Source organism: Salvelinus alpinus, chromosome 25, assembly GCF_045679555.1.
Source record: "Salvelinus alpinus chromosome 25, SLU_Salpinus.1, whole genome shotgun sequence".
NCBI classification, from domain to species: domain Eukaryota; kingdom Metazoa; phylum Chordata; class Actinopteri; order Salmoniformes; family Salmonidae; genus Salvelinus; species Salvelinus alpinus.
Genome location: NC_092110.1, coordinates 34279225 through 34423403, shown reverse-complemented (window position 1 = coordinate 34423403; position 144179 = coordinate 34279225). Strand labels below are relative to the sequence as shown.

The window sequence follows — 144179 nt, the reverse complement described above, 5'->3', positions numbered from 1 at the left end:
GCAGATCGCGCTGCAAGTCCTGCCTCTCCCATCTCCTCATTGGTTTATAGAAGCAGGTACCCACGTGCCATCTCCTCATTGGATATACCCACGTGGGTGATTGAAAGACAAACTGTGTTGCCGGTCAGTGTAGTAATACTATGAAAGTTTGTGCATTTCAGGTAAAATAACAACTCAATGTTTATATCCCAGGACAAATTAGCTAGCAACAGCAAGCAAGCTAAATAGGACAAATTAGCTAGCAAGTGCAAACTAACTAGCTAAATTGCCATAAATGTTTATTGCTTTTTGACCTGTCCCCAAATTAATGTCATTGGTTCAAAGTTTGTTTTTATATTTTAACCTGTGTGTCGTGATTGCGTTTGGTGTAGGGGGACAAAATTAATATATGCACGATGGCGCACGATGGTGCACGATGGCTCACGCGTGCAGCCGGTTTGGGTTCCGTGTTAGGCTTCTATGGTGAGCGAGCATTGCACCTTTTAAATTTTCAATAACTATGGATTACACATTTATTTGTCTCTGCCTGCAAATGTTCCTCCTAAAATGTAGGCTATATCCTATAGGACTATGCGAAACGTTAGCAAGTGTAGCTGTCATCATTCTTGTTGCTTCCAGTTCAGTAGCCACTTAAACATTAATTCCCAATTAGAGACAACGGTAATCAGCTGCCTCTAATTGTGGACCATACTCAAACCAACATAGAAATTAAAGACTAGAACACCCCCTAGTCACACCCTGACCTAAAACACCCCGAGGGCTCTCTATGGTCAGGGCTTAACGGTACCCCCCCCCCACCCCCAAAGGTGCGGACTCCGACCACAAAAACCTGAACCTAGATGGGGAGGGTTAGGGTGAGCAACTAGCGTCGATGATGGCTCCGGTGCGGGACGAAGCCCCCGCTCAGACCGCGGATCTGGCACTGAAGCCGGGCTGAACGCCGTGCCCGGACTGAGCTCCGGAGCAGAGGAAGGCTCCAGCCATGGATCAGGACTGGACGTCGTCCCTGGACTGGGCACCGGCACAGAGGAAGGGTCCGGCCATGGAGCAGGACTGGACGCCGTGCCCGGACTGGACACCGGCACAGAGGAAGGCTCCGGCCATGGAGCGGGAGGAAACTCCGGGCCATAGACCGTCGCCAGAGGCTCCGGGCCGTAGACCGTCGCCGGAGGTTCCGGGCTGAACACACACACTGGTGGACGAGTGCGGGGAGCAGGCACAGGACGTACCGGGCTGGGGAGGCGCACTGGAGGCCTGGTGCATGGAGCCGGCACTAGACTGGTGACACGCACTTCAGGGCGAGTGCGGGGAACCGGCACAGGAAATACTGGGGGACAAAATTAATATATGCACGGTGGCGCACGATGGTGCACGATGGCTCACGCGTGCAGCCGGTTTGGGTTCCGTGTTAGGCTTCTATGGTGAGCGAGCATTGCACCTTTTAAATTTTCAATAACTATGGATTACACATTTATTTGTCTCTGCCTGCAAATGTTCCTCCTAAAATGTAGGCTATATCCTATAGGACTATGCGAAACGTTAGCAAGTGTAGCTGTCATCATTCTTGTTGCTTCCAGTTCAGTAGCCACTTAAACATTAATTCCCAATTAGAGACAACGGTAATCAGCTGCCTCTAATTGTGGACCATACTCAAACCAACATAGAAATTAAAGACTAGAACACCCCCTAGTCACACCCTGACCTAAAACACCCCGAGGGCTCTCTATGGTCAGGGCTTAACAGTACCCCCCCCCCCCCCCACCCCCAAAGGTGCGGACTCCGACCACAAAAACCTGAACCTAGATGGGGAGGGTTAGGGTGAGCAACTAGCGTCGATGATGGCTCCGGTGCGGGACGAAGCCCCCGCTCAGACCGCGGATCTGGCACTGAAGCCGGGCTGAACGCCGTGCCCGGACTGAGCTCCGGAGCAGAGGAAGGCTCCAGCCATGGATCAGGACTGGACACCGTGCCTGGACTGAGCACTGGAGAAGAGGAAGGCTCCGGCCATGGAGCGGGACTGGACGTCGTCCCTGGACTGGGCACCGGCACAGAGGAAGGGTCCGGCCATGGAGCGGGACTGGACGCCGTGCCCGGACTGGACACCGGCGCAGAGGAAGGCTCCGGCCATGGAGCGGGAGGAAACTCCGGGCCATAGACCGTCGCCAGAGGCTCCGGGCCGTAGACCGTCGCCGGAGGTTCCGGGCTGAACACACACACTGGTGGACGAGTGCGGGGAGCAGGCACAGGACGTACCGGGCTGGGGAGGCGCACTGGAGGCCTGGTGCATGGAGCCGGCACTAGACTGGTGACACGCACTTCAGGGCGAGTGCGGGGAACCGGCACAGGAAATACTGGGCTGGAGAGGCGCACTGGAGGCCTGGTGCGTGGAGCCGTCACAGGTTGCACCGGACTGGTGACACGCTCTTCAGGGCGAGTGCCGTTCAGAATACACCTAACTAACATCTCTCTCCGTTCACTCTCCTCCAACAGCTCCATCACCTCCCCGACGGTCTCTGGCTCTCTCCACGGCTCGACAGACAGCTCCTTGTGCCCCCCCCCCCAACGGACTGAAGACACGCTCTTCAGCACACCTACGCTGCAACATTTTCCTCGCCAACATCTCTCTCCGGTATTCCTCATTAAACACCTCCATCGTCTGCCAGACGGTCTCTGGCTCACACCTCTGCTCAGCCGACTGCCCCTTGTGCCCCCCCACCCCCCTCCCCCAAAAAAGGTTTCTGTGGCCGCGGATCCCGGCGTCGTCGCTGTTTCCCTATACTCCTTTGCGACTCCTGCCAAGGAAGGGTCTCGTGTCCGCCCATAATCTCCTCCCATGTCCAACTCACTTTCTCATCCCTGGCACGCTGCTTGGTCCTTGTTTTGTGGGATATTCTGTCACGTTCGTCGAAAGGAGCGGACCAAGGCGGAGCGTGCGTATAGTTCCACATACTTTATTTCAAAATGAAACTTAACAAAAACAACAAAGAATAAAGGAACGTCCAGTACAGAGCGCACTTAGACACTACCTGAAAATAATATCCCACAACACAGGTGGGAACACAATGGGCAACTTAAGTATGATCCCCAATTAGAAACAACGATAATCAGCTGCCTCTAATTGGGAACCATACTCACACCAACATAGAAATAGAAACGCTAGAAACACCCCTAGTCACGCTCTGACCTATACACCATAGAGAACACAGAGGGCTCTCTATGGTTAGGGCGTGACAAAGTGATAATATATAATTGGCTAATATTGTCACCCATCAGACTATTCTTGATTTAATCTTGTCTTTACATATACTAATAATATATGTGTGACATTTGTTTTGAATGAGAATGGACCATTATCATGCACCTATCTCAAAACAGGGGCAACAGGTAAAAACACATGTCATACAGTATATACACTTAAATAGTGAATGGAGGACCCTTTTCCCGTGGTTCATTTTCATGCCAGCCAGATAGGCTATACTCCTGTTGTAAAGATAAACAATGTGCTTAATATTAGTAAAGTTGAGAAATAAATATAGTAGGCGGTCACGTGTGCTCCCTCTCCGGCCTCTAGGTCACCAGGCGCACACCAGTCACCATTGTAATGTGCATCTGCACATAATGACACTCACCTGGACTCCATCACCTCCTTGATTACATGCCCTTTATATGTCACTCCCTTTGGTTTCTTCCCCAGGCGTCATTGTTTCTGTTTCTCTGTCATGTTGGTGCACTGTTCCTGTTTCTTAAATGTATTCATTCCCTGAACATGCTTCCCAACTATCAGCGTACAACGTTACATAGGCCTAGCCTATAGAAAGCTGATGGGATCCTCTTGTTTGAAGAGGCCATCACTCTGTTTTCTTGTGCAATTGCATAGCCTATACAAATGTTGCGCAACATGAGATCTTGGGCTAGATTCTTGATTAATCTTGATTAGATTTTCGATTACATTTGCATTGATGTCAGAGTGATTAGAGGGACAATAGAGTGCTGAGTAGCAGGCAGTTAGCAAGTTTGGTAGGCTACTCATGACCATCAGCAGCATCAGAGCTTGGAGAAGCCGAATTACTGTGACTAAAGGGTCACATGGAATTTGACTGCCTTCATGACGGTAATATGGTCACCTCAACAGCCCTAAGCGGGATGAAGAAATCGTCCCAGAAAAGACTTCTAATGTGCACTGTGACAGTGAAGCCGAGGAACATTAGAGCTGTTTATTACTGTGTCAGTGTGAAAAGTAGATAATTAGCTAGGGAAACTGACAGATCAATAACGTTACATTGACATACTGACTAATACAACTCACATTGCACTGAAAAAACATCAGAATATCAATCATTTGGCCGATGATTTCATCGTTTAAGTCAGGTCTAGTTTGATTGAGGCAAAAATAATAGATAATGTAAGCCAACCTTTGGCCAGCTCTCTCTAACAGTACGTCAACTGGCAAAAACTTCTGAAACAGGACAAAACAAAGTCTACAACACATTTCCATACAAGCAACTGCTGTTAGATAGCACTATGAGGTTGCTATTATTACTATCTGACAGATTGCTAGAACTGACCTGGCTGTGGTACCTACTCACTAGCAAAGCTTATTCATTCACCTCAGTCAAGAGGGGATGAAACATTACATGTCAGTTACAATACTAGCTCAGCACTGCGAATAAACACTAGTTTTTTTTCTGTTAATTTAAACAGCAGTTACTTTTTCTTCCCACTGTAGCTGGCAAAGTATGTGAGCCCTTTAGAATTACCTGGATTTCTGCATAAATTGTATCTGATCTTCATCTAAGTCACAACAATAGACAAACAGTCTGCTTAAACTAATAACACACAAATAATTATAATTGTTCATGTCTTTATTGAACACACTGTGTAAGCATTCACAGTGCAGGTTGGAAAAAGTATGTGAACCCTTGGATTTAATAACAGATTGACCCTCCTTTTGCAGCAATAACCTCAACCAAACGTTTAACGTAGTTGCGGATCAGACCTGCACAATGGTCAGGAGGCATTTTGGACCATTCCTCTTTACAAAACTGTTTCAGTTCAGCAATATTCTTGGGATGTCTGGTGTGAACTGCTCTCTTGAGGTCATGTCACAGCATCTCAATCAGGTTGAGGTCAGGACTGACTGGGCCACTCCAGAAGGTGTATTTTCTTCTGTTCAAGCCATTGTTGTTGATTTACAGTGCCTTGCAAAAGTATTCATCCCCCATGGCATTTTTCCTAGTTTTTCCTAAAATCTATTCCTATAAATAGATTTTGATTTCATGTAATGGACATACACAAAATAGTCCAAATTGGTGAAGTGAAAAAATAACTTGATTCAAAAAATTCTAAAAAATAAAAAACAGAGAAGTGGCGCATGCATATGTATTCACCCCCTTTGCTATGAATCCCCTAAATAAGATCTGGTGCAACCAATTACCTTCAGAAGTCACATAATTCATTAAATAAATTCTACCTGTGCGCAATCTAAGTGTCACATGATCTCAATATATATACACCTGTTCTGAAAGGCACCAGAGTCTGCAACAAGCAAGCAGAAATATGAAGAATAAGGAGCGCTCCAAACAGATCATGGACAACGTTGTGGAGAAGTACAGATCAGGGTTGGGTTAAAAAAAAATATCCGAAACTTTGAACATCCCACGGAGCACCATTAAATCCGTTATTAAAAAATGGAAAGAATATGACACCACAACAAACCTGCCAAGAGAGGGCCACCTACCAAAACTCATGGAACAGGCAAGGAGAACATTATTCAGAAAGGCAACAAAGAGCTGCAAAGCTCCACAGCAGAGATTGGAGTATCTGTCCATAGGACCACTTTAAGCAGTAGACTCCACAGAGCTGGGATTTACAGAAAACTGTCCAGAAAAAAGCCTTTGCTTAAAGAAAAGAACAAGCAAACACGTTTGGTGTTCACCAAAAGGCATGTGGGAGACTCCCCAAACATATGGAAGAAGGTACTCTGGTCAGATTAGACAAAAACGTATCTTAAACGCTATGTCTGGTGCAAACCCAACACCTCTCATCACCCCGAGAACCCCATCCCCACAGTGAAGCATGGTGGTGGCAGCATCATGCTGTGGGGATGTTTTCATTGGCAGGGACTGGGAAACTGGTCAGAATTGAAGGAATGATGGATGGTGCTAAATACAGGGAAATTCTTGAGGGAAACTTGTTTCAGTCTTCCAGACATTTGAGACTGGGACGGAGTTTCACCTTCCAGCAGGACAATGGCCCTAAGCATACTGCTAAAGCAACACTCGAGTGGTTTAAGGGGAAACATTTAAATGTCTTGGAATGGCCTAGTCAATGCCCAGACCTCAATCCAATTGAGAATCTGTGGTATGACTTAAATATTGCTGTACACCAGCGGAACCTATCCAACTTGAAGGACCTGGACAGTTTTGCCTTGAAGAATGGGCAAAATTCCCAGTAGCTAGATGTGCCAAGCTTTTAAAGACATACCCCAGGAGACTTGCAGCTGTAGTTGCTGCAAAAGGTGGCTCTACAAAGTATTGACTTTGGGAGGGGTGAATAGTTATGCATGCTCAAGAACAGTTTTTTTGTGTTATTTCTTGTTTGTTTCACAATGAAAAATATTTAGCATTTTCAAAGTGGTAGGCATGTTGTGAAAATCAAATGATACAAACCCCCCAAAAATCCATTTTAATTCCAGCTTGTAAGGCAACAAAATAGGAAAAATGCCAACGGGGTGAATACTTTCGCAAGCCACTGTACTTCTGTCTTTTGGATGGTTGTCCTTTTGCATCACCTAACTTCTGTTGAGCTTCAATTGGCGAACAGATAGCCTTACATTCTCCTGCAAAATGTCTTGATAAACTTAAGAATAAATGTTTCTGTGGACGATAGCAAGCTGTCCAGGACTTGAGGCAGCAAAGCAGCCCCAAACCATGATGCTCCCTCCACCATAACTTACAGTTGGGAGGTTTTGATGTTGGTGCACTGTGCCTTTTTTCTCCACACATAGTGTTGTGTGTTCCTTCCAAACAACACAACTTTAGTTGAATCTATCCACATAATATTTTGCCAGTAGCGCTGTGGAACATCCAGGTGCTCTTTTGCGAACTTCAGATGTGCAGTAATGGTTTTTTTTGGACAGCAGTGGCTTCTTCCATGATGTCTTTTCATGAACACCATTCTTGTTGAGTGTTTTACGTATTGTAGACTCGTCAACAGAGATTTTAGCATCTTCCAGAGATTTCTGTAAGTCTTTAGCTGACACTATGATTCTTCTTAACCTCATTGGGCATTCTGCGCTGTGCTCTTGCAGTCATCTTTACAGGATGGCCACTCCTAGGGAAAGTACCAACAATGCTGAAATTTCTAAATTTATAGACAATTTGTGTTATCGTGGACTGACTTTTAGAGATACTTTTGTAACCCTTTCCAGCTTTATGCAAGGCAACAATTCTTAATCTTAGGTCTTCTGACATCTATTTAGTTCGAGGCATGGTTCACATCAGGCAATGCTTCTTGTGAATAGCAAACTCAAATTTTGTGTGTGTTTTTTATGGGGCAGGGCAGCTCTAACCAACATCTCCAATCTCGTCTCATTGATTCGACTCCAGGTTAGATTACTCCTGACTCCAATTAGCTTTTGGGGAAGTCATTAGCCTAGGCGTTCACATACTTTTTCCAACCTACACTGTGAATGTTTAAATTATGTATTCAATATAGACAAGACAAATTAACTAATAACACACAAATTATTGTAAGCACACTGTTTGTCTATTGTTGTGACTTAGATGAAGATCAGATCCAATTTTATGTCAAATTTGTGCAGAAATCCAGGTAATTACAAAGGGTTCACATACTGTTTCTTGCCCTCACAATAGTAAACTAAAGAGTAGCCAGTTTCTGTTCATTTTACAACTTGGTGAAAGAGCGCAACACAAACACGGAACTATGCTCAAGTCTCTCGTCCTGGATACTTAGCTGACTCATTCAAACTATCTGCACACTTCCAGTCAGATGCAAATGTACTTTAATAGAGGCTCAGATTACCTTCAGTAAAGACCTACTCCAGCTTCCATAGAACCTCTTTAAATCACCTGATTTCCTCTGACATAGCACAAGTGGGGGGAGGGGGCCTTTCAGCGCTTTTGTCCTGAATTGGTCCTCTATTGTTCCCACAAGGAAGGAGGGATGCCAATTACGTCAGAGTGCACCATCAGACCAACGCCTTGAATTGGCAAACACCTGCATTTCACGATTTTGTCTAAAAAACACTATTTTGCTCAAAACATATTTTTTTTACCCTTCAGTGTGTGTACTTTACTATAGTTATACTTGGAATCTAGTTTTTCAATAGGAAAAGTAAAACAATATGTTCCTGTTTTCCAGTTTAGCATTCAGCACCTTCACTAATCATTTTTTGGGGGTGTATGGAAGATTCTGCCAATTACGCCTACCTGGGGTGGCAGGTAGCCTAGTAGTTACAGCGTTGGGCCAGTAACCAAACGATTTCTGGATTGAATCCCTGAGCTGACAAGATAAAAACCCGTTGTTCTGCCCCTGAATAAGGCAGTTAATCCACTGTTCCCGGGTAGGCCGTCATTGTAAATAAGAATTTGTTCTTAATTATTATTATTAGCAACAAAGCAGTTACCCCACCACTTTTTTGCTGTTTTTTTTTTGCTTTTTTCCAGGGATGTTGCTGGAAAAATGAAACCACTCAAATTCCTTGACGGAGCTATGGATGCAAGGAATGACCATCCATGAGATCAAAATTATATTTGAACCATTTGTAAATGTTAGAAATACACTAGTGTTTTATTCCATTGTATACAAACAACGGAATAAAACATGTTTAGGCGATATTTTTTGGTTCTGATGGGGTAGGAAAGTTGAACTAAGCTCATGAGTTATCTATAAATTCTTCAAGAATGAATGGCTATATGTAATTCATATAAAAGTCCATACATGGACGTACCAATCCCAGATTTCCCTTTTAAGAACGGCTTGTTCAATGTTTTCTAATACTGTATGATATCATTTAGGTTTCTTGGCGTCAACTCTGGCTCTAGTAGAGACTCATTATTAGTGCAGTGAAAGATGTTAGACGTGTACATTTGTTTAAAATGTTTAAACACAAAATACTTGTAAAATAACGAAAATGTTCACAGGTAGGCTGTCACGATCGTCTTGCGGTGAGAGATTGGACCAAGGCGCAGCGTGTGAAAAATACATCTTCTTTTATTAGAAGAGAGAAAAACACGAAAACGAACACTATACACAAACTAACAAAATAACAAACAGACGACCGTGAAGCTATATAGAAAATAGTGCTGACACAAACACTACACATAGACAATTACCCACAAACACCTAAAGCCTATGGCTGCCTTAAATATGGCTCCCAATCAGAGACAACAATAACCAGCTGTCTCTGATTGAGAACCAAATCAGGCAACCATAGACTTTTCTAAACACCTACACTGAACACAACCCCATACATACTACAAAACCCCCTAAACAATACACACACCCTAAACTAGACAAAACACACAAACATCCCCCATGTCACACCCTGACCTAACTAAACTAATCAAGAAAATATATATAACAAAGGCCAGGGTGTGACATAGGCTAATAAAGAAAAGCTAAATATATTTGAAATCTCAATCAGAATGTTAACGCGCATCCTAGTCTGTGTAGAGCATATACTCTAGATCATTTTTTTACAGGAAAAGTAATACATACATTTTCTAAGAAAACAGCAAGAAATGTGCTCGTGGCTCCTTCCTCAATGTTTTTCTGTGTGTGTGTGTTCTAGAGATAAAGCTATTAGGTTACCTTGAAACCAGCATATGTTAGGCTACATCGTAAACATCTCTTTAGCCTAATACATGGGCGCGAATGTACATACTACAATGACGTAATCCACCATGATGCACAGAGGCGGGCGTCTGACAACTCCGGCTGCGTGTACTAGACAGACGCAATGGCTTACAGGATATTCTGCCCTACCCATTCAAAGAGGTGTGAACTTGTGTCAACTTGTGCATCACTGGTGGTACTTGGGAAGCCCATGAGCATACTGTCAGTGAAGTAAAGTAACTAAGTATAAATATTTGAAGCAGTACTTACATAGTTTGGGGGGTATCTGTACTTTACTATTTATATTTTTGACATCTTTTACTTCACTACATTCCTAAAGAAAGTAATGTATTCACTTTTTTCTCCAATACATTTTCTCTGACACCCAAAAGTACTCATTACATTCTGAAAAATCAGAATGTAAAAAATGACCAGAAAAGTAGTGCACTGGGCCTTTACTAATCCTGTATTACCGGACTGATATAGCAGTCTGTAGCGCAGACAACAAAATATATTCATCAGTTAAATGCAACAACAAAACATTTCTACAAATACATTTATTCATATATTTATTTATTTAACACTATAATTTGTTTACAAGCATGATGGCTGTACTTTTAGATTGAATGCATCCAACTGGTATTTACAACTTCACAACTGGTAATTACCATCTTACCACTTGGTTATGAACGCAGCATCAGGTGATTTAAAGGGGCAATCCAGGAATGGTACATACATTTTTTTACTTTTAAATTTATGAGAATTAGCCATGGATTCTGAGAGAACATAACTTATAAATGCATAATGAGCTTAGTTCAACTGTCTTCTCAGCAGATTGCCCTTTTAATATTTGTTTATGACCTTAGTAATATTACTAACATTCCAGGAGTCCCTCAGGGCTCTACAGATGCACTTTCCAGCTGCCTTTCTCTGAACAAACGTTTTAATGAATTAGTCCATTGTGGTAATGACTGTCATTCCACATTATAACCACAGGGTGGCTCAAAAGATTTCGATACAAGCTCTGTGACTTCATCTTTTTTTTTAACTTTCTCTCCTCAAATAAACTATATTTGAGTGAGCGTATGGTAGAGTGAGTTTGTGAGTACTAATGTAACCAGTGTGTGTGAGCGTTACACTACTTCTACCCAGAGGCTTGGGCTTTTGTGATATAGTCCGTATGATGCTTGGTTCTGCGTTATAGGAGTTCGGTTCGAGTCCCCGTTACAGCTCTAACTTTCTCCTGCTACACTATTGCCCGATTGGCACTGTAGAACCGACCTGAACTATACTGTGCTGGCTCAGATACGGTCTTTTCACCTTGTCCTCTTTTAACATGGTTCCAGCAACTATGATGTATGCTTAACCAGGCCAGCCCAGTACAGCTCTGCTTTGAATGGCTAGTTTGGCCCTAAAGTCTGAATCAGGCTTATGACTGGGGTTATTGTTTCCCCATCCAGATCACAATAAAAGCAGGCCAGATAACCTAAGCCTAAGTGATAGCCATTTACACTTACTGCCTTCCCTGGTGCCTGCTGCTGCCTACAATGTAGTGCCGAGTCACAACAGAAATGATGAAATGCTGTGTGTCCCGCTGTGTGAAGTCCTGTTTTATGACCCTGAAAACTGCCTGGATTTCTCTCTGTGGTTAATGTCAGTCTCTTTGCACTGCTTTCCCCTGGTTTCATATCAAAGTCTATGTTTAACTACATGGGTCCACACAGGCACCATATGTACCAATATACCCAGCATCGCGGTGCCCAACTGCCAACAACATCATTCCTGTGTTAAGGTTAAAGGTGCAATGCAGCCATTTTTATCTCAATATCATTTATGGGTAACAATTAAGAACCTTACTGTGACTGTTTTCAATTAAAATGGTCAAAAATAGCTTCTTAGCAAAGAGCAATTTCTCAAGCAATAATTTAGCTAGGACAGTCTGGGAGTGGTCTGAGTGAGGGGCATAATTGAATGAGCCTAATGGCAGGGATATGTAACCAGACAACTATCTGTTATTGGCTTAATTTATACTGCCAGGTGATGTTACTAGGCAGGCCAAAACTCCATCCCACCTAAACAGGCAGACATTTTAGGTGGTCTTTTCAAACAACTTTTACACTAAAAGGGAATTATCATCAGTTTTAACAATTTCACAGTATTATTCAAACCTCATAGTGTGGAAATATATATAAAACACAGGGAATCAAGTTTTTGACTGCACTGGGCCTTTAACGATTGGCTCTAACCACATTGCTGTTATTAAGGTTTGCAGAGAACACGATAAAGAGACTTTGTGGTTATCCAGGCAGACATACTCAGAAGCTAGACTGTATACAAGTGAAAGAGCAGTGCTTACTACGTCTTGTGAGAGTGAACATTGGGTGTGGAGCGACATTTTTGAAGGGAGTTAAGATGGGGCTTGGAGGGCTTAATGTTTTTGGTGGTTAGGTGGGAATAGAATTATCTACCAACACTAATGCTTTGAGGTCAACTCTGTCTGATGATGGTATGCATTGTTACATAGGTCAACCTATGGAATTCCCTATCATCTCCCAACCTCCCAAACCCTTTGGACGAGTCGAGGGTGCCTCAACTGGGCCCAGGTGTGCGGCGCACCGGGAGAATGTTGGCAGGAGCCCAGAGGTTTTATGGGCTAGCGTGGAGACGGTCGGGAGACATTTGGGGTTACATTCCAGAGGGAGGCTATTGGAGGCACCTGGTGAACACCTTTTACGGTCGCTGCCGTCTCATCCACAGCCTCTCCTTACTGAAAGACATGAATGTCTAGCAATACATTGTATCTCCACGGCCCTCGACATAAGCACAGGCCCACTTAAAACGAAGGAAGAAAAAAAAGAAGATAAATGGATAGTACTTTGCTTTGCCTGGCAGTAGCACTGCTGGGCTTGGGATGAAACGTTTTTGGCAGGCTATATACTGTAGTTGCCAAGACAGATTTACCACAATGGAATGTGCTTCAATAGTGATAGGGCATGCGAGGGCAAACTGTTAAAGACTGATGTGCCTTCATCTCCAGATAGGAGCTGACACTGAGGTTTACTGTACATACCTCAAGAGTAGCCAGGCTACATACCTACACATGTACAACCCCAGAGTCAGAGTTCGATCCCCGCCTGCCAACCTTCCCACTGTTTCTCCCGTAGAAATAGAATGAATAGAACGGCCGTCCCCATTCAAGTCAATGACGGCATAATGGGTGGACTGGCGGCCATTGCGAATGTATCCGTAGGAGCAAAGCAGAAAGTGTGTATGTCACGCCCTGGCCTTAGTATTATTTGTTTTCTTTATTATTTTAGTTAGGTCAGGGTGTGACATGGGGTATGTGTGTGTTTTGGGTGATTATATGGTTGGTTGTAGTGTATGGGTTTGTGTTGAGTGTATGTGTCTAGGTATGTCTATGGTTGAGTGTAGGTGTTTAGGAAAGTCTATGGTTGCCTGATTTGGTTCTCAATCAGAGACAGCTGGTTATTGTTGTCTCTGATTGGGAGCCATATTTAAGGTAGACATAGGCTTTAGGTGTTTGTGGGTAATTGTCTATGTTGAACGTTTGTAGCATGTGTGTGTGCACTACGTTTATAGCTTCAGGGTCGTTTGTTGTTTTGTATAGTTTGTATAAGTGTTTCGTTTCGTGTTTCATCTTCGTCGTTCTAATAAAAGAAGATGTATTCATATCCTGCTGCGCCTTGGTCCGTCTCTCCTCCACACGATCGTGACAGAATTACCCACCAAACAAGGATCAAGCAGCGTGATCAGTGGCAACAGGAGCAAGGAATAAAGGATTCATGGACATGGGAGGAAATATTGGATGGTAAGGGACCTTGGGCACAACCGGGAGAATATCGCCTCCCTCGTGAAGAGCTGGAGGCAGCGAAAGCCGAGAGGAGGCGATATGAGGAGGCAGCACGGAGGCAAGGCTGGAAGCCCGCAAGTACAACCCAAACATTTCTTGGGGGGGGGCTTAGAGGTAGTGGGCCGAGGGCAGGTAGGAGACCTGCGCCCACTTCCCAGGCTAACCGTGGAGAGCGGGAGTACGGGCAGACACCGTGTTACGCAGTAGAGCGCACGGTGTCTCCTGTACGTGTTCATAGCCCGGTGCGGGTTATTCCACCTCCCCGCACTGGTAGGGCTAGATTGGGCATTGAGCCAGGTGCCATGAAGCCGGCTCAACGCGTCTGGTCTCCAGTGCGTCTCCTCGGGCCGGCTTACATGGCACCAGCCTTACGCATGGTGTCCCCGGTTCGCCTACATAGCCCGGTGCGGGTTATTCCACCTCCCCGCACTGGGCGGGCGACGGGGACCATTCAACCAGGTAAGGTTGGGCAGGCTCGGTGCCCAAGGGAGTCAGTACGCCTGCACGGTCCGGTATTTCCGGCGCCACCTCCCCGCCCCAGTCCAGTTCCACCAGTGCCTACACCACGCACCAGGCTTCCAGTGTGTCTTCAGAGCCCTGTTCCTCCTCCATGCACTCGTCCAATGGTGCGTGTCTCCCGCCCATTACCACCGGTGCCTACGCCACGCACCAAGTCTCCTGTGCATCTCCAGAGTCCTGTGCATCCTGTTGCTGCTCCCCGCACTAGCCTTGAAGTGCGTGTCCCCAGCCCGGTACCACCAGTGCCGGCACCACGCACTAGGCCTAATGTGCGTATCCAGGGTCCAGTATGCCCTGTTCCTTCTCCCCGCACTAGCCTTGAGATGCGTGTCTCCAGCCCGGTACCACCAGTTCCGGCACCACGCACCAGGCCTACAGTGCGCCTCATCCGGCCAGAGCCATCCGTCTCCCCAGCGCCATCTGAGCCATCCGTCTCCCCAGCGCCATCTGAGCCATCCGTCTCCCCAGCGCCATCTGAGCCATCCGTCTCCCCAGCGCCATCTGAGCCATCCGTCTCCCCAGCGCCATCTGAGCCATCCGTCTCCCCAGCGCCGTCTGAGCCATCTGTCTGCCCAGCGCCGTCTGAGCCATCCGTCTGCCCAGTGCCGTCTGAGCCATCCGTCTGTCCCGAGCCATTAGAGCCGCCCGTCTGTCCCGAGCCGTCAGAGCCGTTCGTCAGTCAGGAGCTGCTAGAGCCATTCGTCAGACAGGATCTGCCAGAGCCGCCAACCAGACAGGATCTGCCAGAGCCGCCAACCAGACAGGATCTGCCAGAGCCGCCAACCAGACAGGATCTGCCAGAGCCGCCAACCAGACAGGATCTGCCAGAGCCGCCAACCAGACAGGATCTGCCAGAGCCGCCAACCAGACAGGATCTGCCAGAGCCGCTAACCAGACAGGATCTGCCAGAACCGCCAACCAGACAGGATCTGCCAGAACCGCCAACCAGACAGGATCTGCCAGAACCGCCAACCAGACAGGATCTGCCAGAACCGCCAACCAGACAGGATCTGCCAGAGCCGCCAGCGAGCCATGAGCGTCCAGAGCCGCCAGCCAGCCATGAGCGTCCAGAGCCGTCAGCCTGCCATGAGCGTCCAGAGCCGTCAGCCTGCCATGAGCGTCCAGAGCCGTCAGCCTGCCATGAGCGTCCAGAGCCGTCAGCCTGCCATGAGCGTCCAGAGCCGTCAGCCAGCCATGAGCGTCCAGAGCCGTCAGCCAGCCATGAGCGTCCAGAGCCGTCAGCCAGCCATGAGCGTCCAGAGTCGCCCGCCAGCCATGAGCGTCCAGAGTCGCCCGCCAGCCATGGGCAGCCAGAGTCGCCCGCCAGCCATGGGCAGCCAGAGTCGCCCGCCAGCCATGGGCAGCCAGAGTCGCCCGCCAGCCATGGGCAGCCAGAGTCGCCCGCCAGCCATGGGCAGCCAGAGTCGCCAGTCAGCCGGGATCGGCTGAATCCGCCAGTCAGCCGGGATCTACCAGAGACACCGAAGCGGATATTGACAATGCTGGAGTGGGGGCCACGTCCCGCACCCGAGCCGCCGCCATATTAGGGCCCACCCCGGACCCTCCCTTTATATGTCAGGTTTTGCGGCCGGAGTCCGCACCTTTTGGGGTGGGTACTGTCACGCCCTGGCCTTAGTATTATTTGTTTTCTTTATTATTTTAGTTAGGTCAGGGTGTGACATGGGGTATGTGTGTGTTTTGGGTGATTATATGGTTGGTTGTAGTGTATGGGTTTGTGTTGAGTGTATGTGTGTAGGTATGTCTATGGTTGAGTGTAGGTGTTTAGGAAAGTCTATGGTTGCCTGATTTGGTTCTCAATCAGAGACAGCTGGTTATTGTTGTCTCTGATTGGGAGCCATATTTAAGGTAGCCATAGGCTTTAGGTGTTTGTGGGTAATTGTCTATGTTGAACGTTTGTAGCCTGTGTGTGCACTACGTTTATAGCTTCAGGGTCGTTTGTTGTTTTGTATAGTTTGTATAAGTGTTTTGTTTCATGTTTCATCTTCGTCGTTCTAATAAAAGAAGATGTATTCATATCCCGCTGCGCCTTGGTCCGTCTCTCCTCCACACGATCGTGACAAGGTACAAATCAATGTGTGCTGTGAATGGAGAATTCAACTCAACTGACATGACAAACAATACATTCCATTTCATGAGCCACACAGTTAATTAACATAATTTGAATCAACATTCTACATTACCATGGGAATTATTGCATCACATTACCAGGCAGCCATTGCGAGTGTAACCATGAGTTTATCAGTCAAATTGACAGGGTTAGAGGTTCCAAGCCCGTTCTTGTCCAGCCCTGACCATAGAGAGCTTTTTATTCTCTATGTTGGTTGGGTCGGGGTGTGACTAGGGTGGGTCATCTAGGTGTTTGTATGTCGATGTTGGCCTGTTATGGTTCCCAATCAGAGGCAGCTGTTTATCGTTGTCTCTGATTGGGGATCATCATATTTAGGCAGCCATTATTCCTTTGTGCTTTGTGGGATCTTGTCTATAAATATTTGCATGTCAGCACTATTATTAGCTTCACGTTTCGTTTGGAATTTTGTTGTTTTTTGTTCGGTGTTCATTTAATAAAGGAAAATGTATGCCTACCACGCTGCACCTTGGTCCATTCATAATGACGATCGTGACAGTTCTATTCATTCAATTTCTATGGTTACTCCCACTTGCTTATCTCCACCTTTGAGTTCATAAAGCATCCAAATACGAGAAGGAGAGCAGAATTCCAATCTCCTTTATACTAAAGATATATCAACGTGCCTTCAATATTCAATTCAACTCGTGGCCTATGTGAAATTATCAAAGCTTTAAAGTAAGGATATGATTTTACTCTATTGCTGTATTACAGTGCCTGTTGGAAAAATGTTGAGATTTCCTAACACAAATGCATGTTTTGCCTATGTAATGTAAATACATGAGCGCATTTAAATCCTGAATATTAAACAGTGTTTGACTGCAAAGTACATTTTAATCCTTTTAATCCTCTATGATGACAGGCATACAGAGAGCAGAGTAACAGAATCATGTCCTCTTTCTACGATATCGCTTAACCTAGCCTGCAGGAATAACACATCATCATGCAGTTACAATATATTACATGGTAAGACTTGTGCAACCCACGTACAGTACCCGTCAAAAGTTTGCACACCTACTCATTCAAGGGTTTTTCTTTATTTTTTACTGTTTTCTACATTTTAGAATAATAGTGAAGACATAAAAACTATGAAATAATACATATGGAATCATGTAGTAACCAAAAAAGTGTTAAGAAAATTATTCAAATAGCCAGCTTTTGTCTTAATGACAGCTTTGCAAACTCTTGGCATTCTCTCAACCAGCTTCATGAGGTAGTCAGATGGAATGCATTTCATTTAATAGGTGTGCCTTGTTAAAAGTTAATTTGTGGAATTTCTTTCCTTCTTAATGCGTTTGAGCCAAATCAGCTGTATTGTGACTAGGTAGGGGTGGTATACAGAAGATTTGGTAAAAGACCAAGTCCATATTATGGCAAGAACAGCTCAAATAAGCAAAGAGAAATGACAGTCGATCATTATTTCAAGACATGAAGGTCAGTCAATACGGAACATTTCAAGAACTTTGAAAGTTTCTTCAAGTGCAGTCACAAAAACCATCCAGCGCTATGATGAAACTGGCTCTCATGAGGACCGTCACAAGAAAGGAAGACCCAGAGTTACTTCTGCTGCAGAGGATAAATTCATAAGAGTTACCAGTCTAAGATTGCAGCCCAAATAAATGCTTCACAGAGTTCAAGTAACAGGCACATCTCAACATCAACTGTTAACAGGAGACTGCTTGAATCAGGCTTTCATGGTCGAATTGCTGCAAAGAAAGCACTACTAAACGACACGAATAATAAGAAGAGACTTGCTTGGGCCAAGAAACACAAGCAATGGACATTAGACCGGTGGAAATCTGTTCTTTGGTCTGATGAGTCCAACTTTGAGATTTTCCAACCGTCGTGTCTTTATGAGACACGGAGTAGGTAAATGGATGATCTCCGCATGTGTGGTTCCCACCATGAAGCATGGAGGAGGAGGTGTGATGGTGTATGGGTGCTTTCTTTGCTGGTGACACTGTCTGTGATATATTAAAGAATTCAAAGCACACTTAACCAGCATGGCTACCACAGCATTCTGCAGCGATATGCCATCCCATCTGGTTTGCGCTTAGCAGGACTATCATTTTTTTTTCAACAGGACAATGACTCAAAACACACCTCCAGGCTGTGTAAGGGCTATTTGACCAAGACGGAGAGTGATGGTGCTGCATCAGATGACCTGGCCTCCACAATCACCTGTGCTCAACCCAATTGAAATGGTTTTGGATGAGTTGGACCACAGAGTGAAGGAAAAGCAGCCACCAAGTGCTCAGCATATGTAGGAACTCCTTCAAGACTGTTGGAAAAATATTCCTAATGAAGCTGGTTGAGATAATGCCAAGAGTGTGCAAAGCTGTCATCAAGGCTATTTTGAAGAATCTCAAATATAAAATATTTTGATTTGTTTAACACTTTTTTGGTTACTACGTGATTCCATTTGTGCTATTTCATAGTTCTGACTATTATTAGTCAGTTCTCACTATTATTCTACATTGTAGAAAATAGTTTAAAAAAAGAAAAACCCTTGAATGAGTAGGTGTCCAAACTTTTGAATTGCACTGTATATACAGTGAATTCGGGAAAGTATTCAGACCCCTTCCCTTTTTCCACATTGTGTTACATTACAGCCTTATTCTAAAATGTATTAAATTACATTTTCCCTCATGAATCTACACACAATACCCCCTAATGATGAAATATTACAAATAAAAAACAGAAATACCTTATTTAAATAAGTATTCAGACCCTATGCTATGGGTCTCTAAATTGAGCTCAGGTGCAACCTGTTACCGTTGATCATCCTTGAAAAGTTTCTATAACTTGATTGGAGTCCACCTGTGGTAAATTCATTTGATTGGACATGATTTGGGAAGGCACACACCTGTCTATCTATATAAGGTCCCACACACAGTTGACAGTGCATGTCAGAGCAAAAATCAAGCCATGAGGTCGAAGGAATTGTCCGTAGAGCTCCGAGGCAGGATTGTGTCGAGGCACAGATCTGGGGAAGTGTACCAAAAAATGTCTGCAGCGTTGAAGGGCCACAAGAACAAAGTGGCCTCCATCATTCTTAAATGGAAGAAGTTTGGAACCACCAAGACTCTTCCTAGAGCTGGCCGCCCGACCAAACTGAGCAATTGGGGGAGTACGGCCTTGGTCAGGGAGGTGACCAAGAACCCGATGGTCACTCTGACAGAGCTCCAGAGTTACTCTGTGGAGATGGGAGAAACTTCCAGAAGGACAACCATCTCTGAACCTCTCCACCAATCAGGCCTTTATGGTAGAGTGACCAGATGGAAGCCACTCCTCATTAAATGGTGGCCAAAAGGCACATAAAGGACTCAGACCATGTGGAACATTCTCTGGTCTGAAGAATTCTCTGGTCTGATGAAACCAAGATTGAACTCTTTGGCCTGAATGCCAAGTGTCACGTCTGGAAGAAACCTGGCACCATCCCTACGGTGATGCATGGGGGTGGCAGCATCGTGCTGTGGGGATATTATTCAGTGGCAGGGACTGGGAGACTAGTCAGTATCAAGGGAAAGATGAACGGAACAAAGTACAGAGAGATCCTTGATGAAAACCTGCTCCAGAGCGCTCAGGACCTCAGACTGGGGCGAAGGTTCATCTTCCAACAGGACAACGACCCTAAGCACACAGCCAACACAACGCTGGAGGGGCTTCGGGACATGTCTCTGAATGTCCTTGAGCGGCCCAGCCAGAGCCTGGACTTGAACCCGATCGAACATCTCTGGAGAGACCAGACAATAGCTGTGCAGCGAAGCTCCCCATCCAACCTGACAGAACTTGAGAGGATCTGCAGAGAGGAATGGGAGAAACTCCCTAAATACAGGTGTGCCAAGCTTGTAGCGTCATACCTAAGAAGACTCGAGGCTGTAATCGCTGCCAAAGGTGCTTCAACAAAGTACTGAGTAAAGGGTCTGAGTACTCATTCAAATGTGATTTCATTTTTTTTAAATTCATTTGCACAAGTGTATTTAAACCTGTTTTTGCTCTGTCATTATGTTGTATTGTGTGTAGATTTTAAATCAATTTTAGAATAAGGCTGTAAAGTAACAAAATGTGGAAAAGGTCAAGGGGTCTGAATACTTTCCGAATGCACTGTATAACTTGTATTTTAATGAGTAATTTTTAATCTTGTTGACTTTTTGATACATAGAGATATATTATATCTTACAGCCTCATTATAAGACATTATAAAGGCTAATTCAGGCTTATAACAAGTTATAAAGCATTATACCGGCAGACTTTCAGTATTGTTACCAAGGTTTTTTTGTCTTCTACCTCTCCCCAGTCTTACTTTCACTCCACCTCAGTCTCCCTCTCTCTCTCTCTCCCCGTCAGTCTCCCTCTCTCTCTCTCTCTCTCTCTCTCCCCCTCAGTCACCCTCTCTCTCTCTCCCCCTCAGTCTCTCCACCTCAGTCTCCCTCTCTCTCTCTCTCTCTCTCCACCTCAGTCTCCCTCTCTCTCTCTCTCCCCCCCTCAGTCTCCCTCTCTCTCTCTCTCTCCACCTCAGTCTCTCTCTCTCTCTCTCTCTCTCTCTCCCCTCAGTCTCCCTATCTCTCTCTCTCTCCCCCTCAGTCACCCTCTCTCTCTCCCCCTCAGTCTCCCTCTCTCTCTCTCCCCCTCAGTCACCCTCTCTCTCTCTCTCTCCCCCTCAGTCTCCCTCTCTCTCTCTCTCTCTCTCCCCGTCAGTCACCCTCTCTCTCTCCCCGTCAGTCTCCCTCTCTCTCTCTCTCTCCCCGTCAGTCACCCTCTCTCTCTCTCTCTCTCTCTCTCTCTCTCTCTCCCCGTCAGTCACCCTCTCTCTCTCTCTCTCCCCCTCAGTCACCCTCTCTCTCTCTCTCTCCCCGTCAGTCTACCTCTCTCTCTCTCTCTCCCCCTCAGTCACCCTCTCTCTCTCTCTCTCCCTGTCAGTCTCCCTCTCTCTCTCTCTCTCTCCCCCTCAGTCACCCTCTCTCTCTCTCTCCCCGTCAGTCTCCCTCTCTCTCTCTCTCTCCCCGTCAGTCACCCTCTCTCTCTCTCCCCCTCAGTCACCCTCTCTCTCTCTCTCTCCCCGTCAGTCACCCTTTCTCTCTCTCTCTCCCCGTCAGTCACCCTCTCTCTCTCTCTCTCCCCGTCAGTCACCCTTTCTCTCTCTCTCTCCCCGTCAGTCACCCTCTCTCTCTCTCTCCCCCTCAGTCACCCTCTCTCTCTCTCTCTCCCCCTCAGTCACCCTCTCTCTCTCTCTCTCCCCGTCAGTCACCCTCTCTCTCTCTCCCCCTCAGTCACCCTCTCTCTCTCTCTCTCCCCGTCAGTCACCCTTTCTCTCTCTCTTTCCCCATCAGTCACCCTTTCTCTCTCTCTCTCCCCCTCAGTCACCCTCTCTCTCTCTCTCTCCCCCTCAGTCACCCTCTCTCTCTCTCTCTCCCCGTCAGTTACCCTCTCTCTCTCTCTCTCCCCCTCAGTCACCCTTTCTCTCTCTCTCTCCCCCTCAGTCACCCTTTCTCTCTCTCTCTCCCCGTCAGTCACCCTCTCTCTCTCTCCCCGTCAGTCACCCTTTCTGTCTCTCTCTCCCCCTCAGTCACCCTTTCTCTCTCTCTCTCCCCCTCAGTCACCCTTTCTCTCTCTCTCTCCCCATCAGTCACCCTCTCTCTCTCTCCCCGTCAGTCACCCTTTCTCTCTCTCTCTCCCCCTCAGTCACCCTTTCTCTCTCTCTCTCCCCCTCAGTCACCCTTTCTCTCTCTCTCTCCCCGTCAGTCACCCTCTCTCTCTCTCCCCGTCAGTCACCCTTTCTCTCTCTCTCTCCCCCTCAGTCACCCTTTCTCTCTCTCTCTCCCCCTCAGTCACCCTCTCTCTCTCTCTCTCCCCGTCAGTCACCCTCTCTCTCTCTCCCCCTCAGTCACCCTCTCTCTCTCTCTCTCCCCGTCAGTCACCCTTTCTCTCTCTCTCTCCCCGTCAGTCACCCTCTCTCTCTCTCTCTCCCCGTCAGTCACCCTTTCTCTCTCTCCCCCTCAGTCACCCTCTCTCTCTCTCTCCCCCTCAGTCACCCTCTCTCTCTCTCTCTCCCCCTCAGTCACCCTCTCTCTCTCTCTCTCCCCCTCAGTCACCCTCTCTCTCTCTCTCTCCCCGTCAGTCACCCTCTCTCTCTCTCCCCGTCAGTCACCCTTTCTCTCTCTCTCTCCCCCTCAGTCACCCTCTCTCTCTCTCTCCCCCTCAGTCACCCTCTCTCTCTCTCTCTCCCCTCAGTCACCCTCTCTCTCTCTCTCTCCCCGTCAGTCACCCTCTCTCTCTCTCCCCCTCAGTCACCCTCTCTCTCTCCCCGTCAGTCACCCTTTCTCTCTCTCTCTCCCCGTCAGTCACCCTCTCTCTCTCTCTCTCCCCCTCAGTCACCCTCTCTCTCTCTCTCCCCCTCAGTCACCCTCTCTCTCTCTCTCTCCCCCTCAGTCACCCTCTCTCTCTCTCTCTCCCCGTCAGTCACCCTCTCTCTCTCTCCCCCTCAGTCACCCTCTCTCTCTCTCTCCCCCTCAGTCACCCTCTCTCTCTCTCTCTCCCCCTCAGTCACCCTCTCTCTCTCTCTCTCCCCGTCAGTCACCCTCTCTCTCTCTCCCCCTCAGTCACCCTCTCTCTCTCTCTCTCCCCGTCAGTCACCCTTTCTCTCTCTCTCTCCCCGTCAGTCACCCTCTCTCTCTCTCTCTCCCCGTCAGTCACCCTTTCTCTCTCTCTCTCCCCGTCAGTCACCCTCTCTCTCTCTCTCTCCCCCTCAGTCACCCTCTCTCTCTCTCTCTCCCCGTCAGTCACCCTCTCTCTCTCTCCCCCTCAGTCACCCTCTCTCTCTCTCTCTCCCCGTCAGTCACCCTTTCTCTCTCTCTCTCCCCGTCAGTCACCCTTTCTCTCTCTCTCTCCCCCTCAGTCACCCTCTCTCTCTCTCTCTCCCCCTCAGTCACCCTCTCTCTCTCTCTCTCTCTCCCCGTCAGTCACCCTCTCTCTCTCTCCCCCTCAGTCACCCTTTCTCTCTCTCTCTCCCCCTCAGTCACCCTTTCTCTCTCTCTCTCCCTGTCAGTCACCCTCTCTCTCTCTCCCCGTCAGTCACCCTTTCTCTCTCTCTCTCCCCGTCAGTCACCCTCTCTCTCTCTCCCCGTCAGTCACCCTTTCTCTCTCTCTCTCCCCGTCAGTCACCCTCTCTCTCTCTCCCCGTCAGTCACCCTTTCTCTCTCTCTCTCCCCGTCAGTCACCCTTTCTCTCTCTCTCCCCGTCAGTCACCCTTTCTCTCTCTCTCTCCCCGTCAGTCACCCTCTCTCTCTCTCCCCGTCAGTCAATCTTTCTCTCTCTCTCTCCCCGTCAGTCACCCTCTCTCTCTCTCTCTCCCCCTCAGTCACCCTCTCTCTCTCTCTCTCCCCGTCAGTCACCCTCTCTCTCTCTCTCCCCCTCAGTCACCCTCTCTCTCTCTCTCCCCCTCAGTCACCCTCTCTCTCTCTCCCCGTCAGTCACCCTCTCTCTCTCTCCCCATCAGTCACCCTCTCTCTCTCTCTCTCTTTTCTCTCAGTAATTTTCTTTCTCTCTATTACTGTTGTTCTGCTTTTCTTTCTCTCTGTCTCTCCGTCGTCCTCCTTCCTTTAGCCCTCCTTCCTTTAGCCCTCCTTCCTTTAGCCCTCCTTCCTTTAGCCCTCCTTCCTTTAGCCCTCCTTCCTTTAGCCCTCCTTCCTTTAGCCCTCCTTCCTTTAGCCCTCCTTCCTTTAGCCCTCCTTCCTTTAGCCCTCCTTCCTTTAGCCCTCCTTCCTTTAGCCCTCCTTCCTTTAGCCCTCTCTGAATGTGGAGGACACCAGTCCCTATGGATTTTGATGGATATACGTCCTATCTGATGATTTTCTAAGTGCATCCTCTCTTTCCCTCTACACACACACATTCACATAAACACACATATGCACACACATAGTCTTATACTCATATACCATAGACACACACTCATGAGCGAGCATACACACACACACACACACACACACACAAATGTATGAGGATTCTTTCCTGCAATGGGTGTCTGGGTATGCCTGGTGTTTCTCATCCAACAGTTTATAAGACTTAAAATTGGATTTAATTTCTCTTTGATCATTTTTCATTCAAGGCCTTTTAACCTATTTGGTGCCTATTCTGTTGCATTCACCTTCCCTTGTGTTAAACAATATGATCACTCACAGAAATATATACAATCTACCGAGAGCATCTCATTTATACGGGGTTGAATGCAGCTTGGATTCTCTGTGAGATTCTATCAAGATGTGTTTTTATTACACAACAGTATAGTCACCGCAACCTCGTACATGGTCATGGATACGTGGGGACTGTGGATATTCATTTCTTTCCACCCACGCTGTTTCACAGATCATAATGATGTCCAACCACTGGTTTTTAATTACACTAAGCTAGAATGAAGGACTTTGTTTTTTTCCTGTTCAGGTGAACAACGATTAGAAGGAGAAAATAAATAGTGCCCTTCCCTACTCTGCTTTGACCTCTGTTTGAAGCCCTGTTTGAAACCCATGTTTGAAGCCCTTACATGAAAATGACTCATGAAATAAAAACTCCTGATACACAATTTTTGATATACATCATGTCTAGTCTACATATCCAACTGATAATTCCTGTTGGCTGAAAAGTAGGACGTACTGCTGAAATAAGTCAATATTAAATGTAGACGGAAGGCGAGACACTTTCCACAGATAAAATACTCGATCCACTTTATTTCCTGGTTAAGTTACAGTCACAACAACTGGACCTTAATTAAATAAAGGTACAAATAAAAAAAAATGGTGTTTGTGAGAATCTCCCTTTTTCCATAGAGTGGACGATACAGATGTTTTCATGAGAAGACCGATTTTCGGGATGTCTCATGGTCTGACAAACGATGCTGTAGTTCGGCCACCTTCCACCACAGATGCAGAAAGGCCACCATAGAGGCGCATTGAGACGCAGCCCATGCAACAACAAAAAACAGATATCTTTAGCTTAAACCGACAGATTTCGATAGGATTTTTAAAACTATGTTACTTAGATTGACGCACATTACATTAACATCTGACACCAGAGGGATCTGTTCTTGCAATTTGTAGTCTATGACATTTCATATGTAGATATGATAATTTATCACACAGTAGCTTGGATGTAGCGAACTACATTTTCAAAGTAACTTTAGTTAAGTAAACTATACGCTCCTTAATGGTAGATTTAGTGTCATTCTTTTGTTTTTTATCTTATGTTTGTTGGAAAGTAAATATTTGTTTTATAATTATTTTTTCCTGTAAAGCACATTGCGTTGCATTCCATGTCTGAAATTTGCTGTATAAATAAAGCTTGATTTAATTTGATTAGTGTAGCATTAACTTCTCCCAGTGTGAGGTAGTTGGTAGCTTGGTAAACTATACTTTCAGAGTATCTTCCCCAACACTGTCATCTCCATTAGACTTATATAATCAACTGTCATCACACAGCAGAGGCCAAAGTACATCTGTGTCTCACAGTAATCATGTGACAATAGGGCCAATCACAATGTACCTGACCACAAAGTGTTATTTGACTCCTCCCGCTGCCCATAGTCTTGGCTCAAGTATTGACCACCACAAGCATTTGATTGGGTATTTATTAACCAAAAGCACCAGATGGCTACACCTTGTTCTAACTAGGCAAGTCAGTTACGAAGAAATTCTTATTTACAATGATGGCCTAGGAACAGTGGGTTAACTGCCTTGTTCAGGGGCAGAACGACAGATTTTTACCTAGTCAGCTCAGGGATTCAATCTAGCAACTTTCGGTTACTGGCCCAACACTCTAACCACTACCTGCCACCCCACAATGGTATTCTACGTTTTTGCTCTACAACCCCCACAAGTGTTACGCCATCCTCTGAAGGTAACCAATACCGGTTTTAAAAATAGAATGAAAGTCTGCAGGTGGTTTTGGCCTAAATATGTCTAAATAAATAAATAAAGATATATTTCTTGAGCTTTCTTATATCTCCTAGATATAGGACAGACACTTCAAAACCTTATTCCTTATGGTTTATTGTTTGACTGTCTTTTTTGCCATTAATGAAGCTGATAAGCAATGCGTTTCTATGGGCTATAGTAGTAAAGGCCAGATTCAATATTTTATCTAATATATTTCTTTCTATTTTCTTTTATGATAACTAAATAGCTAAATTATCCATAGTATAACTATCTTAAAACAATTCCATATATCAAATTTGAACAAGAAGCAACTGTGACAATATTGATCCTTATATATATAAAAAAACGTTCTTGTTGAGCAAAATCCACAATCCACACACTCATGAACCATACATCAGATTCACTCCAGAACTTGTATTTAGACTCATGTACAATGTAGAAAATAGTAAAAATAAAGAAAAACCCTTGAATGAGTAGGTGTGTCCAAACTTTTGCCTGGTACTGTATATATATATATATATATATATGTTTTATTGTCACATACACCAAATATGTGCAGTGAAATGTGTTGTTTTACAGGGTCAGCCATATTATTACGGTGCACCTGGAGCAAATTAGGAGTAAGTGCCTTGCTCAAGGGCACATCAACAGGTATTCAAACCAGTGACCTTCCGGTTACTGGCCTGACATACTAGGCTACATGCTGCCCTGTACTGCAACAAGTTGCTGTGAGATATTAGCCAGTACAGGGGGACTTTATACATAGGGACCTAAGGGACCCTATTTATGGAAACAGCCTGTTCCTCTTCCCAAAAACCTGATACAAATATTGGTATTCTTTCATAAAATAAATTGTTTTATTATATGATATACCATATTGTCCATTGACAGGCCAAATTCAGTAAAGTTTTTTCTGCATATTCTTCTGAAACGGCTGACTTCCTTTGGCTACATTCCCTTTACTGCTCTGACATTCTTTTTTAGGTCATTGCAATGTGCGGAAACCTACGTTGTTATATTCAGAGGCTCGTGTCATTTTCTCTCTGAATTCGACATGTTTCGTTCTATATCCATGGGCTAGACTTGAGGAGAGGCGGGACTCTACAGCAGGGAAGGGCGTTCTTGCTGCGGTCAGACCCAGACTCGTCACACAAGGGGTGGGTCATCCGGCGCAAAGGAAAACCCACCTTTTTCATTGTTAGGGACAAGGTGGAATGTGTTGGTTTGATCCTACAGCTCAGGCCGGGAATAGAGGGAAGAAACAACGAACGCAGTTAAGTAGGAAAAAAAGCCTTCTCCCGCTGGTCTACCAGAAATCTGTGAAATAACTTGTGTCTTTGGTTCAAACCTAGTCATCTAATCGGCACTAACCGAATGCATTTGGGGACTATCGCAGATTCTCTCATCGCAAGGTACGTTAACTAACTATTGTTTTGATCAGTGTAAAACTACACATATTACTACATGGAAACATTTAACTGTGCTAGGATGCTGTAACTTCCTGAGTTCGACACGGGCAGACTCCGAACTGCGGCAAGTTTTGACCCCTCCTCCCCCTGCTCCTCTTCTGCTGGCGCAGCCAAAAGGAAGCCTCCACGAAACACCAGACTGCGGGTAAAAACCTGGGCCACGTTCAGTAGGAAAACGGGGTGGAATGTTGCAGAAATAAATATAACGACGAATAGAACTGACGTGATTCCATATTCATCAAGTCAGACATGTTTGTCCAGTGGTACATATTTCCATAGCCAGGTATTTGCATATTACTGTCTGAACTTTCTACAACGTTGTGTCCTGCTGAGTTGCCAGGTGGTTAAATTGTGTAACAGTTTGAAGTTTTCCTCGATCGTAACTCGCTAGTTGACTGTTTCAAAATATTACGAGTAGCTAGGCTACTGTTGCGTTCAGTGACGACGTAACGTTACCGCTATCTGGATGGAATGTTGGGGGTTTCTGAACAGGATATTTTATGTTTTCCTCGAGAACAATGTATTCGGATCGAACGATTTCTTGAAATTAATTCACCATTAACCACCCACCTTAACACAAATCGAAAAAGTCAACTTTTTTTCTCCGTCAACTACACAGTCCACTGTCACCTTAAATATTTAGTAGCCTAAAGTAGGCCGCTTTTTTAACAGGTCAACTGTCAAGGTAAATAACGATTGCAATGTTCTGAGCAAGATGGCAGTAAAAACCCTTTCTATATTGATACTTGACAGATAATATTTTAGCTGGCTCTCAAGTAGTCTGTGTTGACACAGCCATGGGTAATGTTCTTCAACTTGATCTCTATGGATAAATCATCAAATCCATTTAGATCAATGCTGAAATTGTGAATACAGCAGGGAATGATCAGCCTGACACAATTGGAGATTGCCTTGATTGTTGGCATTATTTTTTTGCAAAGATCCACTTGACATGGGAAGGGAGTTTCCCCAAAGATAGCTATTTTTAATTTCACTGCACCAATATGGGAATTGGGCAGTGATACAGAAATCTGCAGGTCTCATCAAAGTGAACACCTAATGTCTGAGAATCCTTTTAACACAGTACATTTGGATAGTCAAGCTTGATTTGCCCTCATGTTGGCGCGAGCAAGCAGGCTAGGTATCTACAGCCAATCCAGTAGGGTCTGGAAATTACAGTGAGCTTTGTTTGGTCAATAGCAACGTGATGTCAGAGTATGTGCATAAAGTTCAGCTTTCCCCAATTTTGGTCCCGCCCTGTTCACGCTCCCTCACCCATGTTTGCGTCGCCCAATGGTCCCCCGCCCACTGTGCTTCAGATGTTGGCTCCGTTGTTTCATTGCCCCAATGTTCTAGGTGGATTTCCGGTGAAACAGCTGAGATCCACAAATCATGTTGGGGGTGACGAAACAACCATTGGGCGTGAGCATGGGCGAGAGAAGTGAACAGGGTGGGACCAAAATTGGGGAAAGCTGAACTTTATGCAAATACTCTGTGACATTGCTTTGCTTTGTTATTGACCAATCAAAACTCACTGTAGTTTCCAACCCATACTGGATTGGCTGTTAATACCTAGCACTACCTAACGTGCTTGCTAGCACCAACATGAGGGCAACACAAGTGTGGCTATCCGAATTTGCGCGTTACAAGGATCTCGGCTATAAGAGGTATGTGTAATGGCAGGGGTGTGTGACTCGGTACCTGTGACAGTTTGTTGCTGTATGTGTACATGGACCACATACATAGCCCACATATAACGAGTGTCAAAGCAATGAGATGCAACACTGAGTCTGAACATCACATTTTATTGGTCACATGCTTGGTAAACAACAGGTGTAGACTAACAGTGAAATGCTTACTTACGGGCCCTTACCAACAATACAGAGAGAGAAATAGAACGATAATAACCGCCTGGTATAGAGGTCCTGGATGGCAGGTAGCTCGTCCCCAGTGACATACTGAGCCATAGGCACTACCTTCTGTAGCGCCTTGCTGTCGGATGCCAAGCAGTTGCAATACCAAGCGGTGATCCAGCCAGTCAAGATGCTCTCTATGGTGCAGCTGTAGAACTTTTGGGGGGGTCTGAGAGCCCATGCCAAATCTTTTCAGCCTCCTGAAGAGGCGTTGTCGTGCCTTCTTCATGACTGTGTTGGTGTGTGTGGGTGAACAGGAGCAATGCTCCTCCAGCAGTAGTAGTAGCAGCAGCAGTGTGGAGTAGTAATCTGGCAGGTTGGGCCCGTGGGATATAAATGGAACTAGGGAGAAAGATAGAGGGGACCTGTTTCAGACATGACGACAAATCACTGCTGGCTTTCCAGTAAGTCCCAGAGCCAGCTACTAACTCTGCTACTGCTTCCACCCCTTCTGATGGTGGAAACACAAGTACAAGCTAGTTGGACTGTGAGAGAGGCACAGCTGCATGCATTGGAGATTCACTATTTGTGCATACAGGGGAATAACCTATCCATTTCTGCCTTAGTAGGATTCAGAAGTACATAGTCATTAATATTGTCGATACAAGCTGCTTCCAGCCAAGGAAAAGGCCATTTTACTCCTTCGTGCCAAACCATTGAGAGGTTACAATGCCAAAGAAAGCAAGCTCCACACTTGAATTGCAATCCCTTCATATCCTGTCTGTGCGAACATTGGCCAAGTGGACGTGTTGGCCCAGTGGAGAGTACAAAAACTAGAGTGCTGTCCTGTTCCACCTCCCATTTGGTCACTTCATCTACTGTAGCAAACTTTACTTTCAACTTTGGCTGGTCACTTGGTAGGTCTCTGGTGTTTTTCCTTTGGGGTTATGTCACTCTTTCACTTTACTGCTTGATAGTGTACATTACGTTGTCTGAAGACTATTTTCAGAGGATTGGAATTGGAAGCCTTCACGGGTTCAAAACGTTGGACCCGTTCAGAAATGGATCTGGTGCTTTCCCATCCGCAACCAATATGCATGAAAAAAATAAATTATATGGAGACCCGTTCCGAATGGTCCTGAGGACAACTAGACCCGTTCCGTATAGACCTGGTCAGATCCAGACCCGGTCCGATCTAAGTGTGTGGGGAAACAGTAGAAAAGTAAAATTTTAAGATACGTTATTAACCGGAGCTGAAAAAGTGCGAGGGAGAGGAGGTAAAGAGAGGTGACGCTCTAGCAGGGGCCGTGCTTTGTGTGTAGGCTACTGTGAGCGAGTGACACGAGAACAGAGAGCAGGGAGGGAGAGACCGCAACCAACCAAGCCGACTCGTGCTATAGTAGACTAATATCTGCCATAGCTAGGCTATTTATCATTCAATATGAGTACTAGTACCTGTCTTGACTGCATTAAACCGGGAGAAGCTAGCTAGCTAGGCTAATTGAGGTTGCATGCTCTTTCTGGTCTTACACAGTTACGTTATATTCTGAATGAAGTTGTTTGTAACAATCTACTTGTTGGCTCTTGGTCGTTGTACCCTATCCTTCTCGTTTAACTTTTAATTCCGTCTTCCATTGATTAGATATCTCCTAACTTTTGACCCACACGGAGGCTCTTTGACTGTAGCCTATTGCCGCTTTGATGACTTATGATTGGCCAACAACAAGCTACATGTGGCCCTCTCGTAAAAATGTCTCGCTCTCCCCTGCAGCAGTCATGTTTGGATCTACAGTATATAGGTCCTTCCAGAGAAGTCAGTTAAAATTACACATACCCGTGACAATCATATCAGATCCGACCTGCTCGGTCCCGAATCGGATCTCTGGTATCTGGGTACAGGTGGATCTGTGAAAACCTCTAATTGGAATCGTGTAGACAATGTAGGAGTGCCTGTGAACTTAGCCATTCCAAATGGACTTTTTATGATCAAGAGTGAAAGCAAGCAAAGGCGCAGAGTTTGTTCAGGCGCCAAAGTAATAATCCACCCCCCCCCCCCCCTCTCTTTTTACGACCTGAGTTTACACGTGATTAATTTTCCACTCGAAGGAAGCATGCAATGAAATGGCATCTGCTGCCTTTGGCTGAAACCAAAGGCTAATCATTATGGGTGTCCAATAAGTGTAAATATCAGAGTTACTAGCTGGACCTGAGGATTACAGAGTGGCTAAATGACTAGTCGTCATTTAAATGGAAAATTAAAGATTAAATGGAAAATGTTGGTTTTTAAACTACCGGGCAGGTCAAGTGTTCTGGTGTTGGTGTATTTCTTAGAACTGTAATGGTCTATAGCCCTAGATTATATATGTCTGAAAATTGTATTTTAGTGAAAATACTTTCAGTTTTCCGGGATAGCAAAGTCAACGATGTAGAGTATGATGTTCCAGGTTTCTTTTAATAAGGACCTCGTTGAAATAGCGCAGATGAGTCCTATTGCGTTTAGTGAAGCACACAGCCCACATTTATTGTGATAATGAAATAATGGTCTGAGTATCCGGGACAGTGACTCGTGTTGATGCTACGCAGGTCAGATGGACACTGCTGCCTGAGCGCCGGCAAACGGTATGTACTATAGGAGAGTTCTAAATGCTTCTATGGAGTCTGCTAACACTAGCTTTGCCTTTTTGAGGTGTGTTTATTGGTGTTTTTTCCCAATGCTGCCTTTATGTTTAAGACCCTGCAAAGTGTTAGTGGTCCTCAACCCTTTCCCCCAGCCGTGCTTTTATCAGCGGTGGGTGACGGTCATGTCTCTGTCATTTCAGCTGGAGTTCAAACCAATTGTCCGCTGCCTGTACTTTCTTGCAGCACCACTATCAGTAAACCGTTCCCAGTTCACGCTGTTCATGCTGTTCACTCATTAAAGAACGGCCTTTGACCTACTGAAGAAGATCTGTTGTCACTCCAAAGACGTCAGCTAGGGCAAAACCAGGCTATATTTATCCCGTACAGAGCAAAAGTATATTCCTGTTTAGGGCAGGGTGCCTTTGGCAATGGCAAGACTTATTTAGAAGAATATTTTTCTTACTATGTGTTCTTGTTACCAAACAAACCTGGTTTTGTGTTATTTTAATGTTAAATTCCATTTCCACTACAACACAATGAACTAGCCTTTGGGCACTGAAACCCTAGCCCACATCTGCAAAATCTTGAGCGTCCATAGAGTCGTGCAAAATACTTCAGGTATCAGGTATTTGTTCCCTTTCTCCAGGTGCACAGGAGTAATTTGTCATTTGAGGAACACACAATTAAGCTATGGCTGAATAAATCTCTACTGTCACTGTTGTTATGCTGTAAGCATGGGTGGGCGTCTCCAGTAGAGCAGGGCACTGTATGGTAAAGCCCGGGGGTAACTTAAGTTCCACTTGGTGTTTGTCTGTGCATGTTCATGTTTGCCTCCTGAACTTAAATGTTGGTTTGGGTATGCCACAAGCGGGCGGATAGTGTGTGTTGGCAGGATGATGACGGGTACAGTCGAAGTGTCCAACATGATTGGGTCTTGAGTGGCTTTGCGTTGGTCCTTTTTACCAGTGTCTCGTTTTGACCTCGTTAGTGTCAAAGGGCGTAAAATGGGCAGCTCATTTTTTAATTTTTAATTTAACCTTTATTTAACCAGGTAGGCAAATTGAGAACACGTTCTCATTTACAATTGCGACCTGGCCAAGATAAAGCAAAGCAGTTCGACACACAACAACACATAGTTACACATGGAGTAAAACAAACATATAGTCAATGATACAGTGAAAAAAAATAAGTCTATATACAATGTGAGCAAGTGAGGTGAGATAAGGGAGGTGAAGGCAAACAAATATATGTATAAATAAATAAAAATATAAAAAGGCCATGGTGGCGAAGTAAATACAACACAGCAAGTTAAATAAAAACTAAAAACACTGGAATGGTTGGTTTGCAGTGGAAGAAAGCGCAAAGTAGAGACAGAAATAATGGGGTGCAAAGGAGCAAAATAAATAAATAAATACAGTAGGTAAAGAGGTAGTTGTTTGGGCTAAATTATAGATGGGCTATGTACAGGTGCAGTAATCTATGAGCTGCTCTGACAGCTGGTGCTTAAAGCTAGTGAGGGAGATAAGTGTTTCCAGTTTCAGAGATTTTTGTAGTTCGTTCCAGTCATTGGCAGCAGAGAACTGGAAGGAGAGGCGGCCAAAGGAAGAATTGGTTTTGGGGGTGACCAGAGAGATAAACCTGCTGGAGCGCGTGCTACAGGTAGGTGTTGCTATGGTGACCAGCGAGCTGAGATAAGGGGGGACTTTACCTAGCAGGGTCTTGTAGATGACCTGGAACCAGTGGGTTTGGCGACGAGTATGAAGCGAGGGCCAGCCAACGAGAGTGTACAGGTCGCAGTGGTGGGTAGTATATGGGGCTTTGGTGACAAAACGGATGGCACTGTGATAGACTGCATCCAATTTATTGAGTAGGGTTTTGGAGGCTATTTTGTAAATGACATCACCGAAGTCGAGGATTGGTAGGATGGTCAGTTTTACAAGGGTATGTTTGGCAGCATGAGTGAAGGATGCTTTGTTGCGGAATAGGAAGCCAATTCTAGATTTAACTTTGGATTGGAGATGTTTGATGTGAGTCTGGAAGGAGAGTTTACAGTCTAACCAGACACCTAGGTATTTGTAGTTGTCCACATATTCTAAGTCAGAGCCGTCCAGAGTAGTGATGTTGGACAGGCGGGCAGGTGCAGGCAGCGATCGGTTGAAGAGCATGCATTTAGTTTTACTTGTATTTAAGAGCAATTGGAGGCCACGGAAGGAGAGTTGTATGGCATTGAAGCTCGTCTGGAGGGTTGTTAACACGGTGTCAAAAGAAGGGCCAGAAGTATACAGAATAGTGTCGTCTGCGTAGAGGTGGATCAGAGAATCACCAGCAGCAAGAGCGACATCATTGATGTATACAGAGAAGAGAGTCGGTCCAAGAATTGAACCCTGTGGCACCCCCATGGAGACTGCCAGAGGCCCGGACAACAGACCCTCCGATTTGACACACTGAACTCGATCAGAGAAGTAGTTGGTGAACCAGGCGAGGCAATCATTAGAGAAACCAAGGCTGTCGAGTCTGCCGATGAGGATGTGGTGATTGACAGAGTCAAAAGCCTTGGCCAGGTCAATGAATACGGCTGCACAGTATTGTTTCCTATCGATGGCGGTTAAGATATCGTTTATGACCTTGAGCGTGGCTGAGGTGCACCCATGACCAGCTCTGAAACCAGATTGCATAGCGGAGAAGGTATGGTGGGATTCGAAATGGTCGGTAATCTGTTTGTTGACTTGGCTTTCGAAGACCTTAGAAAGGCAGGGTAGGATAGATATAGGTCTGTAGCTGTTAGGGTCAAGAGTGTCCCCCCCTTTGAAGAGGGGGATAACCGCAGCTGCTTTCCAATCTTTGGGAATCTCAGACGACACGAAAGAGAGGTTGAAAAGGCTAGTAATAGGGGTGGCAACAATTTCAGCAGATAGTTTTAGAAAGAAAGGGTCCAGATTATCTAGCCCGGCTGATTTGTAAGGGTCCAGATTTTGCAGCTCTTTTAGAACATCAGCTGACTGTATTTGGGAGAAAGAGAAATGGGGAAGGCTTGGGCGAGTAGCAGAGGGGAGGGCAGTGCTGTTGTCCGGGGTAGGGGTAGCCAGGTGGAAAGCATGGCCAGCCGTAGAAAAATGCTTATTGAAATTCTCAATTATAGTGGATTTGTCGGTGGTGACAGTGTTTCCTATCTTCAGAGCAGTTGGAAGCTGGGAGGAGGTGTTCTTATTCTCCATGGACTTTACAGTGTCCCAGAACTTTTTTGAATTTGTGTTGCAGGAAGCAAATTTCTGCTTGAAAAAGCTAGCCTTGGCTTTTCTAACTGCCTGTGTATACTGGTTTCTAGCTTCCCTGAAAAGTTGCATATCACGGGGGCTGTTCGATGCTAATGCAGAACGCCATAGGATGTTTTTCTGTTGGTTAAGGGCAGTCAGGTCAGGAGAGAACCAAGGGCTATATCTGTTCCTGGTTCTAAATTTCTTGAATGGGGCATGCTTATTCAAGATGGTGAGGAAGGCATTTTTAAAAAATGTCCAGGCATCCTCTACTGACGGGATGAGATCAATATCCTTCCAGGATACCTCGGCCAGGTCGATTAGAAAGGCCTGCTCGCTGAAGTGTTTCAGGGAGCGTTTGACAGTGATGAGTGGAGGTCGTTTGACCGCTGACCCATTACGGATGCAGGCAATGGGGCAGTGATCGCTGAGATCTTGGTTGAAAACAGCAGAGGTGTATTTGGAGGGCAAGTTTGTTAGGATGATATCTATGAGGGTACCCGTGTTTACGGAATTGGGGTGGTACCTGGTAGGTTCATTGATAATTTGTGTGAGATTGAGGGCATCAAGCTTAGATTGTAGGGTGGCTGGGGTGTTAAGCATGTTAAAATTTAGGTCGCCTAGCAGCACGAGCTCTGAAGATAGATGGGGGGCAATCAGTTCACATATAGTGTCCAGAGCACAGCTGGGGGCAGAGGGTGGTCTATAGCAGGCGGCAACGGTGAGAGACTTGTTTTTAGAGAGGTGGATTTTTAAAAGTAGAAGTTCAAATTGTTTGGGAACAGACCTGGATAGTAAAACAGAACTCTGCAGGCAATCTTTGCAATAGATTGCAACACCGCCCCCTTTGGCCGTTCTATCTTGTCTGAAAATCTTGTAGTTGGGGATGAAAATGTCAGAATTTTTGGTGGTCTTTCTAAGCCAGGATTCAGACACGGCTAAAACATCCGGGTTGGCAGAGTGTGCTAAAGCAGTGAACAAAACAAACTTAGGGAGGAGGCTTCTAATGTTAACATGCATGAAGCCAAGGCTATTACGGTTACAGAAGTCATCAAAAGAGAGCGCCTGGGGAATAGGAGTGGAGCTAGGTACTGCAGGGCCTGGATTCACCTCTACATCACCAGAGGAACAGAGGAGGAGTAGGATAAGGGTACGGCTAAAAGCTATGAGAATTGGTCGTCTAGAACTTCTAGAGCAGAGAGTAAAAGGAAGTTTCTGGGGGCGATAAAATAGCTTAAAGGAATAATGTACAGACAAAGGTATGGTAGGATATGAATACAGTGGAGGTAAACCTAGGTATTGAGTGATGATGAGAGAGATATTGTCTCTAGAAACATCATTGAAACCAGGTGATGTCATCGCATATGTGGGTGGTGGAACTGTGAGGTTGGATATGGTATAGTGAGCAGGGCTAGAGGCTCTACAGTGAAATAAGCCAATAAACACTAACCAGAACAGCAATGGACAAGGCATATTTACATTAAGGAGAGGCATGCTTAATCGAGTGATCAATAAGGGTCCAGTGAGTAGAGGTTGGTTGGGGTCACGGCGATCCAGACAGCTGGCCGGGTAGATGGCTATCGGTAGCGAGATAGCATAGTATGGAAGTCTATTTGTAGATACCTCGTGCGTTTCCGTCGGTAGGTTAGTGGGGTTCCGTGTGGTAGAGGGGATCAATCCAAATTGGCAAAATAGATATAGTGACCCAAGAAAAAAAAATAATAATAATAATTGTCCGATATACTTATTCAGATAGCAGCCGGTAAGACAGCTAACGGTTAGCGGGCCCAGATGAGCGTTCAGGTAACGTCGGGACGGAGGTGCCAGTTGGATAACTCCCTCGGGCAGATAACGTCGGCAGTCAGTCGTGAAGGCCCGGCGGGGCTCCGTATCTGCAGCAACAACAAAACAAAACAAAACGGGTCCGGATAGGTGACTGTAGCCCAGGAATGGCTGATGGAACTCCTCAGCTGGCTAGCTCCGGAATGATTTGAGTTTGCTCCGGGATCGACGTAAGCCAATAGTCACACGGTTTGCAGCTAGCTAGCTGCAAATGTCTAGAGCCTGCGGCTGAAATCCGGGGAAACTGAGAGAAAAAAAAGTCCCGGAATGCTCCGGTCCGAGTCGCGTTGCACAAAAGTGCCGGTAGATTATCGAGCTAAAGGAATAGCTGAGACACCAACGCTAGCCAGCAGACCGGCTAATTTCTGGGCAGCTACAGATTAGCTTCTGGCTAGCTATCGGATAGCTTCTGGTTAGCTTTCTGGCTAGCTTCTGAATTAGCCCCTGGCTAGCTTCCACGGTGGATTTTCAGATTTGAGGTAAATAATACTTTTTTGTAATTGGTGAAGCGGGTTGCAGGAAAGCTTTTGCAGGAAAGCTTTTGTAGTTGAGTTCTTGGATAATAAAATATATAAAAGATATGCGAAGAAAGGTGTAAATATATATATATACAGGACACGACAATACGAAACAGAAATGACGTCTGAACTGCTAAGCCATCTTGGAAATCATTGTTGGATGCTTCGATTGGATCTGGCAATCGGAGCGAAGAGTGGCGTTTCCTTGGTCTGCTTTGTTGGAGCATGTGGCTTTGTGACGGCAGCCTTCATGTTATCAATGGGATGTGCCTCAGATCGTCCTTTAGGATACTGTCAGTATAGTTGGCTTTCTGGCATCACAAGGATCATGATGATCTGACAACTTGATCAATGAACCCGTTTCTCAATGTATAGTCCTTGGTCCTGGAATTCTAATGGATGAGAACTATTACTAAGTCAAATTGTTTGTATACTGTTCTTTCTTACTGTAGTGACAAGTAAGCAACCCAGTATGTTACCAAGCTTTGGCGGACAACTGTTGTCTTTCCTTATAATTATGAAAAACCTGATGTCTCAAAGGCTATATTTTTCTGTACCCAATTATAGTAGTAAATATTCTTGTAGGTGATGAGCAGTGGGCTGGCTGGCTCAGCTAAATAAACTCTTAGCATTAGCTGGCTGTTGATAAATTTACCTACACCTCTTTCCGAGAGGGAAGATAGAAACACACTTGAGATAAAAATTCCTGAGTCATGAAATACTTCATTTGTGTGAACTTTGTAGCCTTTGTTTCCAGACCTCAAGACAGTGCACTTGGGAAAGTCTCTCCATGGCAGCCAAGTTTGTATTGTGAGTTGATATGAGCTTGGACGCTTTTGACAGATCCGTTAAAGAGTGTTAGAGGCTAGGAGGTGTGCAGGTGAAGGGACGTGTAGGAAAATATGAGCATTTGGTCAGAACAGAGACCATTAAAAAGACCATTCTGGATGATTTACCCATATGGTCCACTATCTCTAAACCTATTGTCGCTTGCTCTTGTCTCTACCTCACTTGTCTCATACTGTTTAAAAAATATATATATATTTTTAGATCATTCAGGTTTGTAATGCAAGCTTTATTAAGTCCTCCATTTTGGGCAGCACAAGTAGGCTACAGAGGTGATTAAAACACATTGCTTCAGATTAGAGGTCGACCGATTAATCGGCATGGCTGATTTAATTAGGGCCGATTTTCAAGTTTTCATAACAATCGGTAATCAGAATTTTTGGACGCCGATTACATTGCGTTCCATGAGGAAACTGCGTGGCAGGCTGACCGCCTGTTACGTGAGTGCAGCAAGGAGCCAAAGTAAGTGGCTAGCTAGCATTAAACTTATCTTATAAAAAACAATCAATCTTCACATAATCACTAGTTAACTATACATGGTTGGTGATATTACTAGGTTAACTAGCTTGTCCTGCGTTGCATATAATCAATGCGGTGCCTGTTAATTTATCATTGACTCAGTCTACTTCGCCAAACGGGGGGATGATTTAACAAAAGCGCATTTGCAAAAAAAGCACAATTGTTGAACGAATGTACCTAACCATAAACATCAATGCCTTTCTTAAAATCAATACACAGAAGTATATATTTTTAAACCTGAATATTTAGTTAAAAGAAATTCATGTTAGCAGGCAATATTAACTAGGGAAACTGTGTCATTTCTCTTGCGTTCATTGCACGCTGTCAGGGTATATGCAACAGTTTGGGCCGCCTGGCTTGTTGCGAACTGATTTGCCAGAATTTTACGTAATTATGACATAACATTGAAGGTTGTGCAATGTAACAGCAATATTTAGACTTAGGGTTGCCGCCCGTTCGATAAAATACGGAACGGTTCTGTATTTCACTGAAAGAATAAATGTTGTGTTTTTGAAATGATAGTTTCCGGATTTTACCATATTAATGACCAAAGGCTCCTATTTCTGTGTTATTGTATTATTATTAAGTCTATGATTTGATAGAGCGGTCTGCCTGTGCGGTGGTAGGTGGCAGCAGGCTCGTAAGCATTCATTCAAACAGCACTTTCCTGCATTTGCTAGCAGCTCTTCGCTGTGCTTTAAGCATTGCACTGTTTATGACTTCAAGCCTATCAACTCCCAAGATTAGGCTGACAGTACTATAGTGCCTAGAAGAACATCCAATAGTCAAAGGTATATGAAATACAAATGGTATAGAGATAAATAGTCCTACAATTCCTATAATAACTAGAACCTAAAACTTGTTACCTGGGAATATTGAAGACTCATGTTAAAAGGAACCACCAGCTTTCATATGTTCTCATGTTCTGAGCAAAGGAACTTAAACGGTAGCTTTTTTACATGGCAAATATTGCATTTTTACTTTCTTCTCCAACACTTTGTTTTTGCATTATTTAAACCAAATTGAACATGTTTCATTATTTATTTGAGATGGAATTGATTTTATTGATGTATTATATTAAAGTTAAAATAAGTGTTCATTCAGTATTGTTGTAATTATCATTATTACAAATGTGTGTATGTATATATGTATATGTACAGTGGGGAGAACAAGTATTTGATACACTGCTGATTTTGCAGGTTTTCCTACTTACAAAGCATGTAGAGGTCTGTAATTTTTTTCATAGGTACACTTCAACTGTGAGAGACGGAATCTAAAACAAAAATCCAGAAAATCACAGTGTATGATTTTTAAGTAATTAATTTGCATTTTATTGCATGACATAAGTATTTGATACATCAGAAAAGCAGAACTTAATATTTGGTACAGAAACCTTTGTTTGCAATTACAGAGATCATACGTTTCCTGTAGTTCTTGACCAGGTTTGCACACACTGCAGCATTGATTTTGGCCCACTCCTCCATACAGACCTTCTCCAGATCCTTCAGGTTTCAGGGCTGTCGCTGGGCAATACGGACTTTCAGCTCCCTCCAAAGACTTTCTATTGGGTTCAGGTCTGGAGACTGGCTAGGCCACTCCAGGACCTTGAGATGCTTCTTATGAAGCCACTCCTTAGTTGCTCTGGCTGTGTGTTTCAGGTCGTTGACATGCTGGAAGACCCAGCCACGACCCATCTTCAATGCTCTTACTGAGGGAAAGAGGTTGTTGGCCAAGATCTCGCGATACATGGCCCCATCCATCCTCCCCTCAATACGGTGCAGTAGTCCTGTCCCCGTTGCAGAAAAGCATCCCCAAAGAATGATGTTTCCACCTCCATGCTTCACGGTTGGGATGGTGTTCTTGGGGTTGTACTCATCCTTCTTCTTCCTCCAAACACGGCGAGTGGAGTTTAGACCAAAAAGCTCTATTTTTGTCTCATCAGACCACATGACCTTCTTCCATTCCTCCTCTGGATCATCCAGATGGTCATTGACAAACTTCAGACGGGCCTGGACATGCGCTGGCTTGAGCAGAGGGACCATGCGTGCTCTGCAGGATTTTAATCCATGACGGCGTAGTGTGTTACTAATGGTTTTCTTTGAGACTGTGGTCCCAGCTCTCTTCAGGTCATTGACCAGGTCCTGCCGTGTAGTTCTGGGCTGATCCCTCACCTTCCTCATGATCATTGATGCCCCACGAGGTGAGATCTTGCATGGAGCCCCAGACCGAGGGTGATTGACCGTCATCTTGAACTTGTTCCATTTTCTAATATCTGCGCCAACAGTTGTTGCCTTCTCACCAAGCTGCTTGCCTATTGTCCTGTAGCCCATCCCAGCCTTGTGCAGGTCTACAATTTTATCCCTGATGTCCTTACACAGCTCTCTGGTCTTGGCCATTGTGGAGAGGTTGGAGTCTGTTTGATTGTGTGGACAGGTGTCTTTTATACAGGTAACGAGTTCAAACAGGTGCAGTTAATACAGGTAATGAGTGGAGAACAGGAGGACTTCTTAAAGAAAAACTAACAGGTCTGTGAGAGCTGGAATTCTTACTGGTTGGTAGGTGATCAAATACTTATGTCATGCAATAAAATGCAAATGAATTACTTAAAAATCATACACTGTGATTTTCTGGATTTTTGTTTTAGATTCCGTCTCTCACAGTTGAAGTGTACCTATGATAAAAATGACAGACCTCTACATGCTTTGTAAGTAGGAAAACCTGCAAAATCGGCAGTGTATCAAATACTTGTTCTCCCCACTGTATATATATATATACATTTTTTTTGTCCTCTAGGGTCCTCTCCAGACCAGTTCCAGGTGTTCATAGGGTCCTCTCCAGACCAGTTCCAGGGGTTCATAGGGTCCTCTCCAGACCAGTTCCAGGGGTTCATAGGGTCCTCTCCAGACCAGTTCCAGGGGTTCATAGGGTCCTCTCCAGCCCAGTTCCAGGGGTTCATAGGGTCCTCTCCAGCCCAGTTCCAGGGGTTCATAGGGTCCTCTCCAGCCCAGTTCCAGGTGTTCATAGGGTCCTCTCCAGCCCAGTTCCAGGGGTTCATAGGGTCCTCTCCAGCCCAGTTCCAGGGGTTCATAGGGTCCTCTCCAGCCCAGTTCCAGGGGTTCATAGGGTCCTCTCCAGCCCAGTTCCAGGGGTTCATAGGGTCCTCTCCAGCCCAGTTCCAGGGGTTCATAGGGTCCTCTCCAGACCAGTTCCAGGGGTTCATAGGGTCATCTCCAGACCAGTTCCAGGGGTATTTTTGGAAATTAATGAAAAGAGAGATCTGAAGTGCTTACCCTTAAAAGGGATGTCTGGGTCAGGGTGGAAACTTGTGTTGTGTTTAACATTGTGTGTGTGGTACCAGTGTTGAGAACACTGGAATGTCGTGGGTTAGTGGGCTGGAAAGAGTGGGAGTGGGGGGGGACACGTTCGGGAAAGGGAGAAATATTTGGCATTTTTCAGAATCCATTCCAGTTTGGTTCAAGGTGCGTTCTTCATGTGGGAAAATGACTAGTGAGGAAGGTGAACATCGGACTCTAATTCACAGGATATCTCATCTATCCACAGCAAATTCTTATTACAGGACTGTACCTGTCTACATTACATAACCTGTTTTTGAATGATCGTCTCGGATGACTTCATGTAACACACTCACTGGTACTTTGCACAGTAGGCCTATCTCTGAAGTCAAAAGTATCTCAAAATCCTTTAACTTTTACCCCTGAGTATTCCATTTCAAATCCAGTCAATTCAGAAAAGTAAACCCAATTCCACATTTTCCTCTTTGAAAAGCATTGAAAGAGAATTGGAGTTGGAATTTCATTGTACTTCCTGAATTGAAATGGAGCTGACTCCAACCCAGCCGTGCATTTTACAGCCGTTTTATACTCGGCTGTACCGTTGTACTACTTTGAGTATTGTAATGGGTCTTTCATGGTAGTTGAGCTAGACACATTTTCCTAAGCATATTTTTCTTCACTCGCAGGATTTAAGATGGGCCTCTTATTTTCTGTTGCTTTTTCGGTTGAGACGGTCCTCTGTTTTTAGTTCTCTAGGCTTGTGGTTGGCAGATGGCCGGTTGGTCCAGCCTGGCCTCGCCAGCATACCACAAGCTACAGGAGTTCATCCCAAGGGCTCTTGTTGACATTTGGTCTCCCAGAGCGCTAGCTTGTTGCTGTTCTAGGAACTCTTGAGATGAGAAGACGTTGACAGCAAATGTGTGGTTGACAGACTTTGCCAGAGGTGTCTCTCGTACTCACACTTCAAAGTGTGTGAGGGGAGGATGGATGATGATGAATAGGGAGAGACATTTGTAAAATGTGTAATTTTCTATTCTTGGCAGTTCCTTCTAACTCGTAACTAGCCTTGCTGCTATGTTTTGTGTTTTACTTCTTAACCAGAGAGAAAGAGGGAGTGTTGGAGTGCGAAAGAGAGGGTATGGGGGAGGAACCGCAGGCTGCTTGTTAAACATGACCTCTAGAAGGATCGGGAGCTGTGATTAGCGTATTTGGTGTCAGTGAGAGGGCATCTAGGCAACAACCTGGAGCACCTAGCAACCAAACCCACCTCATTTGTTCAGAGAGTGACAGCCCTGCCTGCTGTAGCCAATTATGCCATAAGTATAATCTAGTAATTTATTTTTGAGGTAAGCCAACATAAGCACCAGGCATAAGACTACTGTAACCTAACTGTCCTGGGCCAGTATCCACAAAGCATCTCAGCAGGAGTGCTTATCTAGGATCTGTCCATATAATCTTATTAATCTAATAGGTTAAACTGATCCTAGATCAGCACTCCTACTCTGAGACTGTTTGTGAATACAGGCCCTGATCTTACACTAGGAGTGTGAACATTTTAAACAGTAAAATATTTTAACGAAATTGGGACGTTAAGCTTAAGAAAAAATCCCTAACCGAAAAACTATTTTTTCTTCTTACGTGTTTTTTTTTAAATTTTATCACAGTGCAGTTATCACAAAACTACCACTAAAAGGGCCTGATCATCATAAAGGGAAAAATGTAAATTCAACAAATACCTAACGCAACAATGCTGTAATGTTAGGAGATATGGATCTCTCAAATGATTTGCCACAGATGTAAAGCACTCCACCTCATCGTAGTTAAGTTTGAAAAATTGCGCTGAAAGGCAAGCTGTCAAACTACCGTTAATAAGTGACAAGTGGCACGTTGTTTATCAGTGTCGTGCCCAACATCCTTAACTAGCTAGCTAAAATTCCATCCCTGTGTTTATCAGTAACGCAGGCTACAACAAGCTAAATCAGCTGATTTAAATCACTAGCGACCAATATACTTGCACATAATTTGTGCAGGAGTCAGGCCTGGAATTTCATGATGTTAGGGGCAAGGCCATTTGGTCCCAATCTGGTGAGGTGCCCAATCTGCCAGCGCGCCAAGCCATTAACCAAAATAGCCAATTGCAAAAAAACTAGCTATTCTGTTAAGAAAAATGTGTATGTAAATGTACATAAATAATTAGCCGCCTTTTTACTTTTTATTGTTCTGTTTTTTCCTCTTATGTTTGTTTTTATTTTCATAGTTTTTTAATGTTTTTTTCCTGTGAAGCACATTGCGCTGCAATCCATGTCTGAAATGTGCTGTATAAATAAAGCTTGATTTGACTTTAGTGTAGGTGATAGCCTGTGTGTATTGGCTACAGTCGGTCATGTCCAGACCGATGCTGACAGGAGGGAGGCGCCAGAAAATGTAGCCAAACCGCACCACAACATCACCCACCTTGCAATCTGAGCGGAGGCGGTCAATATTTCTAAACTATTTAACCATAAACGCAATTGTTTAAAATCTGGATGTTTTTATTTATTTATGAGGCATGTCTTACCATGTTCTGACCATAGGATTGTTTTATAAACACTTCCTCATATGCCATTGAAACCAGTATTTCTCTCGTGTTCTTAACTTTCTTTTGTTTTACAGCAGCCAAAGACACAATCCTAGTCATATTAGCATTTTCGAACATTCCTGTTTATAGCCTTACTGCCGTGTGCATATTGCTGTGCTTATAATGTGAAGAAATAGCCTAATAGTTTATCAACATTTTAAGCTAAACTTTCTGATCTGTTGCATCAGCCTCATTGCTTTTAAAAGGTGTTTTGATTTACTGTCGTTGTGGGGCGATAGATCCCAAATTAATACAACTGTCCCGGAGTCTGTTTTTGGACGATTTATTTCTGGCACAGAAGGACAAGCTGACCAATAGAATAGGTCAACTTTTGTAATATGGAGGAAAGTAGATTGACATAAGCTAGTGCTTTTGCTGTTCGTTACTCATCTTGTTGGCTGACAAAGTAAATGTGGACAGTTCTTCTACCATCTCCAATATGCACCTTGGAAGTCAATGTGCTCTGTTGCATCCCCGATGTCTGTCTTCACTAGTTGCCTACTTAGAAGTTGCGATTCCTGTGAAAAGGGCACGATCACGTGACGGTCACTGGCTAATAAGAATTGCGATATCTGAGAGAGCCATGTGAGTGAGAGGTGCTTTGGAGCAGGGCGATTTGGCAGCCTGGAGTAGGGAATTATAATTATTATATTCAGGCCTGGATTTTTGTTGTTGTGGGCATTATTTTGTAGGGGGCATCGACGGCCATGGCAATTCGAGGCCTGGCGGAAGTAGAAATGTATTTTTTTTAGTTTTAACAGATTTCTCACTGTCTATTTCTGCCCCAGTGCCCGTGTTTCATAGAGTCAAGTCAGGGGCGCGGGAGACCGTGTTTCATAGAGCGAGTCGTGTACGAAACGGGGGCGCGGGCGCGGGAGACCGTGTTTCATAGAGCGAGTCATGTACGAGACGGGGGCGCGGGAGACCGTGTTTCATAGAGCGAGTCGTGTACGAAACGGGGGCGCGGGAGACCGTGTTTCATAGAGCGAGTCATGTACGAGATGGGGGCGCGGGAGACCGTGTTTCATAGAGGGAGTCGTGTACGAGACGGGGGCGCGGGAGACCGTGTTTCATAGAGCGAGTCGTGTACGAGACGGGGGCGCGGGAGACCGTGTTTCATAGAGGGAGTCGTGTACGAGACGGGGGCGCGGGAGACCGTGTTTCATAGAGCGAGTCGTGTACGAGACGGGGGCGCGGGAGACCGTGTTTCATAGAGGGAGTCATGTACGAGACGGGGGCGCGGGAGACCGTGTTTCATAGAGCGCGTCATGTACGAGACGGGGGCGCGGGAGACTGTGTTTCATAGAGCGAGTCATGTACGAGACGGGGGCGCGGGAGACCGTGTTTCATAGAGGGAGTCATGTACGAGACGGGGGCGCGGGAGACCGTGTTTCATAGAGGGAGTCATGTACGAGACGGGGGCGCGGGAGACCGTGTTTCATAGAGGGAGTCATGTACGAGACGGGGGCGCGGGAGACTGTGTTTCATAGAGCGCGTCATGTACGAGACGGGGGCGCGGGAGACCGTGTTTCATAGAGGGAGTCATGTACGAGACGGGGGCGCGGGAGACCGTGTTTCATAGAGGGAGTCATGTACGAGACGGGGGCGCGGGAGACCGTGTTTCATAGAGCGCGTCATGTACGAGACGGGGGCGCGGGAGACCGTGTTTCATAGAGGGAGTCATGTACGAGACGGGGGCGCGGGAGACCGTGTTTCATAGAGGGAGTCATGTACGAGACGGGGGCGCGGGAGACCGTGTTTCATAGAGGGAGTCATGTACGAGACGGGGGCGCGGGAGACTGTGTTTCATAGAGCGCGTCATGTACGAGACGGGGGCGCGGGAGACCGTGTTTCATAGAGGGAGTCATGTACGAGACGGGGGCGCGGGAGACCGTGTTTCATAGAGCAGGTCATGTACGAGACGGGGGCGCGGAAGACTGTGCTGGCGAATAGATTTAGAATTTTGGAATATTGATGAACTGCAGTTTGGACATCAAGTGCGCATCGTCTCAATGCTAATTTTAGCCAAAACACTTGCAAACTAGAGTGATCACTATCGAACAGAAGAGCAAGTGGACACTCGATAAAGGACTTTAGGGGCCAGGTGTTCAGTAATGAGATTCAGCCTATGACTGCGGTAAATAGAACTTAATTCGCCCCTTAGTGGTCATACGCAGTAGGACCATACTCTGCATTGTGAATTCACATAGAATTTTTTACGGAAAAACTGTTTATTTTTTTAAATGTTTTTTAAACGGCATTTTTCACATCCCTATTTTACAGCCACTCTCCCTCTGGCCCACTCTCTGTTATCAGCCCGAAGGGAGCGGGGGAGGGAGAGACCTGCTGGACTACATGTGAATGAGTCCTCACTGAGTGATGTCACTCGGACCCTGAGATAACAGTCTCTGTCTAGCCTTGGTATCCATGAGTGGGGGCGTTGGAGTTTTATGACCCGTTGGCTCACATTGCTGTGGCAACCACCTGGCATGTTTTACACATCCCACTCTGGCCCCCTCTCTCGGTGTCTGACGGGCGACTATAACGCATGCATGTGAAAGAGAGGGAGCGCTCCTGGATGGCTGCTTAGCCTTTCTGAATGACAGATAGCTCGCCTCCTCTCTGGTCTGCCCCCGCAGATGGAGGGAGAGAACAAGAGGAAAGGGAGGGAGAAGGGGAACGAGGAGGAGGGTGAGAAAGAGAGAGGGATGACAGACACCTGTATCAACATCTCTGCTGATTCACAACTAAGTTTCTAAATTGCATCTTGTGTATTCTGCTATTCTAACTCTCCACTGTAAGTTGAGTCCCTGACTGAGTTCCTAAAAATACATTAACATTTTGAAAAATGACCGAGGTCTGGACCTTGGTGTTCTCATGTGTAGTTATGGCCCTGCAGGCAGGTACTGTGGTCTGTGTGCTGGTTGCCTGGAAGTGAGTGTGGGGCAGTAAGTAACATAACACTGAGAAATCACAGGGGCAATTCCATGGTAACAGAGTGATGCTGAGACAAAAACCAATGATTGCTAAGTTAAACAAAGCATACAACTTTATGCACAAGGATCACTTTTAACAGTTTCCACCGAAAAGGAAGGAAGTGTTTATAAAACAATCCCCTTAACAATCCTATGGTCGGAACACGGTAAGACATGCCTCATAAATAAATAAATTAAAACATCCAGATTTTAAACAATTGCGATGATGGTTAAATTTTTTTACAAAAACACATTTACTTGAACAGAGCATATGCAATGTTAACAAGAGTGTGCAAAGCTGTCATCAAGGCAAAGTAGGCTACTTTGAAGAATATCAAATATTAGATGTATTTTGTGTTTAACATGATTCCATAAGTGTTATTTCATAGTTTTGATGTCTTCACTATTATTCTACAATGTAGAACATAGTAAAACCCTTGAATGAGTAGGTGTCCAAACTTTTTGACTGTTACTGTACATTTTTTAAGTGAAAAATCAGTCTCAGCATCACTCCGTTACCATGGAATTGCCCGCAGCACCTTCAAAGATTGAATAGGATCTTCCCTCTCTTCCCCTGTCATTCGTAATACTCCCACTCTAAAACCACACATTTTTATTCTAGTCTGGATGTGAATGGTCTAAAACTAGCTTTGAGTGATTGTGTCAATTATGTTTACTGTTGACTCTGGCCGTGCTTCTGTAATTCTGTAATTCTATGTGGATAATTGCTATGGGCCTGTATTTCTGTCGATCTCCCTTCTGCACTGTACTGTAGATTGTGTGGAATCACTGCTCCCCTATGCCATCTCCCCCGTCGCTCTCCTCCTGTGTCCTAAGCCTAGGATCTAACAGGCGGCTTTCAAAACAAAATTATTTTTCTTGGGATCAGAAAATATACATGATCTCAGGGTGACGAATGTTTAGATGCTAGGCTTCCCTTTCCTCCCCCCTCTGAGTCTACTCTATTTTCTTCTGATGCTACCAAAAAAGTGACGACTTTACTATTATACTTTCCGTAATCATACAGTGGGGAGAACAAGTATTTGATACACTGCCGATTTTGCAAGTTTTCCTACTTACAAAGCATGTAGAGGTCTGTAATTTTTATCATAGGTACACTTCAACTGTGAGAGACGGAATCTAAAACAAAAATCCAGAAAATCACATTGTATGAGTTTTAAGTAAATAATTTGCATTTTATTGCATGACATAAGTATTTGATACATCAGAAAAGCAGAACTTAATATTTGGTACAGAAACCTTTGTGTGCAATTACAGAGATCATACGTTTCCTGTAGTTCTTGACCAGGTTTGCACACACTGCAGCAGGGATTTTGGCCCACTCCTCCATACAGACCTTCTCCAGATCCTTCAGGTTTCGGGGCTGTCGCTGGGCAATACGGACTTTCAGCTCCCTCCAAAGATTTTCTATTGGGTTCAGGTCTGGAGACTGGCTAGGCCACTCCAGGACCTTGAGATGCTTCTTACGGAGCCACTCCTTAGTTGCCCTGGCTGTGTGTTTCGGGTCGTTGTCATGCTGGAAGAACCAGCCACGACCCATCTTCAATGCTCTTACTGAGGGAAGGAGGTTGTTGGCCATGATCTCGCGATACATGGCCCCATCCATCCTCCCCTCAATACGGTGCAGTCGGCCTGTCCCCTTTGCAGAAAAGCATCCCCAAAGAATGATGTTTCCACCTCCATGCTTCACGGTTGGGATGGTGTTCTTGGGGTTGTACTCATCCTTCTTCTTCCTCCAAACACGGCGAGTGGAGTTTAGACCAAAAAGCTCTATTTTTGTCTCATCAGACCACATGACCTTCTCCCATTCCTCCTCTGGATCATCCAGATGGTCATTGGCAAACTTCAGACGGGCCTGGACATGCGCTGGCTTGAGCAGGGGGACCTTGCGTGCGCTGCAGGATTTTAATCCATGACGGCATGGTGTGTTACTAATGGTTTTCTTTGAGACTGTGGTCCCAGCTCTCTTCAGGTCATTGACCAGGTCCTGCCGTGTAGTTCTGGGCTGATCCCTCACCTTCCTCATGATCATTGATGCCCCACGAGGTGAGATCTTGCATGGAGCCCCAGACCGAGGGTGATTGACCGTCATCTTGAACTTCTTCCATTTTCTAATAATTGCGCCAACAGTTGTTGCCTTCTCACCAAGCTGCTTGCCTATTGTCCTGTAGCCCATCCCAGCCTTATGCAGGCCTACAATTGTATCCCTAATGTCCTTACACAGCTCTCTGGTCTTGGCCATTGTGGAGAGGTTGGAGTCTGTTTGATTGAGTGTGTGGACAGGTGTCTTTCATACAGGTAACGAGTGAAGAACAGGAGGGCTTCTTAAAGAAAAACTAACAGGTCTGTGAGAGCCGGAATTCTTACTGATTGGTAGGTGATCAAATACTTATGTCATGCAATAAAATGCAAATTAATTACTTAAAAATCATACAATGTGATTTTCTGGATTTTTGTTTTAGATTCCGTCTCTCACAGTTGAAGTGTATCTATTATAAAAATTACAGACCTCTACATGCTTTGTAAGTAGGAAAACCTGCAAAATCGGCAGTGTATCAAATACTTGTTCTCCCCACTGTATGTGCTAACATGTCTGGATGGAAGCTTTTGTCAGTGTTATTTTTCTGCCCGATCCATCGCAAACTCCATCAGCTCTTTGAAAAGGGGCAGTGCGTAACGAGTGGGTTGGGTGTCTCTCTCGCGCTCCCCCCTCCCCTCCTCATGCTAGCAGTCTCGTGACGCAAAATAGCTGTAAAAATAGAAATGTTTGAAGAATTTGGAAGCCTCGTTTCAAGTCGCTAGGTCCCGTCTGACTGCTGTATCCAGGCGTTGGGGGGGATAGAAATAGGGCCGTCCTCACTGTTTGATCCGTTCTCTCTAACCTCTCTGGTTGGAGTGCCGTGTTGTCTTTGGCCTGGTCTAGCGAAGGAGTCTGCTGAGGAGACACACACACACACACACGGCCCATGTGCGAGGCATCATCGTCCTGCCATCTGGAAGGCCCTCATGCAGCCTCATTTATACCCGTCCTTCCTTCCCTTATTTTTCCATGCCCATCGCTAGGTCACATCACGGCACATATGCTGTTTTAGGTTCCATGTTAAGCTTCCAATGTCCTACTTAACCCAGAGTTAAGTGTGAAATCTCTGTTTATAGGGCTGGTTGCCCGGATACAGATTAAGCATTTATCCTGGACTAAAAAGGACATTTAACTGGAGAATCCCATCGAGTTGCGATTGTGTGTTTTGTTCAGTCGTCTTGCTAGTAGGTTTGAAATGCTTACCAATCACCGTTTTCCCTGTACAGTAGGCAACTTTCAACCTGTCACAAGGTGATTTACTCTATCGTTATGTAAGCATTTCGTTAGATGTATATCATGCATGTCCCGTACGACTAATAAAACTTGGAACCTTTTATTGGACCTGCATACAGCCATAATAGGATAAGTAAGGCACTTCCTTGTCTGGCGTTCCTGCCTCTCCCTCCCTCCCTGCCTGCCTCGGTGACATGGGCCTTCCTTTGTCCTGAGTAATAAGGCTACAGGAAGAGCTGGCTACCGCGGCAGCTTGCTCCACAGGAATCCTTCACTCCTAGACCTGACTAGCTCATTTGTGTTCTGGAATACTCTGCATTTTTTTTTTAGGATCCAACATTCTGCCGTTTTTATTTTTTTTCTTCTCGTGTGTCTGGATTTATTTGTCTAGCTAAGCTGGCCCTCCTCCCCTTTGCTGTGAACTGAACAATGCCCTGTCATGGTTCTACACGTTGGGTTCAGTTACTTGATTGAGCCACAGTTTTCTCATTTTCTGACTGGCATGCAGCTTCACTCAGCATCCTCGGGTCCTTCCCTCCCCACTGACAGACGTCAGCCATTTTACTGTGTTGGTGCTCTTGATGACTTTGATAAACATGGCTCTAAGTGCCAGATGTAAGTTTCCCCCTCCCTGGTCAAACAAGGGCACAACAGTGACTGTGATGGTGCCAAGGGCCAAGAAAATCCTTCGCCCACCTACTTGGACCGACCAACTCATTGTAATTCTCCCTTCATTTCCCTTTCTCCTTCCCTCATGCTGGTCTGAGGATGGGTGTGGATAGGTGGGCCCCAGCGTCGGCCGTGAAGAATGCAGTTAAAGTCCTGTTTTATCTGCTCTCCCTCCGAGCTGGAGGTCTAAAGCATCTGGCCCCTCCGACATGCCAAACACAAAAGCCCTGAATGGGCAGCAGACCTTATAAGGAAGCAATACGAATCAATTCAAGTCCAAGAAATACCTTTTTTACCCAAGTGAGTCACCTTATTGTGTGGGCTGGCCTGGGGAATGTTCTGTAACTATTTTAAAAGGACGAGGAGCAGCAATAGTAGGAGGCTTAGTATTACTGCTTTTTGTGATAACGATGACAGTTGTCTAGTAACTGTACATCGTTTTGCTGCTTTTACTCTTCCTTCCATTCTGGGGTGTACAGTGTGGAACAAAAGCCGTTTGAGAAAGGAAAGAAATGACTTATAGGTGTACTTCAGGATTTTGGCAATGAGATCCATACTGGACGCAATAAAAAAAAATAAAAGAAATTACAAAAAATGGTATCCACGAGTTCATCTCACTCTGGGGAACTAGATAAAATCCTGAAGTTTCCCTTAAAGATGTCCTCCTGCTATTTTTGAGCTTTCACTTTTGAAAAGCAATATCCCAAGTATAACCCCCCCCGCCCCCACTAAAGTACACACATTCTAAAGGGTAAAAAGCATATGTTTTGAGGAACTGCAAACTTCAAGGAGTGGGTCTAATGGGAATCCGTGATGTCACCGGCCTCCCCCCTTGCTTCAGGAAGAATAGAGGAACAATGAGAACAGAAGAGGAAAGCCTCCCCACTTGTGCTTTGTCATGACTGACTTAAAAAAAGTAAAGCGGGTGTTAAATGAGGTGAAAAGGAGACTGGAGTGCCACGTGAAGGTTGCTTTTCATCTTGGGATAAAATATAATACATCAAATCAGTTTATTGGTCGCATACACAGATTTGCAGATGTTATCGCGGGTGCAGCGAAATGCTTGTTTTTCTAGCTATAGAATGATGAATTTACACAAGATATGCTTGGAATGATATGTACAGCAGTAGATATATTAGTGAGCTATGTTTAATCCAGTGTATAAATATGCTATGTGTATTAACCGTAACTAAAATGCAATGTACAGTAGTAGAAATCCTAGAATGAGCCATGTAGTATACAGAGCATTCGGGAAGGTTTCAGACCACTTTTTTCACATTTTGTTACATTTAAAGCCGTATTCTAAAATGTTTTAAATTGTCCCCCCCTTCATCAATCTACACGCAATACCCCATAATGAGAAAGGAAAAACAGTTTTTGTTAGACATGTATTTAAAAAAAAATATATATATATAATCACATTTACATAATTGTACCTTTTGGCCGCAATTACAGCCTCGAGTCTTTTTGGTTATGATGCTACAAGTTTGACACACCTGTATTTGGGGAGTTTCTCCCATTCTTCTCTGAAGATCCTCAAGCTCTGTCAAGTTGGATGGGGAGTGTCTCTGCACAACTATTTCCAGGTCTCTCCAGAGATGTTCAATCGGGTTCAATTCCGGGCTCTGGCTGGTTTGCCGCAACAAGGGTTTCATCTTCCGGTTCAGTCAACCAAGACTACAGCAGCCAATCAGAGCCATGTTCTACCCCATGCTTCCCACACCTGTTGTTGGCGGTTCTCCCAAGTGATGTTGCGAGTAGCTTCGTTCATTAGCGGGGGGAAATTAACTGAGATTAAGAAAATGAAGTCCCAGAAATGCAAGAACAATTACTGCCAAAGAAAGATGCTGTGTCTGTTGTTTCGTCTTATGTTGGTTTTAAACCTAGTGATATCGAGCAGAGTGAGGCGGTGTGCTTGAACTGTTGCAAAACTATAACAACCACTTGCAGTAACACAAGCAACTTATTCTACCAATTGAAACACAGGCATGTAAATACAGCATGGCGAATGCATGGCGAAGAAAAATGAGGCATAGGCCAACAAGCGTCATGATGAGCAAAGCCCAGGCAACAATCCATTACGGAATCGTTTGCACACACAACTCCCTATGCAACACACTCACCGACGGAATGAAATAACAAGTAACATGGCCCTAAATTCAACAGTTGAACAAAGTAGGTTCCGAAGATGCTCCCTTTTTCACCACACTGTCTGTGTAAAGGGACCATTTCAGGTCAGCAGTGATTTGCACGCTGAGAAACTTTTCACCCTCTCCAGCAGGCCCCATCGATGAGGATTTGGGCATGCTGTCTCCTGTAGTCCACGATCAGCGCTTTCATTTTGTTGACGTTGAGTGAGAGGTTATTTTCTTGGGACCACTCCGCCAAGGCACTCCGCCCCTCCGCGTAGACTGTCTTCGTTGTTGGTAATTAGGCCTACCACTGTTGTTGTCAGCAAACTTGATGATTAAGTTAGAGACGTGCGTGGCACCACAGTCATGGGTGAACAGGGAGTATAGGAGGGGACTGAGCACGCACCCTTGTGGGGCCCCCATGTTGAGATCAGCGTTGGGGAGGTGTTGCTTACCTTCCTCTTGGGGTCGTCCCATCAGGAAGTCCAGGACCCAGTTGCACAGCGAGATGTTCAGGCCCTAAGCTTAGTGATGAGCTTGGAGGGCACTATGGTGTTGAAGGCTGAGCTGTAGTCAATGAACAGCATTCTTACATAGGTATTTCTCTTGTCTAGGTGGGATTGTGCAATGGCGATTGCGTCGTCCGTGGATCTGTTGGAGCTGTATGAAAATTGTAGTGGGTCTAGGGTGTAAGGTGGTAATATGGTCCTTAATTAGCCTCTCAAAGCACTTCATGATTACAAAAGTGAATGCTATGGGGAGATGGTCATTTAGTTCAGTAACCTTCGCTTTCTTGGGTACAGGAACAATGGTAGACACCTTGATGCAAGTGGGGACAACCGACTGGGATAGTGAGAGATTTTAATATGTCCTCAAACACTCCAGCCAGCTGGTCTGCGCATGCTCTGAGGACACTGCTTGGGATGCTGTCTGGCCTGGCAGCCAGAAGGTGTTTAGATTGTCTGGAAGTGAGGCGTCAATTTCCACGAAGTGGCTGGCTTTCCCTTTTGTATTCCGTCTACAGTCCCTACAAGTTGTTCAGGTTTTGAGTGAAATAAAGGATCTTGCGGTCTCCTTCTGGCGGGGCATATGACTGCTCTATCAACACGGTACAACATTCCTGTGCACCATCCCTATCTGATGGAATGTGAATACGAGTGGGTGGCATGCACTTGCGGTTTGTTGTCTGAAATTGAAAAATCTATTTGGTGTTATATTATTTTCTTTGTTGTTTTCCGCTTCCCTCCCTTCGCCCCCCCCTCCCCCTTCCACCCTTCCCGGTTTCGTACCTCTCTGGGCATCCTGTTCAGCATGTTTAATTTGGGCATTCCTTTCCTTTGCTCGTAGACAAAACAATTCAAGAACTCTCAGAGCAAACCACAGCCCCCTCCTTATCCACTTCCCTGCTAATCACTCACAGGAAATGGGCTCCCATGCAAACTATCTCCAGCGCAGAAAGAACCCTGCATGTATTTTAATGCCCTGAAATGTTGCGGTAAGGAAATTGAACATGAGCTCTCCCCCCGCTCACTTTCTTTCTCCCTTGCTCTCTCTGTCGTTACATAGTGGTCTTTTTCCCCCGTATTGTTTTGACTGATCTATCCTTTTTCTCCATCTATTTCTTGTCTCTAAATGAATTAAGTGATTTGGTACTTGGCTGTTTCAGTCATTTGTGCAACCTGAAAGGATAGTTTGCATACTCCGCAACGCAATTACGGATCAAGTGCCCATGTCAGTGTTCATAATTGTAGCTCAAACCTCTGCTTCACAAGTTCAATCCTCTGCATTTCTGATATCCTGTATCCTATCACTGTTACCATTACTCCATGCCGGAGGCCCTCCATAACATTCCCCGACTGGCATGTAGAACGCAACTTCTGTTACATCTGTCATGAGCTGATTTACTTTGGACTCCAGAGATCTGCCCTTTACCAGTAAGAAAAAGAGGTTACTGATCCAGAAAGATTTGATCACATGATATCAACAAATATGTCTCCTGGTTTAAGCTAAAACTGTACAGTGTCAGATGACCGATGAACTAGGAGAGGTCATTTTATAATGGCCACCCACAAACTACATGAGAAGGTGTATTCGTTGTTACGTGTAAATTCTTTGATATGTGATTTGCTGCTCTGTACTCGGGAACACAGTACGACGAGATTAGAAACCAGCTCGCTCTGAAGGGGGTAGGGGGGTAGCAGGGTTTGCACGTTTGGTCTGCCCTTTGATTTGATTTGGTAGTTATTGGTACCAGCCGTGACAATATTTGGGTCAAATCTCTACCCAGATGCCTCACGCCAGGTGGGTCAGAGGGTCTGGCTGGTTTGATGTGCACGGGGAAGTGTGTGTGTGTGGGACGAGGTGCTTAGAAATATACACACCAGTAGAGTGCTTTATCAGCCTGGATTTGACTTGTCAGAGGCCAAATGTTGATAATTTCTTCAAGGCGGCTCAATGTTGTTTATTAAAGGTCCCAAAATGGGGTGGTTCTAGCTCTGTACTTCGTGCCGTACTTTGCCCCCTTGCGTAATCATAGAAAGGGAAACATTTTTAAGAAATGTGGTGTACTTTCTGACGCTGTCTTTCCACTAGTGGTCGTAGTTTAAATTGTAAACAGCATGATAGTACTCCTGCTATTCAACTGACCTAGAGGATCCATGTTTATGAGTGTAAAGGTAGCAAGGCCTGTTGAGCCCCACAACTTGGAGTCAACGTTGAGACAACGCTGTGTGGTCATTTGTGTGTTTGCTGGGCTCCTTGTGACAAACTGACCTGATGCATCACCTTCCAGTTAAACAGAATGTCCAGTATGCGTGCCATTATTCAGCAGATCGGTCTGTTTATTCAATGACTACTGTGTGAGAGCTCATGAATGTACCATGAGCTGCCCAATACTAAGGGGTTACCCTTGAATTAGCAACATCCTTGTAGCAAAGGGTGTACTGGAGTAGTCCTACTGCAGGCACGGTGGGGGTATACATTAAATAAGTATGTCTGCAGTTACCAGTGTACTGTAGCGGGGAGAGGGGGTCCTCCTGTTATTTCAGTCTCTCTTTCGTCTGTCTGTGAGAACTTGTGTTCCTTCAATCTTTCCTCTCTTCTCACTGACATATTTTCCTTTTCTACGTCACTAAAGGGATGTTTCCCCCTCTTCCCCACTTGAAAATCCATACCAGACATATAGTCTTAACGGTGGATTCTTTGTGCTTAATGAAACATATGGAATGCTACTGCACAAAACCGGTTCATGTGTCAGAAGAAAATAAAAAAAATCTCCTGGTCTTCTGTGGCAACCCATGTTTGAGAGGAGAAGTAGTGCTCGACGTAGGGCCAGAATGGAATGAATGGAGCACTGTTGTTGGGCCAGGCCAGCCAAAAACGATTGTCTGGTCATGCATGAGACAATTGCTGAGCAACGAAATGTGGCACATATCTGACCGACTTCTCAGTCCTCAGACCACCTCTAGTCAATGGCTGCATTTGCACAGACGGCACAATGCTGATAATTTGGGCTACCTGTGTAAACACAGGTAAGATGCCTTCGTATGAACGGTTCTATTTACACTGATCCCATTGTCAGTTGACTACCAAGCACAACAATGGTGAAAGGATGCTATGAATCATTACTATGGTAGAATCTGAGAAACTCATATTATGGTCTGCCCTGTGTGTGTTCTCTCTCAGGTTATAGGGCCTGTGGATAGAGCTCCATGGTGAAACCACCTGGAGACAGAGGCCTTGTTTACCAGCTTCTTAGCACCCAAATAAGCAGCAGGTAAATTGTCTGTCAAGACTGTGTACACTTAAGATTACAGTATCTACATCCTACTTCCTGTATTTGTTCAGTGTGTTTGTCAAGACTGTCTTTCGTACCCTTACCGGATCTACATCTGTAGAGATTGTATGTGCGTGTGCTCACTGTGTGTGCACTGTGCCCAAATGTTTATGTGTATTGGCACTCCTGTGCCCATATGTGTGCGACAATTTGTTTTTTCGTCCAGCTGCTCAGTTGGAAGAGGAAACGTAGTGTGAATTTGGTAGGAAGGTTCCGGATTCCAAGGCCGGTTCTTACCTCTGAACCCTTTGTAAGCCTGTTTCCTGGCGGGCCTGGGCAGTGTTGCACTAAAGCCGGCGTTGTGCTTCCTTCCCTATACCCTTAGGTCAGCGAGGAGTGGCACACATACACACGCAGTGCAGGGTTTCCAGGTCAAACACACATAGCACAAAGACCACTCAAAACCCACAAGGCCTGAAAACTGTTGGAACATTTATCCAACCCTTTTCTCGTAACGTTATCGAGCTAATTAAGAAGCAAAATTAGGTTTTCCATCAAAATGAATCATTATTGCGAGCTATAATAAATAAATCCCTTTTGCCCTTGTACAGAACTCTAGATAAATCCGACAGGAGGGTTTGTGATGAAAGTTGGACAGAGGATCTCAATCTCTGTGCAAGAAACACTTGGACGAACTTAAAAAAAACGAATGTTAAGAGGCTATTTTGTGGCAATTTTGCCGTTATGTGCCAGATGTTAAGACTACAAAGTACAAACTGCTATAAATGGCCTATTTGCGAGATTGACTTTTAATAGGCTACTAAATCTGGGTTTATGATAGTAATTAAACGTTGCCATGGTTTGCTTAGCTAGATGCAGGTAACCTATGTATATTATTTTGTTTGTTTATATATTTCAAAAATACAACTACTAATGCTATTTATGTTTTTTCTGAAAAATAGTGGCCAATATCTAATTTCAGATAGCTTACAGTAGCCTAGTCAAGATGTAGTAGGTAAGCTGAATGATTAGGCAGCTTGCTTAGTTCAAATTGGTAGACTAATTTATTTCACATGATTAGCGAGGCGATTTCCAGGTAAGAAGTGCTTGTGTTTCCCAATAGCCTGCTGGAATAGACTACTGAGGATGGGGATGTAATTTCAGTCACTGAATTATATATTAATAAAATGTACAGTACCATTTTTTTCAAGGCTTTTTCTTAATTTGTTTTACTGTTTTCTACATTTTAGAATAATAGTGACGACATCAAAGCTATGAAATAACACATGGAATCTTGTAGTAACGACAAAAGTGTTAAACAAATCAAAATATATTTTAAATGTGAGATTCTTCAACATAGCCACCATTTGCCTTGATTACAGCTTTTCACACTCTTGGCATTCTCTTAACCAGATTCATGAGGTAGTCACCTGGAATGCATTTCAATTAACAGGTGTTCCTTGTTAAAAGTTAATTTGTGGAATTTCTTACACAGAAGATAGCCCTATTTGGTAAAAGACCAAGTCCATATTATGGCAAGAACAGCTCAAATAAGCAAAGAAGAATGACAGTCCATTACTTTAAGACATGAAGGTCAGTCAATCTGGAAAATTTCAAGACCTTTGTAAGTTTCTTCAAAGGCAGTTGCAAAAATAAAGCACAAATAAATGTTTCACAGAGTTCAAGTAACAGACACATCAACTGTTCAGAGGAGACTGCGTGAATCAGGCTTTCATGGGCGAATTGCTGCAAAGAAACCACTACTAAACAACACCAATAAGAAGACTTGCTTGGGCCAAGAAACATGAGCAATGAAAATTAGACCGGTGGAAATCTGTCCTTTTGGTCGGAGTCCAAATTTGAGATGTTTGGTTCCAACTGCCGTGTCTTTGTGAGATGCAGAGTAGGTGAACAGATGATCTCTGCATGTGTGGTTCCCACCGTAAAGCATGGAGGAGGAGGTGTGATGGTGTGGGGGTGCTTTGCTGTCTGATTAATTTAGTACTTAACCAGCATGGCTACCACAGCATTCTGCATTTGTGTCATTTGTTTTTCAACAGGACAATGACCCAACACGCCTCCAGGCTGTGTAAGGGGAATTTGACCAAGAAGGAGAATGCTGGAGTGCTGCATCAGATGACCTGGCCTCCACAATCACCCAACCTCAACCCAATTGAGATGGTTTGGGATGAGTTGTGCCGCACAGTGAAGGAAAAATGCTCAGCATATGTGGGAACTCCTTCAAGACTGTTGGAAAAGCATTCCAGGTGAAGCTGGTTGAGAGAATGCCAAGCATTTGCAAAGCTGTCAAGGCAAAGGGTGGCTACTTTGAAGAATCTCCAAAATAAAATAGATTTTGATTTGTTTAACTTTTTTTTCCCTTCCGTTTACTACATGGTTCCATATGTGTTATTTCATGGTTTTGATGTCTTCACTGTTATTCTACAATGTAGAAAATGGCAACCCTGGTGCAGTGGCACACAGACACAGACGCTCACACACGGAGCGCCAGCTCACACGGATGCCCAAAATAACACCCTCCCAGTAATGTGCTCTCTCCGTAAAAGAAAATGTGTCACTGACTGTCCAAGTCAAGTCTACTCAGGCTGCGGGCACCGTCTGCTTCAGCATGCTAATAACTTTGGATAGTATCTATGAACACTTATCTATGGAGAGTGGTACATTTTAAGCAATTTGGCAAGAGGGGGTGTGGTATATGGTCAATATAGTATGGATTAGGACTGATTAAAAAATACCTGTGATTTACGGTCTGATATACCACTGCTGTCAGCATTCAGGCATCAACCCACCTGGTTTATAAAATCAAGTATCCAAAGGAGACTGTTTAAACCCATAGAGGCTTGATTAATTGGTCTTCCCATTCGGTTGTATTCTTTCTTCAGGTGTAAATTAGAACATGGTCAATGTGTGTCGTTGTCATGGTAAAGGAGGTAGACTGTATTGTTGTAAATACTGCATATACAGAAGTTTGAGAAGAGACTGTATGAATACGCTATGCTGTATCATATCTCCCAGTGGTAGTGGATAGAGCTACTGTATCCATTCCAAACACATACAGCTACTGTCACTCTGTGACATTAATGAGTCAATCAACAACCCAGATGTATTTCTGGGTCTTTCTGTCTCTGTAGACTCAAGTAGCAGGCACATACACTGTAAGATGAATCCTCCACCTCCTCACTCTCTGTATAGAGACCTCTGTCCTCCGTTTATCTCCATGGGTTTATTCCTTTGTGTCTTTTTAAATACCGCTGCATTATAAGGTAAGAGAAAGGGGAGGGGGAATGAAGCACCAGTCTCTGCTCTGTGACAGAGCTACGCCGGCCGGTGTGATGTCTATTCCCCTGACTGCAGGCTGGATGTACCTCCATCCACCACCCAACCTCTTCTGTTTATCCTAAACAACATTACATTTCTCCCGCTCTGTTTCTCTTTCTCTTATCACTTCTACTGCCTCTTTTTTCCCTCCTCTGCCTCACTTTCTCCATTTCTCTCTTTATTTCTCTCCCTCCCCCACTCTGTGTCTCTAGCCTGTGATGATGATGATAAGTGCTGGAGAGTGCTGCATTCCTGCTGCATTGTTCCGGTCTGGCAAAGCCCTGCTCAGCATTCTGTGGGCTCACTCCCCATCGCTTTGTACCTCTTTCTCTCTTTCTCATACCCTGTCTCTCGTATACCCTGTCTCTCCTACTTAGTTACTCATCCCTCTGTCAGCCTCTCACACAAGAGACGCAGTGAATCTGATGCTCCCACAGTGCCGTCTTGCAGCCGCTGTGGGTATCTAATGCCAACACTCTCGCTGCCAGGCTGTGCCAACCGGAGAGGGCTGGCATCCAGACGGACTGACGGGAGGGAGGGAGAGAGGAAATATGAATCAATCTTTGAAGTATCTTTGACCAGTGCCCTAGGGCATCTGTTCTGGCTGTTGCTGACACACGAGAGCACACTCACTCACTGACATGCATACTTACCGTCTACTTGAGAGACACACACACCTTCTCAACAGTTGTGCACTGTACTACACTCATATGACATGCCCTACAAATGTTCCATAAGAATTCAATCTGGGCATTGGTCCCAATCACCATCTCACTGGGCTCCTACTAGCAGGGGTGGGAAATTCCAGTCCCCGGGGGTCTGATTGGTGTCCCAGTTTTGCCCCAACTAACACACCTGACTTCAATAATCATGATCTTCAGTTTAGAATGGAATTTGGTTTAATCAGCTGTGTTTTGCTAGGTATGGAGAAAGTGTGCCACCAATCAGGCCCCCGAGGACTGCAGTTGCCCACCCCTGTTAGAGGGTCCTCTCACACTGTCCTATTGTATTGTCCCTGACTTATGTATTGTGCCGTAACCTTGAACTGGTGAAGTGCTATTGGGTCTTGGTGCCAGTGTGCATACCCTCCCTGTTTTCTCTGACCTTGACAGTGGATGGTAGTCAATAGAGGAGAGAGCAGAGATAATTCTTGGATATAGAAAACCAATGGACCGTCTCAGTTTAAGGAATGTATTTATTTGACAGGGACAGTGGACATTCAGCAACAGCATTTCAGTCTTCGCATTAAGTCCAGGATACTAAGTACCAGTTAGTATTGTTATAGCATACTTAATTAAGTATATATTTTTTAATTTACAATTGGTTTGGAGTTAATGTTTTATGTGAAAATGCTTTTGTATTTCATTATAGTGGATTTATGCTCCATCTTGTAAGAGACGTGTAATTTTGGAGCTGTATGTTTAGTGTCTTGTCTGAATCTATGAGACCTAATGGTGTGGAGCTGTGAGTTAGTGTCTAGTCTGATTCTATGAGACCTAATGCTATGGATGAGTTTCAGTGCATACTGTAGCTTGGAGCTTGGCATGTTCATGTATGTGTGCTAATGGTTGTCGGGCAGTCTGTGGAGGTAGAGACATAGAGTCATAGTTCTAGAGAGTCTGTTCTACCCCTCACAGACCAGAGACTGAGTTATACAGTAGTTCTAGAGAAGGGGAAGTGCTCCCGATTGCTTGCTGCTGACCAAAGTAAACAGTATGTTGCCAGTTGGAGTGGGACATAGTGTGTGTGTGTGTTCACGAACGATCATGTGAGTGTATTAGAATGTACATTATATACAGGCTGTTCCTAGCATCTGTACAATGTGCTCAGACAAGTAGCCAAATGTGAGTGACGCAGGACAGGAACATGCTCTGTCTCCCTCCCTCTGCCCATCTGTTCCCACTCAGTGAACCTGCCTGTTGCCGAAGCTCTTCTCTTTCCTTTTGCCCGAGGCTGCCTGTTTCTGATGACATCATTACTTGGTGAAAGGATAGGGCGGGTCACAATGGCTGGCCCATGTCCTCTAAGTACTAGTTTCACAACAGGACTTCCCTCTGATCAACACACATACGCACCTACCTACATTCCCAACACTTCCATGTATTTTTATTTAACCTTTTATTTAACTAGGCAAGTAGGTTAAGAACAAATTCTTATATATAAAGATGGCCTACCTCGGCCAAACCCGGACGACGCTGGGCCCTATGGGCGAGTAATAAAAGGTATTTCTTTATTACTCAGATCATCCTCATTTGTTACAAAGGCTACACACACAAAGGAGCCCTTCTCTAATGAATCATCAGCTATAATATGAATCGTCATCACACTTCTTCCTCCTCCTAATCGATGACTACGTTTACGTGCATACCTATTTCCCATTATTATTCAGGATACTCAAGTATTCTGTGTTTGAGTTAAGGCGTGAACATCATGTCCTGTTTACAATAACCTGAAAAAGCTTGTATCCCGGTATTGAGAAATCCGGATAAGATGTCTGGGATATGCTGATCTTAGACAGGATACTGTGGCAGGTAAACATCCTATCCCGTTTTACTGTTGTCTTTTACGGTCTGCTCAGGCTCAGTTTGGCATATCATGGGTGTTGTGTGACGTTTTCATCTGATTGTCAAACAAATCACTTCAAAAAGTAGGCTACCTGTGCAGTTCCATCCATCATAGTTCCATTTCTTTTCTTGATACTCCATACTGGAACATATAGCTACTGGCTACTTTCACCTGTAAACTTTCTGCTTCTAATTTCTGACATTTGGTAGGCTACTTGTTTGTCAACTATAGTTACATACATGCAGCTTCTCTTCTGTCATAACTTGTTGTCCCAGAAGACTAAATAAAGTAGTGCTCACCAGAATAATGTCTTACATTGATAGAATGAATTAGCAATGTAGTTACAACTATTAAAGTTGTCTGTGTTATTTAGAGACCGGGGAGAGAACTCGAACTCCAACTGTTTGACCGGTTTTAAGGAAATTAAAAGCTGAGAATTATGAAACGTTTCTGATAATACGACTTCGTCTTGGGTGCATGTTTTATGTGGTTGAAATACTGTCTGCTCAGCATCTGCTTGCGTCAGTGTCAAAGATAACACATTACTCTAGGGTTGGGTGGTATTCAGAGTTTCATAATATACAAGGGGCGTAAAAAAACACGGGGGAAAAGCCCCTTGTGTGTCGATTTACCAGAATGCTTACAAAATTAGCATAAGTAATAGCACATTTTTATGGAAACTGCTAGCTAAAATGCATAAACGAAAATAAACAAATTGCAAAGACAGGCAATCCAGCTCATGAAGTTATACATATACAGTACCAGTCAAACGTTTGGATACACCTACTCATTCAAGGGTTTCTCTTTATCTTTACTATTTTCTACAGTGAAGTATTTTCTAATAGTGAAGACCATCAAAACTATGAAATGACACACATGAAATCATGTAGTATGTCATGTAGTGCCTTGATGACAGCTTTGCACACTCTTGGCATTCTCTCAACCAGCTTCACCTGTAATGCTTTTCCAACAGTCTTGACGCAGTTCCCACATATGCAGAACACTTGTTGGCTGCTTTTCCTTCACTCTGTGGTCCAACTCATCCCAAACCATCTCAATTGGGTTGAGGTCGGGTGATTGTGGAGGCCAGGTCATCTGATGCAGCACCCTCACTCTCCTTCTTGGTCAAATAGCCCTTACACAGCCTGGAGGTGTTGGATCATTGTCCTGTTAAAAAAAACAAATGATAGTCCCACCAAGCGCAAATCAAATGGGATGGCGTATCGCTGCAGAATGCTGTGGTAGCCATGCTGGTTAAGTGTGCCTTGAATTAGAAATAAATCACTGACAGTGTCACCAGCAAAGCACCATCACACCACCTCCTCCATGCTTCATGGTGGGAACCACACATGCGGAGATCATCCGTTCACCTACTCTGTGTCTCACAAAGACATGGCGATTGGAACCAAAAATCTCAGTTGGACTCATCAGACCAAAGGACAGATTTCCACCGGTCTAGTGTCCATTGCTCGTGTTTCTTGGCCCAAGCAAGTCTCTTCTTATTGGTGTCCTTTTAGTAGTGGTTTCTTTGCAGCAATTTGACCATGAAGGCCTAATTCACGCTGTCTCCTCTGAACAGTTGATGTTGATGTGGCTGTTACTTGAACTCTGCGAATCATTTATTTGTGCTGCAATTTCTGAAGATGGTAACTCTTATGAATGTATCCTCTGCAGCAGAGTTAACTGGGTCTTCCATTCCTGTGGCGGTCCTCATGAGAGCCAATATCATCACAGCGCTTGATGGTTTTTGCGACTGCACTTGAAGAAACTTTCAAAGTTCTTGAAATGTTCCTTATTGGCTGACCTTCATGTCTTGAAATAATGATCGACTGTCATTTCTCTTTGCTTATTTGAGCTGTTCTTGCCATAATATGGACTTGGTCTTTTACCAAATAGGGCTATCTTCTGTCTACCACCCCTACCTTGTCTCAACACAACTGATTTGGCTTAAACGCATTAAGAAGGAAATTCCACAAATTTACTTTTAACAAGGCACACCTGTTAATTGAAATGCATTCCAGTTGACTACCTCATGAAGCTGGTTGAGAGAATGTCAAGTGTGCAAAGCTGTCATCAAGATAAATGGTGGCTACTTTGAAGAATATCACATTTAAAATGTATTTTGATTTGTTTAACGCTTTTTCGTTACTACATGATTCCATATGTGTTGATGTCTTCATTGTAGATTATCAATGTAGAAAATGGTAAAAATAAAGAAAAACCCTTGAATGAGTCGGTGTGTCCAAACCTTTAACTGGTACTGTATATACAGTGCATTCGGAAAGTATTAAGACACATTCACGTTTTCTTCATTTTGTAACATTACAGCCTTATTCTAAAATGGATCTATTTTTAAACTGATCCTCAATCAACACCCAATACCCCATAATGACAAAGCAAAAACAGGGGTTTAGAAATTTTTGCAAATGTTTTAAAACATACTTGTGAAATGTACATAAGTATTCAGACCCTTTACTCAGTACTTTGTTGAAGCACCTGAGGCAGCGATTACAGCCTAGAGTCTTCTTGGGTATGACGTTACAAGCTTGGCACACCTGTATTTGGGGAGATTCTCCCATTCTTCTCTGCAGGTTCTGTCACGTTTGCACAGGTATTTTGAGGTCTCTCCAGAGATGTTCAATCGGGTTCAAGTCTGGGCTCTGACTGGACCACTCAAGAACATTGAATACTGAAGCCACTCCTGCTTTGTCTTGGCTGTGTGCTTAGGGTCGTTGTCCTGTTGGAAGGTTAACCTTCACCCCAGTCTGAGGTCCTGAGTGCTCTGGAGCAGGTTTTTATCAAGGATGTTTCTGTACTTTGCTCTGTCCATCATTCCCTCTCCTGACTAGTCTCCCAGGTCCTGCCACTGAAAAACATTCCCACAACTGATGCTGCCACCACCATGCTTCACCATTGGGATGGTATTTGCCAAGTGATGAGCGGTGCCAGGTTTCCTCCAGACGTGATGCTTGGCATTCAGGCCAGAGTTCAATCTTGGTTTCATCAGACAAGATAATCTTGTTTCTCATGGTCTGAGAGTCCTTTAGGTGCCTTTTTGACAAACTCCAAGCGGGCTATCGTGTGCCTTTTTTACTGAGTAATGGCTTCCGTCTGACCACTCTACCATAAAGGCCTGATTGGTGGAGTGCTTCAGAGATGGTTTTCTTTCTAGAAGGTTCTCTCATCTCCACAGAGGAACTCTGGCAGAGTAACCATTGGGTTCTTGGTCACCTCCCTGACCAAGGCCCTTCTCCCCCGATTGCTCAGTTTGGCCGGGCGGCCAGCTCTAGGAAGAGTCTTGGTGGTTCCAAACTTCTTCCATTTAAGAATGATGGGGACCTTCAATGCTGCAGAAATTGTTGGTACCCTTCCCCAGATCTGTACCACGACACGTGGACTCCAAGTTGTAGAAACATCTCAAGGATGATCAATGGAAACAGGATGCACCTGAACTAAATTCCAAGTCTCATAGCAAAGGGTCTGAATACTTATGTAAATAAGGTATTTCTGTAAAAAAAAAAAAGTTACTTTTGCAAAAATTCAAAATACCAGTTTTCGCTTTGTCATTATGGGGTATCATGTGTACATAAAAGTAGTTACATTTATTTTAGAATAAGGCTGTAGTTTAACAAAGTGTGTGTGTGTGGGGGGGGGGGTCTTTCCGAATGCACTGTACAGTAGGTAGGAGCTTATTAATGTTATTTTTGGTGAGTTTGGACATTTACAAGCAAAATGTAAATGAGACATTACGCAAATGAACAACATTTTGACGCATGCTTCTCCTTAAGGAAGAACAGTACTGACTCTGGAGCAGCACGTGTACACGCTGTGTCTGTTTGGAGTCTGGAGACTCTGTAGGGCAACAGGCCTGCCTGCTTTGCTCAAGGAGGGGGGGGCCTTTAGCCTACAGATAACTCATCCAAAAAGCTTGGACTTCTCAAACATGGCAGAAAGTTAATATAATGGCCCGTCACCTTATTAATTCAGCCACTTAGATAACTAGCAAGTTAAATTGCAAGTTAATTTACTTGTGTGGCTGCTCGCCAAAGAGCGTTGCACTTCTATTTTCAGCTGAATGTGCTGCACTAATGTATTTTCTGTGTAGGAAAACTATATTTGCACGTCCCTGATCACTCTATTGAATAAAATACTTGACATTCAATATAAAATGTAACCGGAGTCAATACACAGCTGGACTAACCTGCTCCCGCTTTCTCACGTTGCGCCATTTATAAACAAACATGTGACTGGCTCAGCTGTTTTAGGGAACTACAGGAAGCTTCATAATGTGACATGTGAGGAACACGATCTGCTTCGTCTCCTAACGTATTGCACAAGTTGACTGCAGGTATAAACTTAAAGTAGATACAAATATAAAAATGTATTGAAAAACTTCAAAAAAAATTGTTTCAACCTTATTGACGTTTTTGAAAAACCATCCCTTGGCTATTTCCAAATACCCCGGTGTACAGTATAGAACCCAAGCCTGCATTACACACACATTTTGTATTTTTTCAAGAGATGTTGGAAGAAAGAAATCATATTTTTCCACTCCTGTTCCCAAGACAAAATTAAAGTTTGCATAATTCTACTGCAAGAAATCCATAATTCTGCAGGAGTTCATATTACATTATGCTACAAGGTGAGAGGTTATAGACCTACAGTGAGTGTCCATATTTCAGCTACTATTCCATTTAACCCATATCAACTTAAATGAGGAATATTATGTTTTCATGGATACAGGGAAACTCGTGAGCGGAATATCAAAGATGCATGTAAACATCGTTTCCCGAAATAAGACGTTAAGCGGGATATGAGCTACTATCCAGAATACTGTGCACATGTAAACGTGGTCAATGTGTCTGTCCATAACTCCAACCTGAGGACAAGGGCATAGTAATTGTGTGGTGTTTAAATTGTCTTTCACTGGCCCTTCAACCCCAGACAGTGTCAGAGTTGTAGAGTTGGGCAATATCTCAAGAGACACTAACGCCATGTCACCCTGCAGTACTGTGAATAAGTCTAGGGTAAATTCAGATTTAAGCACGGGCCCTTACTGCACCCCAGACAAAGTGCGCTGGTACGTACAGTTTGTCCTATCCCACGTACTAACTAATTGTTTACTTTGTTAATATTACACTAAAGGGCCGACACTCAAGTTACTCACTCCAGTTGCTGTTAGTTTTTCAGCCCAATTCCACCGGACAGTTTAAGTTTTTCGAGCACCTTGGCTGTCATTTCAGATATGGTTAAAGTATGGGGGGACAAATATTTTGAATTGCAGCTGCAAGGCCCTGGGAAACGGTAGCCATTGTTGTCACTGGAGGTAGCTGTGAACACATCCCATTAAAGACTACAGCCATGCCGGCTCGTATGGACCGCAGTCGCCCGCAGATGCTCACAAGCTGCTGTGACTGGCGTGCGAACAGGAGGAGTGGTGGTCGTGTCAGTGGTATTCATATCCTCCCCCTCCCCACTTGATCAGATCTCCATATCTCTTCCCAGTGTTTTCCCTAAGGACATTGAGTAGCCAGCCAAATAGTCTACTCTTTTAATTTAGTTTGTGGCAAAAACCTAAGAAAAAAGGTTGTGTTCTGTCAAGTAAACATTGATTCCCTGTTGAGAAACTATATATAGAATTGCAGGAAAATGGTTTTAGAAATGCAAACATTTTCATTAGCTTTTATAAAATTCTATCTGTTTTTATTTTATCGTTTTGGAGCGGAATGAGGTGCTCCACTACCTATTGATCAGCAGACGACAACCAGCAGTAGCCTACCTGTGTGCAAATTTAGAGAGCCAAATGAACTGCTCTCTCACCGATGCAGTTGCCGACATTGACCTCAAAGATCCGGTCAACCCATGACGAGTCACTTTAGCGGTCACTGGCAAGTCGTGACAGGAGCTTAGGAAAATACAAACGAGATCTTTGGTTGTTCCCGACGCAATACCATGGATTTTTAAGTACGTTGTAAGATTTATGAATGACAAAGGGATAGGAGATTGACCTTATTCCGTCATTTCGACACCTTTTATGAACTAGTCAACACTTCCTGTTCGATCGTCAGGCTGTTTACTATGCGCCCCAACTCCTTTGCTGGCTATATGAAACACGTGAATGAAAATAAATGAATGTGCCACAAAACAAAAATGATATGGATTTCAACTCATCGTTACCACTTACATTACATGACAAAGAATCATCATGCTCTCCCTTCGGCGTGAAAATACATTTGACTGCAGCCAACCACAGCACACACAGATTACATAGGTACCTGGAGGCGGGACAGACGGTCGACTGACAAACCAGCAGTTTCCTTGTCATTGCTTGTTTTTAGACTGACAGGTGCCTTTCCTATCAATAGATCACGAGAAGATGCATATCTTAGTGGGAGAAAGCTACACAGACTTCTCACTAGCGTATTGAGACTTTGAAATGAAAACAAGCCGAGGAAAAGGCGCTTAGAGAACGACACTTTCTTCCTCTATGGTCTTCTACTGCCAGAGGGCTAGCTAGCAACAGGATAATGTTTTGCTTCTGTCTTTTGATGTCTAATATTGTTTCTGTTCAGTTGCCAGCCGTGCTGCTAGGGACTCGGAGTTATATTGGTGCTGTTTAAAGTCATGTCCTTGATCAGGTCGTACATTTCGGAGGGACAGAATAATCTCTCGCATGAAAGCTGACGTGGCTCTTGCTATAAATCCCCCGTAAACCCCCTCTCCAAAGCTCCCCTGAAGATACTCTCTGTTTTCATCTCTCTCTTGCTCCATTTCTTACCCGCCTCTGTCGCTCACTCTCCTGCTTTTACTCACTGTCTCTGTGAGTGATATGCTGCTGGCAGATGGAGTCAGGGCCTGGGTGTATCTGTGCCAGGGCCTTGGCCATAGACATGGAACACAGCAGGGAGGCTGCATACCCAGATTTATGTAGGACCTAGAAAAGGCTCTGTTTTGATGGGGAGGTTTTGGAGGGGAGTGATGAGCCTGGGGCAAATACATTTCATCCCTGATCATTATAACCATGTAAGGACTTCACCAGGTTGTTTTTGTGCCTTTTCTTTTTTTATTTCACCTTTATTTAGCCTGGTAGGCCAGTTGAGAAGTTCTCATTTCCAACTGCAACAAAAACAGGAGTTACACATGTAATAAACAGACGTACAGTCAATAACCCAATAAAGTCTTTATACAGTGTGTGCAAATGTAGTAAGGATGTAAGGCAATAAATAGGCCATAGTGGCGAAGTAATTACAATTTAGCAATTAACACTGGAGTGATAGATGTGCAGATGAGTCTGCGGAGTGGAACTGTGAAGACCCAAGTCAAACAACACAAGACCACCGCAGAACGTTCTTCAAGTTGTTTCTCTCTCCTGTTCGGTCTCTCTCTGTCACCCCTTTCTTGCTTTTACAAATGATTCTTCACACGCTGGTGCACACGCGCCCACACACACAGTGATGCGCGTGCGCACACACTGTCGATATTTTGATTCATTGGTCTGTAGCACGGACGGACCTGTGACGATGTGAAAGGAGAACTTATTTTGTACTTTTTTTTCTGAAAAGGCAAAGCGAATACTGTAACTAGGGCTGGCACAATTATTGTGTAATCGCGTAAACAATAATTATGGACTATAACCGTGAACTTAAAAAACAATCCTCTTAATGCATTTGTTTTAGAGGAAGAGGGATTGAACTTTATATTCAAGTAGATATAGTTTACCCATTAGCAGTTTTTCACTTCTATATGAAGTGGGTAAATTTGGTAATCATTTTATGGGCAGAACGTGCATGGTCAGAAGGAGAAGCTTAATTTCCAAAAGTTCCAAGTGGTTAAAACCATTCATTTTTGAGACTAGTGTGTCGGATTCATTAGCTATGTCATAGCTAGTTTTCGAATATGCATTATCATACAAGCTCAAAACATGTTTTTACAATTAATAACCGTGGCTATTTGCATGACAATTAATCATTACCTATAATTCCATAATCATTACAGCCCTAACTGCAACATTGCAGTTTAACGATTGCTGACATTGCGCAATCAATATTGTTAAGGGACGTGTCCACTCTTGTCCCCCCTACAGGCTCTTATCAAGTCTTGATGTTACCAGGAAGGAAAGAAGTAAACATGGTTGATTTGTCATTGATTTTCAGGTCCATCAAGTTTGTTTTATTCTGTCTGTTGGTCCGTCCTTTAGTTAACCTGGCATATAACCAGGTGTTTGGCTCATTCACAGAAACATTTTGGATTTCCAATAGGGTACGAGAAAGCCACAAAGACTTGACAGAAAGCTTGCAATTAAACACCTAAGTTGGTATTGATGTCAACCCAGAAAGGGGCATCTGCTTAGTTGCTATGTGGTCAGACTAAATTTACTTAAGTATCAAAAAATTATTGAGTGATATTTTATTTACACGGTATTACACCACATTTCATTACTCATACTAAGCAGTCATTTCTCAAGAAGGAAAGCAAAGAACATGTATTTAGTGTTTGTCGTCCAATTTCAGTTCCCTTTTATGAACTGCTACTATAGGCTTTCAGTTTAAGAGTCCTGAGTCGTGGCTCTATTGAAACGTCAAACGTCCTTTCATTTATTAAAAAATAAATTGCCACAAAAAAAGAAAGCAAGGAAAGTGACATGACAGGAAACGACAGAACCGAACATTATAAGATGGTTTTCTTTTTGGAAAAACAAAAAAAATGCAGCACAAGCATCAGGTTGCCGCCATCTTGTGGCTTCCACTGGCCTGCCAGTATCCAGCAGCACAACTGAGGACAGCCAAGAGTCCCACAGTTTGAGTCCTCAGTGTCTAAGCTAATAATATTAGACACAGACACACCATCTAAAGATGAGGTCGAAGCCATTGTCATTGGCTAGGGGCACCGAGCCGACGGGTATTAACAAATGTTTACGAGGAATAAGAACCCGAGGCTAGACTTCCAAATAAGGTAGCGAACTTTCAAACTTTTGGTTTGCCCGAAATCCTGATTGGAGGATTCCCGGAATCAGGAGGGAATAAGCAGGGAATCTGGATCCTCCAAGCAGGATTTCTAGAAAACCAAGGAATTTATTGAAAGTTCCCCGGAATTCTGCAACCCTACATCCGAAGTCAAGTGCAGGAGAAAGTTGTATTTTTTTTCCTCTTTCTATTCTTCCCTCTTTCATGGAGGGAACAGAATGTACTGGGAGCTGCAGGCAGGAAGAGTGGCTAAGGCCCTAATGATATGGTGCATGATTGTAACCTTGGTACAGCACAGCGGCCCACTTTAGTTCACCGGTGGCTGGGAGTGCTTTCACTTCCAAAATGCTTTGGCGTCGTTGGCGGCAGTACCCGATCTGGCCCCTCTCTCTCACTCGTCTCTCACTACTCTCACTTTTTCTTTCGGTCCCTTTCCTGGTCTTTATGACTCTCTCTTGCTCCTCCATTTTCTGTTTCTTGTGTGTTTTCTACTCCCCACTTCTATCTTTTATTATCTCTTTGTCCTGTTCCCTCACTCTTGTATTCACTGGCTTGTTTTCACATTTCTGCTGCCTCCTTGTGAAGTCTTCAGTGAATCTGGTCCTCTGCCACTCTGTAGGCACTGCTCCTTACAGAGCCCCCTCCTACCCACCACACCTTAGGCAACCCTGTATCCCTCTGACCTGGACCCTTTCAACCAGGGAATTTCAAGGCTTTTATTTTACCGAGAAGTTTCAAGTTTAGTCGTACTTTTGGTCATGTAGTGTATGTGGAAGCCTGCTCGTCGAACATCTCATTTCAAAGTCATGTGCGTTAATATTGATGTATCAGGGAAGGGGGGGGGGGGGTTAATTTGAGCAGTATTAGCATAAGTAAATAAGCAGCAGCAGTTGTGGGGTGTGTTTGTGTGTGGTTGTGTGGAGAGTAGGCAGGTCAGCCGTGATACAAGTCCATATTCAACATCCATCTATGTCTGAGGATGTCGGGAGATCACGTGGAAACCGGCTACTAGGGACAGCAGTGAACGCCGTTACCGTCAAGTAGGCTTTGGTTTTGCTAGGGCGCTGTGGAGGGGGGATGCATGGGCGTAAGCATCCGCCTCTGATTCAAAAGGTAGCATGTTCAAATCCAGCAATAGGCATTATAACAACAACATCAACTTTCTATCTCAAACCTTTTGTTGTTATAAGCCTATCCCAAACCTTAACCATTAACCATTTTGGAGTTAACTCTGAATTTTTAAGGTTAGGCATTAATGCCCAAACATAACCTTAAACATCCAGAGTTAATGTCTGAACTTAAACACTTTGAAATTTGGAATAAATGTGACGTTTTGAGAAACATGGATGAACATCTAATTTTGAGGTGAAACTGTGAGCTTGTAGTGGAGAGTCAGTGCAGATGCTCAGGCCAGTTCAAGTGTTCCGCAGTCTTGTAGATACCAACAGGCTCGGAGACCGTTTCTATCAGACCTCATGCTCCAATACCATCTGCCCGACCGGAAAGGGAGTGAACAAATAAAATAAAACATTTGGTCACACATATTTAGCAGATGTTATTGCGTGTGTAGCAAAATGCTCGTGGCTGGGTTGTGTAGGTTCCTTGATGATGCTGAGACAGTCTTGTATTTGTTGGAAAATGGCCCTAGTGATGTACTGGGCCATCTTCACCACCTCTGAAGGGTCTTTTGGCAGTTGCTCGGTGCCCCCTTACCCCTAGCTCCCATGCCGCGGCCTTATTCATCTCAATGACAGTAATTAGAGTTAAGTAATGCACTTCCCCTCCAGATTTTAGGAAATGGAGGGAGCCTAAGCGGGAGCTGAGTTAAGGTGACCTATTTTCAACTTTTTCCTATGTTCACGGTGCAGAGTAGAGTAGAGTAGAGAAGCAACGCAAGGTCTGGACATGTTTTTCTAGAAGGGTTGTGAGAATGGATGCACTTGTCGACACATTGACCGGAAATTACTTCGTGGTGGGACCTCCGTCAATCAAACGCCCGGCACAGTAAGGATGCTCGTTCTGTCTGTCCCTCACAGGATCACGTCCCTCTTGCTGCAGTGCTTTGGTTGGTTCTGAACAGACACATTTGTGAGGAATGTGCTCAGGAAAACGGGCATTTGTCGCTGCCCCCTCCAGGTTTTTCATAATCGACAAACAAAGCAACGTTTTCTCTGAAATGAAATGGCGTGTTCCTGTCTCACCACCTCCTCCTTCCAAACCTGTTCTTGCCCAAACAACTCCACACCTGTGGCATTGTGTCATGATAATGAAGACACATTTTGTGATCACATTCGAGCAATCATTCAGAATGCTTGGCATTTGGGACAGGCATCTAGAGAAGCCAACATATGAAAGGGTGCAGCTCCTCTCGTTCCTCGTGGGTACATTTACATTTACATTTAAGTCATTTAGCAGACGCTCTTATCCAGAGCGACTTACAAATTGGAAAGTTCATACATATTCATCCTGGTCCCCCCGTGGGGAATGAACCCACAACCCTGGCGTTGCAAGCGCCATGCTCTACCAACTGAGCCACACGGGACCGTGTGTGGTACCCAGGGGTGTGCAGTCTTGTGGTTTCACGTTGTGCCTGAGACTCATTCCTTTACCCCTCCATTGGACTGGCATGATGCAGCTAATGAGGCCATGGCTCTGATAAGCGCAGGTATGTTGATTGCCTTGGCAGAGGTCGCCGTGCCAGAGTCGCTTTGCACGCACTGCTGGTTCTGAAGTCTTTCGCTGGCACGGTTGGCATGCGTGTTTAAGAGAGGAGGCAGGGACTGACCTGGCACCGCGATGGGGGGGCGCGCGCGCCTGCCAAGATGGGAGTCTGGCCCCTGGGGCCGTTTGGACCAGGCCTGGACCGAGATCTGAGTACTTTCATCTGTCCTGGCCCGAGAGACTTGACTTTGAGAGATGCTCAAGAGGGAATGGCATAAGTGAATACCAGACTTAACAGGCAATGTTACATGAGAGAGTAAATAGTTTTATTTCTTAACCTCTCTGGGATATTCGGGATGCTAGCGTCCCACCTCAACAGCCAGTGAAATTGCAGGGTGCCAAATTCAAAACAACAGAAATCCCATAATTAAAATTCCTCAAACATACAAGTATTTTACACCATTTTAAAGATAAACTTGTTGTAAATCCAGCCACGGTGTCTGATTTCAAAAAGGGTTTACGACGAAAGCACACCAAACGATTATGTTAGGTCAGTACCTAGTCACAGAAAAACACAGCCATTTTTCCAGCCAAAGAGAGGAGTCACAAAAAGCAGAAATAGAGATAAAATGAATCACTAACCTTTGATCTTCATCAGATGACACTCATAGGACTTCATGTTACACAATACATGTATGTTTTGTTCGATAAAGTAAATATTTATATCCAAAAATCTCAGTTTACATTGGCGCGTTATGTTCAGTAGTAGAGCCACATCAATTTACAGAAACACTGCTAACAGATACAAGTGTTATGCATGGAATTTTAGATCCACTTCTCCTTAATGCAACCGCTGTGTCAGATTTCAAAAAAGCTTTACGGAAAAAGCACACCATGCAATAATCTGAGTACAGCGCTCAGATAACAAACAAGCCAGTCACATATCCGCCATGTTGTGGAGTCAACAGAAGTCAGAAATAGCATTATAAATATTCACTTACCTTTGATGATCTTCATCAGAATGCACTCCCAGGAATCCCAGTTCCACAAATGTTTGATTTGTTCGATAAAGTCCATTTATGTCCAAATAACTCCTTTTTTCTTCGCACATTTAGTAGACAATCCAAACTGACGAGGCACGGGCAAGACCAGGCGGAAGTTCAGACAAAGTCATATTACAGTTCGTAGAAACATGTCAAACGAAGTATAGAATCAATCTTTAGGGTGTTTTTAACATAAATCTTTAATAATGTTTCAACAGGAGAATTCCTTTGTCTGTAGAAATGCGATGGAACGCAGCTAACTCTCACGTGAGCGCGCGGGATCAGCTCATGCCACTCTGGCAGACCTATGACTCATTCAGCTCCCATCCCTTCACAGTAGAAACACCAAACAAGGTTTTAAAGACTGTTGACATCTAGTGGAAGCCTTAGGAAGTGCAATTGGACCAAATCTCCACTATCTTGGATAGGCAAAGAGTTGAAAAACTACAAACCTCAGATTTCCCACTTCCTGGTTGTTTTTTTTCTCAGGTTTTTGCCTGCCATATGAGTTCTGTTATACTCACAGACATCATTCAAACAGTTTGAGAAACTTCAGAGTGGTTTCTATCCAAATCTACTAATGATATGCATATTCTAGCTTTCAGGACTGAGTAGCAGGCAGTTTACTCTGGGCACCTTTTTATCCAAGCTACTCAATACTGCCCCCCTGTCCCAAAGAAGTTGATGTGTTTTTGCACAGGACAGGCAGTTCTAGGAACCCTTGCTAATACGTTGTGCCTTATTTTCAATTTGAAAGCTAAAATAATTTTATAGACTCCCAACAATCCCTAAAAGATTACAAAACCACCAGACCCCATGAAAGAGGAGAATAATTAAACCTCAGTAGCGAAATGCTTTGATTTTAAAATGTGATGTGTTACGAAATAATCATTGCCATATTTACACTATGGGAATGTTGAACAAGCAGTTTAATGAAATGTGGGCGGAGTGGTTGTGGAGCATTATACAAAATGAGAAAAAAAATTGGTCTCTGTTGAAATGGGCCATTTTAATATGTTTTACAGTAGGCCAACATTCAAAAGACAGATGGAAGGATTCAAGTTAGGCCTAAGAGTGTTACTCCTTAGGGTTATTGTAGTGTGATGACTAGTTTGTTGGATAAAAGGCATTCATGGGTCTTCGTCATTGACCTTGTGGGATTCACAAACTCAATCCCTCTAGTATTCATTTTTCTGTACTACCAAGTTCAGCCCTCTTATTTTGATGTATCCCGTTCCTTCTCCTGGCTCCCTTACTGTTAGGAACTGCTGTGCTTTTAGAAAGGCTAATTGAATCGGGAGGAGGGGCGCAAAGGAAAGGTATGGATGTGGGGTCAATAAGTGATTGTGTGCGCAGATGACGTCCGCTCCTGGTTCGATATTCCCAGTGGGGGAGGGAAGAGATGGTTTTAGACATTCACCTGAGTCATGCATAGGAGGAAAGCATCAACGATAAGATTTATAGAAAACGTGCTGCCTGACAAGCTGGTTCTTTGTGTTAATGTCCCGCATTACCATCATCAGAGAGGGTTGCCATTACCAGGTACCTGTTCAGTCCACCAGGGGGTTATCAGGTGGACAGTAGCTTTGTGTAGGTGGGGATTATTTCATATAAACAGTGCTGTTGTAAATGGTAATAGGTTGCGGACTAATGACCCCATTTTATAGTTTGAACATCCAATAGAAAAGGATGCCTGCTGATTTTCCTGGTCTGACTGAAATATGGACTGTTTTTATCTACGCTGTCCTAATCATGAGTGGTGTGTAGCAATGCCCTGTGGCCGTTGCTGTCAGCAGAAACGCCAGTGAGAAATGGATGCTGGGACATTGGAGGCAGCAGGATGCAAGAAGGTGGGAGTAGCGTTCTTTTGAATGCTACCCTCCAGTGTCCTTAAGAGAAGGCAAGGTGAAATGTACCCTCGTAGAATTGCAGTTGGAGCATATTTTTAACTTCCATGGTCTGTCAGTTTGGTTGTCGTGATCTTGTTAATCTTCAGTCTAGGTTACTGTGTACATTTGACTATATGAGCACCTGCATGTGTGTATGTGCAGAATTACGTTGCTGCTCTTCTCACCCATCTGCTGGCTCTTTGCGTTACGGTGTGTATTTGCCTGTGCCCAGCTCTTCTCATGGTTTGTGTCGCAGTAATCAGGCGGAACTGTGAAATCAATTACAGGCAAACCAGCCCTCTCACTGTCTCTCGCGCACTCCCTGTTTCTCTCTCTCTCCCTATTGCTCTTTCTCCCTCTCTCTGAGCTACATGCTTTCACCATACTCAGGCCTCTTTACATCTCAGCAAACTGGACTTAATTATGTTAGTGTGTGATGCCTGCTAATGAATGTGACAAATTGAGGGAAGTTATTCAAGTTACTTTCAGTTTTGCTAATACTCTGAATCACTTTGATGACATTGGGGTCAGTGAGTAATAATTCGATACTGTGGTGAATTCTGTTATAACTCTGTTCCTTTTTTTCTCTTTCAGATGATCAACACCTATGTTGACCATCAAGCTGAGGGAAGTTGAAGGAATAAGACCCAACCAAAGGAAAAGGGAGAAGACATTGTGGGGAAAGGATAAAGGGACTGGACACAACCCAACATTACAAGCTTGTGACATTTTTTAACCAGAGAAGGACTGCCATACAAATGTGGACCTCCCAAAAAGTGTTCAAATAATTTCCCCTTTGCATCAAGAGGACAACAACAATAATCTCTGCGATGTCTGAAAATAAAGACATAACGAGTCGCCACCTGCAGCACAAGCTGCAGAGCCTGGGGCGACGGCTGGACGAGCTTGAGGAGGCCACCAACAAGCTCCAGAAGTCAGAAGATGAGCTGCTCGATCTGCAGGACAAGATCATCCAGGCAGAGGGCAGCAACTCCTCCATGCTGGGCGATGTTGAGGGACTGCGCAAGCGCCTGCTAAAGATTGAAGGCAAAGACGAGGAAGTGTGCAAGGCAGAGGACCTCTGCCGTACGGTGCGAGAGAAACTGGAGGAGGAGGAGAGCTTGACCCAGGACCTCAAGTCTGAGATTGAGTGCCTGCAGAGGAGAATGGCTGAGCTGGAGAAGTTGGAAGAGGCCTTCAGCAAGAGCAAGTCGGACTGCAGCCAGCTGTGCCTCAGTCTCAACGAGGAGAAGAATCTGACCCGGAAGCTGTCCTCAGAGCTGGAGGCCCTCAAGGACCGTGTGAAGGAAGTAGACACGTCAGAGGTAAGGCTGGACCGGGCAGAGCTGTTCCTGGCCGGGGAGCTGGAGAAGCTCAAGGGCCTCACTCAGACTTTTTTGAGTGAGAGGAAGAAACTCCTGGAGAAGCAAAAGGAGGATGAGAAGCTTATACTAAAACTGACAGAAAAGCTGGAGCGTCAGAACAGGATTGACCCGGTAGATCCCAGACGCATTGAAGACGACCTCTCATCCGGCCTGACCGGCAAGCTGGGGCGCAAGAAGAGCCTCGACTACCTGAAACTGGGCGACGACTTTGGGCTAAGGAACAAGTCCGAGAATGAGAAGAACAGACTTGAGGGCCAGGAAGACAACAAAGTCAAGGAACTCACCCAGGAAGTGGAGAGGCTGAAGAACCGTCTGAAGCAGCTGGAGCTGGTGGAAGAGGATCTTAAGAACACAGAGTCCAAGAATGGAGAGCTGCAGGAGAAGTTCCAACAGGAGAGATCCCGTAGCCGAGCACTCAACGATCAGGTGGAGCAGCTTAGAATGGAGCTGTGTGGAGGCAGCAGTCAAGGCAATGGAGGACCTAGCAGTCCAGCAAAGGTCCTTGAGAATGGCAAGGCAGAGAATGAGGAGATCAATGTCCGGGGTGGGTTCAGGCAGGTCAAGCCCAAGTACAGGCCTGCTGCAGAGCCAGCCACCCCCAAGTACAAGAGCAGAGAGCTGTCCCCGCAGCACAAGATGGAGACCAAGCTGAGGAGCAAAGAACTGAGCAACTCTGAGGAAAGTTCTCCAAAGTCTGTCAGGAGGGCACTCAGTCCTGCACACAAGAGCAGGAGGACACCCAAGACTGGAACATCAACTGCCTCTGACAATGGAGTGAAAGAAATAGGCAGAGGGGTAGAGGAGAAAACAACAAGAGGAGCAGCCCATACTCCTGTCGGCACATCTTTGAGTGACCGCAAGAAGCTCTCTGTTCTTAGTCGCTACCCTCCAGCAGCTAATGACCGGAAGGTATCTCAGAAACCAAGTGAGAGTGAAAGCAAAGTTGATACGTTTTCTAGATTGTATGTCGGTAGTGACAGTGAGTCGAACAATTCTGATGTGGTGCCTGAAAGCTCAAGCAAGAGCAACAGTGTCTCCCCACTTGAAAAGGATGCGTTTGCGTCTGACCTGGAGTCTGTGGACCAGGTTCAAGAGGCTCTTCCAGTGTCAAACCTCTCCAAAGCCAATGGCTCGTACATTGCCTACAAGTCCCACGTGTCCCCAATGGTCAGTGATCATGGCTCTGAGGGCCACTCCTCAGCCTCTGAGACTGAATCACCTGGGTCCAGGCCCTCAGAACCAGAACCTGTGCCTGAGGTGACAGCACTGAGTAGCAGAACCTCCACCACTCCCAAGTGCTCCAGATACTCTCGCGTACAGGACTCTCAGTCAGAGGGCTCCTCCACCAGGAGCTCGATTGACGAGGAGCAGCACATGCTGTTGGTTGCAGAAGGAGAATCCCTGGAGCCCACTCACACCCCGTCAGGTATAGAGCTCCGCAGGGTCTGCAGCCCACGGGAAGCCCTGAGGTCAAAGGCAGTCATCAAGCCAGCCATCGTGGAAATTGATAGGAAGGAAGTCATGATATCCGGAGGTGGGGCAGAGCCCTTGACCTCCTCCAATGGCAAGCCCAAAATCTCCACGAAACCAGTCCTGACCAGTAGCATCACTATCTACCCCAACGATCCCAGCTCTTCCAGGACCAGCAGCCGCAGCAGCAGTGTATCCAGCGAGCCACCAGTCAAGGAACGCCACACGTCCACCAGCAACATCGTCATCGGCCCCAGTGAGCACAGGGGAAGTATCTCCATCCCCTATGAGATCTCCATCCCCAAGAGAGAGATCACACCCTGGCCGTCCATGGATGGCCCTGACGAATCAGGGGTGCTAGGGATGGCCTGTGCAGAGACACACCTACTCCCCCGAAGCAACTTCAGCCTCCAGTCACCGGAGACCACCTCCGACTTCAACAACGACACAGAGTCGGGTTTCGAGAGCAGCAGTAGCAGCACTACCACCGTCACCAGCTGGAGGAGCCAACACCATGGCCACCACACCTCCCAGGACGACAGCCTCCCAGAGATGAGAAACGTGACGGTGCGAAGCACCTGGAAGAACAGGGGGGCGGCATCCGTGGACGAGCCTGGCCGGGGGGCCAGGATGTACGGGATGGGCTCTGAGGACGAGGCAGAGTCGGCCACCACGTGGAGGGCTTACCGCGCCACCACCATTCTGGACACGGAGGAGACGGTAAACGCCACAAGGGCTGCTACATCACGGACAGCCAAGCCTTCCCCAGCAGAGCTGTATATGCGCAGGATCAACAACAGTGTGGTGACCACCAGGGACATCGCAGAGCCAGTGTGCCGGAGAAAAAGCTCCCTGTCGCCCACTGAGGGAGGTCTGCGGATGAGTATCCCCCACGAGCCTGTCAGCGCTCAGAAGCTTGTTCCCTGGCGGACACAACCCATGGTGAGGACAACTTCTGTACTGTTTACAACCTGTTGTTAAGAAAACTAGTGTTCTTATACTTCCACCATTTGCTTACAATAGCTCTTGAGCCTGTTGCATATCTGGTCATTGAGTCTAGGCAAGGAAATGTTCAGAGATATTTGTCTCTATTAATATGATTAGAATATCGTTGCAGTTGTGCTCAACATATATTTTCATAAGGTTTACGTTGGATGTCTAAGCTTGGTCTTGACACATTACATCTGGAACTTTGACATGAGGACAGATCATTTGTAAGCCTCAAACAATAATTTTTGTAGTTATTTCTAAGGAGTAAGAGGGGGATGTTTTCTCTGTTTTTACTGTAACTAAATCTCTGAACATGTTGGGCACCAAACGGCCTTGAGTCTTGGCTCCGAGTGCATACCTACATTTAAAAGTACTCTCTTTACTTGTACTTTGCCAATGGCAATACAGCATATACATGTGTACTTACATTGCTAATCTTTGGAAAATATACTCCAGAAAACACCAACTGTAGCTTTCTGGTGTGCCCACTTTGAATGAGTGTTCCGATGCAATTTTTTTCACTGACGCCAGGCCTAAAATTTTTAAGCTTAGCACAGCAGTTATCTGAACCTGATTCCTCATGCCGAAGTAAGCACAAAGAGAAAAGGGTAGGACAAAAAAAGAGAGGGAGCATGAAAATGAAAAGACCTCAACAGGAAAAAGGTTAGAAAAAACTCAAGGGAAAGAAATAGCTTGCTTGTATTTTTTGTGCCTGAGCTTACCAACTGTGCCCTGCCAAGCCGGTGTCCTATTCCTGACATAATTGAAGATGAGCATTGTTCAAAGGCTCACCTCCCATGTATCTCGCCTCCATTTGAATCCGTTTGACTCCATTTCCCACAATGCACTGCAGACTGTTTTTCAAAAATTTCTTCATTGGAATTCAATTAAGTCTCTGGTGTCAGATTTTCAGATGAATATTTTAAGCATGACTTGTAGTCTGGTCGATTTATGTGTGAGTGAAGTCCTTGTGTCAGCTGTTTTGACAGGGACGCTTGGTCATTCATCTGACACCTCTTTTATTAAAGCACAGACGAGATACGAGCTTGTTCACACTAACTGGTAGACAGTGAGTCAATCTGACACGTACTGGGACAGCGAGATAAGAATGTATTTGACGTGAAGAAAAATATGCATTCTTATGTGAATTTTGAGAATGCAGAAAAGTGGAAGATTTAATTGCATTGCTGACTTTTTAGAATCAATGTGAATGTACCATGCTGAGTACCATGCATACGTGAGTCTACCCATCAATGGTTAGCTCTGTCCACATTTCACACTCCCTCCACTACATAGCATAACAAGCTTTTAGTTTCACACACAGTTGAAATGCATGTCTAGAACTGTCTGAATACTCTCGAGCCAAAAGGGCCTCATCATCATTCCTCTCTTATCCACAGCCACTTACAGTGGAGAGATGTACAACTCTAGACGTGTTAAAGATTATACAGGGCATCAAATAGATGAGGTAAAAATGACAACTGCCTCACAGTAAAACGACTTGTCCAATAGTGTGCTGTTTGTCAAGTGGCTACGCTAACACTAGCAAACCTAGGGAACTGGCTACAATAACATCTCAATTTGTCACACTGACAAACTAGCCTAGTGGATGGGAATCTAGTGTTTTCCTGCAGATAAACTGGACATAACCAGAGATGAAGATTGATGTTGCCAGTCGCAACCCCCCCATGCCCCTCACCCCTATCATCCATCAGCCACATTCATATTCATCTCCCATAGTGTATATCCTATGAAGGGGGGAAAAAACAAGCAAAAAAACAAGCTTATTGATGAAGTTGTCATTGAAATGGTCTTTCTGGGCTGTTTTGTGTCATTCGTAACTGCTTCATAACTCAAGTTCTGTTTATTTAATACAAGCAATAAGCAGGATTGTGTAGATCTGATGGGTCATCACACAACAGTGATGCTTGTTGTTGTCGTAGCCACTGAACTGTACTTTTCTGGGGTCCAGCTGATTAGGAGGGGATTAGGGGTCGCAAACCCACAGTGACCTGCCTGGTCAGGGGTCAAGGGGGTCAGGATTCCCTGTTTTAACAAATCTGCAGATGGGTCATTGTCACTCTGGGTTATCTGGTTGGCCGATGGGGTTCGGTTTGATACTGTGCAACACACCCAGCTCCACTCAGTCAGAACAAACAAAGAGGGCTCCAGCCCCAAGCCCTCCACCAAGCCTTTCATCTCCAGCCAAGCGAGCCATTCAAAAAATAACATGATGGCAACATGGCCCTTAGATCTATAATTACAGTAATTCTGCCTTATAAAGCCCCTCCTAACCATCATTATAAACCGTGTGGTTGGAGCCCTGAATGCTGAATGGCTGAAAGCCGTCGTATGACAGCCAGTATACCCCGGGTATGACAAAACATATATATTTTTTACTGCTCTAATTACGTTGGTAACCAGTTTATAATGGAAATTAGGATCCTCGGGGGGGAGTTGTGATATATGGCCAATATACCACGGCTAGGCTGTTCTTACGTACGACACATTGCGGAGTGCCTGGACACAGCCCTTAGCCATGGTATATTGGCCATATATCACAACCCCCCCGATATACCACACCTCCTCGTGCCTTATGGCTTAAGTGATTTATAAGCCAGCACAAGAATAAACACCCTACCTTGTAAACTTTTACTGCTTTCAAAGCTGTGTCTGAGTGGATTCGAAAGATGACTTACCAGTAAGTTGCTTTTAGAAGGCTCCCGAGGGGCGCTGCAGTCTAAGACACTGCATCTCAGTGCTAGAGGCGTCACTACAGACACCCTGGTTCAGCGGTCTAAGGCACTGCATCTCAGTGCTAGATGCGTCACTACAGACACCCTGGTTTGAATCCAGGCTGTATCACAACCGGCCGTGAGTGGGAGTCCCATAGGGCAGCGCACAATTGGCCCAGCGTCGTTCTGGTTTGGCCGGAGTAGGCCGTCATTGTAAATAAGAATTTGTTCTTAATTGACTTGCCTAGTTAAATATTGGTTAAATTTAAAATACATTTAAAAAAGGACATATGGTGATAAATTACAGAAAAGAGAGACATTTTAAAATAGACAGTCCAAGGTTTAGCAGAGAAAGCCTCAGATATCACAATTAGTCTCCGCCTCTCCAGGTTACTCATAGTTCCTTATTGCTCAAATAACCTTCATTATATCATCTTGACGCACGCCTAACCTTTCTGATCAACGGCCTAATTTGTTTTGCTTTCTGTGTGTGTTTCAGTCACTCATTGTCGCCTTGCCCTTGGCACCCTCCTGCAGGCAATGGGAATATAAGTAAACAGAGCTTATTTCCAATATGTTTTTCTGTGAACTTCACTAAAGGTAGTCATCCTCTCTTATTCCAGTTGTGTATTTCCTATTCGTTAGTAAAGGGCTTGAGGCATCAATACCACAGTATTGTCAAATGGTAGTGCTTTTACAGTTTATGATTAGTCATGGACAGTGATTGCAGTGTCAAAGGTCAACTGTTAGTGAGATGTGCATCAATAAGCACCATGGACATCTCTCTCATTGTTTGTCTGTACACAGCTCTGCTGTCTCAGGTTGATGTTTCATTTATTAGGTTGAGTCTGAGTTAATGTTTACAGGGACAGTGCACATTTAATCAACGTTTCAAAAGTGCTGGTTTGCCATATCGATCCGTGTTTGACAACAACAGTGTATGGCAGGTTTGCCATATCGATCCGTGTTTGACAACAACAGTGTATGGCAGGTTTGCCATATCGATCCGTGTTTGACAACAACAGTGTATGGCAGGTTTGCCATATCGATCCGTGTTTGACAACAACAGTGTATGGCAGGTTTGCCATATCGATCCGTGTTTGACAACAACAGTGTATGGCAGGTTTGCCATATCGATCCGTGTTTGACAACAACAGTGTATGGCAGGTTTGCCATATCGATCCGTGTTTGACAACAACAGTGTATGGCAGGTTTGCCATATCGATCCGTGTTTGACAACAACAGTGTATGGCAGGTTTGCCATATCGATCCGTGTTTGACAACAACAGTGTATGGCAGGTTTGCCATATCGATCCGTGTTTGACAACAACAGTGTATGGCAGGTTTGCCATATCGATCCGTGTTTGACAACAACAGTGTATGGCAGGTTTGCCATATCGATCCGTGTTTGACAACAACAGTGTATGGCAGGTTTGCCATATCATGAAGCCTCTATCTCCCATCATTGATCAGCCAAATTTTTTGCGCCCAAATTTTTCTATCAGTTTTCGATTATAGAAATTGAATTTGACTTCTTAACCTCTGTCTGTTATTACCCAAATTAAGTTAGCCAGGCTAGCCCCACACAATCAATAGTCACTTCAGAGAAGACACAGCACTTGATGTCCTTGGGTACCTAGCGCGACTATCAGTAGATAGCTTATTGATTGGCTATTCATCACGTATAACAGGTGTACTCCAGTACTATTTGAGGCGGTCCGGTCACACACATTTCCTAGGTGGTAAAGGTCCGGATGGATATTGTAATTTATCAGTATAGTAATAAATCCCCACCTGTTCACAATACTCTTGTTGGCAGAGAGAACATTTTGCTGTTATAAAGCAAATTTCCTGCAATTCTACACATTTTGCATGGGGTTTTAACGGTCCTGTCCTGCAAATCTACAAAATGTTCCATGTCTTGTGTGTTTATGATGCCATGGGTGGTAGCCCGACTGAGTTCACAACCATTTTTCTTTTGGTAGTTGGGACTTGCGGCCCATTTGGATCCAGTTCTGGGTCCAGATCTGGACCGCGGTCCACCAGTTGAGTATGGAGGTCATATATCATTTATATGGTTGTCATTTGTTTGACCCCCTCATCGTAGAGGGATATCTCTTCATCCATTGAAATGTCAGTCATGACAGCAGTATAGCATCAGATTATAATGGTCTCTGTGGTTTTAATGTTGACTGGCTGCACACAGCCTCACTAACCCTCCATTCTTACCTTCAGGTACAGCACAGAACATCAGTGTTGTTTTTTCAGCCCATTGTAAAACTTAGGAACCTCAGATGGGTATGTGAATGGGCTGTGAACTTATGGTTGGCTGTGGACCAGTGGTCGATCTTGCTGATCGAGATACAAAAACATCCTTTGTGCAAGTCAGTCAAACCCAGTGGCAACAAAGTGAAACGCAGGGCCCTTGTGGTCATTCTGGTTGGTTTTCGACCCCGACTTTAACCTAAAAGCCTGGAAAAACAATCTGTGCTGGAGTTGAACTTGGACGATTCCACGGACAAGAGCTGGTAGGTGGTTAAAACGTCAGACAGAGGAGATGCCAATGGCCTGTAAGAAAGGTTTTGAGGAATGGTTTCCACAAGGTATGTTAGAGCTATTAAATTATTTCCTGGACAAAGCGCTCGAAAACATTCATGTTAATAACCAGCTTGAATTAAGGCTTCTCTGAAACATATTACCTTGGGTGTAATGAGCATTGTCTGCTTGTAGCCGAGCTTTGGCACAGTTCGCTTCTAACAGGGAACACAAGTCATGGACTTTTAAAACACAACCAAGACAAGACATATTTCATGTCGAAGCAATGGTTTGTTCTGCAAGGCATGTAACACTCCAGTTGTGTTGTCCTCGAAGGTAAACTATTTCTATGATGGCCTTTTGATTCCGTGCTGTATTTTAAGACAAACATGTTGTCATGAGAGACTACTGCCTAAAGGGGGGTTTTTAGAACTGAGTGAATTTGAGGCTTTGTCAAGTCTGTTTTAACTCAAGAAAACCAATGTACTATTTTCCGTAACACATACGGGATTAGCAAAGATTTGAACAAGGATAAACTTTTTCACTTAATCTCAAAACAAAAAGTGGGTCTGGATTTGATGTATTGTTTTTTTTTTGTTACTTTCTAAAAATACCAGTCCCCAATCATAAGATATTTCAGTGAAGCGTGAACAAAGCAGGATTGTGAGGGCTTCAGCGCTTGGCGTTCCTCGGACATTTCCTCTGCTCATGTGGCAGATCAAATTGCTTAACAACGTTTAAAATGTGACATTCATCCAGCAGAAATATTCTCTGGAATTAAGATTTAGTCATGTCCCTAGTACCTCACACAGAGGGAATGAACTTGGAGAATGTTCCTTCTGGTATTTTTGCACACATTGCTTATTTTGGTCACTGAACTGGAAGACTAGACTTTAGTGTAGGTCCACACAACCCGGAAACTTTTTCATACACTTTTGTTAGAATAAGGAGTCATGTGAACTATCCGCATCCACAGGAGAAATGTGAAGATGGCTCAGAAAATAATGCTGTGGTTTGGTGTACATTTGGTGTTCCATTATACATTTGGTGTTCAGGAAGCCTAATTTACATATGATTACACTCGAAGTACAACGGGACCCAACTGTTCGGTGCTAATGCTGTAATCAATGCAGAATGTACTCTGGTCATTTCCTCTCTTTGGGGTGAATAGAACAGGAAGTTGCCATGTTTGGCCTGCCCTGCCAGTTTGGCAGCCTCTCGCGTTGTAGTGGGCTTCCTGTCTGCCTGCCCGTCATCCCTGGGAAATGCAGATCGGCCATTAAGGGTAATTGGCAACGTTCTGCAGCGGCAGGAAGGATGGGATTCCAGCCAACTGTTACTAGTTACAGTACTTCAGCCTTTATAAACTGAAATCATAGGCCTTTGCTTTCAGACATTTAGAAACTGCACGGTCATCTATCACGTTCCTAGAACAATGTCATTTGAGGTTGCGTGAAAGTACGCAAGTAGGTTTTATAGGGGGCTCATTTGCTAGTCGAGCCCCATGTAAATGATATCACTGGGGTATCTTGTTTTTTCTCCCCATGTTTAGAGGCCATATCCACAGTCGCCTCGGCTTGCTAAGATTGCCCTTCTCACAGGCTGTTAAGTTAATTATCTAAGTGTTGTTTCTGTTTCGCTGTGACTAGGCCGCTGACGACACGGACCTCAACCCTGGGTCGTGGAGGACGAGGCCGGCGCCCGGTGACTTAGATCCCTATGAGAGCGAGAGGAGCTCCACGACAGATGTAGGGTCAAGCAGAGGGATGAGGACCACAGCTTCCAGGCCAGCGCTCTTGTCCAATAGGGGTCATGCTGGCCGGGCGGAGGGAAGAACTGGGCGCGGCAATCGACAGTGGAGCAATCGTCAGACCGACGACTAAACCGGCCAACCGTCTTAGTCTCTCCGCTTCATAATATCCAGGTAGGATATGTCAAAGAGAAGTCCCAGGAACCTGCTGTCTGGCCTAGCATTGCTGATTGATAAGAGTATGTTTAATGTCTGATGAGGTTGATATATATTGTCTGATAAAGTTTATATAGTAGGCGTGTAACGATACACTTATTCATCCCAAACCGTTCTGTATGGGGAGCTCGGTTCGGTCTGCACTGTGAACCCGACTGAATGAATGAGATATATATATATATATATATATATATATATATATATATATATATATATATATATAAAATATCCCTTGTTTTTCAAAGATAATTTGTAAAAATCCAAAATAACTTCACAGATCTTCATTGTAAAGGGTTTAAACACTAATGAATGAACCATAAACAATTAATGAATATGCACCTGTGGAACGGTTGTTAAGACACTAACAGCTTAGACGGTAGGCAATTAAGGTCACAGTTATGAAAACTTAGGACACTAAAGAGCCCTTTTTACTGACTCTGGAAAAACACCAAAAGAAAGATGCCCAGGGTGCCTTAGGCACGTTCACGTTCAAAATGCTGCAAGGAGGCACGAGAACTGCAGATGTGGCCAGGGAAATAAATTGCAATGTCCGTACTGTGAGATGCCTAAGACAGCGCTACAGGGAGACAGGACGAACAGCTGATCGTTCTCGCAGTGGTAGACCACGTGTAACAACACCTGCACAGGATCGATACATCGGAACATCACACCTGCGGCACAGGTACAGGATGGCAACAACAACTGCCCGAGTTACACCAGGAACGCACAATCCCTCCATCAGTGCTCAGACTGTCCGCAATAGGCTAAGAGAGGCTGGACTAGGGGCTTGTAGGCCTGTTGTAAGGCAGGTCCTCACCAGACATCACCGGCAACAACGTCACCTATGGGCACAAACCCACCGTCGCTGGACCAGACAGGACTGGCAAAAAGTGCTCTTCACTGACGAATGGCGGTTTTGTCTCACCAGGGGTGAGGGTCGGATTCGCGTTTATCGTCGAAGGAATGCGCGTTACACCGAGGCCTGTACTCTGGAGCGGGATCGAGGTGGAGGGTCCGTCTGGGGCGTTGTGTCACAGCATAATCGGACTGTGCCTGCAAGGACAACAAGCTATCTCAATACTGTGCGTTACAGGAAAGACATCCTCCTCCCTCATGTGATGCCCTTCCTGCAGGCTCATCCTGACATGACCCTCCAGCATGACAATGCCACCAGCCATACTTTTCGTTCTGTGTGTGATTCCCTGCAAGACAGGAATGTCAGTGTCCTGCCATAGCCAGCGACGAGCCCGGAGCTCAATCCCATTGAGCACGTCTGGGACCAGTTGGAGGGTGAGGGCTAGGGCCATTCCCCCCAGAAATGTCCGGGAACTTGCAGTTGTCTTGGTGGAAGAGTGGGGTAACATCTCACAGCAACTGGCAAATCTGGTTCAGTCCACAAGGAGGAGATGCACTGCAGTACTTAATGCAGCTGATGGCCACACCAGATACTGACTGTTACTTTTGATTTTAACCCCCCCCACCTTCGTTCAGGGACACATTATTCAATAACTGTTAGTCACATGTCTGCGGATCTTGTTCAGTTTGTCCCAGTTGTTGAATCTTATGTTCATACAAATATTTACACATGTTAAGTTTGCTGAAAATAAACTCAGTTAACAGTGAGAGGACGTTTCTTTTTTTAATAGTTTATATGTATACAGACACTACCATTCAAAAGTTTGGGGTCACTTTGAAATGTCCTGTTTTTTTTAAATAACAGCAAATATTTTGACCATTAAAATAACATCAAATTGATCAGAAATACAGTGTAGACATTGTTCATGTTGTAAATGACTGTTGTAGCTGGAAACGGCAGTTTTTTATGGAATATCTACATAGGCGTACGGAGGCCCATTATCAGCAACTATCACTCCTGTGCTCCAATGGCACGTTGTGTTAGCTAATCCAAGTTTATCATTTTAAAAGGCTAATTGAAAACCCTTTTGCTATTGTTAGCACAAATGAAAACTGGCCTTTAGACTAGTTGAGTATCTGGAGCATCAGCATTTGTAGGTTCAATTACAGGCTCAAAATGGCCAGAAACAAAGCACTTTCTTCTGAAACTCATCAGTCTATTCTTGTTCTGAGAAATGAAGGCTATTCCATGCGAGAAATTGCCAAGAAACTGAAGATCTCGTACAGCGCTGTGTACTACTCCCTTCACAGAATAGCGCAAACTGGCTCTAACCAGAATAGAAAGAAGAGTGATGGTTGCTGATAACAGGCCTCTGTACACCTATGTAGGTATTCCATTTTTAAAAATCTGCCTTTTCCAGCTACAATAGTCATTTACAACATTAACAATGTCTACACTGTATCTCTGATCAATTTGATGTCATTTTAACAGACCAAAAATGTGCTTATCTTTCAAATACAAGGACATTTCTAAGTGACCCCAAACTTTTGAGTGTGTGTGTATTTGAGATTCTTCAAAGTAGCCGCCCTTTGCCTTGATGACAGCTTTGTACACTCTTGGCATTCCCTCAACCAGCTTCACCTGGAATGTTTTTCCAACAGTCTTGAAGGAGTTCCCACATATGCTCTCACTCTGCGGTCCAACTCATCCCAATCCATCTCAATTGGGTTGAGGTCGGGTGATTGTGGAGTCCAGGTCATCTGATGCAGCACTCCATTACTCTCCTTGTTCAAATAGCCCTTACACACCCTGGAGGTGTGTTGGGTCATTGTCCTGTTGAAAAACTAATTATAGTCCCACAAAGCGCAAACCTGATGGGATGGCGTATCGCTGTTGAATGATATGGTAGCCTGCTGGTTAAGTGTGCCATGAATTATAAATAAGTCACTGACAGTGTCACCAGCAAAGCACCCCCACACCATCACACCACCTCCTCCATGCTTCACGGTAGGAACCACACATGCGAAGATCATCCGGTCACCTACTCTGTGTCTCACAAAGGCACACCTGTTAATTGAAATGCATTCCAGGTGACTACCTCATGAAGCTGGTTGAGAGAATGCCAAGTGTGCAAAGCTGTCATCAAGGCAAAGGGTGGCTACTTTGAAGAATCTAAAATCTAAAATACATTTTGATTTGTTTAACACTTTTTTTTTGCTTACTGCATGATTCCATATGTGTTCTACAATGTAGAAAATAGTAAAAATAATGAAAAACCCTTGTCCATTATTTTGACTGGTTGTGTGTGTGTGTGAGAAACACTAGGCCTATAGGCTATGCCAACACTGCATTGTATGCCTCTTGAGTAAATCTGAGCAGAATTTTTTTTTACAGGCTTTTCCGTTAAAACAACTACAGCCTTAATTGGCGCATTTCAGACTGTCATTTTGTGAGACGCAGCTGGGAACTAGTTCTACACAATGGCGAGTGGTGGGGTCGATAAACCAGGAAGATTCGCCATCGTTTAAATCTTCTGTTTGGGAACATTTTGGCTTCCCAGTAGATTACAACGGTGATGGACAGAGAGAGTATGTCTCCACTGCTCAACCAGAATAGCCTATGCAGCTGCCAACACCTCAAATATGTTGACACGTTTACGTCGGACTGGAGCAAGACGTAAACGCACAAAAAAAAGACACAACCTATGCATTCAAGCAGCCCTTCACAGCTGATTCTGACGGGCCAAATAAATTACAAGAGCTATAGGTATGTTTATAGTCGCGGATATGCGCCCATTCTCGGTGGTTGAGAATAGGGTGTTTCGGCAGCTAGTGAAAGTGCTCGAGACACGTTACGAACTTCACCCTATCGGCACCCATTTCAGCAAACAGGTAGTACCCGCTCTATATAAGCAAGCTAAATCAGCTGAAGTTGTCAGTGAATTGGCCAATGCACCCTTTGTTGCACTTACTACAGATGGATGGACCTCCAGGGCTACAGACAGCCCGTCACATTACCCCGGAGCAGGAAATGAGAAGTATCTTGCTAAAGATGCCCCCTTTATGAGAGTCAGTGCACATATTGTTCTCTTTGTAAGGAAACATAATAGCATAGACCTATAAAGTGTCTGAACCATGTTCACATGCATATTGAACTTTATTTTAGTGTTGAGAAATCGTGTTTTTTTTCATTTCAAATAATACTAAGTGTTGGTACTCCTGTTGGTGCTCTCATCAGGCATTATATAACTCATGATCATATATGGAGTTAGGAATACCAACACTTTGGATTTTCTTAAATAAACTCAAATTAACTACAGTGACTGTTAGCATTTCATTTTCCTGCTCTACCGAAACTGAACCGTAACCCCAAAACCGCAATAAGTACCGAACCACGACCCTTCACGTTGTAGTAGTCATGGCTATTACAGAGCTTCAGGGAGATGAGAAGACCCTTCCTGTTGTAGTAGTCATGGCTATTACAGAGCTTCAGTGAGATGAGAAGACCCTTCACGTTGTAGTAGTCATGGCTATTACAGAGCTTCAGTGAGATGAGAAGACCCTTCACGTTGTAGTAGTCATGGCTATTACAGAGCTTCAGTGAGATGAGAAGACCCTTCACGTTGTAGTAGTCATGGCTATTACAGAGCTTCAGTGAGATGAGAAGACCCTTCACGTTGTAGTAGTCATGGCTATTACAGAGCTTCAGTGAGATGAGAAGACCCTTCACGTTGTAGTAGTCATGGCTATTACAGAGCTTCAGTGAGATGAGAAGACCCTTCACGTTGTAGTAGTCATGGCTATTACAGAGCTTCAGTGAGATGAGATGACCCTTCCTGTTGTCTCGTCAGTTGATGGCCATGACTACTACAACAGGAAGGGTCATCTTCTCATCTCACTGAAGCTCTGTAATAGCCATGACTACTACTGTATTTCTATGGTGGGAATCTTTTTAGAACTCGGCCAGAGGATAAAAATATGATTCCAGACTGCGCCACTGGACTGCTTTACTGCACTTGTTACTTTAATCAAAGGATGTGCTAGTTTAATTACTCCTACTCTAATAATGCCAGCCAGCCCTCTCTGAGTGTACGACTTGTGCTCTCTTTTCTTCCAGAGCTCTCCATCACCCCCAAACTGCACAACAAGGAGGAAGGGACTGCGTCCCACACCTCTACCCCCCCCCCCCCCCTAGCAACAGCAGTGGCAGGCAAGTTCCTGCCAAGTTCCTGTCCAGCAACAACCCATGCTTCTGAGTCTAAAAACAAGATGGCCACCTGTAAAACCTTCCACTACAACATCCATGTATAAACCCTGGATGACTGACTGGGTGCTGTATTGAAGCCACCGTGCAGCCATCTTGATTTTGGAAGCTATGGAAATGCATTTATTTATGTCTACATACGTTTTTGACATTCTATTACAGACACCTTTGGCAATACTTTTTAAAATATATTATGTGAGCTAAACATAAAAATAAAAAAAATTGATGAAAAAATATCCCTTTAAGTATTTTTTTGTAGAGTACTAATGTTTACTCTCCCCACTACAACAACAAAATACTTAAATACATGTAATTTTGACCTTAAAACATTGAATTGAAATACTCTAGAATACATTCCTATGGAGGACTGCTCATTCTAGGGAGTGCCAATATGGCCGACCGGTGGTTTCAAAGCCTCCCAGTGGTTTATACAGTGTCAGCAATCCAGGGTTTATAAACGTCACTGATCTGCACAGACCACTTCAGTTTTATTATAATATGCCCATATACAGTGTCGCAATGGAGTGGACCTCACCTCTTCGCTTCTTCTCCTACCTGATGTATTATACTGTATTGCTCCGACTTGACAAGGGAGAGACGCTCACTTGGGTGACTGGGTCTACAGATGTGTGTGTGTGGGGGGGGGGGGGGGGGGGGCGAGAGAAGAGGGGAGTGACACAGGAAGGAAGGATTTGTTGTCTTTCAGAATGGACCGTTACAAGACCTCACTTTGAAACTTCCAAGCGGAGCTCCCCCGAGCTGCATCAAGATGTGACCAAAACAGGGAGCGAATTACTTAGATTTTTTAAAACGTCCTCTGATCTCGGAAATGTGTATATATATATATATTATTATTATTTTTTGCTTAATTTGGTGTGCTTTTGTTCATGTGTTTGCTTCATACTGACAACCATAGCAGTTTTTGCAGGGTTTTATTTTGCACATCGTACACATACACCTATATCTATTTTTAACCTGTGGGCCTAAAAGAGGGTGGACTGTAGGGCTTTGAGGAAGTTTGCATGTTTCAACATAATGTATACGAGGAGCATTTTGGAGTCATGTTTCCCAGCATGTTGTCTGCTTCAAGAACAACAAAGACAAGGACCCTGTCATAGACACGTTCTTATTTTCTTATAGGCTGCAAACTCAATATCCTCTTCAACATCCGTCCCTATGCAATAAGGAAGATAATAGCCAAGTACTTTGATCAACAACCTTCAAATTGTGCTTCATTTGGTTACTCAGTAATTCGCTCCCTGGTGCTCGCCACCGTCTCTTCCCCCTGCTCAACTGGACTCTAGAATTCGTCTATTGGGACACACAGCAGAAAGGAAGGTCCATCCCCTTTTGTCTGCACTCAATGAATGATGGAATGCACTTATTTAAGCTTGGGGGACATGTATTTGTCATCTGGAACAGGACTACTATTCCCATGGTGCTCTGCTTCAGCGCACTTTCCTCCAACTGTAACTGATGCCCTGGATCTAGCAGTAAAATGTGCTGCGCTGCTGTGAACAGCCAATCAGACATAGGAATTCTCCAATCACCACAAGGAACAATCAGTCCAGATACACGCAACTGTGTTTGCGGTGCGATTCGTCTCAACTTCTCCCTGTTTCTATAGAAGTGTATTTTGTTGTAATATTTAAACTGAACTTTTCATTGTTGGATTAGGGAGGGTTCTCTGTCACTCTGGCCAGAAACAGAGATCACTGGGTTGCCATAGAAACACAACTAGTCTGGCAGGTGGTGAGGCCTGATGTACTCATACAGGCAATACTCTGTAAACTCTGAACTACAAACTCTGGTAGGAAGTTTCCCCTTGATACTGGTCAGTCATTGTCATTTAGCATTGCCTGTGTAGTAGCAGCCGACCAGCCGTTTCACTGTTTAGCTTTCATATTTATTTGTTATTTACCACAAAATGCATATACCTATTTTTGTCATTGTGAATGTTGCAATTTGGTGATGGGGACCTACCATTTACAGTCCTTTAGATTTCATAGTGTATTGATTATGGGAAATGGAAGAAGTCATTACACACAAAGAATACAAATATAATCACTCAACCCCGAAATCACCACGTTGTATTCCTCTAACCTTGTGGAAATGTGAGGTGCAATTCCCCTCCTGCTGGCTACACATTACTAAGCTGTTGAGCCTAGGCTGTGTGAATTACTCCCTAGTTTTTCAGTCAAGGTTGGTCTAAAGATTGTGTGGACAAGTATAATGAATGCAGTCATCACACATTTGCAAAGATTTTCACATTTGTAGAGAATATTTTATAGAAGACCATTGTGGTTTCAATTGAAGAAAAATTTACAGCCGAGTAAAAGACCCCCAATCTTTTGAATTGAATCGTTTTTTGTTTTCCCCCAAAAAAATCTTCAAAGGACCCATTTTAAAATAATGTTCGCTGCCCAAAATGTTCTGACCTTTCTATTTGCCGGTCAGAAGTGCTCCAGCTCGGCATCATAAAGCATTAGTGTCGCCATGTGGCCCCTTACACGGCTACTGGCCCATCCTGTGAACATGTGTTCAGTGCAAACACACACACCGCTTGATGTTGTTCAGAAGCCCGGCGCTGATGTGCCAAGGGCTACGTGATGACTTACCCACTTCAGAAGGCTTCTGTTGTTGACCAGTCATTGGTTACCAGGATGACAACCGCCAGAAGGCCACTCATTCCAAATCTGTATTTCCGACATCATCACTTCTTTCCTGCACAGTGGTTCCAGTTTCCCCTCTTCCTCCTCCTTCCCCCTCCTCCCTCCCCTCCAAGAATGCCTTGATTCTTAACGACCGTGATAAGTATTGCTAGGTCTGAGAGCCGTTTTACAGTCTGCCAAAGCTTGCCGGCAGACACTGATATACAGCCCCCGGGTAGCCGAAAGGTCAAAGGTCAAGGCTGGAGCTAATCGCGTCTTTCCCTTGGACTTTGGGGGTTATAAATACTGTGAGGAAAGCAAAACGATTTGGCAGCGGCCAGCACTAACCCGAAATGGAGGCAGTTGATGAGTGCCAGTCAGAACTGGCTCGCTCCGATGTGTAAACCAAAATTCACGTGCTGGTTGTCCATCATAGCCAAAGGGTTTATGTGTGATGCTCATATAAAAGTGTCTGTGCAGACTCTTGTTGCGATTCATTCACTGGTGTTTGATAGTCTGCAGTTGGCTAGTGAACTACAGCCCATCTTAATGAGATGCTGATTTCAGAGGTCCGTGTCAAAGTTGAGCCCAGGAACATCACAGGCTGTCATTCCCATAGACCTACATCACCATGGGTCGGTTATCATATTTCATTGATCCTATGATGCAAGGCCAGCACCCCTGTCTGCTCAGATAATCAAGAGTGATCGCTGCTGTAGGGAGATTGACCTTCTCCGATCATACCTAATCTGACAGAGGGAGACTAGGTTTAGACAGGAAAACCCTATTTTTGAGATGAGAACTAAACTCTTAACATTCCTCATTATGTAACTTTTGGTGTATAAACATCTGTTATTTACGAACCATTGTTTTTTTCCTCTCTTACAAGGTAGCGTAGAATGTAGTTAGTGGAGCGGGACCAGAGAGCAGAAATGGCTCTTTGGAGTGACTTGCCATTAGTCCTGTAAGGCCTTTTTTGTAAGGCGAGGGTTCATGGTGTCTTTGGACATCAGAAACGGTAATCTGCACTTAACCAGCACTTAAATTAAGACCCTACATAAGTAAGACCCTACATAAGTAAGACCCCTTTTGTCAAAAGTTCCATTTGCGTTTATCCCTGAGAAATGTATTTCACTCTTTGTGATTTTATTTTCTTCGCTGAATGTATGGTCATCAAAGATGTTTATATATATATTTATATATATATATATATATATATATATTAAATGTGTGTTTTTGCACCGGCCAAATTGAAAAAGTTGCTTGGAGCAATTGCGAAACAACTCGTCTGATAATGTGAGGAGTTGTGGACTGTCACGTTTATTGTACAGATTATTATAAAGTCCTTTTTTTCTTTTTTCAATTGATTTCCTTAGTCATGGCACTTATGTGTGTCTCTGCCTTCTAAAATTGTGCCATAATCATTCCATAGTATTTCCAGTTTACAGTCTGAGACAGCGCCAGTGTTTTCCAAGATGGAGACCCTGTCTCTTCAACTATTTTTGCTGAAATAAGGGGAAATATTCAATTTGAGGGTTTCTTTTGTTTTCAACTCATGTTTTTTTTGTTTCAGTTTTGTAAAACAAAATATGTTTTATTTTGGAAGCTGTATCGGATAGATTTTATTTAAGAAAATCTTGTAATTTTGTAAAGTGGGCCTTATTGAAATATATGTAGGATTTTGTTGTTGCTAGATATGCATCTTTCTCATTAATGCACTCCTGGAGAGTACTTCCTGTTTTTGTTATTTTAATGTGAGAGATGTCATGATCTCGAGCTATGACATGAGATGGCAAGCCGACAGAGACTATTGAGAGTAATGTACGTTTTATCAAGAGCGTGTCTGCTCCGTCCACGCAGGCTAAAGTCATTCTCCATGTGGCGTCCTGTTATTAGCGGTTCAGGAATCAGTCATTCTAACAGGTTCTCTGTTTTCTCTCTCATGCATTCAGGGTTTATTCATCTTGTGTGCTGTATGTAAGTGCTGCCAAAGAAAGAGATGTTCAGGCCTCGAGACACACACACCTACACACACTCCAACATCAACAACTGGATATTCTCCACACACACCTACTCACACTCCCACATAGACATACAGAGGAATTTCGTTCTGTACGATCAAGTTGGAAATCATGTATTTTATATTGCAGTGTGTTTTATAAATGAATAGAAATGACTCTTAAAGCGGCTGGAGGGAACCAGAGAGAAACATTTATGAAATCAGATCAAAAGGGTTATTGTGGATGTCGCTGCTCTGAGCTTCTCTCTGTGTGTCAGTGATACACAGCAAACTGTGCAGGATGCTTTTTCTGTCCTAGGGTAATATACGTTTGTGCATGTTTAACCTTACCGCGTTCTGCATGTAGGGCTCTCGAAGCTGCCAACTGTACAGTGGATTATGTATTCCAATAAAATAAACTACCTGTTTGTAACCATGTTTTTGTGTCTATCTTGACTATACTTTGTGTTATGGGAAAGTGGAAAACCCAACCGACTCATTTTAGTTTAATGATTTGACAGCACCTTACCCCAGAGTGTGTATGTGTGCGCGCGCGCGCACACAAGTGTGTTTGGGTGAGAGCAACACTTCCATTGCTTTATACCACCTGCAATTGAGGCTTTTCTAGAGAGAGGCTTTTGACTGTGTGCAAACTAGCAGACAAATTAGTCAAATACATCAGGTGATCGGGGCAAAACTTGTGTAATGCCTAGTCAGCACACACCGTCTGTTAAACAGCTCCACCAGGTAGTGAGAAGGCTAGGCTTGTTCCCGGACAGTCTTGCGGCCAGCAGGTCTAGTAAAAGGGTTATAGAGTTGTTCTGGAGACTTGGATTAGTAACAGCAGATGCCCAAATGAAGGATTGGCCCAGTTCACAAGTTGTACAACTAAGTGCATTTGATAGCATGCATATTTGTGATAGCATGTTGTGATGGCATGCATATTTTTTACAAGTTTGTCTAAAAATTATTTTAAAACTGTTGTGAAGACACCCGGCACATCAGTTGTACAAACTGAGTGTGAATTATCCCATTAATTGAATTCTGGAAATGTGCTACATGGCTTTAGTTTGGGTCACAATGCAGAAAAGGTTTGGGGAACCACTGTGGAGGTTGAATCAGATCATCACCAGGTCGTCTGCTGGACAGGGACTTCACTGTGAACCACTGAGCATGGTACACAGGTCCCATCTGGAGTGACCTAAATGTCACTGTGAACCACTGAGCATGGTACACAGGTCCCATCTGGAGTGACCTAAATGTCACTGTGAACCACTGAGCATGGTACACAGGTCCCATCTGGAGTGACCTAAATGTCACTGTGAACCACTGAGCATGGTACACAGGTCCCATCTGGAGTGACCTAAATGTCACTGTGAACCACTGAGCATGGTACACAGGTCCCATCTGGAGTGACCTAAATGTCACTGTGAACCACTGAGCATGGTACACAGGTCCCATCTGGAGTGACCTAAATGTCACTGTGAACCACTGAGCATGGTACACAGGTCCCATCTGGAGTGACCTAAATGTCACTGTGAACCACTGAGCATGGTACACAGGTCCCATCTGGAGTGACCTAAATGTCACTGTGAACCACTGAGCATGGTACACAGGTCCCATCTGGAGTGACCTAAATGTCACTGTGAACCACTGAGCATGGTACACAGGTCCCATCTGGAGTGACCTAAATGTCACTGTGAACCACTGAGCATGGTACACAGGTCCCATCTGGAGTGACCTAAATGTCACTGTGAACCACTTTATACCACCTGCAATTGAGGCTTTTCTAGAGAGAGGCTTTTGACTGTGTGCAAACTAGCAGACAAATTAGTCAAATACATCAGGTGATCGGGGCAAAACTTGTGTAATGCCTAGTCAGCACACACCGTCTGTTAAACAGCTCCACCAGGTAGTGAGAAGGCTAGGCTTGTTCCCGGACAGTCTTGCGGCCAGCAGGTCTAGTAAAAGGGTTATAGAGTTGTTCTGGAGACTTGGATTAGTAACAGCAGATGCCCAAATGAAGGATTGGCCCAGTTCACAAGTTGTACAACTAAGTGCATTTGATAGCATGCATATTTGTGATAGCATGTTGTGATGGCATGCATATTTTTTACAAGTTTGTCTAAAAATTATTTTAAAACTGTTGTGAAGACACCCGGCACATCAGTTGTACAAACTGAGTGTGAATTATCCCATTAATTGAATTCTGGAAATGTGCTACATGGCTTTAGTTTGGGTCACAATGCAGAAAAGGTTTGGGGAACCACTGTGGAGGTTGAATCAGATCATCACCAGGTCGTCTGCTGGATAGGGACTTCACTGTGAACCACTGAGCATGGTACACAGGTCCCATCTGGAGTGACCTAAATGTCACTGTGAACCACTGAGCATGGTACACAGGTCCCATCTGGAGTGACCTAAATGTCACTGTGAACCACTGAGCATGGTACACAGGTCCCATCTGGAGTGACCTAAATGTCACTGTGAACCACTGAGCATGGTACACAGGTCCCATCTGGAGTGACCTAAATGTCACTGTGAACCCCTGAGCATGGTACACAGGTCCCATCTGGAGTGACCTAAATGTCACTGTGAACCCCTGAGCATGGTACACAGGTCCCATCTGGAGTGACCTAAATGTCACTGTGAACCACTGAGCATGGTACACAGGTCCCATCTGGAGTGACCTAAATGTCACTGTGAACCCCTGAGCATGGTACACAGGTCCCATCTGGAGTGACCTAAATGTCACTGTGAACCACTGAGCATGGTACACAGGTCCCATCTGGAGTGACCTAAATGTCACTGTGAACCACTGAGCATGGTACACAGGTCCCATCTGGTGTGACCTAAATGTCACTGTGAACCACTGAGCATGGTACACAGGTCCCATCTGGAGTGACCTAAATGTCACTGTGAACCACTGAGCATGGTACACAGGTCCCATCTGGAGTGACCTAAATGTCACTGTGAACCACTGAGCATGGTACACAGGTCCCATCTGGAGTGACCTAAATGTCACTGTGAACCACTGAGCATGGTACACAGGTCCCATCTGGAGTGACCTAAATGTCACTGTGAACCACTTTATACCACCTGCAATTGAGGCTTTTCTAGAGAGAGGCTTTTGACTGTGTGCAAACTAGCAGACAAATTAGTCAAATACATCAGGTGATCGGGGCAAAACTTGTGTAATGCCTAGTCAGCACACACCGTCTGTTAAACAGCTCCACCAGGTAGTGAGAAGGCTAGGCTTGTTCCCGGACAGTCTTGCGGCCAGCAGGTCTAGTAAAAGGGTTATAGAGTTGTTCTGGAGACTTGGATTAGTAACAGCAGATGCCCAAATGAAGGATTGGCCCAGTTCACAAGTTGTACAACTAAGTGCATTTGATAGCATGCATATTTGTGATAGCATGTTGTGATGGCATGCATATTTTTTACAAGTTTGTCTAAAAATTATTTTAAAACTGTTGTGAAGACACCCGGCACATCAGTTGTACAAACTGAGTGTGAATTATCCCATTAATTGAATTCTGGAAATGTGCTACATGGCTTTAGTTTGGGTCACAATGCAGAAAAGGTTTGGGGAACCACTGTGGAGGTTGAATCAGATCATCACCAGGTCGTCTGCTGGATAGGGACTTCACTGTGAACCACTGAGCATGGTACACAGGTCCCATCTGGAGTGACCTAAATGTCACTGTGAACCACTGAGCATGGTACACAGGTCCCATCTGGAGTGACCTAAATGTCACTGTGAACCACTGAGCATGGTACACAGGTCCCATCTGGAGTGACCTAAATGTCACTGTGAACCACTGAGCATGGTACACAGGTCCCATCTGGAGTGACCTAAATGTCACTGTGAACCCCTGAGCATGGTACACAGGTCCCATCTGGAGTGACCTAAATGTCACTGTGAACCCCTGAGCATGGTACACAGGTCCCATCTGGAGTGACCTAAATGTCACTGTGAACCACTGAGCATGGTACACAGGTCCCATCTGGAGTGACCTAAATGTCACTGTGAACCACTGAGCATGGTACACAGGTCCCATCTGGAGTGACCTAAATGTCACTGTGAACCACTGAGCATGGTACACAGGTCCCATCTGGAGTGACCTAAATGTCACTGTGAACCCCTGAGCATGGTACACAGGTCCCATCTGGAGTGACCTAAATGTCACTGTGAACCACTGAGCATGGTACACAGGTCCCATCTGGAGTGACCTAAATGTCACTGTGAACCACTGAGCATGGTACACAGGTCCCATCTGGAGTGACCTAAATGTCACTGTGAACCCCTGAGCATGGTACACAGGTCCCATCTGGAGTGACCTAAATGTCACTGTGAACCACTGAGCATGGTACACAGGTCCCATCTGGAGTGACCTAAATGTCACTGTGAACCACTGAGCATGGTACACAGGTCCCATCTGGAGTGACCTAAATGTCACTGTGAACCCCTGAGCATGGTACACAGGTCCCATCTGGAGTGACCTAAATGTCACTGTGAACCACTGAGCATGGTACACAGGTCCCATCTGGAGTGACCTAAATGTCACTGTGAACCACTGAGCATGGTACACAGGTCCCATCTGGAGTGACCTAAATGTCACTGTGAACCACTGAGCATGGTACACAGGTCCCATCTGGAGTGACCTAAATGTCACTGTGAACCACTGAGCATGGTACACAGGTCCCATCTGGAGTGACCTAAATGTCACTGTGAACCACTGAGCATGGTACACAGGTCCCATCTGGAGTGACCTAAATGTCACTGTGAACCACTGAGCATGGTACACAGGTCCCATCTGGAGTGACCTAAATGTCACTGTGAACCACTGAGCATGGTACACAGGTCCCATCTGGAGTGACCTAAATGTCACTGTGAACCCCTGAGCATGGTACACAGGTCCCATCTGGAGTGACCTAAATGTCACTGTGAACCACTGAGCATGGTACACAGGTCCCATCTGGAGTGACCTAAATGTCACTGTGAACCACTGAGCATGGTACACAGGTCCCATCTGGAGTGACCTAAATGTCACTGTGAACCCCTGAGCATGGTACACAGGTCCCATCTGGAGTGACCTAAATGTCACTGTGAACCACTGAGCATGGTACACAGGTCCCATCTGGAGTGACCTAAATGTCACTGTGAACCACTGAGCATGGTACACAGGTCCCATCTGGAGTGACCTAAATGTCACTGTGAACCACTGAGCATGGTACACAGGTCCCATCTGGAGTGACCTAAATGTCACTGTGAACCCCTGAGCATGGTACACAGGTCCCATCTGGAGTGACCTAAATGTCACTGTGAACCACTGAGCATGGTACACAGGTCCCATCTGGAGTGACCTAAATGTCACTGTGAACCCCTGAGCATGGTACACAGGTCCCATCTGGAGTGACCTAAATGTCACTGTGAACCACTGAGCATGGTACACAGGTCCCATCTGGAGTGACCTAAATGTCACTGTGAACCACTGAGCATGGTACACAGGTCCCATCTGGAGTGACCTAAATGTCACTGTGAACCACTGAGCATGGTACACAGGTCCCATCTGGAGTGACCTAAATGTCACTGTGAACCACTGAGCATGGTACACAGGTCCCATCTGGAGTGGGTGACCTAAATGTCACTGTGAACCACTGAGCATGGTACACAGGTCCCATCTGGAGTGACCTAAATGTTGTGTGTGTCAAGAATACAAATGAATCATCCTCTATGCAAAATTGTAATCTATGCAAGTTCATATGGTGAGAAAGAACTGTTTCAACTTCCAACTTTTTAATATAAAAACCTAGGAATATTTACTCAATTGGTAGAGCATGGAACTTGCAGCGCCAGGGTTGTGGGTTCGATTCCCACAGCGAACAAATATATGAAAATGTATGCACTCACTACTGTAAGTCGCTCTGGATAAGAGCATCTGCTAAATGACTAAAATGTAAAAAATGTCAAACTAAAAAACAGGATGTGGATGTCTGCAGTACTTTCCTGTATACAGACAGATGTGATTTGTGTTTCAAAGTGGTTCTAGAACAATAAGGAACACAAGCTTACATGACTCGCAACCTGTTAGGGCCTGCATTTTGACACTGTGCCCATAGATTATTTTCCATTAATTCTACTGTCATCCTGACTTTGGTCTGAGTACCTCGTCTACGAGTTGATTCTTGGAACTGCTGTCACATCTTGTGACTGGCATCTGCTTTTTATTTTGTGTGTGCATGTGTGTGTACACATTTTCACCCCACCTGTGACGTCTGTACAGACTGCAGTGTGAGTCACAAGGCTGTTGAAGGAGATGCGTTCAGACAGGCCTCAGCCTTGTGTAACTAACCTCGACCAGCAGGGAGACATACACCTGCCAGTAGGAGAGCAAAGTGGTATTTGAGAACTCCAATGGAAACTGTTGTGTGTGTATAATAACGTAAAGCCCACTAGCCACCAACGTCTACCCTGAGCCCCATGGTGAACAACACATGGAAATAACACAGTGCCAACCTTGATGAGAGCTATTTTAATATATTTCCCAACCAAAGTTACTATAGTTAAGTCAAACCTCCCTACTGTGGTCAAGGGGCCCTCATGCCCAGGGGAAATCTCACTAATGATATAGGGGTACTGGTACTAAACTATGTTCCCAAACCGCCGAGTGCAATTTCTCCTTTGGTCCATCAGACCCCTACAATGGCGTTGGTTGCCAAAGCCTTGCCCGGCCACCACACACATGCTCCAGGGAGCAGGCCAATGGTCAGAGGACTGGGAGAATCAGTGCTACTTAGAGGCCACCCAGGTCAGACATGTGTGGCTATATCCTAATTATCTCTCTTTCTTCCCAAAGTGTACACTTGTTCACTGCCCTTTACTGATTTGAAAGGAAATGACTGCTATAAAATCAGGATTCAACATCCATCTATGTTTGAGGATGTTGGGAGATGACATGGAAACCCAACGTGTTCTCAGAGCATTTCGTATTATTCTGTATGTAAATCTGAGATACTACATTTAGTATGTTACATTTTGTACGGTATGTATTCATTTGTGGATGAACAGTTGAAGTCAGAAGTTTACAAACACTTAGGTTGGAGTCAACTTAATTTTCAAACACAAATTTCTTGTTAACAAACCTTAGTTTTGGCAAGTCGGTTAGGACATCTACTTTGTGCATGACACAAGTCATTTTTCCAACAATTGTTAATAACACTTATAATTAAATGTCCGTAATTGTGAAAAACAGTTTAAATGTATTTGGCTAAGGTGTATGTAAACTTCCGACTTCAACTGTACGTACAAGAACGTTATGGATTTGCAAAAAGTTAAAAATGTTAAATTCCAATTTGTGGCAAACGTTAGCTGGATAAGAGCGTCTGCTAAATGACTTAAATGTAAATGTAGGTGGATAAAACTAACATTAGCTAAAATTGTCCGTGATGAGATTCAAACACGCAACCTTTGGGTTGCTAGATGTTTGCATTATACAACCAACCACCCTCCTTTATGTTTTTGCCTTCAGTAACCTATTTCATGTAACATATCATACACATTTTTTCCCTGGATTTATGTTTACTATGTTACATCTAGTCTGGGAAACCAGCCACTAGGGGCAACAGTGAGCATTGTTGGAAGTAGGAAACACGGATGAACGTCTATTTCTGACGTGAGAGAGCTTGTCTAAGATATGGTAGAAACTCCCACTAGCCCATGCCTCCACTAAACCAATGCTTTTAGATTTGTTTGAAGTAGCCAGGCGAGAAGATTTACTCCACCCAAAATGTCTGAGATAAGCCCTTTTTTGTATGGAGGTCTATCAGTGTCAAATTACGTGAGGTTTATTTGATCAAAAAGAAGTTTCCAAATTTTTAGGCTGTTACAAGTGGATGCATGTGGCAACTTTGAGACAAACAATTTACATGTGTGAACTACAGGCACAACTATCTGCCCTCTCATTGGCTAGAATGGTCCCACGTGCTCTTGCCTTCCTTCAATCATTGACATGTATTTCCATGGTTAGAGCAGTCACCTCGACTAGCTTGTCAATATAATAGATCATCTTTGAGAGTAGTGAAAGAGTGTACACTTCAGGAGAAGATTGGGAAGCACCCTCTGTGTGTGGACACTGGTCAGGAAGCAAGTCATTGATCATCTCCACTCATAATTGTCTGGGTTGTGTTCACTAGGCATGAAATGGAAGAAGTGAAACAGGGAGGTACTATCTGAACCTGTTCAATAACAAACAATTTTTTTGGGACACACATGCATTTATTAGATTTGTATACCCAAATGTTGAAAACATATCAAAAAGGTATGCAACGCTGACAATAAAATACACCAAGACAAGCTGCTAAATACAATAAGTAACAAAAACATTCACAACTGGATTTTTTTCTCTCAACATAAATCATAGTATTTATCTTTTTGCATTTCAATACAAACTTCTATTTTTTCCTCCTCTATGCATCATACCCTACACGGTACAGGTCCTATTCAGTAGGAGGCATACAACTAACATTAGCCTTAAAACAATCAATACAATGCACTTGTAGGCTACAACATCGTAGCAGCTAGAATATTTTTTATAGAAAATACATCAGGTTTAAAATGGGAGTGAAACAGTGCTACGGTGTTAATGCTAGCTAGGGATGGATCAGCGCGTGATTGGCTGTCCTTTATGACTTATTGTCTGTGTTTCTGGATTCCATTGGCTGCTGATCCTTCTCTTCAGCCCCTCCATCCATTTAATGTTAGGGAGGTGGACCAGTAACAGGAAAGTCGCTGGTTCAAGTCCCGGGCTGGGCAACGATAAAGTAGACCGGGGTTAGCATGACACCTAGTGTAGTGTCTTCCTACTGGAATAAGACTGGGAAGTGGGAACCAGATCTGTCCTACCAAAGAGGCTTTCGTTACCTTCAACAACCAGATCCTAGCATGAGCTTGCTCAAACAGCACTATGGTTAACTAGCGGCACTGGAAGGGACACTAAACCAGCTGAGTTTCATTGGAGGTTCCACTTAACTGCATTGACTGTCGAGTTATGAGGAGGTGGATGAGAGGGAACGATGCAGGATAAGAGATATGACTGGTGCTGGCTCGGTCCTTTGGGAATGTGCAGTTTGTTTGTCCAGTAACATCGATGGAGGTTAAACATTAACACAAAATGACAGGCACATTTTTTTTTACATCTTAGTTAGCAGGAGTCACCGACATCACTTGAACATAGAAGGACATTGGTATAAGGGGCAGGGTTCTAGACACTGGGGGAGGGCTGAGGGGCGGCAGTGGGCGTGGCTTGTCGGGGGAGGGTGTACATGGCGCCCAGGAACTGGTCGGCGATGCGTCCCGCCTCTCGCAGGCCGCTGAGCAAAGCGCCGTGCACCGTGGCCGGGTAGTTGCGGATCGTGTGCTCACCGGCGAAGAACAGACGTGGGACGGGCTGCGAACAAAGGGGGGGAAGAAATGACCAACACAGAAATATGAGTGTTCCCATGTCGGAACGACTTGGGTTGGCTAAGGAGGATGAGATTTTGCAAATATGCTCTGGTGGTTCCGGGTATGTTTTTAAAGTATAAACTTGCGCTAATATCCAGTGTTCTCATTGACTTAGAGCGAGGTGATGGTTCTGATGATGTAATAGATTGTGCTTTACACTCTTTATTCATAAGGACAACATGCATGTGTGAAAATAATGTCGGGTTCAGGCCTTTGCCACTCCATTCACTATATACGAATCAAAAGTGGGATGCCAGTACAGAAATAAGTAGTGGAGTGTGTTATTAGGGGTTCAGCAGTGATGGTGACACCTTATCGTATTTGATCTGGTTCATTATTATTATACTTATTTCTCAGGTCCGCCATTTTGAGAAAAACGCTACTCTTCTGGCAACAGAATCTTGCATTTGAAGATGTGCATCCATAGATGTAATGTGCCGATTGGTCCAGTGGTTCTGTATAAGAAGACTTTTACAGTAGTCAACCTCATTGAAAATGATAAAAAATACATAAAATTGAATTCTGATATTTTGCAAGCGTGGTAAACATTACATAAGTAACTCGTCCTAGGGCAAAGTGACATTTTTACTGATCGTGGCACAGTGGGCACATAGCTGAACCCTGGCATTGCTGCTTGCAGCTATATTTATATATGTAGTGTTCACAGCCTTAAATCACAAAGCAGAGTACTGCACAGAATTAGCCTATTCCTGGACCTGAAAGCACTTTGAATGGAGATTTTCCACTGAGTGTACTTATTGACCCAGGACTAGGCTTAATTTGTATCTGGGAAACTGTCTTGTAATGTATCGTATTTCTTAGTGGTCAGATGTGTTAGTAGTCCCATGTGTTACCTGTGACGCTCCGGGGATGGCGGGGCCGGGGGTGATGGGCTGGGCCATGAGGTCATAGTCGTTACCGGAGGAACCGGCCGCCACGTATGAGTAGGAGCCCCGCGCCCAGGGGTCGGCACGCCAACGCGTCACCACCGTTTCCTTGGGCTGCCATGACAACAAAGAAAAGACAGTTTCCATGCCGATATTAAATTCCAGTAAACATGGTTGGGAAACACTAAACAGTTCCAACGCTAACCAACATGAATAACTACATATGAACCATTTTTTCATGATGTATTTGACTGGTGGTTGGAAAGGACTCAAACTATAGAAATGGATATTATGATTCAAGTTTACGTTACGTGGTGGGAGGACCGGTGGCGGCCATATTGAGTGTTATTCTATTTTTCTGTACAAAACAAGCAAATTCACACATACCTGAGGTACTGCGCTGCTTCCGAAGATACCTTTGAGGATGGCGAGGCAGCGTCCGACAATGACGTCATCGCTGATGTTCTCCATGATGCCGGCCGCCTCTCCGGCCATCAGCGCCAGCAGTATGGGGGCTGGGAGGAGGGGGGGAAACACGTGGGTCAATTTCGCAGTAACACTGTCCAAAAGGCATATGTGAAAATGCAGTTGTGTAAAGTAACTACGTACAAATACTTTAAAGTACTACTTAAGTCATTTTGTGGGGTATCTGTACTGTATTTTATTTAACTAGGCAAGTCAGTTAAGAACAAATTCTTATTTACAATGATGGCCTAGGAACAGTGGGTTGACTGCCTTGTTCAGGGACAGATTTTTACCTTGTCAGCTCGGGGATTCGATCTAGCAACCTTTCAGTTACTGGCCCAACACTAACCCTTAGGCTACATGCTGGCACAACTTTTACTCCCCTACATTCCTAAAGAATATCTGTACTTTATACATTTTCCCTGACACCCAAAAGTACTCGTTACATTTCAAATGCTCAGGCAGGACAGCAATATGGTCCAATTCACGAACCTATCGATATAACGCTATGTCATCGCTATGGCAGACTTACTAAACACAAATACTGCGTTGGTAAATGATGTCTGAGTGTTATTGTGCCCCTGGCTGTCCGTAAATAAAAAGCAGCAAGACAAGTGTGCCATGTGGTTTGCTTAATATGAGGAATTTGATGGATGGCATTTACTTTTGCTCAAGTATGACACTTAAGTAATTTTCCCACCACTGTACTTAAGTACATTTAAAACCAGATACTTTTAGACTTTACCTCAAGTAGTATTTTAATGCGTGACTTTCACTTTTACTTGAGTCATTTTCTATTAAGATATACTTGAGTAAAAGTAAAGATGACAATTGAGTAATTATTCCACCACTGAAAATGTCATATTCATTTAGAGAAGGAAATTCTGTCCCAAGTCAAAATGTGACTACATCCAAATATCAACACGTCTCTAACTCAGTTGCTTATAAATCTATCCTCTCCTTTATCTGCCATGGGAGAAGACTTGGCAATTGAAACCACATGGTGGAAGAAGCTTATCATCAAATCAGGCTGGCTTTCACCTGATCAGTGCAATGAAGGAGATCCAAACAAAGAGTCAAATTATGCCCATCACAGTTCACAGAGAAAAGACTAGTTCAATGTGCGCACCTTTAGGGCTGGGTGGTATACTGTAACAACATGGACTGGTTTGAGTTTTTACTTTACCTTCTTACATTTACATTTAAGTCATTTAGCAGACGCTCTTATCCAGAGCGACTTACAAATTCTATAATGCTATTTGAATGTTTGGTTTGTTAACTGTGATATGCCGTGGGTAATGTCCGTTTTTAATAGTTTACTTTGCTACTGGAGTCGCCGCTTTCCATAGATTTAGCCCCTCCCCCTGACACTCAGGGAGCACATTTGTTGTTCCTTGACCACCAGACACTTGCGTTCAGTCTGCAGGGTCAATGCAGTACATGCAACGATGCTGTTTTCACTTTGCTTCTTAATATCAATCCACTAGCGTTCTATAATTACACTATCAGTTTGTCTTTTCTTAGTAAGTTGGGCCTAAACCTTGTTAGTCGCTAATACTAGTCGCTAGGTAGCTAATAAATGTACTGAGTCAGAGCAAACATAAAACTAGCAATACAGCCTGATAATACCAGTGCATGTTTTTTGTGCAACAGTATCTTCTAAATCAAAGAGGAATATGTGAAGCAAGAATGTTAGCTACATGAAGTTGCTCAGAGAGAACATTCAATGTAGCCAAAGATTAGAGTCCCCTAGGAAACACTTGTCAACACTTCGGTTCCTACCCTGTCACAATAACTCCTCCCTGGCATTTTAATTTGTTGTCAAGTCAAACACTGTATTCAAAGTGCCCACTATTATATTCTAAATTTCGAATTTGAACTCAATTTCAATGATTCCAACAGTTCACCCAAGTGTTTTGCTCTAAATCACAAGTCAAATCGCAATTGCAACATTTGGTAAAAAAATAAGGCCTAGATTGTTTGCCTATATCTAGCAGCACTACGTGTCAGTGTGGAAATGATCTCAAATGAGTGCAGGAAATTGTGAACTTTTATTATTAAAAACAACAATTTTTTGACCATGATATGATATTTTGTCCATATCACCCAGCCCTACTCACCTTTGTAAAGGTTCCAGAAGAGGAAGAGTTCTCCCCTGCTGGCTGTAGTGCTGCCCACATGGCCAAACAGGTTCACACTGGGGTCCCAGAACACACGGTCAAAACACAGCACCACCTGGTGACGGGAGGAACACACATCAGCATGAGTGACTCAATACACCCCACAGATACCAGTCTAGTCAGGACAGTTTCCCAGACACAGTTTGGAGTTGAGCAATGAGTCAATAAATTGCACAGGGAGCCAGAGATTGAGGGAAATTCTGTGCTCTAGGCCTTTCTGATGACGCTAGTGATCAGAACGAAACCAGAAGTGTCAGAAATCAGAATTGAACTGTTTTATAAAGGAGACACCAAAGGGAAAGCTGGAACAGGACCAAATGTGAAGTCTGAGCAGCTGCATTTCAACATCGTTCTGACCCACAGTATTAAACGCAACTGAATTATATAAATCTCTATTGTTCCAACTGCCCGTTCTATATTTGTGAGAAGTTGTTTAAGACCCATTTCACGCACAATAATCTTTTCATATGCAAACGCTGTCATTAGAAGCCGATTGGTTCATTCAAGTGATCCAGAGACAGAGCTCCCTCTGGTGGCCACGAGGTACCACAAACAGGTCTCATTGCATAATAATGCCGCATTTTCTGCTGCAGCCGAATTAGCAGATTGAAACTCTGCAGTAGATGATGCACATCAGGGCTCAGGAAGAAAAAAAAAAGAGGAGCGAGAGAGAGTGGGGGAGGACTCTTATCTGATTACTAACAGATTTCCAAAACACTCACTCACCCGCACACATTCCTCCCTCCCGGGATTGCTATAAAGCAGGATAAATAGCTGTGTTGGGGAGAGGTAACCTTGTATTTTTTATTTTTTTTAAAATTAAGCCATAAAGATTTGGTTACAATTCAAATTTCATCCTTCAGAAAAGGTAGAACAAATAAAAGAGCAAATAATATGGCTAAAATCCAATGTACTAATACAAATGTATAAGGGAGGTATCATGTTTATGAACGACATGGTAAATAAGGACTGTAAAACTGTTACACCAGCAATTCAAGGTGTATAACCAACTCATCGCAGCTCTGGCACAAAAATGGAAGAGGCAATTGCTCAAAGTAATGAATTGGTTTTGTCTGCCTCCAATGAAAAACCATCCATGGCTTAAAATGACTAGTATAAATCATAAAATGTATCAGTTCCAGTTAAGGTCGATAGGTTTGACAACTATGCTGCATAAAATTCATGACAGTTGGCAACAGGTCTAAAGGTCCCAATACCATGGCAACGGGTTTATGAACTGATTTACAAGTGACGCATCGAGCCGTTCTTTTCAATTTAAACTATTATATAAAATTCTCGCCACAAAAGGAATGCTTAATATATGGGTCTTTGGACAGTCAGCCCTGTGCAGACTGCCATGAGGGAACAGAAACAATAGATCATCTCTTTTGGTACTGCTTTTGGCATCAGGTCAAGGAGTGGTTGTTAAGTCATAATGCCTGTGTTCACATGGACCTATAAACAGTACTGTTAGGAGATCCAGAAAACTATAATCAATCAGTGGGAAAGATGATTATACTCTTAGGTAAAGTGTTTATTTTTAGGGCAATCTCTGTAGAAATGGTCCAAATAGAGGTTCAAGACCCTCGTAAGACATCAGTAAAATAGAAGGATGTGTTACAAAAGGACAGAGTAAAACGGTAATGTACTGGGAAAGATGGGTCAGTCTGAACATCTGAAGGGTTGGAATTAAGACTGGAGTGATTCATTGATTGGCCGATACACTTGGACTCCAGTCCAATTAAGAAACAAAACGGTATATATATTTATACAAACACAACCAGTCAAAAGATTGGACACACCTACTCATTCCAGGGTTTCTTTTTTTATTTATTACTATTTTCTACATTGTAGAATAATAATAAATAATAATGAAACCCTAAACTATGAAATAACATTTGAGATTCTTCAAAGTAGCCACCCTTTGCACACACTTGGCATTTTCTCAACCAGCTTCATGAGGTAGTCACCTGGAATGCATTTCAATTAACAAATGTGCCTTGTTAAAAGTACATTTGTGGAATTTCTTTCCTTCTTAACGCGTTTGAGCCAATCAGTTGTGTTGTGACGAAGTTGGTGTGGTATACAGAAAATAGCCCTATTTGGTAAAAGACCAAGACCATTTTATGGCAAGAACAGCTCAAATAAGCAAAGAGAAACAGTCCATCCTTATGTTAAGACATGAAGGTTAGTCAATCCGGGAAATTTCAAAAACTTTTAAAGTTTCTTCATGTGCAGTGGCAAAAAACATAAAGCGCTAATGACTGGCTCTCATGAGGGCGGTCACAGGAAAGGAAGACCCAGAGTTACCTCTGCTGCAGAGGATAAGTTAATTAGAGTTACCAGCCTCAGAAATTGCAGCTCAAATAAATGCTTCAGATTTCAAGTAACAGACACATCTCAACATCAACTGTTCAGAGGAGACTACGTGAATCAGGCCTTCATGGTCGAATTGCTGCAAAGAAACCACTACTAAAAGGACACCAATAAGAAGAAGAGACTTGCTTGGGTCCAAATGTGAGATTTTTGGTTCCAACCGCCGTGTCTTTGTGAGACACAGAGTAGGTGAACGGATGATCTCCACATATGTGGTTCCCACCGTGAAGCATAGAGGTGGTGGTGTGATGGTGCTTTGCTGGTGACATTGTCTGGCACACTTAACCAGCATGGCTACCACAGCATTCTACAGCGATATACCATCCCATCTGGTTTACACTTAGTGTAAGGGCTATTTGACCAAGAAGGTGAGTGATGGAGTGTTGCATCAGACGACCTGGCCTCCACAATCACCCAACCTCAACCATATTAAGATGGTTTGGGATGAGTTGGACCGCAGAGTAAAGGAAAAGCAGCCAACAAATGCTTAGCATATGTGGGAACTCCTTCAATACTGTTGGAAAAGCATTCCAGGTGAAGCAGATTGAGAGAATGCCAAGAGTGTACAAAGCTGTCATTAAGGCAAAGGGTGGCTACTTTGAAAAATCTCAAATATAACATATTTTGATTTGTTTAGCCCTTTTTTAGTTATTACATGATTCCATATGTGTTATTTCATAATTTTGTTGTCTTCGCTATTATTCTACAATGTAGAAAATATTAGAAATAAAGAACAACCCTGGAGTAGGTGTGTCCAAACTTTTGACTGGTTCTGTATATACACAGTGCCTTCAGAAAGTATTCACATCCCTTGACTTGTTCTACATTTTGTTGTGTTACAGCCTGAATACCCCATAATGTCAAAATTGAATTTTGTTAAGATCTTTTTTTTATTTTTTTTTATTTTTTTTGATACACTGAACAAAAATATAAACACAACATGTAAAGTATTGGTACCATGTTAAATGAGCTGAAATAAAACATCTTAGATTTTCCATATGCACATTTCTATCAAATTTTGTGCACAAATTTGTTTACATCCCTGTTAGTGATAATTTCTCCTTTGCCAAGATAATTCATACACCTGACAGTTGTGGCATATTTAGAAGCTGATTAAACAGCATGATCATTATATAGGTGCACCTTGTGCTGGGGACATTAAAAGGCCAGTAAAATGTCCAGTTTTGTCACACAATGTCAGAGTTTTGTCTTAACTTCTTATGGCTGGGGGGCAGTATTGAGTAGCTTGGATGAATAAGGTGCCCAGAGTAAACTGCCTGCTACTCAGGCCCAGAAGCTAAGATATGCATATTATTAGTATATTTGGATAGAAAACACTCTAAAGTTCCTAAAACGGTTTGAATGATGTCTGTGAGTATAACAGAACTCATATGGCAGGCAAAAACCTGAGAAAAAATCCAACCAGGAAGTGAGAAATCTGAGGTTTGTAGTTTTTCAACTCTTTGCTTATCCAAGATACAGTGGAAAATTTGGCCCGATTGCACTTCCTAAGGCTTCCACTAGATGTTAGAACCTTGTTTGAGGCTTCTACTGTGAAGGATGAGGGAATGAGAGCTGTTTCAACCAGAGGTCTGGCAGAGTGCCATGAGCTCAGTCTCACGCGTCTCGTGAGAGTTAGCTGCGTTCCATTGCATTTCTAAAGACAAAGGAATTCTCCGGTTGAAACATTATTGAAGATTTATGTTAAAAACATCCTAAAGATTGATTCTATACATCGTTTGACATGTTTCTACGAACTGTAACGGAACTTTTTGACTTCTCGTCTGGACCTAGTGCTCACGCCTCATGAATTTGGATTTGTGACCTAAACGCGCAAACAAAAAGGAGGTATTTGGACATAAATGATGGACTTTATCGAACAAAACAAACATTTATTGTGGAACTGGGATTCCTGGGAGTGCATTCTGATGAAGATCATCAAAGGTAAGTGAATATTTATAATGCTATTTCTGACTTCTGTTGACTCCACAACATGGCGGGTACCTGTAAGGCTTGTTTTTGTGTCTGAGCGCCGTACTCAGATTATTGCATGGTGTGCTTTTTCCGTAAAGTTTTTTTGAAATCTGACACAGCGGTTGCATTAAGGAGAAGTGGATCTATAATTCCATGTATAACACTTGTATTTTCATTAACATTTATTTTGAGTATTTATGTAAATGGCTCTCTGCAAAATCACCAGATGTTTTGGAAGCAAAACATTACTGACCATAACACGCCAATGTAAACTGAGATATTTGGATATAAATATTTACTTTATCGAACAAAACATACATGTATTGTGTAACATGAAGTCCTATGAGTGTCATCTGATGAAGATCATCAAAGGTTAGTGATTAATTTTATCTCTATTTCTGCTTTTTGTGCCTCCTCTCTTTGGCTGGAAAAATGGCTGTGTTTTTCTGTGACTAGTGGCTGACCTAACATAATCGTTTGGTGTGCTTTCGTCGTAAAGCCTTTTTGAAATCGTACACTTGTGGTGGGATTAACAATAAGTTTATCTTTAAAATGGTGTAAAATACTTGTATGTTTGAGGAATTTTAATTATGAGATTTCTGTTGTTTGAATTTGGCGCCTTGCACTTCCACTGGCTGTTGTCATATCGATCCCGTTAGCGGGATTTCAGCCGTAAGAAGTTAAGTTGAGGGAGCATGCTGTGATGGAACATTTTATGTTTGTGCTTTTCTAATAACCAATTCGACTCTGTTCTTGCAAGTGACTGATTGATCGTGCTGGAGGAATCCTCACTATCAGTATCTGCAATTTGTCAATCGTTCTCAAACAATGTTCTGGGCGTAAAGGGATATTTTAGTTTCGAGTTCTCAGCTTGGAGAGAAGAAGCCTTGTGAGGTATTGGTCGGTCACATGCATGAACCAAACATTAATGATGAATTAATTATGAATAATGAATAAGCTAAATCATGCAAATATAACTAGTCTTATATACTGCTTACACAGACAAGTAACGGGACTGCCCCGGCGGAGCTCACTTCAGACAGGTACTTTATGCATCTAAATTTGACTGTGACCTCTCCAGCATGCTGTTAATAAAGAATGATTAATTTAAGATTGACTTTGAGTGTCCCTGTGTAGAATTTCCACGACAATGTAATTGTAAATTCTCAAAAATCTATTTAAAATTACAGGTTGTAATGCAACAAAATAGGGAAAAACACCAAGGTGGGGTGAATACTTATGCAAGGCACTGTATATATTTAATTTCCATTTTTCAACAAGTCCTCCAACCAGGGGAGAGTGGTACAGGGGCATAATAATAAAAACAAACTTGTTCTCTGCACTATGTATGTCCAAAACACCCGGGGTGAATAATGCTTGATACAATGTAATAAAGATGCTCATGTAAATTGATAGGGTGACTGAATGAGTGAAATACATGTCTTGACAGCGGGAGAGATTATCTGAATTTTACTTCACTTCCTGGTAGTTTAGTATCAAGTGAGCCAAGAGGCTTTTTTTCTGTACACACATCCATTTTTACAGCAGCAGGCTTCTCACTGAAGGTCAAGTTCCTACTTCAAGGACACAGCAGCAAGACTCCAAAATGAGTCTTCCATCCATCTCCATCTTTTGGTGTAGAAACACCAAAAATAACAGACACACACCAAGACAGAGACACAAGATGTCACAGCACCCCAGTGAGGGATTTTCAGTACCTTGTTTTAGCAGCAAGACTCCCAAAGGACTTGCACCTCAGTACAAACACCAAACATAACAGAGACGCAAAGTGTTACAACACCAATTGTAGGGGTGTTCTGTACCTTGTTGAGGTTTCCAAAGCCCATCCTCTGGATAGCTGCGGTCTTCCACTCGGGCAGGGGGGGAACAAACTGCACGGCGGGGGGCTGTTGTTTCATGACACCCAGGGGTAGGGTGCACAGCACCGCGTCACACTTGTATATGAACGTCTGGGTGGTGGAGCGCGTGTTGACTGCTATCACCTCACAGCCTGGAGATATACACATGGTTAGTCTAGTTTAACACACATAAACAAAAAGAGATCCACAGATTGACAAAGATAGCTACTAACACACATCCTGTAAACTTACCAGAGGCTGTGTATCGGACCTGTCGTACTGCAGTGTTCAGTTTGATGTCCAGGCCCTCGGCCAGAGCCACGGGGACACAGGAGTAGCCGTTCCTCACTGTCAGGTGGCTGCCTGTGAACTCAAAGTCATCATCCTGGACAGGAGAGTGAGGGAGAAGAACATTTTTAAAAAATGTGGGTTATATATGGTTTACAGGGACTAGAAAACATTCAAATGGACTCAATGTCAGTTATGTGTGGTTTATGGAGACTAGTCAGGTGGTTATAATGGCCTAGATTCAACTGGACCTGGTGTCTAATAGCAGTTTATAGTAAGTGCATACTGATGTCATCATCTGATCTAGTGTGGATGTGCTTACTAGGAGAAAGAAGTGCCAGGACAAGACATATTGGTTTAGTGGAAGGGCAAGAAGAAATCTTAAAGGTAGGCTCAGCCAGATGACGTTGCAATGAGCAGCACCGTAGATAATGAGATGCGCGTGATTCAATCCTTTTCTCTCACACAGTCACACAGTATCTGCGCTTCACGCTGCTACAACCTGGTAGCTACTGGAGCAAAAGAGCTGACAAGTTTAGCCTCGAGCTTCAACGCTCTTAGCTGTTGCCAAAATTCACCCGATATTGTGTTTACTTTTAGCATGCAACTCATCTCGCTAAGTCAACCTTTAATGAGTGAGTATGAGTGGGAGTGTACCTGGTCCCAGTGCTTGAGCGAGAGGGTGGAGAGGGGTGTGGCGTTGGCAAACTCCAGGTTGGCAAAGTGCCAGTCGAGGATCTGTCTGTCCCGGGACGACAGGTACACGTCACTGTGGAGAGATTATCAGAGGGTTAGAAAAAGAAAGGATGGATGCGAACACATCTAGCCTGCTCCCAGACCTGTCTACAGCCTGCACCCAGACCCGTCTGCAGCCTGCTCCCAGACCCGTCTGCAGCCTGCTCCCAGACCCGTCTGCAGCCTGCACCCAGACCCGTCTGTAGCCTGCACCCAGACCCGTCTGTACTTTAGCCTACTCCAATGTCATTGTAAAGCCAAACATTGGCATGACAATTGCATAAAGAGCTGGCAAGAAAGCAGAAACAGCCTGGCACCCAGGCTAGAGCACACCCACGCTTAAACCTCTACGGGATTGGTGTCCCTATACCGGGACGGTTGAGCTAACATGCGCTAATGTGATTAGCATGACATTGTAAGTAACAGCAAACCTTCCAGGACATAGACATGTCTTATATGGGCAGAAAGCTTACATTTTTGTTAATCTAACTGCACTGTCCAATTTACAGTAGCTATTACAGTTAAAAAATACCATGCTATTGTTTGAGGCGAGTGCACAACAACAAAAAAACATATCACAGCAACTGGTTTGATACATTCACCTCTGAAGGTAAATAATGTACTTACATTCAGTAATCTTGCTCTGATTTGTCATCCTGAGGGTCCCAGAGATAAAATGTAGCATAGTTTTGTTTGATAAAATCTATCTTTATATTCAAATGTAGGAACTGGGTTCTCCAGTTTGAACCCCTGCTGTCTCTGGCTCCACACCCACCCCGCCCGGCCATCTAGATGTGTGATAGTTAGTGTATAAGCTAATGATCCATCATGTATGACATTCCTGGGAATGTGTAAACTTAAATGTTGTATTACCATATCATTTTTGTATGATCTCTATAGTTACGTACTTGAAAATGTATCAATTGACCAATTCGGCACATTTGGGCAGACTTGGTACAAAATATTGATTGTCCAGTATTGCCATGCTTCACTGGATCAATCTGAAACTTTGCACACACTGCTAAATTGAGCCTAAACTGCAATATTATATTATGGCCTTCTGCGTTTCAAAAATGATGGAACAAAAATAATTAGAAAACGGGTCCGATCCTTAAAGGGTTTACCTGGGTGGGTTGGCCTCTAGCTCCTGGAGCTTCTCCTCCAGTTTGACCTGCGACTCCACCAGCTCATCATACTCCTAAAGGAGACAGGGGACAGTGATGTATAAACACTGTGAAACATACAGAGGTGTGTGTGTGTACTGGACGCTAAGTGATATTAAGGGAAACATGTACTGCGCTGCATACACCCCCAAAGAGGTTCTAAGTCAAGTAGGAAGGACAGCAGCTTAGTCAGTTAAATGGGCTGACTCACCCTATCCAAATTTCCCAGTTTCACCACTTACCCCTGCAGCCACCAGCCGGCTGACACGGCCTAACAAATATGTCCAACTAAAATGAAAACCCCACAACCTTCTGCCCAAGGCTTCCCCGACCATGACCTAGCCTGTATGTGTATCAAACACGCTCTCAGTGTGTGTGTGTGTGGACCATTTCAAACCAGACAGACCAGCCTGAGTCACGCCTTAGAAGTGGCTTTTTCAAGAGGCAGTCGACCGAGGCAGTCGACAAGTTCAGACAGCAGCTGTGTTTAAACTTGCCTCCTGAAAGTACACGTCTGAGGTGAAGCTTTATCCGTGCCTTTAATGACACACACCAGGCAAGGCATTAGACCAGTCAAACACATGCTGCTGAAACTGTCTGTTTTGCTCAGAGCTAATGCCATTTTCACGACTTTTTTCGTCTCTATGGCGCAAATCCTAACATTCTATTTAAGTCAAATTCTCACTTAGTCATTTGTTGATGTCAATAGGAGGCTGAGTGAAAATTGGACTTAGGTGAAAGTTAGGTATCAAGTACACTTCTTTGTCCTTGGCTTAATGGCCCAAATCCAATCTCTCCATTTGTTACGTTAACATTATTTCTGTTAAAGCTCTTAGGCTGCGTTTAAACAGGCAGCCCAACTCAGATTATTTTTCCACTAATTGGTCTATTGGGCAAACGATCTGAATTAGGCTGCCGGTGTAAACGCAGCCATAGTGTGACAGGCAGCAGGCTATAGTCATTAGTCTCTATATTTCTCCTTGCAAATTAGTTTACTCAAATGAAGAAAATACTTGAATGGAGGAGATCCTTGCTATATAACAACCACAAAAATGACAATGGAAAGTCTTCATGAGTTGATGGAAAGTAATTCAAGAGTGAGTGGTAGAGGGACTAGGCCTTTACTGTAGCTGCAGGCCATTCTGCTAGTCAAGCTGCTATTGGGAGTTCCAGTCCACAGAAAACATACTCTGATAATCACATGAAAGTGGCTTAAAATTGGTGCGATTCAAAACACATACGTTGATAACGCCTTTAATTGAATCAAATTGTGTCTAGAGCCTAGAAATAGATGATTGCTCCTGCTAACAACTCCAGCTGTTAGATTTATAGCTTATCCACGTGGTGTGTGAGTCTGTAGAAAGTACCACACCTCAGAGGAATGGAATTAGTTTGTTTTGGAAAAACAAATAAGTAAACAGGAAAGTAATCAAAGTAATGTGGCATTAACTGCTTGCAGCTTGAAGTCATTTGTATGGAACAAGTCAATTGAGGTGATGAGGATTTCAATCGCATTTTGTTCCTATCCACTTCAAAAACCACCATTATCAATCATCCCTTAATCTATTTTTATCCATACCTCCATCTATCCTTCCTCTGTACCTCTACTCTGCCTCTACTGTAGGGTGGTGTGACTGAGAATGTGAGTGGTTGACTTGTGGTCTCACCTTGCAGAGTGCGGTCAGGTCGCGGTGCTTGCTCTTGACCAGGAACTCAGCGGTGATGTCTCTGGGGGGCTTGACCTCGCTGGCCTCCTTGTGCTGCTGATGCAGCTCTTTGACCCTCTCCTTGGTACCCACCATCTGAGGACATGAGGGAAAGCGAGAAAGGTAGATATACAAAAGAGGAGAAAACAGATTAAAAGGAGAGATAAAGTACATCTACAAGCAAGCTACTATTGTTGTTATTTTGGCCTGAGATAGTGGCTCTCATGGTCACCTTGTTCAACAGCTCCTTGAGATCCTCTTGGGTCTTGACTATCTTCTTCCAGTGCTCTATCTGCTCATCTTTCACATGTTTCTCCTGCAACCTATTGGACGATACCAGACAAAAGAACACTCCAGCCTATTGGACGATACCAGACAAACGAACACCTCAGCCTATTGGGACGTTACCAGACAAACGAACACCTCAGCCTATTGGACGTTACCAGACAAACGAACACCGCAGCCTACTGGACGTTACCAGACAAACGAACACCGCAGCCTACTGGACGTTACCAGACAAACGAACACCGCAGCCTACTGGACGTTACCAGACAAACGAACACCGCAGCCTATTGGACGTTACCAGACAAACGAACACATCAGTGATAATAATGTGCCATTGAGAAAGAGGGATACTTTTTTTAAATGAAAAACAAAATACAACCACTATCACAGAATTTGTAGAAGTTGCTCGGCCGTTAATCTCTAGTGGGCAGATTCAGCACATAATCCGAAGAATCTGTCGCTACGGGATGGAATGCGTAGGATAGGGTTTGGGGTTTGGGTTTTCTACGATTATTTGGGTATATCAGGATTGGGTGAAAGCGGTGCTTAAACTTCAACTGCTTCCACGTGTGGTGAAATTAGTGAAGGGAACTCCCAATTTCTAACACGTATGGACCCAGAACTAAATCACGCATCTCACCAAATTGCCCTAGATTTTATTTCTGGGTTAACTGAGATGACCTGGCCAAAGGGCCAAACACTTACTGAATGACCACCTCCAGGGCCTGTCCCAGAGACACAGGCTTGTTGTTGAGGAAGTTGAAGTCCAGCTGGTGGCTGAGGTAGGAGGTGGCCTCCAGCAGACGGTTGAACTCCTGCTCCACCATCTCATCCTTCTCCTTGGGCACCTGGGGGAGCAGTCAGTCATATAATGACATGTTAAGAATCAAACATAGGATCACAGCATTTGATACTAACAATTTGATGTCAATCATGAACATGTAGTCAGCAGGGAGGGCAATCCAATTTAGAAAGCAATCCTTATTTTCTCTACAAAAAGAAATTGACTTAAAGGAAGTATCGTTTACCATTAAGGTATCGGATTGGAAGGGAAGAAATATAGCTGACTACAAACATTCTACAGCCAATTGAACCATAGACACACTCAAGAACAGACCCAGTTCTATTACGGTCTACTACACAGTTACTTCGTTGGGAACTGACAGCAGATTTAACATTAATTATTAACAATAGGTGAACAATGTTATCATGTAGTAAAACAATCCCAAAACAATACATACACTTGTGCATCGTTCGCCCTTTAGCAGTCAGCCAGGAGATGAACCCGGAGGTGAACGAGAGAGGGATTGAGGCCAGGGGTCAAAGAAATAACAAATTAGATAAACAAAACACAAACTTAACATTGAACAAACTTACATACACTTGAAAATGACAATTAGCATCCCCTGCAGGAAAGGAAAACAGTTGCAAGTGGTGTGGGAAGCAACCTTACGCGTGTCTACCACCTTCGAACTTTGTCATATTCATGTGGTACAAAACAGAAGAAAATGGCCTGAAAAAGGGAGGGACTACCTCAACTTGTCTAATAAGAAAGGCTTATTTTAATTCTCTGTAGCAAAATATTTTTGCCCTAATGAATACAACCCTGGCCTGAAAATAACCCCATACATTCTACCGCTGCATGACAGAGCTAACACAGCACATAGTTGTGTCCTGAATAAAATCTTAACATCTTCAGCACAAGAGGTAAATAACAAATGGAGCAAGTTAACATAGGGGAACGAGAACCAAATAGTGATGTACCCAAATAGTGATGTACCCAAATAGTGATGTGTACAATAGCAGTAGGTTCCAATGGTAATAGGTTCCAATGGTAATAGGTTCCAATGTTAGAAAGTTGCATCTGGAGTAAGCAGACATTTCAACTGCTGAAATCGAGCACGCTTGCACGAGACATCAACACGCCAATGTAGGCCTAATATGACAATTCATTTTGGTATAATGTTCTATCTACATACAGGCATTCCACTCAACTGCAGTTCATTGGCATCAACGGGGGGCGTGGCCTAAACCTCATAATGCAAAGTAAGTTAGTTAGCGATGCAGCACTCACAGCTTGACCGTTCGCTTCGTACAGAGGGCACTTCTGTTTAATCTTGGCCAGCTCCATGTTGACCTGCTTACTGACCACTGCCATGGGATTCCCTCCTAGAACACACCAGATAGAACATCAGGATATAGGCCTACACAACCATAGAACCATCACATAGCCTCTATTTCAACTACAAGGCATGCCATTGTTTACTAGCCTGGCAGTTCACTTGATGATGACTATTGTGTACATATTATGAACACACAACAAGCTGAATACAAACAAACTTGTTATCTATTAAAACACATCTTAGGAATCTCATCGTCCTGATATTCAATAGTCGTTTTTGTATCATTTTTAAGAAACTATGGAGAAAAGTGGTGAACAACTATTGTTTTGCCTGTCCAGTCCTATTTATTCAGACTACATTTGATTAGACTACATTGAAATGGTCAACACCACCCTCTGCTGGTGAGAAGCTGTCTTAACAGGAACACTGACCAATTCAAAGTAGAGGCATCATGAAGTCAATTGATAATTCAAAGTAAATTGTTCCCTGATAATAGGTGAAAGGAATTTGAGGCGAATTGGAAATGACTGTTTAAAGTGAGTTTCAATCATCTACATCCTCACCTGTACATGTATGTAATTGTTTGTGTCTATAAATGTTTGCACGTCTCTGGTTCATCCTTACTAGGGTTCCAAAACTCCGTTAAATTTCCCAGAATTTCACAGGTTTTCTAAAAATCCCAGTTGGAGGATTCCCGGATTTCCTGCTTATTCCCCACTGATTCTGGGGATCTTCCAATCTGGATTTCTGGAAAACATGGTATTTTTGGGAGTTAACAGAATTTTGCAACTGTAATCCTTACCCAGTCCTGTCACCACCATGGCCCCCAGATCAGCCACGTAGTTGCCCTTCCGGAAGGTGGCCACTCTCCCCCCAACGCGGTCCTGAGGAGACAATAACCATATTACACAACTACCATAGCGAAGAGGAACACCTTAACCATTAGCTGTTACACCAGGTCAAAGCAGGACACAAGGCTGAAAATAATATATTACTGGTCAGTTCAGTAGATGTAGGTCGTGTTCATTTAGCACAAAACAGAAGAAATCCATCAGAGGCGGAGTCAAACAAACTTTCTGAGCTTGTCCAATAATAATTATTTGTTTTTCTACGGTTATTGTGCTCTGTTGACATGCAATGTGCTGTTGACACACCCTGGCCTCCAGTACGGTCACGTCCATGCCGAAGCTCTGCAGCTGCCGCGCCGCCGCCAGCCCAGACACACCCCCTCCGATGATGATTACCTTCCCCGTCTTCTTCGCTGCAGGGACACAAGAGAACCAGAGTGGTTGACAATCACATCATAGTGATGTGGGATGATATCGATAGTTGCATATCGCAATTTTATTTTTAACCGATATTATATTGATACTTTGGCTCCAAGTATAATTTTTTTTTCTGCTAGGTAGCGTTAGCTGTCTGTACCTGCGCCAAAACTCTGGTATTTTTCATCCCATCGCTTGTTCTCCATGTTCTTTTTAAAATAGTGAGTCAACATGTTTTCAGGATTTGTATTTCCCTGACTGATCAAAACTCATTATCATACCATCTTGTGTCTCTGCAACAGACATATTGTGAGCAATACGTTTTGAAAATTAAATCGCAATAAAATGAGTATTGAATCGCAATACATATAACGTTAGAATACTGAGAATTGCAATACATATTGTATCAGCATCTATGTATCGTGATAAAATCGTATCGTTAGGTACCTATCACATAAGTTATGTGCGGGAGCAATACATGATGCTTTCACACACAGCACACGCGAGCTGCGCAGAACAAAAAGATGCTCATTACATTGTATACCTATTATTGAAAGAAACAATAAGTTGAACCATTGGTTGCAGAGGGATTTATCCTTGAAAGGTCGAGTATTTCTTTCTAAAGCTGAAGGTATCTCCAGACTTACTTATGCAGCCCAGTCCCTACATCTTGATAACAGAATAGGTAAAGCGGTTGACCAGATGCTTTTCAACTTTATCTGGAAAAATCGTACATATTATATTAGGAATTCTGTCGTTATGAACACATATGAATATGGTGGTCTCAATGTTTTAGATTTTCCTACTTTGAATAATACTTAAGATAAATTTGGGCTAAACATTTCTTAAAGAATCCAACATCAATTTGGAATTTCATCTCTCATATCTTCTCCCGTTTTGATGGCTTCAATTATGTTACTTTGTAACTATAACATTGATAAGATTCCTACAAAATTATCTGCTTTTCATAGACAAGTATTCTTAACTTGGTCGTTAATATATAAACATAATTTTCCCCCACATAGGTATTTCATTTGGAACAATAAGGATATTTTGTATAGAAAGTCTTTATTTTTTAAGAACTGGTTCAATAATCATATCCTACTGGTGAGTCAACTTTTTAATGCAGAAGGATTGTTACTCAATTATGAGGAATTTTTATCTCGTTACAATATCCCTGTTACACCTAGAGAGTTTGCCATAGTCTTTGATGCTATTCCATCTGGAACTTTCATGTTGTTTAGAGATGTAGCCAGAACCTCACCTTCTTGACCTACCCTCGCTTAATCCAGTTGACTCTCCAATAGGAAAAATGTGTTTCTCCTTGCTCCCTCAGAACAACAGACCTATACGTGCTTTATTTCAAAGGGATATTTTATCCATTCCTTACGTCACAACTTACTGGAATACATTTGTCAATAATATCTGTTGGGGAAAAGTCTGGTTATTACCACACAAATACCTGCTTGTTAACAAGGTCAAAGAGGTCTCTTTCTGAATTATCCATAATATTACCCATCCAGAAACAGTTTTGCATTTATTTTGGCATTGTCTACATGTAAAGAAAATTATGGAAAGACATTCATAGTTTTATAATTGTTAATATTCTTGATGACTTTGTTTGTTATGGGAGAATGTGCTGCTCGGTGTCCTTTACTATAATAGGGATAAAGAAAAACAATTTTACCTCAAATCTAATTGCAATAATGGAAAATTGTCTGTGTTGTTGTCTGTGTCACACTGCTTTGCCTTATCTTGGTCAGGTCGCAGTTGTAAATGAGAACTTGTTCTCAACTAGCCTACCTGGTTAAATAAAGGTGAAATAAAACAAAAATATTCACAAATGTAAATCACACACACAAAAAAAATACTATTATGTGTTTTCTATAAGGAATTTGAGCAGTACATTAAGACCATTCTACATTCTTCTAATAAGAAAGCTGTTAAAACAATCAATGTGTGTTTCTTTTAAGGTCTTTGTATAATCTGTAATTTGTTGTACCCCGTAGCATATGTTGGTTTTTCTGTAATAAAAAAAAATATTTATATATATTTTTTTTAATAACAATGTCAATATCTCTTTTGGAACGTCTGTCTTAAAGGGGCAGCGTCCTATTTTCAAATCTTCTCAAAATGACATACTTCACAAACAAAAACAAGGTAATTAATACAATACTATTCTAATGAATAGACTAGTGACTTGCATTGCTAAATTATTACACAGCTTTTAAATACATTTCATAATAACCAAATGTAGCCTAATAGCTGAATAGAGAGAAAACATGCCAACCTATAGGCCCTGCATGATCCCAATGCATTTAAGAACTACACTATGTCCGGGCCTGTAGAAATTCTGTTTGGGCCAGCAGAACTGGACCGACCAGGCCAGTGAGGAAAAAAAAGTTAACATTGGATTCTGACATGTTTCATATGTAGCCATGAAGTGGTGGCGTAAAGGCTATATACTGTGCTTCGATTGACAAACAGCAAGCTGGACTCGTTCATAAAAAAAGTGTTGAACTGACTGAAGTCGATCTCACACATCCTTCCCATTCATAAATCTTACAACGCAGTTATATATCCACGGTATCGCATTGGGACAACTAAAGATCTTGTTTGTATTTTTGATATAAAGTCCATCAGGATTTGCCAGACAGTGACGCTAAAGTGAGGGACTAGTCAGTAGCCTACTGAATTGAATCGGTAAGAGAGCTGTTCATTTGGCTCCCTCATTTGCATACCGGTAGGCTTTTTGGCGATTATCTACAGATAAATGATGAAAACATTAGATGCAGATGGTGAATCCTCCTTACTGCAGAAACAATAGGTAGGCTAGTGGAGAAAGAGCCTCACTCTGGTCCAAAATATTATAAAAGAAAACAGATTGAATTGTTTTAAAACCTAATGATACATACATGGTATTTTCAGATATTGATGCAGGGTCTACTGATTTAATCAAAGTGCTGACAATGGAGTAATCAACTGCTGCTTTCTGTGTAGCAAAGCCTATGTTAAACACCTGCTTCATTCTTTAATCATCCCTGTATTGCAGATAGCTGAGAAAATGCCTTTTTAAAGGAAGAGTGAAGCCTGTGGAAGTCAGCAGACTCTTACAAGATTATATAAAGGCCCAGTGCAGTCAAAATTAAGTTTTCCCTTGTTTTATATCATATTGTGCAACAGCTGATGAAAATAACACTGTAAAAGTATGAACATTTGATAGTTGCTGATTGAAAATACAATCTAGCATTAAGATGTACCAGAGGACACCAAAATAAAGCTTGTTCAGCAAAAATGTCTTAACCCGGGGAGCCTGACTGGCTACTTTCTCTTTTGTCTGGCTACTCCATGTGCTTGTGGAAAACATTGTATATGCATGCCTAAATACCTATAAGTACTACTGGTGTGTTTAATACGCACATATCTAAATGAGTGTAGGCATTGTACATAAAGTTTATGTAGCACGCAGATAGTGGAAAGCTAATATACTCACTTGGCAAAGGCTTGACTCTCTTGTAGATGCCAAAGTTGATGAGGCCATGTCTCTCCAGGTAACTGTGTATCCTGTGCACCAGCACTGTATCACTGTTGTATGGCGCTTCAAGTTGCTGTGCTGTGGCTTCGAAGGTCAGCTGGATTTTCGGGTTATCGAGCCAAAGTTGGAGCTAGAATGGAGAATTCGCCACTACTTCAGACCAAAGCCCAAAATGTACAATATTCTCCAGAATGAAGCAAGTTGTGTTAATGCAGTAAGTGTGTGCGCGTGTGCATATGGGGCGGCAGGTAGCCTAGTGGTTAGAGCGTTGGACTAGTAACCGAAAGGTTGCAAGATCAAATCCCCGAGCTAACAAAGTGAAAATCTGTCGCTCTGCCCCTGAACAAGGCAGTTAACCCACTGTTCCTAGGCCATCGTTGAAAATAACAATTTGTTTTTAACTGACTTGCCTAGTTAAATAAAGGTAAAATAAAATTTAAATAAATAAAATTCTCACCGTGCGGTTGCGGATGTACAGAAACACCTTCTGCGTCTGCTGGGGCCCGCTGATGATGTCCGGGAAGCAGGCGGCCTCCTGGGAGGTCATGCGGTCGTGTGGGAGGCGGCTCTGGAATGCAGCTCCCTCCACGCCTGAAAAACCACAAACACACACGCACCACCCTCACCACCTGCCCTTACACATACACACACACCTTTCGCTGCCCAATGTGACATTCACGCTCGCAGACACACACGTTCGCACAGTCCGACTCACACTCACCAGAAGGCTCCTCAGGCTCACTGTCCGGCTCCTCCTCCACGGGCGGAGCCGGCGGTGGGATCACCTGCTTTCTCTCTTTTTCTGCCTTGGCGTTACGCTCCTCCTCCGAGTAGTATTCGTCCTCAGACAGATTGGCCAGGCTTTCGTCCATCTCGCGGTACTCCACCTGCAACAATGGGCACAATAAACGCTCCATTAAAACCATGTTCCGGCTCACCTGAGATGAGGTCAAAGGTCAAGCTCCCTGTGTTCCTCTGGTGTTGTTCACCACTAATTAGATGGCCATACACAGATTGCTGTATTCTCAAGTCATTCATTGTGCTCCTGGTCTAGGCACGTGCTTGTAGTGACTTATTCTATTTCTTTCTAAGATAGGGGGGACAGGAGTAATAGGTTTTTTACTTTTGATCGCTTGCGACGGCTTGTCCTGCGGCCCTCGGCCGTGTCCGGGTCCACGCCCCCGAGGCCGGGAGGGTGGGGCAGCGGGGGTCCGCCAGGCTCCCCGCTTGGGGAGGCCCGCTCTTTCTTCTTGATCTCCATGGGGCCTGGTGCTGAAGCAGGGGCCCCAGCCTGGGCAGTAGCCTGGGCTTCAGGGGCCCGTTCAGCTCCCCCTGCCGCAGAGGAGGAGGAAGATGCGGAAGAAGAGGTACCTGCATCCGACTTCTTACTCGACAGCATAATGGAGGAAGACAGAGGTCTCTCCTGAAAAGTGGAACCACAAAAATAGGCACGAGACAAATCCATTCGGTGCTCTAGAGTTACAGTTGGTGATGTGATGCTCTAGGATGGCCAGTGTTTTAGTTTTTTTACAATGTTGATCAAAAATAATAAACGACTATGAAGTTGCATATTAGCAACATTTCGCAAATGAAAATGACTATGAATTGTTGTTCACAAATGTTTTAATTAGATAATTTTGTAGTTTACCAGCTCAACTAACATTTCCCAGTCTAACTGAATGTTACATTTTATTCCAGATTTCATAACTTTCTTTGTCTGATTAAATGCATTCACATTCTCACTTTCTACATGGATAATATCCATATCATGATGAAAAAAATATGGAAAAGTGTTCTAAACAACTCCATAACAGCTAGCTAAATACATTTATATAATTTGTATTGTTGGGGCTTTAAATGCACCTGCTAGTCACGGGAATTGTAACGTTAACGTGCCTAAGAACTGCACTACTAGCTAGATGCGTTGACAGATGTGCATGATGACAAATGTAAGAGGACGCCACAATAACCTTGTCTTGTTTTAACCATTTCTCCGGGCACCTGGTAATATCCATTCAAACACTAAGAAATAAAAACAGAATCAGAAATATGGTCATGAACAACAGCAACTGAGAAATTGTTAGCTAAATCCACCTAGCCAGGCAGCCAGCCAATCAGTCCTGGGCCCGGTTCCCCAAAAGCATCTTAAGGCTAAGTTCATCCTTAGAAGGTTCTAGCTAACGATTAACTTAGCCTTAATAAATTAAGATCTCCAGTTGTATTAGCTAGCTAGGAGTTAGCAATTTAGCTAGCTAGCCATGTATCTAGCTAGCTATTTTTAGGTAGCTAACTACTTCAGCTATTGTAATTGTATTTTAAACATGCAGAGAAAAACAACCGTTGGTACTAGTAGTTAGGCCAGCTAGTTATCTAACATGACTTGGTTCGTACGAATCGCCTTTTTCGATGGTTTCGTAACTAAAAAAACATGTCGACGTACAGCAGCAGCCAGTCAGTCAATCGAGCTGGCTAGCAAGCCATCTGTATGGCTAACGTTAGCAACACTAGCCATCTTATAAAACCCAGTCTGACATTATTACTACCTAGTTAGCTTCTCTGACTTAACAAGGTCGATATTCCGCGTGTTGTATGTTGTACTACCCTCATCGGATTCACAAACGAATCAATGTATGTAGATAACTAACTAGTTAGCTAACGTTAGCAGGCTAACAATGAGTCTCAACAGATGAACTGGGTCTGTATGAGCTAGTTAGCAACTAGCTAACGTTACCCGTGTCCGTGAAAACATTGCACTCCAATTACATGTTAGTAACTTAGCTACGCTATAAAATAATATCGCATTTCACTATTCATGCAATACTGGGCCGTGAGATGAACAGTAAAACATAACTAGCTATATGCATAATATGATAATTTTACCTCTAGATCTTCGCAATTTGTCAACACAAAGACAACTCGTCCTCTCGTTGAATGATATGACCCGCCCCTCACTATCATCATATTGGTTAAGGATGAGAACGTCTAAAAGCTCGTGAACGCAATGATTGGTTTTGGACATTGTCAATTACCAAGGAAGAGGCGATTTTTTTCAATGACGCTGACATCAAACATTAATTGCATATTCTGTAGGCTACTAGTGCATTTGTTTTCAGAGTTAATTAAAATAATGAATTAATTGAAGTTCCTGTAAATTCCATAGAGAAAGAAACCCACACTATATATAGGGTAGGCCACCAACAAAAAAATAGACAATGGAGCAAATGCATCCCTTTTAGTATCACTTGATCTATGCTGCTCAAGCAAAAGCATTCCATGAAATCATTACTCAAGCTAGAGCCGAGGGCATCCTGTCGGGCTGTATCACCGCCTGGTACGGCAACTGCACCGCCCTCAACCGCAAGGGTGGTGCGGTCTGCACAACGTATCACCGGGGGTAAACTACCTGCCCTCCATGACAACTACAGAACCCGATGTCACAGCAAGAACAAAAAGATCATCAAGGACAACAACCACCCAAGCCGCTGCCTGTTCACACCACTACCATCCAGAAGGTTAGGTCAGTACAGGTGCATCAAAGCTTGGACCGAGAGACTGAAAAACAGCTTCTGTCTCAAGGCCATCAGACTGCTAAACAGCAATCACTAACTCAGAGAGGCTGCTGCCTACTTTGAGACCCAATCACTGGCCACTTTAAATAATGCCACTTTAAATAATGCCACTTTAATAATGTTTACATATCTTACATTACTCATATCACATGTATATACTGTATTTTATACCATCTATTGCACCTCGGCCATCGCTCATCCATATATTTATATGTACACATTCTCATTCACCCCTTTCGATTTGTGTTTATTAGGCAGTTGGGGAATTGTTAGATTGCTTGCTAGATATTACTGCACTGTCGGAACTAAAAGCAAAAGCATTTCGCTACACTCGCATTAACATCTGCTAACCATGTGTATGTGACCAATAACATTTGATTTGATTTGAAATGACGTCACTGTAAGGAACACCATTGGCAGGAAGAGAAAGGAAAAAGGAAGGAACAGTCAGTCAGGTAAAGGTGTTAGCGGTAGGCAGCGCCCTGTTTGTCTATTTACTTTACGCTGCCTATTTTGGATATCCCTCAAACGAATCTGGAAATAAAGATAAAGATTTTATTTTTCGTTAAAACGGGTAAGTAAGCTAGTTTGCAATGATTTACTTTCTAACTTATCAGAGTGAAGAATGGGGGGGTTCATTGTCTCTTGAACAAACGTAGGCGACAGGCACGCGGAAATATAAAAAAAGATTCTTAAATTCTGCCAGTGGAGAATGCCTTGTTTGCCAAATGCTAGTCACTAATGTGATACCACACTCGGAATACTAACCTGTATTTCAGTTAACAAAATAAGAAATGCTCTCATTTTACCTCAATCGTCCCTTTTGAAAAGACTAGTATTCATAAATGCAATCATTCAGTTGTCCATACACCATTTCTCCACACTATAAGTAAAACAAAAATACAGTTGACATAAACATAACAATGCTCATTATTTCTAGCAGCTGTTTGAGGCAAATCATCATACTGTGACGAGAAGGTTCTAGCTAGTAGTGTATCCCTCTGTCCTGTGACTCTTTTTGGGTGTAGTTGTCCAGTTTATCAGGTCCCAGGCTCCCATAACTTATTTTTTTATTTATTTACAAGTTTATTACAATTTGCTTTATGCGCCATCTGTACCTGATATAGCGGATCTAGTCTCACGTGAGGAAGTAAGCCGTCTGGTGCAAGAGACTCATTGGGAGGAGGAGACTAAAGCAGACCTAGAAGTTCTGACTGAACATTTGAGCACCCCAGGATGGTCCATTTTACTTTGTGCTGTTATAATTTATGCTATGAAATTCTGCGATTTCATTGGTGCAGTTCCCCTTCATAGAAAATAGCTGGCAAAGCAATCCAAGCAATGTTCTCATGGCCGATGCGCCCTCTGAGGCGGCTCTGCCTGGCAGTCACTGAGGAGCAGAGTGAGAACTGAACAGCTTGTTTTGAACCATATTATTTTAAACAAGAAAATGTACACATTTACAAGGCTTTTTTGATGTCATGGCTTTAGAAGCTTCTGATAGGCTAATTGACATAATTTGAGTCAATTGGATGTGTACCTGTGGATGTATTTCAAGGCCTACCTTCAAAATCAGTGCCTCTTTGCTTGACATCATGGGAAAATCAAAATACATCAGCCAAGACTTAAGCACAACAAAGTCAAGGTTTTGGAGTGGCCATCACAAAGCCCTGACCTCAATCCTATAGAAAATGTGTGTGCAGAACTGAAAAAGCATGTGCGAGCAAGGAGGCCTAAAAACCTGAGTTATACCAGCTCTGTCAGGAGGAATGGGCCAAAATTCCCCTAACTTATTGTGGGAAGCTTGTGGAAGTCTACCCGAAATGTTTGACCCAAGTTAAACAATTTCACGGCAATGCTACCAAATACTAATTGAGTGTAAGAAAACTTCTGCCCCACTGGGAATGTGATGAAAGAAATAATAAATACATAATTTTCTCTACTATTATTCTGACATTTCACTTTCTTAAAATAAAGTGGTGATCCTAACTAACCTAAGACAGGGAATTTTTACAAAGATTAAATGTCAGGAATTGTGAAAAACTGAGTTTGAATGTATTTGGCTAAGTTGTATGTAAACTTTCGACTTCAACTGTGTATGTATGTATGGAACTTTTTTTTTTTTACCAATCACAAGTGGGGCACCGCCCCTAATGGGCGGGCTGCCACTGGATCCCAATCCGAAACAGTTCTGAACAGTTGTTTTGTTAGTTTTGGCCGTTTTTGGTGGGGCTGTTCGTGCACACAACACTTTTTCTCGAGGCAAGCCGAAGTTCGTAGCTGAAGTCTACACCCCTTCATTAGTCAACAGTAGGGATGCTTCAATGTTTGTCATTCAACGAGGATGACTCGTTTCATGCAAAGTTTCACTTGAGAAATACTGCACCAAGCATCTTAGTTAGATGTAACATTACACAACTAAGATCTCCTCTGCAAAAACGTGATTCTTAGATTAATTCGGACTTTTGATGAAGTGACTACGACATCTCAAGATGGACACAGTACTATTGCAACTTTTTTTCTTGTTTTTCAAGCGAAGGTCTTTTTAAGGGAGTACGTGAGCTCACTCGTTGGGTTCGCCTAGCGGAGTTTGGCTAGGTGCCAGCTGAACTTTTACAGCATTGAAGCACAAGGCTCAACTTCTCCAACGTTTTGATGCCCTGGCTACCAGCGTGAAGTGAACCCGTGAGAGTGAAGTCTTGCATCTCGCTCATCTCAATGGGAGCGTTCGACCTGATCACTTTTGTCAAGACGTTGGTCACCGCCTTTGTTTTGCATTATGGGTATAAAAATGGTCCGACTTGCAACTGCATGACCTCAACAACCATGTGATCAAAGGTCATGAACTTTCAACTGCAGCCGACTAGAGTTTTCTGCAGTTGCTCCTCACCAACTGCGACTTGAAGTCGTATCCAAAGCATTGTGGGAGACCAACTTCTGGGTTTTTGGGAAGCAAAAGGCAGAGATGGCGCCATACTGGATGGCCACCGTTTTGCAAGCGCCAACCCAACGTTACTATTTTTGTGGTTCTTTTGTAGTGTATTTTTACTTTATTTTCACAATGTATCTGCTTCCATTTCTTACAACCTACAATAACTTTTGAACATCAGATCAGCATTTACTTGCCTTAATTCCAGCTTCAACTTCGACCCATCTGCCCTGGGCTCCTTGTGTAATTCCAACCCAATTTTCGGGCTACTCAAGAGGAAATGCAGGCATTAGAGGCAAGGGTTGGGGGAGATCCTGGTGAGATTAAGGCGAAGGCATTACCGGGCCACCTCTTCCCTCCATTCTGCTGACCAATCCATTGCTATTAAGATCACTTATTTGCTACCAACGGCACCCTCGACTGCAATATTATCTCCTTATCTGAAACATGGCTCTCGGACATATTGTCACAAGCCGTACCACCCTCAGGCCCTAGAGTCTGAGAAGGGAGATATGGAAATTTGAAAGAAGGAAGAATTGGGAGTTTTGTTTTGTTGTCAAGGTACTATTCCTATTTGATTGGATCACGTTAGTTTCCCTATCACATATGGATTTTCTTTTCACCTTGTTTTGGGTTTTTAACCCGTCCAGTTGGTGGCAGCAGTACACCTTTTTTGGGGTTGTAGTCCGCCATAAAACCCACAGAAGAAGCCTGAAGGAGGAGAGATTACTAGAAACAAACTCAGTTGACCCTTTTATCTGTCTATTTAATTGTCGGAGTAAAGGACTTGCATTTCAAGTAAAATAACAACCCAATGTTTATATCCCATGACAAATGACCTAACAACAGCAAGCTTGCTGGCTAAAATGCCAAAAAATGTTTAATGATTTTCGACCGGTCCCCAAATGAATATAATTGGTTCAGAGTTAGTTTTGATATTTCAGTCTGTGTGTCCTGATCGCGTCTGGTGTGGGTGGACAAAATCAACATGCGTGCGGTGGCGCACGCACGCGAGCGGTGTGGTCAGCATGTAATCATTTTCTGTACAGTGAGCGCGTTGTCCTTCATGTGATTGAATCAAATTCTGGTTACTGACAACAACATGAAGGTTGAGAATGAAAGAAATACACTGGAGGTTGTAGTGAAGCTGACATGAAATCAATTAAATCAAATCAATAACCCTAACCCTAAAGCTGACATGAAATCATGAATCTTTGGACTCTGTTTAATCACAATCTGTTACAATTCCATGTTGCACAATCACAAATAATAATAAGGTACAAGGGCATGACGTAATGGCAACAACAGAGCATATGCTGAAAAAACACTTAAGTTCTCATTCTAGTAGCCTATGCACTCACTAACTGGTTATATTTTGAGAAGACCATCACAAAAATACAAAACAAGTCTTGTGAATGTTAGAGCTTGGGCTGGTATCTAATTTCCTTATCAGAATATGCATTCCTTGGACCATGTTGATCATGTTCGGCTTCGTGTTGGAGAAGTGGAATTTCGATTGCATCCACTTCATCGGCAATAACAAAGGCGACTACAATGTCTGCCATAGTCGCGTTTCCTAGAAACGGCAGAAGTTAACCGACTTGCTGACGGTGAATATGTACCTCCCCTGACTTTACTCGTCGACTTCCGTCTACAGTCGACTACTTTAAGTTTACCACTCAAATGCGCCTCTGCTGTGCTGCTCTTGGCAATGTTATTTTGCCGAGTCTACCTTTTCAACTTTACAGTTTTACTTATTTTGCCAAAGGTTAGGTTTATCTTAATTGGATTATAATGGTGCTGGGACAGTTGGATAAATGAAGTAAAGTTAAAAATCTGTCACATGATTGCGCGAAACACAGGGCCCTAATCCTGTCAGTGAAACTGCATAGTATTATTTAAACATTTTCCTTAGGAATTCCTGCATGGAAAAACTCTGATAGGCCTACATACACGTTTCAGGGCTAGGTCAATTCAAATTGAAGGCAGTCAATTCAGGAAGTAAACTTCAAAAACAATTCAAAATGTGAACTGCATCTATTTTCAATGACTTCTCAATAAACTGAGTAGAAGCTATAGTATTTATTTCAAACGTTTTTGAATATTACACTTAAATCACTTCCTGAATTTATTGCCTTCAATTCGAATTGACCCCTGCCCTGATCTGCTGGTTCACAGCTCCCTGAATTAAAAATATAAAGTCCCTCCCTATTGTTTTTTACTAACAGAATCATGATGAAAGAAGAGCTAGAAACGGCCAACCGGCCAGACAACACAGCCTTCACACAGCAGAGGCTCCCTGCTTGGCAGCCCATGCTGTCGGCTGGTATCGTAATCCCTGGGTTTGTGCTCATTGGCCTGGCATTCATTGGCATAGGTGTTGCCCTCTTCATCGCCTCACAGAACATCACAGTGCTGGAGGTAAGAGTATGACTGACATGGGCATAACTGGTCAAAAGTGACTCCTAGTTTCAGGATTTATGATACCTTTTTATTGTCTATTTGCATAAAATGTAATATTGGCCCGTTGTATGTTCTCAATTTAGTTATGAACTTCATCAGAGTAGTTCAAATTAGACATTGCCTGTAACTCTTTAGGTAATTGTGTGCATCTTCTACTTGAATGTTACTCTTGCGATCTGTTCAAGCTTGTTTACTAGCTCATTCGGTGTTGGCAGGATGAAGATGATGGTTTCTGGCACACAACATAATGGAGGTGTGAGTTGTGGTTTTATGTTGATAGGTGCTGATCAATATTTAATGCAATGCTTTATGTTAACGCAGAAAGATTACACCGGAGTAGAGACCACCTCAGACTGCTACAAGTGCTCCAACCCCAGCGACAAGAACTGTACGTGCAAACTGGATTTCTCCCTCTCCAATCTGTTTGAGGTAACGTGACATTCGTACCCCTTCGCTTATTTAAGTTATCACAGTAATGTGAGGTCTGCTCATTACATGTAGTACAGAGCTGGTTCTAACTTACTTTTTGTTCTTCAGGGTCCTGTGTTTTTCTACTATGGTCTGTCCAACTACTTTCAGAGCCAACGCTCATATGGGGCTTCAAAAGATGAATACCAGCTCTCAGGGGATCTGGAGTACTTTAAGGTGGGAAGAGATGTGAATGTGTGACAAATGATCTATGAACAGCCTCAAATGTTGTGACTGACGACCTATCACCAACTGTTTTCCCCTCTTTGTTGCAGACACCTATTTCTGCATGCTCTCCCTATCAGTATGATGCCAACCAAAAGCCAATTGTGCCCTGTGGATCATTAGCAAACAGCATGTTCAATGGTACAAGCCCATAATTCATTAATCAGAACCGTTTTGTTACCACGCTGCACTTGGAGTAAATGTTCTGTTCAATGTTGTCCAGTAATTAAATCTCTGCATTGTTTTTTTTAAAGACACCTTTAAGCTCTATCAGATCGTGAACGGTACCAAGAAGCTTGTTCCCTTTGATGGAAAAGGAATAGCATGGTGGACTGACTACAACATCAAATACAGGAACCCCTCTGTTACGCCTCTAAAGAGCGCATTCAATGGTAATGAGCTCAATCCAGAGACCATGACATAAATGTATACAGTGACATCCTAACTTGAGATGCCTGATCAATAATACCCTACATCCACATGTCTTAACACACTGACCTAGGAGTTTTTAAACTTTGTTTCCTTTGTTTCCATGCTATACAAATAAAGGCATTTATAATTCATTATATGAAGAGTGCCTCGGTCCTCCTTTCTTTTTGATGACCTATTTATCCCTTTTACCAAAGAGCACCTTCTGTCTACCAAGACCGACTATTGTGTACCTTAGCACCTTCTGTCTACAAAAACGTACTATTGTGTACCTTAACACCTTCTGTCTACCAAAAACCAACTATTGTGTACCTTAGCAGCTTCTGTCTACAAAAACATACTATTGTGTACCTTAGCAACGCTTCCCTTCCTGCATTTTTTTTCTACACTGATCTAGAAGTTGGACGTTACATTGACTTTAATTTGCTTTCCTCACGTAGGTACTGTGAAGCCATCCTTTTGGTCCAAGCCGGCCTATGAGCTGGACACCTCTGATCCATCCAACAACGGCTTCGTGAACCAGGACTTCCTGGTGTGGATGAGAAGGGCTGCCCTGCCAGACTTCAGGAAGCTGTATCGACGAATCACAGAGGGTGACTACGCCAGGGGCCTACCTGCAGGGAACTACTCCCTTGAAATCGCCTACAGTATCTTTCACTATAAAATGTATAGGTCTATGGAAATGTCTAAGTCAGTGGGCATGTGTGAAAGGGTGCAGTCTTAAGTCCTTATGAAGCGTTTGTTTTGCCTGAAGACAGAAGAACTGAGCAGTTCTGTAATTACATATGGAATGACAGATGATTCAAACATTACAATGTCATATTACGTAATTCAATGAGCACTCCTGTAAATTGATGAGCGCTTATTTAATTCTAATACAATTGGCATTTCCACTCACTCATTCATCAGAGTGAGTGGAAATGAGAACATAAACTGCATGTTGATGCTATTACTCCAGCTAAATGCAAGCAACTGTAATAATAATATGTTTTGTTACTCCGCTCGGAGTGAGTTGTATTTCCCTCCCATGGGGCTAGTGTCTCGTGTTACAACAGTTTGTTGCTCAATGGTTTACACCTGCATTTCAGCTCAACTGGTCTTACCAGTTGGGTGGGACTCTGCTTTTCAAACAGAGGAGAATGGCAGACAATAATACCATGACGTGGTAGTTTTTGGGCCTTGGAAAAAAGCATATGCTAGGGAAAGAGTCAATCTTTCTATAGAAATATTACCAACGGTGTCTAATTTGTATGGTCACTCTCAAATGGCACTTTTCTATGTCCTGTTCGACCTTAACACACTCCTTCTCCAGACTATCCCGTGTTGAGCTTTGGTGGGAGGAAGAAGGTGGTCTTCAGCAACGTGTCCTGGATGGGCGGAAAGAACCAGTTCCTGGGCATCGCTTACCTGGTGGTTGGATCTTTGTGTGTTGTCATGTCGATGGTTATGCTCATTGTGTACGCCAAGTTCAAGTTCCCTGAGGATGATTAATGTTCGGGCTCCATTTTCGGATGTTGTTGGAAGGTTACTTCTATGGATGTGTTCTTCGAGTCCAGTTTCTGACCTGACCTTTTAGAGGTCAGTCATTAGCTGGGTAAATGTAATCACTTTAAATTACTTGATTATACTGCCATGTCTGTCCAATATTGAATCTCGTTGAGAGAATTATGATTTACTGGGAGAGTTGATAGAGGGCTCTTTGCATACATAGTTCATTAAGGGTTTTAGTTAAGAGGTGAGTGAGGTCAAGTTGGACATTTTAAAGTTTTAAAAGCTATGTAATTTGATACTCTGGGAAAAGCTGCATTTGAATCTTCTTGTATAGTTTAAGAACTTAGGATGAAAAAGCCATTCATAAAAATGTATTTTTGTTGCGTTACGTCACATTGGTAACTGCAGCTTTTAACATTGGTCAGAAAAGCCCAATCTGTTCATACTGTTTGTTATAGATTTCTGAAAACTAGAGGCTAATTTACAAACGTGGAGGGATTGTTATTTTTAGACAGGACATGTAAGCCATAGAATTGTATTGCCATTTGTTATTGGATAAAATTTCAGAATTTATGTATCTGAAATGTTTTGCTGTAACCTTTTCTAATGGGAATATATCTCAGGGTTGTATATACTGCACATAACTGAACATTCTCTTTTAAAAAAAACGTTTTTATTGCAGTATGTTTCTTGTAATTGAATTTAGAAAATTCCTTGGTGAATTTTTTTATTTGTTTTCTCTGAAATAATAAATGCACAACTTGAGGAATGAACTGATAGCTCTCTGCCATCCCTTTGTTGAGTTGATATGGAATTAAGGTTGCATCATCAATGATTGTCAAAGAAATCTCTCACAGTTCCATGGCATTGTCACAATTACAGCTCTGAGCGGAATGTTGCCAAAGATTCTATGCTCAGTTTGATACATTATACATGTCTAATGCCTGTCTCAGCTTCACTGTGTATGGTTTAATCTGGTAAAGATGGTCTTTTCTATATGGCCATTTTCCAGTCCCCCACCCCCCAAAAATTCAATTTTCCCCAGCCTTCCGGCATGGGCAACGGTTGGATTAGATATAACTCCAGAGGAATTTGCTGCATTTTTCCGACCCAGTGCCAGTGGGATTAGCCAAGTTTTCAGTGCAATAGAACCTGTGCTCCCGTACCTGCTGGTGATCTTCTTGCCATTTTTTGCCTTTAATATTCTTTACAAAATATACAAGAGGAAGCTGATCAAGACATTACTGGTATGTAACATTATCATCCACTTTCACATCAGGGCAACATTTTAGATTTTTTGAGAAGCATCACTAGATATGTAAAATCTGCTTCTTCTATATTGGTGCTTGTCCAGGTTTAGTCTCAAAAAAGCTGGTTGTAAACAGACATTTCTGCCCCAAAACATTGAGGAATACTAAGGATTTAACTTATCAAAATGGTGGTAAAAAAAAAGTTAGAAGAATCCAGGAGGGGAGAATCTCTGAAATGTGTTTTTCCTGCAGAAGTCGGAAATGCTTAACACATCTGCCATGCTGTCAGAGCATCTCCAACAGCTGAAGGGCGTGGAGGTGAGGCTGCTAGCCCTGGAGAAGAAGCTTCAGGTGGTGGATGAGGAACGTAGGAGATGGGGGAAAGCACCTCGAAATAACAGGGGCCGAAAACTGACCCGCTGTGACGCTGTGGAGTCTTCCTCATGTTGCTGCTCATCAGGAGAGAGTGAAGACGAGGGCAACCAATCAGGAGCTTTGACAACCAGAACCGCGGAGCGCTGACAACCAGCACTCGGGAGCGCTGACAACGAGACAGGACTTGGAGCCTGTTCTGTTCTTGAACCTAAAATATAACTCAGTTCTGAACAAAATGTTGCCTTGTGTGTTGATACACCTCTCTCTGTACTGTGTTTGTTTTAAGAAAACTATTAGAGGGTTAGAATAATTAGAAAATGGTATAATTCATTATTTAAAATGCATTGTGCTTGTTACACTTGTTTTGATGAGCACACCAGGGTGCTATTTTCACAAATGATTCATTTCCAAAGTTGGTATAGTTGTGACTTGGCTGTCATGATGCAATCACGGCACAGATGATGTAATAATGGGGCTGCTGAGCTATTCTGAGGTTGCACTGGCTCAGGTCCTCATTTGTTACTCAGACACGATTGGATACACATCTCTGGCCTCCAAAGATAAGAACCCAGAGCTGTTTTTTGAGCTACTTCATTATCTGAAGATGGTCTGTGTTGGTATTGGCGTGGAGCACTGCAAACACCCAACCTGGTCAAGGGTTGGGATGGAGATCACACCCGATGAACTGAGAAAGGTAGTGGAGAGCAAGGAGTATGACACCTCCTTCTTGGACATGTCCCTGCACAACGTCGGCTGCATGATCTTGGCTCTCTGCATGGCCGTTCTGGTCATCTCCATGATTTACCTGTGGATCAGCAGGAAGAAGAGCCCTGGACAGGTTGGTGAATAGTTATTCTTAGTCAATTTGTGAATCCAGTTACATCATTTTTGGTGGTAATAAAATCTCTGCCCTAGTTTTACATATGGTCTACATTGGAAATATGCACCTCTGTGTACTTCGCTACATAGCTAGCCTACGTTGCTTAGATAGCTTACAAAGTGCCTGCTGGGACAGGTTGGTGAAAAGTCCTAAAATCATACTGCTCTCTATGTATTTCTATGTTACTGTATTTTGAAGGACACATTTTTGTTTTTTGAATGTATGTCTGCCAACATTTCTGTCAGGGCAAAGGAGGATTCCTCCAGTGCGAAGGCAACATGCAGAAGCTGCGCCAGGGATTTGAGTTGCAGGAGCAGGTCCTGCTCAAGATGGATGGCATGGAGCAGCGTATGGTTTCCCTGGAGGGTTTCCTCAGATCCATTTGGAGGAGGAGATCCAGAGGCGATGG

At 43.7% G+C, this 144179-nt stretch overlaps 3 protein-coding genes across 11 annotated transcripts; 2 read left to right on the top strand and 1 right to left on the bottom strand.

Moving 5' to 3' along the window:
* The first annotated feature begins 27457 nt into the window (after window positions 1-27457).
* On the top strand, window positions 27458-99783 carry LOC139553855 (leucine zipper protein 1-like). 3 transcript variants are annotated; one of them, XM_071366599.1, is made up of 5 exons: window positions 27458-27732; window positions 57945-58035; window positions 79090-82292; window positions 89260-89534; window positions 94549-99783. In XM_071366599.1, the coding sequence occupies exons 3-4, from the start codon at window positions 79326-79328 to the stop codon at window positions 89491-89493; spliced, it is 3201 nt and encodes a 1066-aa protein (XP_071222700.1). In that variant the 5' UTR covers window positions 27458-27732; window positions 57945-58035; window positions 79090-79325; the 3' UTR covers window positions 89494-89534; window positions 94549-99783. The 3 variants fall into 3 exon arrangements, with proteins under 3 accessions (XP_071222700.1, XP_071222701.1, XP_071222699.1); XM_071366600.1 differs by lacking the exon at window positions 57945-58035 and adding an exon at window positions 27808-27934; XM_071366598.1 differs by lacking the exon at window positions 57945-58035.
* Window positions 99784-107601: 7818 nt separating this feature from the next.
* Window positions 107602-132677, bottom strand: kdm1a (lysine (K)-specific demethylase 1a). 6 transcript variants are annotated; one of them, XM_071366594.1, is made up of 21 exons: window positions 132572-132677; window positions 131662-131713; window positions 130815-131114; window positions 130407-130581; window positions 130149-130282; window positions 129650-129821; window positions 126046-126152; window positions 125694-125775; window positions 124843-124937; window positions 124010-124027; window positions 123474-123616; window positions 122716-122806; window positions 122445-122579; window positions 120739-120812; window positions 119537-119648; window positions 118844-118976; window positions 118556-118743; window positions 112323-112437; window positions 110125-110252; window positions 109705-109851; window positions 107602-108794 (listed from the first exon to the last, which is right to left on the bottom strand). In XM_071366594.1, exons 2-21 carry the CDS (start codon window positions 131704-131706, stop codon window positions 108609-108611), a joined length of 2580 nt encoding a protein of 859 aa, XP_071222695.1. In that variant the 5' UTR covers window positions 131707-131713; window positions 132572-132677; the 3' UTR covers window positions 107602-108608. The 6 variants fall into 6 exon arrangements, with proteins under 6 accessions (XP_071222695.1, XP_071222696.1, XP_071222693.1 ...); XM_071366595.1 differs by having other exon boundaries at window positions 130413-130578; XM_071366592.1 differs by lacking the exon at window positions 131662-131713 and having other exon boundaries at window positions 130413-130581; window positions 132572-132628.
* Window positions 132678-132959: 282 nt separating this feature from the next.
* tmem30b (transmembrane protein 30B) lies at window positions 132960-142038 on the top strand. 2 transcript variants are annotated; one of them, XM_071366596.1, is made up of 8 exons: window positions 132960-133208; window positions 138418-138610; window positions 138974-139081; window positions 139190-139297; window positions 139396-139486; window positions 139600-139737; window positions 140215-140421; window positions 141087-142038. In XM_071366596.1, the coding sequence occupies exons 1-8, from the start codon at window positions 133123-133125 to the stop codon at window positions 141263-141265; spliced, it is 1110 nt and encodes a 369-aa protein (XP_071222697.1). In that variant the 5' UTR covers window positions 132960-133122; the 3' UTR covers window positions 141266-142038. The 2 variants fall into 2 exon arrangements, with proteins under 2 accessions (XP_071222697.1, XP_071222698.1); XM_071366597.1 differs by lacking the exon at window positions 132960-133208 and adding an exon at window positions 133637-133834.
* The last annotated feature ends 2141 nt before the right edge of the window (window positions 142039-144179 follow it).

Coding starts and splice junctions, on each gene's coding strand:
- tmem30b (XM_071366596.1), top strand. CDS start 133,123: ATGTCACAGCAAGAACAAAAAGATCATCAAGGACAACAACCACCCAAG. Junction 139,487..139,599: donor AGCAAACAGCATGTTCAATG/GTACAAGCCCAT, acceptor TTTTTTTTAAAG/ACACCTTTAAGCTCTATCAG. Junction 140,422..141,086: donor CTCCCTTGAAATCGCCTACA/GTATCTTTCACT, acceptor CTCCTTCTCCAG/ACTATCCCGTGTTGAGCTTT.
- LOC139553855 (XM_071366598.1), top strand. CDS start 79,326: ATGTCTGAAAATAAAGACATAACGAGTCGCCACCTGCAGCACAAGCTG. Junction 82,293..89,259: donor CCTGGCGGACACAACCCATG/GTGAGGACAACT, acceptor CGCTGTGACTAG/GCCGCTGACGACACGGACCT.
- kdm1a (XM_071366594.1), bottom strand. CDS start 131,706: ATGGATATTACCAGGTGCCCGGAGAAATGGTTAAAACAAGACAAG. Junction 125,776..126,045: donor TGACCGTACTGGAGGCCAGG/GTGTGTCAACAG, acceptor TTGTCTCCTCAG/GACCGCGTTGGGGGGAGAGT. Junction 118,977..119,536: donor CGCTCAAGCACTGGGACCAG/GTACACTCCCAC, acceptor TCTCCTGTCCAG/GATGATGACTTTGAGTTCAC.